Here is a 140,051-nt window from a genome sequence, read left to right on the forward strand (position 1 = left end):
GGGGTTCATGGGGGTTAACCCCCTGCCGGAACGGGGGTTGACCCCCTGCCTTTCTTCGGGCGAACGTCGGTCCCCGTAATACCTTTCTCCGGGCGAACGACAAGAGCGGGCGAACGGCGAACGACGGGAGCGGGCGAACGGTGAGAAAGAAGAAAAGGAAGGAGAAGAGGTCTGAGATTAGGTTTATTGAAAATTAGCGACGGATTAATTCCGTCGCTACGCCGTTGTAAATGAAATTTACGAACTTAGCGATGAAATATATTTCATCGTCAATTTCATCGCAAAATAGCGACAACAAATTTTTCCGTCAGAAAATTCGTCGCTAAATGGTGTGTCCATTACGACAAAATGTTCCGACATAAAATCCGTCGCTAATTAGCGACGGATTGTGCGAGGGGATACATTCCGTCGCTATTTTCGTAAATTTCATTGATTATAGCGACGAATATATTTCTCTTGTTAATCCGTCGTTAACTAGCGACAGAATAATTCCGTCGCTGATCAGCTATTTCCTTGTAGTGCTAGTTGATTTTTCTCCTCCTCTTTCACCCGTGAATATAGACCTAAATGATGAACCACGTAAATCTAGTGTCTTCTCTTGTTTGCTTCTTTTCTTTTAACTTGTGTTTTGCTTCATTTTTTTTTATGATAAAGCTAGGGTTAGGTAGACCCCTACTAGTTCATTAAACTGTTAAATCAAACAAACAATTACACATCTGCGCTAAAAGAAAACAGTCTGGTGGTTTGTCTTTCCGAATTACATATGCATTAACCGCTGCAAGGGAATAAAGAAATTTAGCCTTGTCGTTACAAGCTTTAGAAACCCAAGTAATTTTGATCCGATCAAACAGAGAGAGAGAGAGAGAGAGATCCTGGCCCACCAAGTCTCGCCGCCCCCTACCTGATATTTAATATAGCTCTGTGAGAGGACTCGACAACAATTTTATGGGATGCGTGACGAGCTGAATAATTCTTAACCACCAATCTCATTCACAATGAGCAATGTTATTTCCTCCTCTGACTACTCTTGAAAAAAGGAAAGCTTTGGAAGTCTTTGATTGAAAAGTCATAAGCCAATTGCGCTGAAAATGTTAATTTTAACCCAACCATCGACCGGAGGCCTCCATCTATCGGCTTCTATCCGCTTGATCAATATCATATGGTTTAAACCTTTACGCTAGTATAACAAAATTTTTCTGCCGCACATAAAAGTGCATCAGTATAATTAATTTTTTACTTGCACACAGAAACTGTGCCTGTAAAAATGAATTTGTCCTAAAAGAAGAAATTTTTTTAGCCAGTAAAAAGATCGCATTTCGAAAAAAGAAATTACCCCTTTTCACGCTTTTGCAAGCTCTCTTTGTTCTCTCTTGGTGCTTCTTGTTTCGTGTTTCTTTTCCTGATTTGCCTGTTCTTTTGAGATCCTGACAGAAAAATCAGTTTTGAGCTAGAATTTCTGTCGCTTTTGTTGTATGTATGACCACGAACTGTTATAGAGATCGTTATTGATGGATATTGTGTTAAAGAGGGCGATTTTCTCGTCTTTATGGTGAGTTGTGGATTATGTTATTCCAATCATGTGAAAAATGAATTTCAGAAAAGAGATTTCAAACCTAGAGGCACATTCTTAAGATCGCTATCTTTAGAACTTCAATCGCCCCACTCCGGGAATTCCGAAGATGAGAAAAAGGGTTTTGTTACGATTGAGTTCCCAGGATACAACTAGGCTTGAACCTCAAGAGAGTCACTGCTTTGCAAGGACAGATGATCTCTACCACACTTTTACTCAGCAAGCCAAATCAAGAAGAAGGAAGAAGAAGATTGGAGAGTCAGAAAATTCTTGTGTTTTCAAAAGACGAAAATAGAAGATATTTATAGACTTTTAGAGAGGCCAAAACGTTTTGCGATAAATGAGATTAATGGCCATATATCTGACGGTTTGAAAATAGGATGAAAAGGTACCTAAACGGTCACCCACCTTTGACTGTCAATCAAAGGCCTTCAAAACCGTCCAACTGTCACAAAGCGCCATAAACTCAATATAAATGCTATTAAAACCTTTCAACCGGCCAAATTTCTCAAAACTGCCACATTGTGCCTCATTGCGCCTCAAGCGCCCTTGCGCACACACGCGCGCGAACGCGCAAACGGCGCGTCCGCTGCGCGATGCGCAGCAACGTCCGCAAGCCACCCCAAGACACAAGGCTTACCAAAGTAAAGAATAGAGAACAAAGCCTGTATTTGAACCACTCGAAAAAATGATTTCTCTTAGATATGGGACTAAACCTTTTAAAACACTTTTGGTAGAAAGAAATCACCAATTTTAAAACTTTCCTAACAGATTAATCGATCGATATTGATTTGTTCTTGTTGGGGGCGATTGGCAGGGCTTCGAAATGATTTCGACAGTGTGTTGGTACCGAAAGGTGTCGCTAAGGCAATTGCCGATACCGCAGAGCCTACCACGAAGGAAGAAATCATAGAGCTTCTGAGGTCCGGTGGTTTAGCGACCAAGTAACTCTTTGCTTCGCTATTAGTTCATACTTTGATAGTTTTGATTCTGATTGATTGGTTTTCTTAATGTCGAATATGTTCATATGAAACATATTGCACAAATTTCTGGCTTTTGGTTCGTCGATGAGTGCTGCATAGTAGTTCACAATTGAATTTGTTTGGGTGTTAAATCAAGTTAATTTTATTTTTTGCTCAATTATCACAGGATATAACGCTTTGAAGCTTTGCTCCTTTTTTTTGCTTGGTAAAGTTTGCATGACCATGACATTTTTTTGTTGTCCAAAGTTCCAAAAAAGAGTCTATTTTTCCTATATTTGGTATCGATTGATTTTGCATTTGGGTGGTTCTTCGCATTTTCTCGCTGATCTTATGGCATGGCTTTTGATGATATCTAAAATATTAGTGGGGATTTGAAGGTAATCACTTATTTGAGTTCTCTGAATAAGTGGGTGCATCAAATAACTGGCAAGAAAATAATTGTTTGTGTGAACTATGGCTTGCTTTATGGGAACTAATTGTATCGGCAGTTTTTGCAATGCTGTTGAGGTTATGCTAAGTTGTTATGTTAGCCTTCTGAATTGATCCTAGAAGTTCTCTCTTACATTTAGTTTCAACTTTTGATCACATATTAGATTTATTTTATAGAACCAGGGACACACTCTCTTGTGATGTTGCTTATTGTCTACATTTAGGTTATTTTCTTTGATATTCTGTCAACTATTGTGTTGCAGTATCTATTATAAGTTTAATTCGTAATAGCTACCTTTCTTTTTCCTTAAAAAATAGCTTACCTTTCTCAAATATTATGGGCATGCAAGATGAAATGAATGGGTGGTTGTTATTTTTAGTTTATTGTTTTTCTCTGATGTCTGACATTTATGCAATTCTGAGAATCTTACCGTGCAGTGAGGACGAAGATGATGAATGTTGATGAGACAAAGTGCACTGATGAGGTTTCCCATGCATTAGCTGCAGTTGATGTTTGTTGGAAAAAATTATGGCTGCAAAGATTCTAATGGAAGTTTTCAAGAGATAACAGATGGCCTAAGAGAGCTTGACTTGGATCACTATGATGATGAGGATGAAGGTAACTTATGTGACAGCATCCCATGGATGGGTTCATGGTGAGCCAAGGCATCGTGAACAAAACATCTTCTATATTTGAGCATTCACACTGCGATCTGATTCACCCTTTTTGGGGACAAACAAAATCACCATCCTCGTATCATGCTTTAAGATTTGAAATCAGCCTTTCAGCCTCACACTCTAACCACCACCTCCAGTTTACACACAAAGAAGCATATGTTGGGGGATTTCTACTTCTGTGTTGTGGGACTCTTGCTCTTTCACGGTGACCATCTCATGGACCTACGATACATGCACATATTGAAGAGTTGGTATATCAATGGACAACACTTATCTCGCAGCAAGGGATAACACTCTGCGATGTCCCTAATATGCGATGACAGGTAACCTATGCCGTCCCTAATCAACGATGGCAAACATGAATGCCGTCCTACTTTCAAGAGGGGGGTGGAGAAAAAAAAAGGGGGGGGAGAAAGGAGAAGAGAGAGGAGGGAGAAAGAAGAAGAAAAGGAAAAAAGAGTGGAAAGGGAGAGAAAAAGAAGAAGGGCCTTTTCAAGAGGATGATGTGATTGGTGAGCTTACATCATCGAATGGAAGAGGAGTGCACCCTTGACCGATATGTGATTTTCTTCCTCTCTACTTTTTTGAGTTTTGATGTGAACAACAAAGAACTTTTGTCATTTGCACCATTGATGGCAAGCGGTTGCTGTCCGACCATGTTGTTAGTGATGGCCCCGTCGTTCGATCCGTTAGATGAAGACGTCGTCCGAACTGTCGGATGGAAACTTTGTCCTGATTGATGAACAGGAATGCCGACCCAACTAACGCAAAAAAGTAGTGGACGGTAGGCTCGACTAGCAGTCTGGGACCAGAAAGGGGGGAAAAACATTGTAGGATGGTAGTATATTGCCATCTGGAGCCTTGAAAGGGGGAAAAACTCATCGGATGACAAGGCATGCCGTCTGATACCCTGAAATGGGAAGAAACTGGAGGGATGATAAAGATGGTTGCCATCCGAGATCCTGAGAGGGGAAAAAACAGTCGGACGACAAGGCATGCCATTAGGGACACCTAAAAGAGGAAGGACCAGGTCAGACAACAACAGTATCTATTGTCCAAATCCCTGTAGGACGACAAACATCCAGACCCTCAAAGAAGGAAAACTCTGATCAGATGGCATGTTGTCGATCAGGACCCTGAAAAAGGAGGTCAGATTGGACAATAAACATGTTTGTTGCCCTGTCCCTCGGAAGGGGAAAAGAGGGTTGGACGGCAAACTGCATTTGCTGTCCGGGACTATACGAGATTTTTTTAATTAATTAATTTATTAATTTTACATACACACATATATTTTAAGGGAGGAAGCTCAATATGAGTTCAGTGCATGCACCTAGGGACGGCAGAGGGCGGGGGTCAAGGTCTCCACCCCCGCCCCGTCTCAAAAATTTAACCTTCATTCCGGGTCCATCCCCGTGGCGAGGGAGACTTTGGACCTCCACCTCCGCCCCGTCTCAAAAATTTAACCTTTATTCCCGGTCCATCCCCATGGTGGGGGAGACTTTGGACCTCCATCCTCGCCCCGTCTCAAAATATTAATTCCCATCCACATCCCCAACCCCGCCTCGTCCTCGCCCCCGACACATCCCTGTCCCGTCCCCGCCTTTATAAATGATGTGCTCGTTTTTTTTAACTTTTAAAGTTTTACTATGTGCGTATATGTATATCAGAAAATATAACCAAAATTATGCTCTTTTTTATAACTTTTTAAGTTTTACTATGTGCGTACATGCATATAAGAAAATATAACCAAATTGCATATGCTAATCAACCTAGAATTAGATAAATTTTGATGCAACCCAAATATGACATAATATTTTCTAACTCGATCCCTTTATGTATCTGAATAATTTATTATAGATATTTATTTGAGCTTCCAAGGTAGAAAGACATAGTCTGAACTCCTAAGTACTAGGGCTATCCAAGCATTCAAAACTTCTAAATAATATAGAAAGACTAGTTTTTTCTTCAAAATTGCTAATATAATTACTTAAAAAATAGTTGAAAACTAATCATATTACCTTCTACCAGCAATCTGAACCCAATATCTTATTCTTGAATTTGGATCTTAAAATAAAAGGAGCATTTGTTTTATCTCTTTTTAGTTGTATGTTTCAATCAAAATATGATCTAATTTGTTTCAAACACAAATATTTCTATATTTTATTAATCTTATTTGTTATAAAAATACTATAAAAACATGATTTATTTAGGCCCAACCATATGGACAGGCTGTTAAAATATGCTAGCATTCAATAATGGCTGCATATTGTTACAGAACCAGACTTGATTGGATAACTTATACAGGCTACTTTTCTTAAATGGAAAAAAAAGCCTCATACTTAACGGGGTTGACATCAATTAAGACAAAAGTATACACATCCACTTAACAATCATGGAAAATTTACCACTATGATTTGAATCTTGCATCTTCAATGAGTAGGTAATAGCAAACACGAAAAAATTACCACAATATTATTTGAATCTTGCATCTAAAATAAATAGGTAATGTTCTTGCTTTTGTAGTATGATAATTTTCATATAGTACCACTAAGCTATCCCATTCATATTTATACACTCAAGAAACATCCTTGAGGGAAACCCAATCACCCCATAAATGGGTCATTTAGATAATGCAAAACGATGATGGCTATCTCCATATGTCCATATTGTTCTTTGTTATTTCACATAATTATGGCAACAACTTCTAACATGGTAAGCCAATTAAATAACAGAAATCCCAAGAGCATAATGGAATGATAAGGTTTACCTACTAGTGTAGATTTTGGGGGACTCTCGGGCATTCAGTACTTCTATAATATGCAAAATGAAGCATAGTCTCATAATTGCATAAACAGACTAGCAACATTATTCTTGGATGACAGAAAACACAGAATGGAATGCAATCCAGACCTGCAAATGGCTTTTCACTTGGATGATTGTCAGGTTCTCTGAGTTCATCAACTTCAAGATACCAAAGGAGAAAGTTCCATGGCTGCTAAAATAATTGACAACTTATCTCTATTAAATTTGACATGATATAGATGACAAAAAACGTTGGCAGAATAAGAAATCTAGCAAGCAATCTAATAAGCACAATCCAATCGTCTCTCTATAAGCTGTACTCAAATTTGTTACCTTCTCTACCAAAATATAATATTAACATAGTTCTCATAAGCCACATAAAGCACTTATCAATAATCATTTATATCCTTTAATTAGGCTAATGGACTAGAGTTAGATTAGGTTAGGAGTTCTCATAAAAATCACCCTCCATGGATAATTATCTTAATTAATTTTTCAAGATAAATCCAACCCTTTAATTAAGGGGTAGGAAAATCTATTTAAAGGAGCCAAAAGGGGGGTTGACCCCTATGCTTTCTTTCTCCCTTTCTTGTTGTTTCTCTCTCCTCCCAGCATTATCTCCTTCTTTCATTGGATCAGTAGCCTCTAAGGTAAATTTTCTCTACCTTATTTCATTAGTTTTATTAGTTTTTTTGCCTTTTTTCATGATTTCCACCATTGCCGCCCCTTGCATATGGATTTCAAGCTTGGCTTTCGTCCAAGAATCGTAAAATAGATTCAAAAAAGCGATCTAACACTATTTGAGGATATTTTTCATGATTCCAATCTGTTCAAATCATTAAAAATACCATTTTTTTTATTTAATCCCATTAAAAGATGAGATTCACCCGTTAAATGGGTTGAATCTTTCTTTTTGAAGGCTAAATCAAATTCTAATGGTGTATTCCCTGATTTTTTTTTATTTTCTTATCATATTAATGTTTATTGTACTCATCCAAGCATCAAATCTGAATTCGTGATATTATTTGCATGTTTTTCTTATTATTTTCATGTTTAGATTAGGGTTTTGCAAGCTTTATCGAAAATACACGATTTTCAATTCTAGGCACGTGGAAATCACATCATTTCATGTTTAAGTTTTTGTAAAAAAAAATATGATTTTTTAGAGTTGGTCCACGGGTTTGTCAGTGACTTCCCATAAAAAAAATCAGATTATTTTAGATTCTGGAACCCTATAAAAAATAGAAAATCACATAATTTCATGTTTAAACAGTGAAATCGCTATGTGGATTTGAGAACAACTTGCCGAGGTGATATCTCCCTCATCATAGATTTGATTGATGATCTGTAAGTTTCAGTGGTTTTGTCTTGATGTCTAGTATTTACTGTAAATTTTTCATATTTTTATACATATGTTTGCTACTTTTCCTATGTCATAAAGTAAATTTGGTTTTTCAGAGCTTGTTATACCTTGTTTAAACTCTAGATCAACTTGTGTCGATCGTATCTTCCTAAGAAGAGATCCGATCGATGATCTGTAAAAAGAAAAATCTTTCTATGTGTATTTGTTGTTCACTGCTAAAATTTTATAATTTTTTAATATGATTTGCTATATTTATCTGTACCCAAAACTGGATATACTTATTTTAACTCGTTATATATTCATCAGAATTGAGCATATATTGCCGGAATGATATCTCCCTAACCGAAGATGATTTTTCTGATATGTAAAAAGGGAAATCTTTGTTTTTCTATCTAGTACCTCTCTGTAAATTTTTATAAATTTATATGGTGTTTTGATACCCGATTCAGGTCTGACACTGTGGCAGGTATGTGCCCGTGGACAAAATCATGTATTTTAGGGTTTTATTCAATTTTTATATTAAAACAATGTCAAAAATATATTTTTTGAATGAAATTTAATTTTAAAGTTATCAAAATAATGCATGTCAATTTTTACAGATTTTTTAGTTCATTTGATATATTATCTTATTAAATCATGAAAACAGGGTGCCCGCGGAGTCCCGATTCGAGAAAAACACTGGCGAAAATTACTATTTTTGTGATATTTCAATTTTTTTATAAAAAGGTTCATGTTTTTAATGTTTGATCATGTTTATATTCATGCTATAGTATTTCATACCTGATTTGGCTTTGATTTAAATCCATTTGAGTCTTAAATCCAAAGTTTTACCAAAATCTTTTCTGAAAACCCTGATTTCAAGGACATGGTCTTGTTTTCAGAGGTATTTTTGTTATTTTTCTCTAAATTCTGAATTTTAAAATTGTTTATCTTTATTATTTATTTAATTTTATATCATATTTTATTATGTTTATCTCAAGAAACATGAAAAAATGCTTATATCCGGATAAATCTAGTAATTTCTAGATATTATTGGATAAATCTAGAAAAGCTGACATATTTTCACTAAAAAGTTTTCTAGTTTTGCAGGGACATTCAAGAGTGTATTTTATTTTATTTCCTTTTCTATTTTTATGTAAATTGTAATTATAAAATTTGGAATAAGAATTTATTTTTTTGCTTAGAATAGGATTGCATTGCATATAGTTTATTTTATTTTTCAATAATGTTAATGTGTAATGAATGATGATTCATACATATTCAAACTCACAATGGTCTACACGAATGCCACGTGCACCAGCTTCTAAGGAATTGATAAACTCGATGGGTTTCGTATTTTTTGTCATAGTCAGAATACAAATAAAACCCAGATTTATCATCTTTTTCTAAGCCACAAATGACCTACACTCTTAGGCATCTTCAGAAATTATTGCATATTTCAAAGTTTTTTCCAAATATTTTCTCCTTTTAGAACCAAATGAGGTATTATTCAATACATATTTGTGGTCATAGTGAGGGATATGTAGAGAATTTATTTCATCAAAATTCTATAAGGCACATAAATTTCTTTTTCAAATGATTTTCTCAAATTCTTCAGAAAATATTTTTGCAAGTTACATTTATTCATCTAGGATTGCATCATGAATAATTTTCATAGGGCTACACGCCCATCCTTTTGATCAATTCAAGGGTTCAAAACTTAGAAAAATTGATTTTCTCAAAAAAAAATTCAAAGTCTTTTCAGAATTCGATCTTTTCTTCAGAAATCGACTTTCAAAGAGGCTTCTCAGACATGATTCATGATTTTTAAGATGTCTTCATTTGCAAATATTTACAAGTATTTTCAAATCTTTGAAGCATACATCATATTTTTTATTTGCATTTTCTGAAATTCATAACACATGTCTGATTCTTTGTGCATTTAGGGAATAGAACATCGATTCAGACAAATTGAGTAAAGCAAAGCGCTAGATTTATCCTTGGTTCGATTACCCCTGGTTATGGTGCTAGGAACGGTTAAACCTCGTACCGATAGGCGAATCTCATTCTTCAGAATTATCCTGCATTTTAAAATGTGGGTGGGTTATTTTCAAAATCTTTTTTAAAGGTCAGTTTGACTTGCAAAAGTAAAATTTTGCAATAATAACACCAATCCATTCCCTTAAAGTTTTTTGGTTAAGGGTTTATCGTTGGCACAAGTGGAAGAATGTTGGAGTAACCCACATTGTGTGGTAGTTACCCACGTCCGAGACTCCTCAAAAAGGTGTCTCTTCCGATAAACACTAAAGATTAAAGGGAACAGTTATCTTAATTGTTCTCTAACTAAGGCTATAAAACCGGGTAATCAAGAGAAAAATCAAGAAAAAGATTAAGCAAGAAATTACCTTTTTGAGTTTTTCATTAAAGAGGGAAAGGGATCCTACTCACCGATTGTTGAAGGTGCCTGCGTTCATTGGAGGGCTGCAGTCTGATTGAGGAGTGAATCTTACCCTGCTTCTTCTACTCTGCGAAACAATATCAGCCACCGCCAGACGAAAATGGCTTCTTCAGGTACACTTCCTTTGAACTTATTATGCAAATCAGAGATGATCAAACAATGTCCGCCCACGATTTTTGAGCATTCAAACCATTCTCCAACTCTATAGCCGATACTTGGTTATGATCCCCTCCACTATCATCCGCATGAGGATCATAGTCCAAGCCATCCCCATCGGGGCCTCCCATGCCTTCAGATGGAGTCATCACCCAACTATACTAGTTTGCTTTGCTTCTTGTTTGTTCATGCATGGTTTTCATAACAAAAATATTCAATGTCACTTTTATAGCTCCCAATTTTCGTAGCTACAACTACGGGCAAATAATTATTTTCAAAAGGTAAAAGTAACACAAGCAAACCGATCAAGTTCTTTAAAAGGTAGGCATTTATCTTAAACAGTTGAAAGCTAAGGACCCTAAACATAAATTCTCCATATGTTATGCACCCATATGTAAGCAACCCTCTATTGTATTACATAAAAGATTGAATAATTTATGATTAACCAAATCTATTTTCCACATTAGAGAATCAGTTTGCTAAGTAATCAAGTTCCAAGATTAACACTATTTGGTCTGTTGAATGCACTTAGTTTTTTTTTTTTTTTTTTTTATAGGAAGAACTAAGCTCAGTACAACTTCAAGTAGGGATGATGAGGTATCACACCTACAAAGAGGTAGCCTCAACAATTAAGAGGCAGTGAAACACACACAAGAATAGGTGAGTGAAGCGCCTTTCAGCTTCCAATTCTATTGCATCGGACCCAACCAATGTCTGTGTTAGACCATTTTAGCTTGATCTTTCCCTCTGCTCAAGTTTAACTTAAAGGTCGGACGAGATATCGATCCTGGAAAATCCAGCTATTCCTTTCCAACCAAGCTTCCTTACAGGTGAAAAGTAGCCAGCATCGCCAAACAAAAAGCCACTTTTTCCCCTTAGCCCTCAATGGTTCTGTGATGAGTAAGTCTCTAAGAGGGGTTCCTGATTTCCATCCCATTAAAACGTCAGTTTCTTTTCCACGCATCTTGGCATGAGGAATAGTTGCATGAAATGAAGGGCGAACAAGGATAGGGTATGCTTAACCAATACAATCCTTCCTGCAGTGAACAAGAGCTTATAGCTCTGCACGTTCCCACCCTGGCCTTAATTTTATCTTCAGTTATATCCCAATTGGAATGTCTAGATATTGCCCAATGCAGAGACAGGCCAAGATATTTCAATGGTAAGTGCCCCATTTGACATCCAGACATAATAGGGGCCGCGCACTCCAACTACTTCATCCGCTTTGAGCACTACAACCTGAGATTTATCCCCATTTATTGTAACTTTCATGGAACCCAAACCTACAAAACTAAATTTCATGGGCTTGGATGCCAAAATTTTTAATCACACCAAGAGCATGCACTAAAATTAATCCTCATATTGTTAAGATTCCATCGTATCCACATCATGTAAAGGTAGATTATTTACTAATACAAACTAAAATAATTCATACACGTTAGTGCTTTCTATTATAAGGCAAATGATGATTTTTTTCTGCAATACTTTATTCAAGAAATCCTATTAATTCAAAACCATCCACTTTTTTTTGGTAAGATTTTCCTCACAACGCAAGGCATATTGCCGTAGTAATATCTCTCCAAAAGACAGCCAAAGATTTGTTAAGTTTCAATACTTTTATCGCGCACCATTAGCTCAGGTGGAAATCACTGTGGTTTCATTGTGAGATTGTCACACTAGGCAGGACCAAAAGGTGGCGCTTTTGGTAGTTCGGTGGCTCAAGCAATTTCGTGTGCGGTGGGCATGCATTAGAAGCTTCCAATGTTAATTAAACTTCGTAGACTATGGCCCTGTTTGAATATGTTTTTATTTATTGTTTACAAAAATAAATTAAAGTATATGTTATAAAGAAGATACTTGCCCTTATTTTTAATTAAATGAATGTTTGGATCACCAATTATTTAAATGACGATGATCAAGAAAAGATGATTAGGGAGTAGTGGTGATGGTGGATAGTGACCGTGGTGGTGATAGTAGTGGCAGATGGTAGTGGTGATGCTGGTAATGGTGGTGATGACAATGGTGGTGGCAGTGGTAATGGTGTGCAACAAAAAATTCAGAATTTCTGGATTTTTTAATTTCCTGAATCTTCACGGTAAGGATGACTTATGAAATTTTTGGACTTGTGAGAATTTTCATAGGCAAGTTTGGATTTTTCGTAGGCTTCCTTGCATCCGACGATACTCTTAAATATTGTATGGCAATAGTAGCAGATTTGGAGGTAAGATTTATGATAGAAGTAAGTTAGCAAAACCTGAAAATAATTTGCATTAATGGGGTTGAAAGAGTAGCTTTCATGAAAATGTTCGGCAACAACATTTGTTAGAGCAGACAATATTGAGGAATTTAGGTGCGAGCCACAGACATAAGTGGCTTAAGACGATCAGATAGATAAATGTGAATGGTTATGATTTTTTTTTTATAACCAGTACTGTTTTTTTTATGGATAGGCCTCACTAACCTATCCATGAATGCTGGTGTTGTGGGTCCCACTGGTCAATGGATAAGACACACAAACTTTACGTTCAAGTTTGGCATTGGCTGATATCTAATGGGCACCCATTAAAAATTGGTCAAAATATTTATTTCTAAAAATTAGTGGCATAATCGGTAACTGATATTGCTTTGGTGATAGCTGAGTCTTCCACCATTTAGGGCTGTCACTCCGGGTGGGGAATGGGACCATCTAGCTTAGTGGATATCCAATTGTTTTTGTGGGACCATCTAGCTTAGTGGATATCCAATTGTTTTTGTGGGACCCAAAGAGGGTCTCCCACAGGCACTCGATCCCTTACCATATACACATATATTCTGTGAAAAGAAAAAACTAGAAGAAAAAATAAACAAATACACCTGGTTATGTCAGAGGTGGATCCGGATCTTACTAAAGCTCCCTATGATTAGACCTGGACCCTGACCCACCTGGGTCCGCCTCAGAGCATCATCTGCCAAATCGGCCTAATTTTGAATGAATCATAAAAGGGGCAAGAATGACTTTACTGGGCTTGCCCATTTCTGAAATTTGTTTTGTGTTTTGATACCTATTCATAGGCCTCACTGCTGAAGGATAATGTGTCTTTATCAGAGGGAAAGGCTCCACTCACATACCAATATTTAGATAGCACCCTCTTGCTACAAGTGCTTCTTAAAGGAGGCTTCACAAACACTTTATCATATTAGTGACAATTAGGGCTCCTAAGCGACGCTAGAGCTGAGGTTATCGCTGGGGGTGCAAATTGACGGATTGGGTGTGACAAGGATTGTGATGGATCCAAATTTAAATCAAAATTAGGAAACAAGTCGATCCATATCTGAATATGAGTCCAAAGTATACATGACATAGATCTTAATCATGATTGGGTCTAGTAAGAATGGTAAAAACAGAAAAAAAAAATGCTTTTTACATGTAAAGTCCATGCAGATCATATTTGTTTAATATCCAAACGTGGATCCTACAGAAACTGTTGAATTGAGTCTGAGTGCAAATCTAAAACAGAAAATGATCAAGTCAAAGTCAAGACGCTAACTCTAGTAAATAGGATATGGTTTTTGATAGACTCAGGGAGAAAAATCCGAACTCCCAAACAGTATCACAGAAAAATTCCAATTTTTTAGTAATGTTTTTAGACACCTTGAACTATGTTCTGGCCAAATTTGATGGTCAGAGCACTCAGAACTAGGGGGATACAATTTTAAGAAATGCAGGTTTAGTTGATAATAGGTGACAACAAATTTATAGAAAGAAATCTATGAAGATGTGGGTACCTAAGGTTGCTGCAAAGGAGAATATTAATTTGTTTTAGGTTCTTGAAACTGAAGGGGATGAGTGTGGGGAAGTTGCAGTCCCTGATGGTGGGGCTATTTTGTTGCAAAATAATGTGTGATCGGAGAAGGAGATTAATGATCTTAATCATGATCTAGAGTGGTCTAATGAGCAACTGGTTGTGGATGTGGCCCATTTGGGTGTGATGGAGAATGGCCTTGATTCATTAGACCCAACTTGTCTATTGAGAAAGGTGATGCAGGTGGTTCTCTAGTTGAGGTTGTGCTTATTCAAGACTCTTTAGAGAGGGATTTAGTTCCAACTAAGAAAAAGGTGGGAAGGCCTAAAAAGGGGGAGGCATTTGTGCATACTGGGATGCATCACATCACTATTAGAATCCATGTTGGTGGTGCACCTAAGAATTCTGGTTCCTAATGAGAATTTTATTGTGGAACATTTGAGGGTTTGTGAAGCCCTCGGCCTACCGAGAGTTACAAAATTTTATGAAAATTTTATGAGGTCTTTTAATCATGCTTTGATGTTTATCATCGAGCCTAAGATTTATTTTCATAGGCTTATAACTTTCAGGCAAAGGCACAATCAATTCAATATTATTCATGATGCAATTTCTAGTTTTGATAGAATGTATATTATATGTTTTTGGGACCCAATGCAAGTGGTGCGTAGTGAGATGCATGTCAATGATGATTTTATTTGGTATTTGGTTAAGGAAAAACTAAGTAATAATAAATTTATGGTGGTTGTTATATATCTTAGCAACCATCATGGACAACATGCTATGCAGTTTAATGCTCTCTTGACGAACATGAATTTATTTCATCTGCCATGGGTTGTGCTTGGGGATTTTAGCTGTGTTTTGGACACTTCAACGAAAACTGAGCTTCAACCTAATATTGTTTGCTCTGTTTAATGGTTTTATTTCAGAAGGATGACTTTTTGAAATAGGTGACACTACTGCTAGGTTCACTTAGACTAATAACCAGATGGATGGATCTAACATTCAGTGCAGGCTTGATAGGTGATTCGTCAACTACTAGTGGTTTGATGATGTGGGAATGGGCAACACACTTAAAGTGTTTTCCAGAATGGTTGCAAACTAAAATATGCTTTTGTTTGATACAGAGGTGGTCGTTATGCAGCAGAGGAAGCCACCTTTCAATTTTTTTCATGGTATTTCTCGAAACCCAAATGCATGAAGATTATTGCTAATTGTTGGAATACCCCTCTGTTTGGGTGTCCAATGGTCTGTATTCTTAATAAATTGGATGCAGTGAAGGTCAGGTTATTGTTCTGGAAAAAGAACAAAATGGATAGACTGGAAGATAAAATTGGATTGATACTTCGTGTGTTGCAACATAGGATGGACTGTCCTAATCCTGCATGAGATGATATTGAGTAGGAAACCTCTTTTAAAAAATATCTTGAAAAAGATTTATCTCAAGAGGACTCCCAGTGGAAGCAAAAGTCTCGTGTTCAATGGCTCCAATAGAGAGATAAGAACACAGATTTTTATGGCCTTAGGTAAAGGGTGAAAGGTATTTTAATAGTATTAATAAACTACTGATTGATGGCTCTCATATTACTGATATCCCCCATATTGAATATGTGTGCTTTAATTATTTTCATGAATTACTTTCAGAGGAGGTTGATAGATTGGACTCCTTCCCGTTTCAGGAAGAGTTGTGTTTCTCAAGATGAAAATGAGATGTTGTTGGCCCTAGTTTCAGACATTGCTTCCCTAGACTATTTTTTCAATGGTGTTGAGAAATTGTTGGTATTGATATCATTGCGGTTGTGAAGGATTTCTTTATTAAATGGAAAATTATGAGGAATGTGAACTCAACTCTCATTACGCTTATTCAGAAGGCTTCTGGTGTTGACTATATGAAAGACTTTAAGCCTATTTTCCTATGCAATTTCCTTTACAAGATTATTTTTAAGGTTATAGTGAATCTTATGAGAGATATCATCACTCAAATTATTTCTAAAAAATAAGGAGCCTTTCTCAAAGGTAAGGATATTTGTGAGAGTATTCTTTTTGTTCATGAGTTGATTGACATTATTGATAAGAAGAAAATTATAGTTTGTGTTTGAAGTTGGATTTATCCAAAGCATATGATAGAGTCTCTCGACAATTCTTGGAAAGTGCCCTCCTCAAGTTAGGATTTCACCTGACCTGGGTTGAACCGGATCATGTTGTGTGTTTTGACTGTCTCCTTTCGTATGGTAGTTAATGAGTTTCCTAGAAAGAAGTTTGTAACTTCTCAGGGTTTGAGGCAAGGGGATCCTATCTACCTTTATTTGTTTCTTGTTGTTATGGAAAGACTCTTATGAAGGTTGGGTTTGAATGTGCAAACTAATCAGTTGGAGGTGGTTCTAGTTCTTTTTGCTCCCGGATAATCAAATTTGTCTCATCAAGAGTATTTTTCAACAATTTGAGTGTGTTGTTTATATGAAGGTCAATGACTCTAAATTTGTCATTGTTCCCATCAATATTGATTTGGAAGAAGCTAAAAGGATTTCTAATTTGGTGGATTGAAAAAATATTTCTACAATAATTTCATAGCAATACCTAGAAATAAAAAGGAACACACTCACCAAGCAATGTTGGTCAGTTGGACAAGTTTTGAGACAAATTTTTCCTTCTTGATAGAAGATTGAGATCAACTTCTTTCCTTTCAACAATCCTGTTTCTTTTTTTTTCTTTGATTATCTTTCTATTTCTCTTTGGTGTTCTTGCTAAAGTTCTTGTCTTGTAAGTCATTAGGTAGGTTTCCATAAGGCTGGATGTGAGATGATGAGTTGCCATTTTTGGATTGCCATAATATTGAAATCTCACCTTAGGTATGTTACCGTAATGTTGGGGATGAGAAAGGCTTCCATCTTCGGACTCTACTGCTAGTACTAATAATATAATTTTCTCATTAAGACAAGGAGTCCTACTTGACCATATCTTTAACCATACTTTTCAGACACATGTCAAACTCTTATTAAATAATATTAATTAATAAATTAACTCTTTAAAAAATATAGAGATTTTAAAGATACTAAAATAAGGTTCAATAATTACAATTTTTACTGACATGCCCTAAAAACATGATTTATACAAAAAAAATTGGTAAATCATAGTTTGAACTCAATATACATAATTATATCATATATTAACATGTCACATTAACATAACAGACATACTAGAGGTTTGGCTTGTATGATGTGCTCACACAGGGTACTGTAACTAGTATTAGAAAAAGCTCCGCTTACCCTATGGACCAATAATTGGCACATTAATTGTTCATGACCAAAGTTCGCTTGGCAAACTTTAACATGAAGGCCACAAGTGAGTGTGTGACTGCTAACCATCGTCTTTCCAAGGGGATACTTGTCCTTTGCACATCCAAATGTTTAACCACCACAAAGAGATAATGGGGTCTCCTGCGAGCATGTGTGATGTATGCTCCATGATTTTTTGTTGGGTCTTCAAGTGATTTCCTGGTATTGGCATTATAAGTAGGTCCATCTCCTAAAGACCTCGTCTCCAAATGACCCTACTGCAAAATAAACAAAAGAAAGCACATTACATCACTCCAACTCACTCATAATTTATTATATATGAGATGATGCAATTTTGAAAACAACAATTTTAAAACCAAAAACTGCACAAGAAATGATAATTTCAAAACCAGTTCTTGCACTCATTGCAGAAGAGCAAGTAGGATTGTCTCCTCATGGAACGAAACTTAAGCAAAACAATTCACAAAAGGGCTTACTTTATTAATACCTCAAAAAGGAAATTATATTATTCTTTAATTACAATGTTAACCAAAATAAAAGAGACAAAAATAATAAAAATTCTAAACTAAGCCTGCGCCCTCTAATGAAATTCAGAGAGCTTTATGACCATATTCTTTTACATCCACTTCAGCCCACCTTCCTCCTTATTCTGACGTAGACTCTACCTATAAAATAAAAATAAACAAAAACTATACTACCCTATTCTAATTAAATCTAATTAAAAATGATAATTGACAAATAACTAACTACTTTCTAATCTAAATGCTAAAATTAAAATCTAAAATTAAATATTAACAATTAACTACTAATGAAGAATAAAAATTAAATCTAATCTATTTGGCTGAATTAAAACTAATTAATTTATTCTATCTAACTATCGATTAATCTAAACTAACAATAAAATAATCATTATCGGCAATTAAAACTAATCCAAACTAATTATTCTGCTAAAAAAATAATAAGAACGTGATTCAATCACTAAAGAACTAACTTGTTAATAAAAAGAAATGGGAAACATTAGATCTAAGTACCAAAAATTAAAAAGAATTAAAAATACTACCGAAAACCCTAATCAACTACTTTAGATTTTTCTAATTGATTAATTTTAAGCAAATACCAAGTAATAAAACCTATTCTAAATTAAATCTAAACTAAATCCAAACCTAAACTGAATGAAAATCACAAAAATAATAAAAAATAACCAATCTATACCTAATGATTTTGACTAAAACATAAAACTATGCCTGAATATCATGAAAATCGATAAAACCTAATTTAATCTATTTTTATTTTATGCAAAACTTAAATCTAAAATAAAAAAATCAGATTTAATCTCAAACTAACCTAAAACTAATCTAATCAATGAAAAAAAAATAATAAACTATTAAACTTACTAATACAAACAAGTTTTACCAATCCAAACTTACCCGACGGACCTTTTCGGTTAAGTTTTTGTACCCAAACGACTCAAGACTCGACTAAAACTCTGACAAGAAAATGATCAGACCTTAAAAACAAACTCTAGATGATAAATAACACATAGTATCAAAAACCCAAATCAAAACTAAAAGGAAAAATGGCCAAGAGGCGATTTTTTATTTTCTAAAAAAAAGTAAAAATAAAAACCGAAAAATGGAGAGGAGGAGGAAGGTGCACTTCAAGGGTTGTTCGACAAATTTGAGGGTAGAAAATTACAAACTTATACCTCAAATATCATGCCATGAACATCTTTTTGTTATTGCAATTGCGTTTTTGGTTACAGCACGCCTTAAAACTGAGTTAACGAATGGGGAGATCGGTGGTATAAGAAAAGAGATTGGTCTATTGCAAAGGAAAAGTTTTCTCGACCGTCGATCATGAAGGTAGATGGTGGTTCGCACCAAATTCGAGTTGTAAGCTTCCAGCCATGGGTACCTACAACAAAAACGAATCCAAACAACAAAAAAGAAATACAAAATATGATAGGAAGGAAGAAAACTAAAAATAGTTTGTGAGAAAGAACAAGAGGAAAGAAAAAGAAATCTAGAAAGAAGAGGAAAGCAAGTGTTTAGAGAGGGTGGCGTGAAACCCTAGACAAAGACACTAAAACAAGGTTGGATGTCCCCTATTTATAGCCATTTTTTTACAAAATTACAAAACAAGGCTTATTTGAAACTATTTATAAAAACTACCTAAAACTTTCTAAATTTCTTAAAAACTATCATGTGCCATGAGGGGCTTTTTGGATATTTTTTTAATGTAGATCTTTGGACTTTGGTTCAGATGGAATATAGATCAGATCTGAAGTCTCTTTATCATGGTTTTGGATTGGGTTTGAATCCAATTTGATTCGGTACGAATTCGATTTCTCAGAAAATACTCTAACTTTCTTGTGTTAACTCGGATTTTGATGAAATTCAAATTGAAGCTCCTTCGTACCTAAAACAACATAAACACAGGTACTTAAGCTATAAAAGCACATCTGAATGCACAAATTTATGATAATACGATATGCATTTGTATCCAAAAAGTTTTGAACCTAGAGTTTTCACATGTCAAGTTGTCATAATTTATATTTGATTTTCATATGAATTCATCCTATAAACACCTCAATATAATCTTGTAAAGTCATAATTGCATACAATAATACAAAATTGTTCGTGAATAAAAACAGAATATATTCTTTTCATTAAAAAATGTATGGAATGCCATACAAAATTCCAAAATCCTCACCTGTTGGGATTGGAGCAGCCCCCAAAACCTTCTCAGCTTTCCCTCCTAGATCCTCCATCACCATCTATTTCTGATCATCAGAGAGAAATCCCTATGGAGATAAGGGCATCCCCTCCACTGTCATCCCGAGCACCTCTTGTAAATCTCCTGATCATCTGACCGGTACCTCCCAATCAAGAATCATTAACAAACCCGTATGTATTATTTGAACGATTTTTATGCAACTTAATCCTTTATGCCGTCTTTGTCACGTCTTTTTGAATGAAAAAAAAAAACACATTTTTAATTATGCATCATTGTTTTAGGGAACTTTTGCCGTTTCACTTATTGCTAACGGTGGTGGCTGAACAACATGTACCGGATTTTATTCGATATGACCAAATTCAATTTGGTTTAGTTGTGATTGGTAAGCCAAAACCATATGGTATTGGTCAACATCCGATTAGTCCAATATGGTATTAGTCACATCTGATCAGAATCCGAACACTGTACATCCTTGACCCCGTCGGGTCTCATTTCTTGCTAAATTTGGTTGCAAAACCGGATATGAATCACCACTAATTTGGATTTGGTACTCGTCTGGTCCAAAACCGTCAGGAATCACTTGTTAGGAGAGGCAAACACGTGGATGTGACCCCCAAAGATGGCCTTAGTTTGTTTAGTTTCCGAGAGTCAACTGGTGATGAAGAATTGAAGATATCCCCAAGGGGTTAGCCTAGTTGGAGCGGGACCTTGGCTGGCACACCACCAGTTGGGATTCGAATCCTGCTGGCATAATCCTGTGTAAAGCATTTTAAAAAAACTGGCAATGAAGATTGTGACGAAAAAACCTAATTGACAAAAGGAACTCAGGAATATGCCCCAACATGATCTCTCTCTCTCTCTCTCTCTCTCTCTCTCTCTCTGCTAATTAGAAATTAGGGATGTAAACTTGTGGGTCTTTGATTGGATCTAGGCGTTACTAAGTCTGACCTAATCGGATTCTGGTTCGGATGAGAAAAAAAGTACTGAATCTTAATCTGAATCTGATTAGCTAATCCAATGCATTTTATATGTGATTGGGTCATGTAATACATCATATTCGATTCAATCCAGAGTTGGATTTGGATTCAAATGCAAACCTGCATACTGGATCTAAATTCAATTATTAATTGGATCCTGTCTGCTTTAGGGAATCTAACTAATCGAATAGGAAATCGCACTCATATCTGACTGTCACTAATTAATAGGATATCCATTGATATCGGGTCGTATAATTAGGGCTTGATAGATGTAGTTTGGGTCAAATTATTACTGTCATTCATAATTATTAAGCAAGAAAGGAGGACGAAGTAAACAACTTTTTGACATCGTTATTTTTTGAAAGTTTGACCATTAAAATATCCTGTAGTTTTCCGTACACTACTTTTTGGATATGGGTCGGGTCATGTTTGACTGGATGCCATATTTGACTTTCGAAGAGTGGGTCAAGTTAGAGATCCAGTTTCCACTTTAATATTGTAGTAAACTCGTGGATCCAATTATGATTTTGAGCCCCACTTTGACCCACCACCCCCTACAAATGACATTAAGTCCACAAAATGGGCAAAATTCATTTATTTTTATATGCCAAAAAAAAAAAGTAAAAGGGATCGGTTAATTCCTCAGAAAAGCAAAAAAAAAAAAGGAATAACATAGATCTGACCATATTTTACCCAATCCCAACACGGATCCGACTAAACTCTGCCATATTTGATAAAGTCCCTACCTGTATTCGGCTAAGAATAGAGCAGCTAGTGCACGTCACCTTGTATTGGGACGTTGCAGGTTCAAAATCCAATGGCATAGTTGTATAACTGGTTGGTAGGAGTCTGCTTAACCCCAGTTTGCCTTTAAAAAAACAAAAAGAATAGGAGTCCGACCCAGATCCGACCTGGGTTAGAACTCAAATCTAGTTGCATCCCTAGAAATGCTTTGTGGGTGAATGATAATTATGAAAGTTGGGTAAAGGGAACCACTGTTATCTACCTATTTCTAATCAAGCTAGAAACAAGGCGGGGTTGGTGCCTTTTTGACAAGGACAGCAAATTTTGGTCTACGAGGGCTTGACACAAGTGGCTAGGTGGGTTGAGTAAAGGCGTTTAAGTTGGAAGGTCAAAGCCAACAAAAAAGCGAGCCAGGATCAGGTGCCATTGCGACACACTTTGAAGTGTGCCGCTGCACCTGATGCCCTTTTATCTTTGGCTGACAGACTGTTAGATGTGGAGCCCAAAAGCAGATGGAGGGCAGTAAGGTGCAAAGGCACACTCAAAGTGTGTCATGTGATGGCACCTGATCCTGGCTCAAAAAAACAACCATCTCAAAGTAAGCGAAAGCACAGAGTTCAGATGGAGTAAAATCACATGGCACAAAATGTGTGCATTAAGCACCTGATGCCCCTCCATCGGGCCTTGTGTTGCGCCCCACAATTAGGGATGGCAGTGGACCGGGGGAAAGCGGGGCCCCGCCCCACCTCACCCCGTTTGGACCGGGGATGAAGGGTATGAAACGGGGATGGAGGCGGGGACGAAGGTTAAAATCCATCCCCGTCCGGGGGTGGAGGCGGGGATGGACGTGCACTTTTCCCTGCCCCGCCCCGTCCCCACCCCGACCACTTTTCCCCCGCAATATCCCCGCCCCACCTCATCTCCGTTTGAACTGAGGATGGAAGACATGAAACCGGGATGAAGGCGGGGATGGATGATAAAATTCATTCCCCGCCGGGGATGGAGGCCGGGGTGAAGGATAAAATCTTGAGGCGGGGCGGGGGTGGAGACCTTGTCCCCCCACCACACACACTGCCATCCCTACCCACAATCGATAGGCCCTGTGTTGAGAGGGTGATGATGTGCTTAATGCACAGGTATTTGTGCAATCATATTGCACCTGATCTTTTGGTGCAGGAGCCGAGGGAGTAATCATGATGTTCTACCCCGTGGGCGCAGAAACAAGGTCACGGTCAATGTCACACCGGACAGCCTGTAAGAGAACATCTGAATCATCTCCTACCGAAAAGGACAGCAAGCTTTCAGCGGTCATTTGGGTTTGGACATGGTGAAAAACAAGTGGGAATTTGATACTCAATAACAGAATCACAAAGGATAAATTGTAGACACCGTCTTGTTCACGCCAACTTTTGCATCTTTTTAGCTGGGTGGGTGACTGTAACACTTGTTCATTACCCTTAAATGAATTTCACAGAGAGCAGAGGCATTGCCATATTTACTCCTTACATGATATGAATGTGGTAAACGGCCGCTGGTGCTGATCCTAGTTGCATTGCCATGAAACCACTGTAAAAATTTTGACATTCGTGAAGAGTGAATAAATTATGTTCAATGAAACTCTTTTAACCTTTTGCCAAAAAAAACTATTTAACCTAAGAAAACTGATCACACATCATAATCATATAATCTAAAATATGGTTCTTATTGATTAACCTATGTGGCTCGTATCCATAGGATTGATGCTTTGCATGCTCGCCCGGTTGGTTAGGGCAACCAATGGGATGCTTCAAGGTCCTGGATGTCAGGGGTTTTTAATTCCCTCTTCAACCACAAGCACGAGGCCACACTGTGGGGCTGATCTACTACTCTCTTGGAGTTTACCACTGTATGGTGTGACCAATTAGGGCTCGATCCTTATGGATTCCTCGTCATAAAAAGAAAGTTATTCATGTGATTTGATTTGTAAAAATATTCAATGAAATAACAAAATAAAAATGTGAAGTCTATCCAATAGTATGGCCACTATCAATAACAGTCAATATTTATGTGTGTGTGAGAGAGAGAGAGACTATATGTTATGGTTTTGAACCACAATATGTTATGGTACTAGATGTGCTTGCTCACATTGATTGAGCCACCAATGTTAGATCTATCTATAAAGATGTATATAGCATGATTTATTTAATATACTAGTGGGTTTGATAATTACTAATATGTCATAAGATTCAAATGTTATTTCATAAAAAGGATGGTTTAAAAGTAGCTCAATGCATCATCTTACGATTCAACTTTATCACGTTAAACCAGTAAATAAAGCATTCTAAACATGATAAAAAAAATACCTACTTAAAATTAAAAGTGATCGTGGATATATATAGGTAGGTTAATCTAACATTAAACTATTTAGTACCTTAGTGGGAAATGAACCCCTAGTTGAAACTCATAGTCGGTAGATGTTTTGACTAAATCTAACCCCATGAATGTATTCAACATGATTAAGATAGTGTGAAGCAACTTTTGAATTGCATTTTTTGATATAAAAATATGATTTTATGGAGGTTGAAAATTTGAGACATTATAGCTTGCAGCTCTTTCAACCCCTACCTAAACTTGCGTACATGTTGGAATAACACGAACAAATGCGTGTATACAACATATAGAGGATCAGATGTGCAAAACATATCAAAAAACTTTAAAATGTTATTTCCTTAAAAATAATATTAGCAAGAGTTTCTCTCATAGAGAATGTGATTTGTGAACAAAAAAGCATTTTGTCATGCTTGAAGACATTTAGGCAGCAATAAGAAACACAAATGGAGAGTGAGCAACTCAACGATTCACATCAGATAACTTTCAAGACAACCTCACAATCCTGACAATAATGACAAAGAAAAATTTAGAACAGCACAATCTCAGATTAAACCCAGATCCAGAAAAAAGATCCAAACAAGCTCAGGTGGAGTGCCTTCAATCCTATAAAATTATTGGACCCACCTAGATGACTATGACCTAGATCTCCAAGTGGAGCTGGTTCGTAGATAAGGGTTCCAAGAACAAACTAAGGTTCATGAAATAAAACTCCAAACGTCATCAAGACTCCTAGTCCTAATCCATGGATCCAGGACCCATTTGCTTAGTGGGGCACATTCCTGGTCACTTATATAATGTTATGAAGTGGCAAAGTCAAAGAACATCATCTGAGTATTTTGACTAACAGAGAGGCAGGTAAGTAAGTGACTAGTGGCTGCATGATGTTTTGGTGGTTTTGGGTAAAATTTCTTCTGTAAAAAACAGCCGTTGGTAAATTACCCACAGACGGCTCTGGTTTTCTCTCTTTATTCAGCAAAATAAGAATTGTAGCAAAACACTCGGTGCCGTCGTTTTCCAGATCAGTAGGACGAGCGGAGTTCTCTCTCTCTCTCTCTCTCTCTCTCCTTCAGGATTTGGAGGATTCTGTACTTTTAGTGTGGGTGAAGGTATTAAGGCACAAAGCCATCTCTCAGTTTTCATGGGTTTATAGAGAAAATAAGGATTTTGGGCTTGTTCTTGATGGGCAATTGTTTTGACGTCCCCAGCAGAGTGAATAGCGCTCAGAGTAATCATAATGCTACCGGTGAGCCTGTTTTTCCTTTCGTTTTGTTCTTTAAAATTTTTGGTTGTGGGAAATTCTTATCTTGATTTGTTGTTTTGTTGGTGTTGGAAATTTCGGTTCCCCTCATACTTGTTCTTAGTTTTTTTAACGGTATTTTGTTGGAGGCGTTGTGGTTACGGTTGCTGTGGTGGACTTTGATTAACTCAGTTTGTTTTAAATATTGAATTTCTTGGCTTCTCCTTTTTATTGTGTTAGCCTCACTTGTTTCTCTTTTTAGAAAGTCAAGTTAGAATTGATCGAGTGGTGACAAAAAAACCCTGATTTTGAGGTTGAAATTTAAGAGACCATGATGGGCCAACATGAATCTTGTTGCGTTCTACTTTCTTTTGGAAAAACTTTGATAGAAATTGATTGGTAATGAGGGGCCTAAGTTACTCTTGCCGTGCTTGTTTCCTTTGCTTCGATGAGAAAAGCCTGAATTGGAAAGGTGGGTCTTTTATGGGAACTTCTAAATTTGGAGATACGTAAAGTTTGATAGGAGATTTGTCTCATTTTCCTTCAGTTTGCAATTCAGAAATAACCAAAGGTGGATAAAAAAGAATAAATGAAATGAAAAATCTTTGAGATTTTTTATTCAAACGCTTTTGGTTAGCGTTTTATAATTAGAAATAAAAAAATTTTGAAACTGAAATTCTGTTATTTGTGAGTTTATTACGATTTCATATGTGCAGAAGTGGCTATTTGGTATTCTGTTAGGATTTTAATTTGCTTTTTTAAGATTGGTTGTACCCTTTAGCATTTGGGGTTTGATTAATCAAGCTTTATTTGTCTGATACATAAAATAAAAGGTGGGAGCATGGGGATGCTCATCCAATCCTCTAAACATTTAAGCCCTTTAACATAACACTTTGGATATGTTCCGCAGATGGGACTAGTGTTTACCATCTGTCAAACTTGCTTCTCGAGCTAGATTTTGTGGATTTTGTTGCATAATGGATCATGCGTCAAATTTGTGTCGAGTACTTAAATTTCTGAAGGACAAACTTGATTATTAAACATGGCGCACTTGCTAAAACAGCCAACTGCTGACCCTTAAAACTTAGTCAGCTAATGACCAGCAGATAATTTGTTTTCAGCTGTAGAATTCACCTCAGTAGGAGTATGACTGGGAACTACTCTACCTGTATTTCTTTTGATCTCAGTCACAGCTACAGTAAACAATGGTATGGGACAGCTACAGTAAATAATGGTATGGGAATTTGGCAACGATGTTGCATTGCATGAACTTGTGTGCTGAGCATTAGCTGTCTTTATGTGTTCTGATACCTTGGTTCTTTATCAGTAACGCTCTTGGCCAAATATGTTTTTGAGCTTGGATGCCTCAATGTATCATGTGGACTGTTATTTCTCTTGAAATATTTAATTTATTTGAATCTATGCTTCATTTTCATCTTTATATATAAGATTAGGATACTGTACTGTTTATATTATTAGACTTATTTGACTATATCATCCATAACTTCACATATTTCATATGCATTACTCTGTTAATAAATTTCTGGAGAAAAGTTGCATATGCTCTAGTTCTTTCTTAAACTTGTGACAATTTCTGGTGTTTTCTTGTTTTCTCTTTTAATGATATGTAATCAGATACATCAAGAACCTCCAGCATCAATGCTTTATCATCAGTGCCTTCTGAACAGACTATTCCATCTTCGTTAGTAACTCATCCCCAGCCAAGATCTGAGGGTGAGATATTGTCATCACCAAATCTGAAGCCATTCACCTTTAGTGATCTTAGAAATGCTACAAGAAACTTTCGTCCCGACAGCCTTCTTGGTGAAGGAGGGTTTGGTTATGTTTTCAAAGGATGGATTGATGAGCAGACTCTTGCTGCTGCCAGACCAGGATCTGGCATAGTTGTTGCTGTCAAGAAGCTTAAACCAGAAGGATTTCAAGGCCACAGGGAATGGCTGGTAGGTTTTCTTGTTTCACTTCCCAGATTCTTTCAACTGTTTTTCTCCTCTTCTAGAGGCCCACTCAAGGATTCCAACCAGTGGCTATTTATGTTGAGACTTATGTATCATATGTATATTACCATTCTTGTTGTCCCTTTTTGTATTTATATATACATAGCATTTCTTTTAGGGGTATTTTTGTATTTTCTTAGGTAGTGCAGAGTCAACAGTTTTTATCCTGTAGAGGGGATGCCCCTTTGTATGATTGTATTCTTCTCATTTCAAGGTTTATGAAGAATCTCTTGTCATCTTCTTCTTTGTTATCTCTCTCATGGTTGGAAGTCTATTGCTTTGATATGGTATCAGAGTCATGCCCAACCCTAGAGAGAGGTATTTAGTAATCATCTAGAAGGGAAAAGGAAGAAGAAACTCCATTATGTTGTGTGCCTTGTTTTGTGTGTCCCAAGGAGGACATCCATTTTTTTTGCATTTTGGTTTGATTTAGTTGGGGCTTTTGTAAATCTTGATTTTAGATGATTTCTAAAATCAAGAATCATTCTGATCGAAGGTATACTTGATTTTATATGGTTTTTTTTGTGAATTTCAGAATAGTGACGTGAATAGAGTCCAGATTTGAGAAATCCCTGGTATTGATCTCATGGGGGTTTTCAATGCTCTAGATTTGCATCATTTGGGTCATATTTTAGTATGGATACTGTTGGAAGTGGGTTTTTTGCAATCAACAACAGATTTGTTGAGTTTTATTGGTGTTTTGCGTGTGCTTTAGTAGGCAATAACTGGATTTTCCTATTTTCTGTTGTGTTCTGATGTGTTGGTTGCCTATAAACTGTGCATGTAATATTGGAAGGGTGATAATGTGTGTGGAGTACTTTGTTGACTGATTCTCATGCACTTGGCTTGAGTTTGTTGGGTGTTATTGCGAGAATTGGGTGTCTGGTTTTAGTCTACTTTACATCATATTGTGGTTTTGGGTTGCTGCATTTGTTATTTTGAGCAGTATTTAGGCATTGTTTTTGCTGCATTTGCATTTGTGTGCAAGGATTTAATTTGTAGTTTGAGGGTTTTGGAGAGTCTAAAGAAGGAGATTATTCAAGTCTTTCGTATGAATCCGACAGGACTAATTTCACATATTGGGGTTGATATTGTCCCTTGTATTTGAGGTGTATCATGTGTTGACACAAATCCTTTGGAGTTTATATAGATTTGTGGCTTGGATGGTGTGGGGATTGGTTGTCCTTTATATTGTTCTTGGCTATTTTTTTGTTGATATTGTTGGTTTTGTGCAAGAAATTTGTTGTGTGGTTGGGGATTGTTAATACGACAGATGCAGCAACAAATTCTTTAATTGCAGCTCTTATTTCAGTCATTCACTATTGCCCCTTCTCATGCTCTCTCTTATGTTTCCACTTCCTCTTTCGACATTTCCCACGCAAGTATTTTTGGTAGTCCTTTTGGGTGGCAGATAGACTCAAGAGCATCATGTCACATGATTGCTCATGAGTCCCTTTTACCATGGAGGTATCAAAAGTTGGATCCATTAATCCCAATTTTTGTCCTGGGAGTAAATTGAATATTTCACAAGTTTATCATGTCCCTTCTCTTGCAATGAATCTTATTTATTTTGGCCAACTTACTAAGTTTGACTGTATTGTTACCTTCTCTCATGTTGATTGTGTTGTGTAGGATAAGGTATTAGGAAGAAGGATTGGGGTTGGTCATAAAAGGGAAAACTTGTATTACCTAGACTGACTGGATATGAGTTCACAAAGGAGATGTATAGTTAGTTTAGGAGTTGCAGTTGTGGATGTGTCAGTTTTATGGCAGTAGAGATTAGGCCATATCTCTAGCTATAGGTTGCAACATTTGGTGTTTGTTATTAGTTTAGGTGGGTCAAAGTTAGTTATGTCAAGGCATGTGCAGGAGTGCGAGGGTTGTTGGCTAGTGAAGGGTCATGCCTTGCCATTTGGGGGTAGCGATAGGGAAGCTGAGTGTCCTTTCGATCTTATTCATTCGGATGTGTGGGGTCCTTCACCAATCCCAACCAAGGGGGGTCATTATATTTTGTCACGTTTATTGATGACTACAAAATATATACTTGGGTATATTTTATAAGAAGTGAAGTGAACTCTTTGAGATCTTCAAAAAAAATTTGTGTTATGATTGAAACTCAGTTCTTAGCTAAGATTAAGACTCTTTGAACCGACTCTGGTGGTGAATATGTTAGTTTTGTGTTAGAAGTTCTTGCAAGAAAAAAAAATAGATCATAAAAATTTTGTCCCTATACTCCTGAGCAGAACAAAGTGGCTGAAAAGAAGAGCAAACATATTTCAGAGACAACGAGAGATTTTATCTTTAGAGGTTGTGCTAAAAGCTTATTGAGATGAGGCATTTTAGTTGGTTGTCTATCAAATAAACCACATGTCATCAAGTGTTCTTAAGGTTACGTCACCCTTTCAGAAGTTATATGGAATGGTTCCAAATTATAGAATGATAAAGGTATTTCGGTATATCTGTTTTGCACTTTTACTTGATAGATATAGAGACAAAACCGTCTCCCAAAATAGTTAAATGTTATTTTATTGGTTTTCAAATGGTCAAAAAGGTTATAAGTGCTATTATTCGGTTGAAAGAAAAGTTTGGGTATCTAGAAACATTGTCTTTTACGATGATACACCTTATATTAGTCAAAAGCTCGGAGATGAATATGATGTCTTTTTTATTGCCATTTTTTAAAAAAGAAAGAATGAATGAGTATATGGAAGTTCTGAGGGAGAAAGTTCATTTGAGTGACAATAGGTTTGTTCAAACATTGTAAGATTCATGTCTTTAAAAAAAAATAGATCCAAGTTGGATCTGGTCTATTTAAACCCTACACAAGGGGGGTTTCTTTTTACAAAGTCTGACCCCGACACCCCTTGTCAGAGCCCGCTTACCTCCGAGCTCCCCTCAACATCCCTCGTCGGAGCACCTACTCACCTCAGAGCTCCTCTCGCCTCTCATCCCTCTCCTCGACTCTCTCTTTCCCCGACTCTCCCACCTACCTCCTCACACCGGGACCTCACCGAAGCCTCCCCTCGGACTTATCCTCGCCGGAGCAAGTACGACCCTCTCCTCTTCCTTTTCTTCCCTGTCTCGTCGGTAGACCAAAGCCACCAGCAGTGGTGGCTCTCGCTCGCAAGGATGGAGGGTGTCGAGCACCCTCTCCTCTCCTCTCCTCTCTATCTCTGTTGTCTCTCTCCCTATGTCGTCTATCTCTCTCTCGGTTTCCCTTTGCTGAGACCGACACCCTCACCTGGCCTCCTCTGGTAGCCACCTCCGAGCCGACCCTCACCATATGATGCCACCACCGTTAGAACCCCTCCGGCCATCTCCCTTTCAAACCCTATCACCTCTCTCCTGTGTGGTCTGGGTTACGAGGATACCCCACTTCTTCCACCGTGTGGCACGACCACCTGCTTGAGAGTCCACCGCCGGAACCACTTTCGGCCACCCCCCTCTCGGTTTTGTTTTGCTGGCTGGCACCACCGAGTTGGGTCGCCCACTGGGTCACCGGGTCACCTCCGAACACCACCCAAACTCTCTCTCTCTTGCCTCTCGTGGTTCATGGGAGCCACCCGAATCCTCTCTCCCTCTTCTTTCTCGATTCCAGTAGCAGTCGTAGGTTGCTGCTGCTATGATGGGACAACCGACAGGGTGTGGCTGAGGCCAATCCCATGTCGCCCCTTTTTCCCTACTGCTCCTGCCCCGCCTCTCTCCCCATGTCTATCAGCCCCTGCCCCCCTTTGTTGAAGGACCAAGCAAGGCTCGGTCCTGTCACAAGGTTGGAACCAGGCCGGGTTCGACCTAACCACCGAGCCCACCCCCCATCCCATTGTTGTACCCGAGCAGCAGCAACTACTGTTGTTGCTGTCTCCAGTCAGGCCATACCGAGTTAGCCTGATTCGGTCCAGCTCACCCAAGCTGGCTCGGGTGTGCCATGTTTGACTCAATTCCTTAAAGCCTGACTCAATTCGATCCTTTTGAATTAGGTTCAAGTTCGACCGCTGCGATGCAACCATTGTTGTTTTTGTCAAAATCTAACAACTTAACAAAAAAAATCAATTGCAACGTACCAATTCGTCACAACGAACAAGACATGCTTACCGAGTCGGCATATGCTTTTAAGAACCTACGCTCAAAATCATCAGCGAGTCAGACCATCTCCAAGGTAGGAGAAAGTTGCATACGAGGACAAATGATGAAATACTTTTAACTTATACGTATATATATATATATATATATATATATATATGCTTTTAACTTATACGTATATATATACATATATGCTTTTAACTTATATATATATATACATATACATATATGCTTTTAACTCAAGGACAATTTTGTGTATTCTTGTTTATTTAAATTATGTCATTTACTTTGCCATTGCACTGTAATGTGTAGAGGCTCCTGCTTATGCAATTTATTTAGGCAATATACGGTTTTATACATCGTGCATCGCTTACACAATTTATTTAGCTGATGTATGTTTTCGTACATTGTGCATCGCTTACGTAATTTATTTAGCCGATGTGCGGTTTCGTATATTGTGCATCGCTTACACAATTTATTTAGCTGTTGTATGGTTTCATACATCGTGCATCGCTTACGTAAACTATTTAGCCTGATGTACGATTTCATACACTGGTCATCACTTACGCAATTTATTTAGCTCAATGTGTGGTTTGGCACATCGGGCCTTGTTTTATGTCATTTACTTTGTCGCCGCGCTGTAATGTGTATAGGCTTATGCTTTAATATATATGTATTCTATATACATGTATAACTGCGTACTCCTGTCTACTTTAGATTACGCGTGTATGTATTTAAAGACGCAGAATTGCACATTCCCGTCAAGTCTTTATTTAAAAAAAAAGGATTTCACATGAGAGATTTCAAGCTCGTATTATTCACTGACTCGAAAAGCAAAACAAGTATTTGGTGCTTGCGTATTCGCAACTGAGTTTTTTCTTTAAACCTGTATAACAGAAAAGCATCGACTACGTAGTCCTAGGTGGTATGTATGTCCAGTCATTCTTTTTGGTATCCAAAATAACTTAGAAATTTCCCAATCTAAAGCACAGAACATTGAAATTTCTAAATAAATGTTGAAGTTTCTTTTTTAGAAACCGATATCTTTTTCATCGTAGTGGTACTATCAGACATGCACGGCATGTTAGTACTATGATGATTGGACTGGAGGTTTATGGTAACCTCGTAGTGTGAAAATACACGATGATTAAAAGAAAATCACATAAATGGTGATGATCGCCTTCACAGGCAAGATGCTCGATTTAGTTTAAAATGCCAGAACATATGGAATGGGTTGTCAGTTAAAATAGAATCTAGCATACCCATTTATCTCTTTGATTCTGTCAAGAGAGAGAATGAGATGATACAAAAACTCTGATGGACAAGTTGTTATAACTACACTCCTTGAGTAGCAATGAATCGGTGTCCCTGGTCATCGGAGTTAGTGGACTGAGCTACCAAAATTATCCTAGGTGGTAGATCCCAATGACTTACGCCCCATCCTAGTGGGCCCTCCCATATGGGCTGGAGTTCTAATTCAAAAAGAAAAGAAAAACTAAGAGACAAAAAAAATCAAACTTTCTAAAATGGTTTGAAAGAGTAGAAAGATTTTAAGGAAGTCTTGAACAAGAGGGGACGTCCCACCCTTGTGGGCCCTCTTGTGCTTTGTTGGAACCTCTTTAAGAGGTAACCTAACTCATATATATATATATATATATATATATAAGCTTAGTATGATAGATAATTACAAGTTTAAGGAAAGAAAAATAATATGGGAACTTGGGTGATGGAGTTAGAGTATGATTAGGAAAGTTAAATAATTAGGATTGTTTGGTGCTGAGCCCTATAAGAGGAGGGGTTCATGCCTCCCCCGCCCTATTCCTCTTGTTTACTTTCTTTTCTCTCTCTTTCTTCTTCTCCAAAATCGGTCCGGACCTTCCCTCTCCCTTCTTCAAGACGGTGACATCCATTAAACTGGAAGTGTAGCTGTGAAGGAGTAGGACCATCTGAAGGAATCCGGTCGGCCATTCGAAGTTCGCAACCGTATGCTTTAGAGCCTGATTTTTGGATCTGCGATTGAGGTAGGGGGTTCTATTCAATACTCGTAGACAAGGGCTCGTATGCATGAGCATACTCCGAGGATGTATAGGGCTGAACCTATACATCGCTTATGAGATACATGGAAATCGATGTCGGTACAAAATTATTTGAGCATCTATCATTTTTTTTTAAATGTTGATCATAGGGACCGATCCATACTTGGATCGGTCATGCATACGTGAAATATATATTATTCGGATCAGTCCCTAGATGAGCCGGGACTGATCGATGGGTGTTGTTCAATAAAGAAAAAAAATATTAGATTCGATGTGTAAGGGCGTTGAGCACAGTAGTTGGGTAATAAAGCATGGCCAATTTCTCAAGATCGGTCTTGGCATGAAAGGGAAAAAGATTGGCTCTGAAATTGGGACAGCTTTTCTTTTGGAGTGAGTCTCATTCAAGTTATCTGACCCCTGCAACCATGCAGTGATTCAGATCCAACTGATGAACGAACATGGCCAGTTCTTTAGTGGGATGAGTCGGTTCGGTTCCTAAAAGAAAAGAAATAAAATAAAATAAAATAATAATGATATAAATATAATACATATATATAAGATTGGGTTTTGAAAAAAACAAAAGAAACGATACCTGAATTCATGGACCGATCCCAATATGGATCAGCCATGAACGTTTTATTATCTTGAAATGAAATCTGAATCAGTCCCTGGCTAAGCTGGGACTGATTGATCATGCTTTATATATATATATATATATATAATAGATAATATTATACTTATATATATGGTCGTTTTATTTTGAAAACCAATAGAAATTTCATAAATTTGTATAGGATGACGATTTGGGTATGGTTCGAGGAACTACCCACTCATGGATAAGTTTCGAACGGTCTTAGACGCAATGATGACAAAGTGTGTGGAGGTTTGTAAGATTTCACATGATTTTCGGGTTTAGAAACGGCCAATACTCTATCTCCTCCCTTAATCATACCAAGACGAGTTTCTTCTTGGCATATTTTGGCAACGGCGTCTTCCAAAGAGAGAGGTTTAAATCGATGGAAGAGAGAATATCTTGTTCAAATTCAGGCCTAAGCCCATGCAAAAATTGAAAAAGTGCTCTTTTTCCATTTGTTCCCTTCTTTAACTCAACATCCTCACTAGCAACCCATTTGGGTTTAAGAAGGGATAACTCATCCCATAGAGGACCAAGAGTACTAAAGCAGTTACGGACATTCATGTTCCCTTGTTTTATGGTGTGTATGTTTTCTTGAAAAAAAAATTGTCTTGCAAAGTTTTTTGGGGTATATATACCCTTCATAAAAAAGCAAGCCACATGAGCTTTGCAGAATTTAGCAATGTTGGCACATATTTTAAGCTCAACATTGTTCGTGAACCATGCAAGAATTTTTGCATGTTTACTTTTTCAATCCTTTACCTTGGATTGATGATCTTTAATGGCTTTAATTCAAGCATCTCCTTCTAATGTTTTTTCTTGATATGCTTCCAACTTAGTGAGTTTGAGTTGAGGCTTAGGAATAGAGCTCATCACGTATCCCCAAAGCTTTTTGCCTCTGAGGTTATTTTCTATAGTGAATGCCACATCATGTAATTGAAACCATTTAATTTGAATAAGATGTCTATCCTTTTGCTCATTTTTCATTTTGACTTAATAGAAGAAGGAACATAAAATATGGAAGATGACGAAAGAGCTCATCCACCTTGAGTTGTGCGAGCACTACTAACCCATGAGCACTTTGAATGCTATCTCACAATCATGATATGATCACTTTCTCAAAGGACCAAGAGCAACCTCGCTCTGATACCATGTAACGAAGTATGCAAAATTATTGGAATGAAGTGCAAAAGCACATACAAGTCCAATAGTGGACAAGGGCACGAAGGCACAACAATCACAAAAGAACACAAGTCCACTATGGGACAATATAAAGAGCCAACAAAGGGCAACAACTAAAAAATATATTTTTATTGAATATATGCTTAGAAAAGCATAAGAATAATAGGGGGTGAAGACCCCTATTTATACACAACAAAAACCAAGAAGAAGGGAGGCCCTTGGGAGCTTCCAATGACTCTATGGTCTGAAAAGACCATAGAGCCCCCATTGGTCTCCCTTAATTACATGAAATTAAAATAAAAAAGGAAAAAATAAGAAAAGAAAAAAATTGTTTTAATAAATAGTATTTATATACATGTGAAAAGACAAAAATGCCCCTGTATGGCATTTAATTATTACAAGACAAAAATAAGTATATATGAATATATGTATATATATATATGTACGTATATATACACACATACATATATTTTAATAGAGAGCACCTCTAATGAGAAACCCGAACATACGAGCACTCTGCCACCAAGAGAGCACCTCCAATGAAGAGCACGAACATACGAGCACTCCACCACCAAGAGGGACAACAATCTCACAAGCACTTGAATAAATTTTGCAAAAGAGACTTTGTCTCTTCAAAATCTTGAGTGGCATGTTTCCCAATGCACAAAAAAATCAGCTTCATCTCCAAGCTCTGAAACTATGTAAGGAAACAAGGTCCTCCAAAATATATTCACCAAAACAATAACAATGGACACTCAAAGAGTTCCACCAAAGCACCAAAGGAATACACAAGCCACAAAATGGGCTTACACACAAACACCCACTAAAGGCGCAAAACACAAAGAATAAAATAATATTTTATTGATCAATCTATGCAAGAAGGCTTACATTTGAGAGGGGGTTTTACCCCTATTTATACACATATAAATGTCTCCTAAGAGAGATGTTGGGAGAGGTCCCAACAGCTCCAATAGAGCCGTTGGGCTCTCTCTCCAATGTCTCTAGCAAAAAGATGGCTAAAAAAGTAAAAAGAAACTAACCTAGTTAGACACTTACCTAGTTACTATTTACTAGTTAGGTACTAACCTAACATATATATATATATATATATATATATATACACACACACAAATACGTATATGTACACATATACATTTACATTTTTAACAACTTATGTATCATATGTATATTACCATTCTTGTGTGCTGCCCTTTTTTGTATTTATATGTACATAGCATTCCTTTAAGGGGTATTTTTGTATTTTCTCAAGTAATGCAGAGTCAACAATTTTTGTCCTATAGTGGGATAGAGGGGATGTCCCCTTATATGATTGTATTATTCTCATTTCAAGGTTAATGAAGTTTCTCTTCTCATCTTCCTCTTTGCTCTCTCTCTCATGATTTAAACAAGACTATTCATTGAATGAGTAGGCTCCTTGATTTTCTTTTTGGGTTAGCCTTGGCTTAAGCCAATATTGAAGGATTGCATCACTATCACTTTTTTTGGGCTCTTGTTGGCATTTATAAACTGAATTTATTATGGTAATTGCAGGCAGAGGTCAATTATCTTGGCCAGCTTCATCACCCAAATCTGGTAAAGCTTATTGGATACTGCTTAGAGGGTGAGAACAAATTATTGGTGTATGAGTTCATGCCCAAAGGAAGTCTGGAAAATCATTTATTCAGACGTGAGTATTTTTGCATTTAGAGTTCTGCTGCTACCATTGAGCATTAGGCTATTAGCTAACACAATGTGGACACTTGTGGAAAAAGGAAATTCTTCATGGTTAGAATCCTTCAATTTGGAAGATTGCTTAATATATGTTGCTTGCTGATTGCAATGATACATCTATAGATTAATATGTACTAGGGCTGTTTTAACTCATCATGTTATGACAAGCCAATTTTTAAATCTGGATACCCTTGACCAAATGTTATCTTTTCTGTATGTTCCCATATTCAACACATATTCACATACTTAAATTGTAAACTTTCCCAAACTATGTCTTGGGAAAATTACTTGTGAGCACTTATTTTTCCTTGTTATTTTTTATTTGATATTCTTATTAGTTGACCTGACCATTTAGTCATGATCGAGGCACTGACTAGTGCACATGCTTAGCATTTTATTCATTTAACTGTCGTTAGATGCATGTGGCTTACATGCTGGTTAGGATTCTATGATGATTAGTTCTAAAATGCCTAGTTTTATACAAGAGTGTGTTAAATGTAAACATATATGTATATATATGTTTACGTATACATATCTGTACATTCGTAGTTCAGGGTTATTTTCATCTTTTTTCATGTACAACAGAAATAAATATTTTATATTTTTATTTTTATGTTTTTATTTTATTCTTTTTATGTAATAATTCACAGCCTTCATGGGCTTTTTGGGAATTAATAGAGTCGTTGGACCCTACCCAACGACTCCCAATGGCTCTTTAGGAGCTCTCTCTTGTACATAATGGGGTCAACACTAGGAATTATGTTAGACGATACTTGAACCGTCCTTGAGGGGAATTGGTACTTGTAGTTTTATTTCAGAGTCTGTGAATTCTTTTTGCGACAAGCTTTCCTTTCTGCATTATCAACCAGCGATGCTGGGTTTTTGTAAGATGTTTCGTAATATATATGAATTTTGTTCTTTTTATTTCGATTTCTTTAAATCCTAACTTGACCATCCTTTGCTATGAATAAAGGATGACGTGAAGTACGAATAACGAATCGACTGACGAATGGTTTGAACAATAGGGATTCATCATGGATTCCCTCGGCACCCTGGCCAATGCAATCCAAAGTCAAGTTCGTGCTCAAGGGGATCAGGTTGCATCTTCTGAGGCGAACCATCATAATTCCATCACTTATGAATTTTTTTTGAAACTTGATCCCCTAACCTTCTTTACTATATGGTACGAGATGTTGGGCTGCCAAGAGACATCATGTTAAAAAAATGAGTGTAACTGAGATGCGTATGCTTCGATGGATGTGTGGAAATACACTAAAGATAAGATTCGGAACGAGGAAATACGTAAGAAGGTAGGCGTTGCATCCATTGAAATAAGATGAGTGAGAATCGTTTACGATGGTTTGGGCATATTCGATGAAGGCCTAATGATGCTCCGGTTAGAAGGATGGAGAAATGGGAAAATATATTAGCTAAAAGAGGTTAGGGTAGGCCTAAGAAGACTTGGATGGAGATGATAAGAAAGGATATGAATGCTTTGACTCTCACCGAGGACATGACATTGGATAAAAATGATTGGAGGAGAAGGATTCATGTGGAGGACCCAGAATGATTTTCCTTTTGGTTCATATCGTCGACCCCAATTGTTTGGGATGAAGGCGTTGTTGTTGTTGTTGTTGTTGTTGTTGTTGTTGATCCCTTGACCTTCACTGGCAAGGCCGATCCTGAGCTCGCCAAAAATTGGGTCGAAGAGATCGAGTGCATTTTTCAAGTATTATCGGTAACAAAGGAAAAGAAAACAGTTTTTGGTACATATTGGCTTAAGGATAACGCCCGCAAATAGTGGGACGCAACCTGGGGTATGCATTTTCTGGGAGCAACAGTTATACTTTGGGAAACTTTCTGTGGTGCTTTTCTGGCGAACTATTTCCCCCCACATGCGCGACACAAAAAGAAGATAGAAATTTTGGAGTTATGCTAAAGTAACTCAAGTCTGGTGGATTACACCATGAGATTTGAGAACTTGGAACGATACTGATCCAGCCTGTTTGAAGATGATCGCGAGTGGGCCTGAAAATTCATTCGAGGTCTAAAGGAAGGACTCCGTCATTGGGTCCTGACCAGTATTCCTTCGACTTTCTTTGCGGTTGTTGTTGTAACGACCCCAGCTCATACCCCTTAAAAAGTGAAGATTTTTTTTTAAAACAAGTACGAAAACAATCACAGAGACCCGAGGCCTTTACAGTTCCACTCACCATTGGATAACTCAACCAACCATAAGAGACCTTACATTTATCATTCATACCAAACTAAACAAAACTTTTATTGGATAATTAATGATAGTCTCGAGACAATTGCATAAGGAAATTCAGAGTGCATAAATAATTGAATATAAAAGAAAAAGTAAAGAAAAGCAGCACTACGCTGTCCATCTGTGAAGTTGTCTAGCAAACGTGTAGCGCTCGTAGCTCTTCTAGAAGCAAGTGACTTCACTTATCTCATGCGGTTGCGAAAAATCACAGAAATAGGGTGTCAGAAATTCGAGAAATTCTGCGTACGAATCCATCTAATGAAATAAATGAGCATAAAGAATACAGATAAGATTCATGCAATAACTTAGAGGTATGCAATTATGACAAATTCATAATTTGATTAATCATTCATGCATTAAGAACAATTATTAAGCATGAGAAAACATTTAATAAGTAATAGAGTTCACAATTTAAGCAATACAATTATTTAACATGCATTAAGGAATAACATTATGTATTCACCAATATTTAACAGTTAAGGGAACATGTAAACATGCATGATCTAATGTATAGCAGGAATATGCATGGCTTCAGTGCAATGCATGAGTAAATTATTACCTCTTAATAAATTTTTTTTTATATGCATGTCCCTATTAAATGCACACAATTTAAGTTTCTCTTTTTAATTATCGTTGTCCACGAATACGCCAAATGGGAAAAATCCTCGAAGTCAAGTTAGGTTCCCAGAGTAGCTTAGCATACAATTTGTATTTTATTACTGGTTTCAAACTTAGCCCTCGACCGAAATAGTCGTCGGAATATTAGACCACCCATCTAATGTCGGGGACATCAGGGATCACTCATCCATAAGTGTCACTTTTCTTGGTATACCAAAACAACAGTTGTGTCTACACACCACCTCAGGTAAAGTGGCGGATTCTCCCTAAAACCATGACCGGGAGTAAGAACCTCAATATCGGGTCAGGAGTAATCAAATAGTGCACACGAAGTTTTTGTATCATCGTGGTCCCTCAAAACCGAATCTCTAAGATCCCCATTCTTATGATGGAAAATCTCAGAACGTATATTACACTGTTCTCATTCATTATCTTTTTATTAAAAGTCAATTATTAAGTTTTGCAATTCAGCATACAATGGCAAGACTTGTTTATACGTGCTTATGAGAATTAATATGTTGTGTACATACATATGCATGTAATGAAAATATGAATCCTGGTAATGATCACATGCATGTTTGCATATTGTGCATGAGATGAATCATGAAAATAAATATATATTTTGCAAGCATGTGTTTATGTGCATGTGAAAAGTGATATGCATGTATATTTTTATTATGTTTGAATGAATGTGCATTAATGGACATGTTTGGATGATTGTGTAATCACATGTTCATTATGGTTTTTGCATTAGATGCATCAGTGGTCAAAAGTGAACCATTGTAGGTCGTGTGGGCCTCGAGCAGGTTTTGCTCCATGTTTAGTTTTTATGCATCGCAAAAATCAGTTTGATATTATTTTTACTAAATTGCACTGTTTCATGTTGTAACGGGCTGAGGTCCCGTGATGAGTTTCACATGTTCATTTGCGAAACAAATGTTATGTTTTGCATGTTGAGTTGCAAAACTGGTATTAAGAAATAAATTTTTCTTATAATAAAAAGATAAAAAGAGAAAACAATATAATTAGTATTTTTTTTTTGATGTCCCTTTCACAATGTGGGAATCCTGGACTGCGGTTTTGGGGAACCGTGAGGATACAAAAACTTCATGTGTGTTTGTGCCCCTGAACCCAACTAGGTGGTTCACCTCCCGACCATGGTTTAGGGAGATTCTGTCACTTTGCCTGAGGGTGGTATATAGACACAACTGTTGTTACTGGTATACCAAGAAAGTGACATTAATGAATGTTGATTTTCCTAATGTCCCGATATTAAATATTTATTTTTAATGTTCCAATGAATGGTGTTGATTCTTGATGTCGGTCGAGGGCCAAGTGTGGAACCTAGTAATAAAATACAAATTGTGTGTTAAGCTACAACTGGGAACCTAACTTGAACTTTGGAAATTGTTGTACCCATTTTTTAGTATCCGCGGGTTTTAATGAAAAGTGAAACTAAAATTATGTGAATTTAATAGGGACATGCATACAAAAGAAAACTCTGATAATAACTTAATAAGTTATTCGTGCATGTGCATTAATTCCATGCATATTCTATTCTGTATTAGTTCATGCATACTTACCTGTTTCTCTTATTTGCTATGTAGTGTTATTGTATGATAAGTGTTGCTAATGTATGAATAGTTATTTGAATACTGAAATTATTGTTGTTGTGCCCATTTTTTAGTATCCACGGTTTTAATGAAAAGTGAAACTAAAATTATGTAAATTTAATAAGGACATGCATAGAAAAGAAAACTTTGATAATAACTTAATAAGTTATTCGTGCATGTGCATTAATTCTATGCATATTCCTATTCTGTATTAGTTCATGCATACTTACCTGTTTCTCTTATCTGCTATGTAGTGTTGTTGCATGATAAGTGTTGCTAATACATGAATAGTTATTTGAATACTGAAATTATTGTTGTTGTATTTCCTCTAAAATGTTGCATAAATTTGATTTATATTCTTCTTGCTTATTTGATTTATTAGAGGAATTTATACACAAGATCTATGATTTTGACACCGTATATCTTATGTTTTTCATAGCCTTTGAGGCCCAATGATGAGATGGACTGCTAGTGAGAGTCACGAAGACTGCGTGACTACTTGACATTCTACCTTGGGACATAGTGGCTCTATATTGTCTTACTTGTCTTTCTTTTACTTATTGTCCTTTAACTCTATTGATTAATGAATAAAGTTACTGTGGTTTAGAAAATGGTAGTGTAAGATCTCTTATGGTTATGATTATAAGACTCCAGGTCTCTGAGATTGTTTTCGCAATTGTTTTTTAAAAAAAAATCACTTTTCAACGGGAATGAGTTGGGGTCATTACAGAGCCCAGCTCAGTCTGATCGACTCGAACTGGGTTCGGGTTTTAATATCATTCTTTATGCAACATAATAGAATCATTTTTTAGTGCTTTACACCGGCACAACGGATGCAACATGCTTACCAAGGCATGAGCCTTTAAGAACCTACACTCGAAATTGTTAGATATTCGGACTATCTCTGAGGTAGGGAAAAGTTGTATATGAGAACAATGTCAGAATACTTCTAACTTATACATACTATATTTACGTTATATATATATATATATATATATATATATATATGCTTTTAACTCAAGGACGTAGTTTTGCGTATTCTTGTCCATTTTAAATTATGTTATTTACTTTGTCGTCACACTGTAATATGCACAAGCTTCAGCTTTTTGTAATTTATTTAGCTTAAAATGTGGTTTCACATATCTAGCCCTGTTTTATGTCATTTACTTTGTCGCCGCGCTATAATGTGCATAGGTTCCTACTTACGCAATTTATTTAGCCCGATGTACAATTTCATACACTGAGCATCGCTTACGCAATTTATTTAGCTTAATGTGTGGTTTCACACATCGGGCTTTGCTTTATGGCATTTACTTTGCCACCGCGCTGTAATATGTACATGCTTGTGCTTTACTATATATGTATTCTATATACATATATAATTTTATAAAGTACACAGTTTTGTATATTCCTACCTACTTTAGATTACGCTTGTATGTATTTAAAAGATGCAGATTTGCGCATCCTTGCCGAATCTCGATTTTTTTAAAAGATTTCACATGCGAGATTTCTAGTTCATATTTGTCTGCTCTCTCAAAAATCAAAACAAGTGTTTTGTGTGTGTATATTCGTAACTGAGTTTTCTCCTCGAACCAATATAACAAAAAGGCTTCAATTACATAGCCCTAGGTGGTACGTACGTCCGATCCTTTTTGGTATCCAAAATGACTCAGATATTCTCTGACCTAAAGCACGAGACATTGAAATTTCTAAATAATGTCTAGGTTTCTTTCTAAGAAACCAATATCTTTCTTATCGTAGTGGTACTATCAAATATGTACGACATGTTAGTATTATGATGATTAGACTGGAGGTTTATGGTAACCTCGTAGTGCGACAATGCACCAGAATTAAAAGAAAATCACATAAATGGATATGATCGCCTTCACAGGCAAGATGCTCGATTTGGTTTAAAAGACCAGAACATGTAGAATGGGTTATCAGTTAAAATAAAACTTGACATACTCATTTTTCTCTTTGGTTCCGTCAAGAGAGTGGATAGGATGGTACAAAAACTCCGATGGACAAGTTGTTAACAACTATGCCTCTTGAGTAGCAATGACTCAGTTGTTAAAATGTAAAACTGTACATATATGTATATATAATAATATTATATTATTATATATATATAAATACATTTTTAATTTCTTTCTTTTCTGTATTTTTTTTCCTTTATTTTTATTTTTTGTCTTTATGTCATCTAGTTCAGTTTGAACTAGAATGACTGTTGCTAGTCAAGTCCTGTCCAGACTTGACTAGCAATAGAGCTGTTGGACTGACACAGTCCAACAGCTCTTAATAGAGCTGTTGGACTGTGCCCAACAGCTCTATTGAGTCCTCTTTCAGCTGTGTATATAAAGGGGTGCAGCCCCTCTTGTATTTCTCTCCAATGCTTCTTAAGCAATTGGTTTTTCATATCAATAAAGAATACATTTTTATTTTTATTTTGTTTCCAGTTATACCCTTTTTAAGGGTTATGCTTTAGTGTCATTCTTGACACTTGCTCTTGTTAATCAAAGCTCGTGTTTCGAAGATCCCCATTTCATTTCATGGTATCAGAGCCGCGGAAGTACTAAATCTTGAGGAAAAGCTGCCTCGGTTTCCGTGCCCGTTTGCAAAAGTGTTCGCCACTTGAAGAGAAGTGTTTTATCACTTCATTGGAGAAGATTTCACATCTTGTTGTATTGTTTTTTTTTTTCTTTCTTTCTCATTTTCCTTCTTGTTTCTCTTCTATCCCTATTCTTTCTCTCCTTGTAATCGATGGATGACAATGATAAAGTCACCATCATGCCTATGAAACTAAGCGATACGAACTATGTAACATGGGCTTCAATCATGAAGCACCATATATGGGGAAAAGGCTTATGGGGGATTGTGGATGGTTCCGATTCGGAACCTAAGCTATCTCTTACTAAAAAGGAGGGAGATAAAGACGTCCCTCTATCGGAAGAAGAGAAAATCAAGGCTATTGCCTCATACGAGAAGAAATGGAAAGAATGGAGAATATCTCATGCGAAGATAATGTCATGGCTTATCAATAGCGTTGACATTAAAAAATGCTCAAGTCTTGCCAAATTTGATCATGCCGATAAGGCATGGGAATACCTTAAGAATATGTATTCCCTTAAAGATATTGCACACGTGTGCAACCTCCAAGAAAAAGTTCGAATGATGACACAAGGAGACAAAACTATTCGTGAATATTACAATGGGTTGTCCGAACTTTGGGAAGAACTTTCCCTTTTAGAACCAAAGTGGCATTGTGCCGAAGACATCGAGCTTCGTCAGAAACAACTCGATGTTGAACATTTTTACCAGTTTATCACTGGATTAAGGCCGGAATTTGAAGCCACTAAATCGGCCCTACTTCACCGGGGAAAAATTCCTTCTATTGTTGAAACTATTGAAGAGTTAACAATGGAAGAAAATCGTCTCCGGAAAGGTTCTTTAAAAATTGAAGATGATTCCGTTTTAGCCGTGTCTAGACCAGGGAATCATGTTCGATCATATAGGCCTCCTCACTTTAACCGACAAAATGGTGACTATGATAAGAAGAAAGTTATTTGTCATCACTGTCATGAACCGGGACACTACATGCCACAATGTCCCAAACTTAAGGAGTTGAGAGAAAAAAGAGCTGCAATTGCTGGATCGGAGCCTAAAGATCAGGATGCACCAGTTTCCCTGGCCCAACTAATGGAAATCCTTCAGCCTCTCATCAAAGGTGCCTCTTCCTCATCTGAAGCTTCAACCGGCGCAGCAGCCTCATCTTTTTCTGATTTAGGTAAAATTTCTTGGCTTCTTGACTCTGGTGCATGTTTTCATATGACCCCAAATAATCAAAGTCTATCCAAATGTGTTAAAAATAAAACAAGTGTGTTAAAGGTCTTTACTGCTGATGGGACTTCTCTTGAAATAGAAGGAATAGGAGATTTTGAAAAAATTTATAAAACAAAAAAATTTTTTATTCCAGAAATTAGACATGTTCCCAAATTAAATTTAAATCTTTTATCTGTATCTCAAATTTCTGATTATGGGTGTAATATTTCTTTTTCTTCTCATGGTTGTTGGGTATAGGATCGCCAGTCAGGCAAGCTGATTGGGGAAGGCCATAGAGAAGGAGGACTCTATTACATGGATTTTTTGGAAATGCCGAAGAAAGCTTTTTGTTATAATATTCAAAAAATAGAGTTGGAACTGTGGCATAAGAGACTTGGTCACCCACATATAGCCAAAATCCAACATTTTCCAAATCTAGGGAAATTTTGTAACTCTGAATCATTTAATTGTAAAGATTGTATTCTCGGCAAAATGAAAAGATTACCATTTCAGAACAGAACCTTTTTCTCTTCAAGACCACTTGAATTAATACACTCGGATGTTTGGGGTCCTACACCAGTAATTTCTAAAGGAGGATTTGTTTACTATGTTATTTTTGTCGATGATTTCTCCCGTCATACGTGGATGTACTTTCTCAAACATAAGTCTGAAGTATTTTCATACTTTCAAACTTTTCATAATATGGTTAAAAACAAATTTCAAAATGATATTACTATTTTTCGCACAGATTCAGGGGGAGAGTTTTTATCCACAGATTTTCAAAATTATCTTAAATTGCATGGCATCACACATCAAAGATCTTGTCCTTATACACCTCAACAAAATGGACTGGCAGAACGAAAACATCGCCATATTATAGAAACCACTAGAACTTTATTAATAGCAAATCAAGTCCCTAAAGACTTTTGGGCAGAAGCTGCCTTAAGTGCCACCTATCTCATTAATAGGATGCCATCTTCTTCGTTACAAAATATCACTCCCATTGAAAAACTTATGAACATTTCTCCAGACTATTCTAGATTAAGAATATTTGGGTGCAAATGTTTCATATTTACTGACAAAAATGATAAACTTTCCCCTCGTGCGATTCCCTGTGCCTTTTTAGGATATGCTGAAAACCAGAAAGGTTATAGATGTTTTGACTTCAAAAATAATAAACTATATGTGTCTAGAAATGTTTCCTTTCTTGAAAAGGAGAGCTTCTTTGATTTTAGAAAATTAAAAGACGTCACTGAGTACTCCTTTTTGCTAGATCTAACATCAACATTTGATGAATATGACCTTGATTGTAACTTTGATGATGATCCAAGAATTATTGATCTTAATGTTGAAAATGAAGAAGTTCATAGAGATACTAGTATTCAATATTCCAGGCGACAAGAGTCTAATACTCCATGTGCACTTGAGAAATATTCTAACATTCCAACTAGACAATCATCCCGAATCTCGAGGCCTCCAGAAAAGTTTGTATCATACGAGTCTTTCTCACCCACATATAGGGCAGTTATTGCATTAATTCACTCATATGAAGAACCATCCACATATTTTCAAGCAAAAAATGATATCAAATGGATAGAAGCCATGAAAGTTGAATTAGATGCACTTGAAAAGGCTTCTACATGGAATATTCAAGATCTTCCTCCAGGGAAGAAAACTATAGGATGTCGATGGGTTTATAAAATTAAAACCAAGAGTGATGGTACTCTTGAAAGATATAAAGCCCGTTTAGTAGCCAAAGGTTATGCCCAAGAATATGGGATTGATTATGAAGAAACCTTTGCTCCGGTGGCTCGTATGACTACTGTCCGAACCTTAATTGCCTTAGCTTCTATCAAAAAATGGTCTATTTTTCAAATGGATGTCAAAAATGCTTTTTTAAATGGAAAGCTAGTTGAAGAAGTATATATGGAACCCCCTCCTGGTCTAAGTATTCCTAAGGGTAAAGTCCTTCGCTTAGAAAAAGCTCTTTATGGACTTAAACAAGCACCAAAAGCTTGGTATGATAGGTTTAGTCGTGTTATGATTGATATTGGTTTTCAATTCTGTTTAACTGACACTGCTTTGTTTATTAAGAATTCTGATGCAGGGATCATTGTGCTTCTTCTCTATGTGGATGATATGATCATCACCGGAAGCGATAAACAGGGAGTTGAAACAATCAAAACACTTCTTAAATCTTATTTTGAAATGACTGATTTGGGCTTGTTGAGATATTTTTTAGGCATTGAAGTTGCTTATTCTCCTAGAGGATATTTATTATCTCAGACTAAATTTGCTTTTGATATTGTTTTCAGGTCTGGTATTACTGATGATAAGAAAGTTGACACTCCAGAAGTTGTTAATGTTAAAATGAAGATTGATGATGGAGAACTTCTTGCAGACCCTACTCCTTACAGACAGCTTGTCGGGGCACTTTCCTATCTATCCATTACCAGACCAGATATAGCACATGCTGTTCATACAGCAAGTCAATTTCAACATGCTCCTACTTCTGTTCATATGGGAGCAGTCATGCGTATTATCAGATACATCAAGTCCTCTCTTTCACGAGGACTTTTCTTATCTTCCTCCTCTTCTCTTGATTTAATTGCATATACTGATGCTGATTGGGGAGGTGATCCCAATAACAGACACTCAACCACTGGCTTTTGTGTCTTTTTAGGGGAATCATTAATCTCGTGGAGGTGTAAAAAGCAGCAGAAGGTATCTCTCTCATCCACCGAAGCTGAATACAGAGCCATGGCAACCACGACCATGGAAGTAGTTTGACTCCGACGACTGCTTGCTGACATGGGAGTTGAAGCAACAAAGGCTTCACAAATGTGTTGTGACAACAAAAGTGCGATCTACATTGCCAGTAACAGAACATTCCACGAACGCACCAAACACATCGAAATGGATTATCACTACGTCAGAGAGGAATATCTACACGGGATAATTGATCTGCCATATGTCACTTCAGAATATCAGTTAGCAGACCTCTTTACAAAGCCTCTCGCTGCTCCCTGATTTCACTTTCTCTTAGACAAACTTTCGCTCATTGTACCGTAAGTTTGAGGGGGAGTGTTAAAATGTAAAACTGTACATATATGTATATATAATAATATTATATTATTATATATATATATATAAATACATTTTTAATTTCTTTCTTTTCTGTATTTTTTTTCCTTTATTTTTATTTTTTGTCTTTATGTCATCTAGTTCAGTTTGAACTAGAATGACTGTTGCTAGTCAAGTCCTGTCCAGACTTGCGGACTTGACTAGCAATAGAGCTGTTGGACTGACACAGTCCAACAGCTCTTAATAGAGTTGTTGGACTGACACATTCCAACAGCTCTAAATAGAGCTGTTGGACTGTGCCCAACAGCTCTATTGAGTCCTCTTTCAGCTGTGTATATAAAGGGGTGCAGCCCCTCTTGTATTTCTCTCCAATGCTTCTTAAGCAATTGGTTTTTCATATCAATAAAGAATACATTTTTATTTTTATTTTGTTTCCAGTTATACCCTTTTTAAGGGTTATGCTTTAGTGTCATTCTTGACACTTGCTCTTGTTAATCAAAGCTCGTGTTTCGAAGATCCCCATTTCATTTCATCAGTGTCCCCGGTCATCGGAGTTAGGGAACTTGGCTACCAAATATTATCCTAGGTGGTAGATCCCAATGACTTTTACAAAAGTTTAGATGCATTCCCCTGTAACAAGTGGCCTCTGAGGAATTCTCTCTCAATCATTTGGTCGTCCCCTTAGGAGCGGACTCAGCTAGTTGTCCGGGGTATCAAAATACATAAAATAACAAACCCCCGGACAGTCTTAGTTGTTTCTACGTTTATCCTGTGTATACCTTCAGGTCAGTTAATTATTGAAACAAGATTACCATGCTTATTTTACTTATTTTGAAACTGCACATCGCGAAAGGAACAACACATATGTTAGTCTTATTTTGATTTTTGATATCTATGTGTTAAAATATAATGTATATTTATATATATCTATATATATAGATTACGACACATATACATATATATGATATATATATGTCTACGTGTCTATCTATATATATAAATATATATATTTATTTTGTAAAACCCCACAGGGGTATTTTTGTCATTTCACCTGTACACGCATATCCTTGATATGCTTTTTCTTTTCTTTCTTTTTCCTTTATTCTTTTTCCTTTTTTACTTTTTACTTTTTCTTTTTTTAACATTTGAGAGGGGTCCACATAGAGTCGTTGGACCCCTCCAACGGTCATAAATATGACCGTTGGAGGGGCTCCAACGACTCTATGGGAGCCCCTCCTTGGGTCCCTTGCTGTGTATAAATAAGGAGCACAGCCCCATGTATTTCTTAAGCTTCTTGTGAAGCATTCTATGAAGTGAAGAATATTTTTTACCTCTTTTTGTGCTTGACCACTTTTGTGGTTTATTTTGCCCCTTTGTGGCCTCTTGTGTATGTGCGTGCTTTCGCTTGAAAACTTTGCCCCTTTTCATTTGGCACTTCATTACATGGTATCAGAGACTTGGTTAAGAAGGCTTCATCGGATTCTACCTTGACAAGTAATACCTCTCCTCTCTCTTGTCTTATTAATTTGTTTTTCTAAATGGCCAACAAAGATGCAAAAATCGATCTATCATTCAAATTGGATGAGACCAATTACCGCATGTGGGCCGCCGCTATGGAGAATAATCTCAAAGGTAAAAAGCTTTGGGGTTATGTATGTGGAACCATTCCGGAACCACAATTGAAGTTAACTAAATTTGAAGGAAATGAGGAAAAAGCTTTGAATGAAGAAGAAAAGAAAAAAGCTATTCTTGATTTTTCTTCTAAAATGGAAGATTGGGAAAGTGAACATGCTAAAATTTTAGCATGGTTCATGAATAATGTCGAATTGAAGATTTGTGCAAACCTTGCAAAATTCAAAAAGGCTAATGAAGCATGGTTTTTTATGAAAGGCATGTACACCCAAAGAGACCTTGCTAGGCATTTTTTTCTACAAGAAAAGGTAAGGGCTACCAAGCAAGGTGATATGAGCATTAGGGACTACTATAGTGCCCTATCCTCTTTGTGGGATGAACTTGTCCTTCTCGAACCACAATGGGAAGGAAGTGCTATTGCTATGAGACAAGAGCAAATGGAAAAAGAGAGGTTTTTTCAATTTATTCATGGGCTTCGTCCCGAATTTGAACAACTTAGAGGATCTCTACTTCATAGGGCCTCTACCCCTCTAAGTGATATTTTGGCCGATTTATGTCAAGAAGAAACCCGGTTGGCTTTGAAAAGAGATGTTGATGAAGTGCATGCCGTGTCTAGACCCGGCAACAATGTAAGAACATATAAACCACCACATTTTTGGAAGAATAATGGTGGTGGAGGAAGAAAAATCATTTGTCATAATTGTAATGAACTGGGCCATATTCGTCCCGATTGCCCTAGATTCAAGAAGAAGGTGGCTTCCGTGGGGGAAACTCCTCCAATCATCAATGAAGATTCAAAAAAGGATGGTGACATAAAGGAGTCCATTGCTCATTTAACCGAAACTCTTCAACAATTTATAAAGATGAGCGCCTCTACATCCTCCTCCTCACCTTCCACTTCTGGTGCCGCCATCTCCTCTTTTCCAGGTATGACCTCTTGGATTCTTGACTCGGGTGCCTCTTTCCATATGACTCCAAATGCATCACTTTTATCAAAACCAAGTCTCAATAAATTTAAATCATATGTATCCACCGCCGATGGAACATCTTTAAATGTTAAGGTATTGGAAACCTTGAGAAAACTTATGACCAAAACAAAGAATTTTTTGTTCCCAAAATTCGAATTATTCCAAAACTTAATTTTAATCTTTTTTCCATCTCTCAAATTACCGATTTTGAATGTAATGTCTCGTTTTCACCAACCCATTGCTATGTGCAGGATCTTCGGTCCGGGAAGCGGATTGGGCAAGGCCATAGAAGAGGGGACCTTTACTATATGGATTTTTTGTCTTTGCCATCCAAATCATTTTGTAATCACGTTCAATCCAAAGATATTGAGACTTGGCATAAGAGACTTGGACACCCTAGTATTTCCAAGTTGTACCTTTTTCCGTTTTTGGAAAAATTTTGTAATACAAATACATTTACATGCAATGATTGTATTCTTGGGAAAATTCACTCTCTTCCATATTCTCATAGCAATTTTGTGTCAAAAAGGCCTTTTGAACTTGTGCATTTCGATGTATGGGGACCGGCACCCGTTATGTCCAAGGGGGGCTTCTCTTACTATGTTTCTTTTATTGATGATTTTACTAGATACACATGAGTTTACATTATCAAAAATAAATCCGATGTCTTCATTAATTTTAAAGAGTTTCATGCTCTTGTTCAAAATCAATTCCAACACAATATAGCCATTTTTAGGTCCGACTCAGGAGGAGAGTACATGTCTAAAGATTTTCAAAATTATTTTAAAACAAATGGAATTTTGCACCAACGATTTTGTCCTAAAACTTCGCAACAAAATGGTCTTGCGGAAAGAAAACATAGACATTTAATCGAAACCACAAGAACTCTTCTTGTGTCTAAAAATGTTCCTAAAAACTTTTGGGCCGAAGCTCTTCTTACCGCAACATATCTTGTAAATCGTATGCCCTCCTCTTCTTTAAAAAATGTTTCGCCCTTTGAAAAACTTTTTAAAATCACTCCTGATTTTAATAGACTAAGAATCTTTGGATGCAAATGTTTTGTACTTAGTCTAGGACAAGATAAGTTGTCACCTAAAGCTATTGAATGTGTGTTCATTGGCTATGGTGAGAATAAAAAAGGCTATAGATGCTATGATATTCGAAACAATAAATTATATGTGTCGAGAAATGTAAACTTTATTGAAGATCAAAATGGTTTCGATATCCACACATCTAAGGAAGACATCGATTATTCTTTTCTATTCGACTTAGCTCCTAGGATTGAGTCTCCTGAGGCAATCACTTGTGATACTAGTTGTGATGGAATTTTACATTATAATGATATACCACAACATGAGAATACTTCCCAAAATGAAAACCTTAATGATATAAATGTATATACCCGGCGGATAGGAAATGAACATCAACCTGCCATTGACAGATACTCTCAAGACTTCTCTTTAGAAGAATCTATTGATAACAATCCACCTAGGAGATCTTCTCGTACTAGTAGGCCACCACAAAAATTTGTCTAATGAATCTTTTTCGCCAAATTATAGGGCCTGTCTCATGTTAATACATTCGTATCATGAACCTACCTCATTCAAGGAAGCTAAAGATCACCCACATTGGATTGAAGCTATGAAAATCGAATTAGAGGCTCTTAACAAGGCCCAAACCTGGAGCATTATTCCTCAACCTTTAGGAAAAAAAGCAATTGGGTGTAGATGGGTATATAAGGTCAAAACCAAATGTGATGGGTCTCTTGAACGATACAAAGCTCGTTTGGTTGCAAAAGGCTACGCCCAAGAATATGGGATTGATTATGAAGAAACCTTTGCTCCTCTAGCCATAATGACTAGTGTACGAACCCTAATTGCTTTAGTATCCATCAAACAATGGCCAATATATCAACTTGATGTTAAAAATGCGTTTTTAAATGGAACTCTGTGTGAAGAAGTCCTTATGGACCCTCCGCCGGGTCTTGAAATTGGGAAAGGTAATATTCTAAAATTAAATAAAGCTCTCTATGGTTTAAAACAAGCACCTAAAGCTTGGTATGATTTTTTTAGCAAAGTAGTTCTTGATAATGGTTTCTCCTTATGTTACACAGATACTGCTTTGTTTGTTAAATCTTCTAATGAATACATAACAATTTTGTTATTATATGTTGATGACATGATTATCACAGGTAATGATAAGAAAGGTATTGATCTTATTAAAAATATTCTCAAGAAAAATTTTGATATGTCTGATCTGGGTTTTCTAAGGTATTTCTTAGGAATTGAAGTTGCATACTCCCCCAAGGGGTATGTCCTATCTCAAATGAAGATTGCCTCTGACATTATTGCTAAGTCTGGGTTGACAAATGACAAAAGGGTAGAGACTCCAGAAGTAATCAATGCCAAGATGAGAGCCAATGATGGCACTCCTTTAGCAGACCCCACGCCTTATCGTCAATTAATTGGATCCTTAACATATTTATCTATCACCAGGCCTAACATTTCACATGCAGTTCATAGTGCAAGCCAATTTCAGACTGCTCCTACCACTACTCACATGGCAGCAGTAATGAGGATTATCAGATACTTAAAAAATTTCATAACTAAGGGAGTATTCTTCTCCTCTTCTTCACCTCTTACTTTACTTGCGTATACTGACTCTGATTGGGGGGGTAACCCCGATGATCGTATTTCTACCACAGGTTATTGTGTGTTTCTTGGGGAGTCGCTTATCTCCTGGAGGTGTAAGAAGCAGCGTAAAGTTTCTCTCTCGTCTACCGAAGCAGAATATCGTGCGATGGCCACTACCACAACTGAGATTATATGGTTAAGAAGCTTACTTAAAGATATGGGTGTCTCATTCTCCACTCCTTCAAAGCTGTGTTGTGACAACAAGAGCTCCATCTATATTGCTAGCAATCACACTTTTCATGAACGAATGAAGCATATTGAGATGGACTGTTATTATGTTCGAGATGAGTTCCTACGCGGCACCATTCAACTCCCATATGTTCCTACCAAATATCAGTTGGCAGACTTCTTCACCAAAGCCTTGCCTTCGCCTCGCTTCTACTTCCTCCTTAGCAAACTCTCGGTGATTTCACCATGTGTTTGAGGGGGGGTGTTAAAATATGATATATATATATATATATATATATATATATAGATTACGACACATATACATATATATGATATATATATATGTCTACGTGTCTATCTATATATATATAAATATATATATATATTTATTTTGTAAAACCCCACAGGGGTATTTCTGTCATTTCACCTATACTTTTCTTTTCTTTCTTTTTCCTTTATTCTTTTTCCTTTTTTACTTTTTACTTTTTCTTTTTTTAACATTTGAGAGGGGTCCACATAGAGTCGTTGGACCCCTCCAACGGTCATAAATATGACCGTTGGAGGGGCTCCAACGACTCTATGGGAGCCCCTTCTTGGGTCCCTTGCTGTGTATAAATAAGGGGCACAGCCCCATGTATTTCTTAAGCTTCTTGTGAAGCATTCTATGAAGTGAAGAATATTTTTTACCTCTTTTTGTGCTTGACCACTTTTGTGGTTTATTTTGCCCCTTTGTGGCCTGTTGTGTATGTGCGTGCTTCCGTGCTTTCGCTTGAAGACTTTGCCCCTTTTTATTTGGCACTTCATTACACTATGCACCTACCAGGCTTTCATAAGTTTGACTTATTTTAAGGGATATAGATGATGATTAGGTTGATGCGGCAGGCGATGGCTCAATGACGTGATGATATCAAGATCCCACTCTTTCTTTGTTGTTTCGCTTCTGAGCATGTTTTGTAATTTTGTATAAGGGTTTTTTTTGAAATTCCTCTTTTTATGTAAACATTAATTATCAAAAACCTTGTTTTGAATATGTGGTTTCAATGATTATATGGAGATACAAATCCATTCTGTAAAGGAAAGTTCGCTTGTAATACGCCCAAGGTCTGTTGACTTGTTCTTTCAAACACTGTTTTTCACTGAACTACCATTTTAAACTTTGAAAAATGATTAATTACAAAGCTTCAAATTTTTCCTAAAAAGTTTACAAGTTTAGGATTTTGGGGCGTTACAACCATAACCTCTGTTATGAAGTGGCCAATCTATCAAATGGATGTTAAAAATGTATCTTTAAATGGTGATTTAAAAGAAGAAGTATATATGGATTCACCCCCTGGATATAATGTTTATAAGAAAAAAGTTTTACGACATAGAAAAGCATTGTATGACCTTAAAGAAGCTCCTAGAGCTTGGTATGATAGTTTTAGTTTTGTTATGATTAAACTTGGATATACTTCTTGTTATACTGACACTGCTTTGTTTGTTAAGAATTCCGCTGCAGGTATTGTTATTTTGCTATTTTATGTTGATGATATGATTATTACTGGAGCAGATAAATAGGGAGTAGATCAAGTTAAATTTATTTTTTAGCAAAGTTTTGCAATGACTAACCTTGGTTTTCTCATATTCTTCTTAGGGATTGAGGTTTCATATTCTCTTAGAGGGTTGTTGGTGTCTCAATCCAAATTTGCAACAGAAATTATTGACAGGTCTGAAATTACTGGTGACAAAAGAGTAGACACTCCTGAAGTGATAAATGCAAAGATGAAAATTGATGATGGAGAACCTCTAGAAGATCCTACTCCATATCGGCAGATGATTGGAGCATTGATGTACTTGACTATCACCAAACCAGGCATAACGCATGCAACCAGCCAATTTAATCACTCTCCTACCTTTGTGCACATGAGTGTTGTGATGTGTATTATTAGATATTTAAAAAACTCTGCTTGTAAAGGATTATTTTTATCTTCGTTTTCTCCACTTAATTTAATAGCTTATTCTGACTCTGATTGGGGAGGAGATCCAAATGTCAGACCCTCAACTATTGGTTTCTATGTTTTGTAGGAGATTCTCTTGTGTCATGGAAATGCAAAAAACAACAGAAAGTATCTCTATCCTCCACAAAAGTTGAATATAGAGCCATGACAACCACTATGACTGAAATTGTATAGTTGCGGCATCTTCTCAAGGATATGAGAGTAACCATGACAGAGCCATCAAGACTATGCTGTGATAACAAAAGTGCTATCTATATTTTTGAAAATCATATTTTTTATGAGGGCACTAAACATATTGAGATGGACTATCATTATGTTCGTGAAGAATTTTTGAAGAAGACTATTTCACTGCTGTATCTGACTTCGGAGTATCAACTTGCAGACTTATTTACAAAAGCCTTGCCTTTCCCAAGATTTCATTTCCTATTGGACAAACTTTTGGTGATCCCACCGTAAGTTTGAGGAAGAGTGTTAAGTATATATATATATATATATATATATATATATATATATATATATATATGTACATTTATGTACATTCGTAGTTCAGGGGTATTTCGGTCTTTTTCCATGTATAGCAGAAATAAGTATTATATATTTTTTCTGTTTTTATTTTATTATTTTTTATGTAATAATTCCCAGCCTTCATGGGATTTTTGGGAATTAATAAAGAGTCGTTGGACCCTACCCAATGGCTAGAATTCTAGAAGTTGGGTAGGTCCCAATGGCTCTTTAGGAGTTCTCGCTTGTATATAATGGGGTCAGCCCCCTCTTATTTGTATCCCTTCTTCAAGGGATTATTTCCCAATAAAAGTTTTGTGTTTTATGTGTGATTTTCAGCCCTTAGTGGCTTATTCTTGTGTTTTCATGTGTTGACCCATAAATGGTCATATTCTCTAAGTGTTCTCTTGCCCATAAGTGGCACACCAAAGCATATATTGCATTTAGTAATAGAGTGCCCTACGCCACATTTTGTGTCTTATGTATTTTTATGTATTTCATATAGCTTGTTTTTAAAAGTACTAAAGTTGACTGTCTCCCCTTATTTCTTAAATGATATAAATGCCATTTTTTATTATATATAATGTTCATTTATCACATATTACACCTGCTGCATAAGAACTTACAAGGGTCTTAAGTTAATCTCTCTCTCTCTCTCTCTCTCTCCTATTCTTGGAAACAAAAGTAGTTAGCTATGGTGTACCTCTTTATCTTTATGGCAACCTCTATTTATATCTGCGCAATGATTACAATTAAGGCCCATTTCTTTTAAAAGATTTCATCAATTACATTACACTTCAAGTTCAACTTAGTTTTATTTTTTGACATTTTTAATTATAGTGATTTGGAATTGTTACACGCACACATATGGACATGTCAAACAAGTGTCGGGCACAATCAACATTGTCATTAACCTTACCCATTTCCTTTTATGATTTTGATTACTTATTTTCTATTAACTTGACATTTTTTTCTTTTAAAACTTTTCATCAATTACATTACATTTCAAGTTCAACTTAATTTTATTATTTGATGTTTTTAATTATAATGATTTAGAATTGTTACACACACATATATGTATTTATGTCTGTATATATGCATGTATGTATGTATGTGTGTGTGTGGTATGTCCCCATAGTTCACTTCCTACAGAAGTTTTCTAGTCGTAATTTAGGAATCACTTTTTTTCAGAAGCTTGTTCTTTCTTTGGTTGCTCCATTGAATATATGATTTGTTCTTGATGTTGTCAATCTTATACATCTTGTGGAGTCTTTGAGGAGCGAAGAGATAGTAATGGAGAATAGAGTTTACAGTCGATCCTGCTAGGGAAAAGAAGTAGAAGAAAATGAAACAATATAGGTCATCAAAAAATCTAATCCACCATGTAGTCTTGCATGGGTTTGTGTCTCTCTATGTTAATTCTTCTATAGAATTAATTCAAAGTTTCTTTCCTCAGATGACATGCTTATTGGAATACCATAACTTACTGATACTAAAGTTGATTGCAATTGTTGTGCATAAATTGATGAGATCTAAGATAAGAGAAGTAAGAATTATTTCTCCTTTACAGACTCATACATTCTGTTAATATATGTGATGAATGAAGATATGCATTTCCAGTCAATTCTGTTTCTTCTTTTCTGTCTGTAGTGGTGCCTTTTCAATCTCTTTTGCACGTAAGTTATTCAAACTCTTATTATATTTAAATTGCTGAGCATCAATGGCCTAATTGTAATGACATTTCTAATGTTCAGAACTGAAAGATCGCAAAATGATTTTTGCAGGAGGTGCTCAGCCACTGTCTTGGGCAATAAGGATGAAAGTTGCCATTGGTGCTGCCAGGGGCCTGACCTTCTTGCACAATGCTGAGACACATGTCATCTACCGTGACTTTAAAGCTTCTAATGTTCTTCTTGATGCTGTATGCTGAAGAAAAAACATGAACCGTAACTATGTTTTTCTTTTCCATTGCAAAATATATCCTTATGCTATAACCATATTATTAACTTTATTGTTTTGTGCAGAATTTTAATGCAAAGCTTTCTGATTTTGGCTTGGCAAAAGATGGTCCTACTGGTGACAAGACGCACGTCTCCACACAAGTTATGGGTACTCATGGTTATGCTGCTCCTGAATATGTTGCCACAGGTCAGTTTCTATCTGTGCATTTATCACATACTACTTTTTCCTGTATTTGTTTTGCATTCTTGCAGTTTTCTTTGCTTTTCTGGGGTCAAAAATCAAAGTTTGCTGACATTAATGAATTACATGGAGAATGATAGCAAATTTAAGTCTCTAGGAAGAGCAAAGCACAATGCATTTTGATAAAATAGTAGGGTTTATAATGTGCTGAAGAATGGCATTGACACCAGACTATGTCGGTATGTCCTTGATTGGGTATGAAATGGAGCTGAGCTAATCCTGGAGACCCCTGTTCAATCTAGGAAGAGAAACAACCTTGAAGCCGAGGATGGTACAGTAATAGAGTCTACTGCAACACTAATATGAACTACCAGTTGCTGTACCAAGAACATGAATAAATCATTAATAACTCCACTGCACAAGTGAAAAATTAAATATCCTGATGGATCCAAGTACCAATACACCAAGAACTGGATGACTACAGTTCTCACCAATAGAAGGGGAGTGATTTTTTCTTTTTTGGTTGATTCTTTGTAGATCAATTTGTTTGGTTGCTGGTGGATGAGAAAGTAAATCAGCTAGAAAAAGTGCTAACTGCATTAAATTTTGGGCAGGGGAAAATACAATCAATAGTGCAGCATAAATTTATTTTGCCTCACAGTCTGGTATGGACAGATCACCTATGAAAAATGATTTGCTGGCATTGCTGCACACAACCCAAACTTAATTCATGGTCATTGATCCAGTGCTGTGATATGCCAACATTGATTTGCATAAATGATGCTAGGCCCAAGAAAAAGTGAAAAAACCCAATCTCTTCACTGCTGTGGTGCCACATTAGTCCATGACATTGAACTAATTTTCAGCACAAGATTCAGCCCAAATATCTTATTTTATGTGCAAGAATAGGTGAAGTCTTTAGGGTTCATTGGATCCCAAGGAAAGAAAAACTATTGTTTCAATTATCTGAAATATGAGTTTCTCCAAGAACTCCGCCTGTGTAGTTATACACTGCCGATCCCAAGCCCGATCCCAAGCCCGGATAAAGGAGGAGGGTTGTGGTAGGCCTGTGACAGCCAGCATAAAAACTTAGTCATACCCTATGAAAATGAACCAATATGAGAATTTCGTTGGGGCGTTCCCTACTGAGCGACGCGTTGTACTCTCTAGGCCCGGAGGCAGTGATAAATGGGCAAGGGTTGCTAGGTCGTCGCTGTAAAACCCGCAAAAAAAAAAAATATCGGACCCGAGCCGGGTCGGGTCCGGACCCGACCCGAGCCCATCGCCGTTAGGGTTTTAAAACCCGACAGAGGAGGTCTTCTCCTGTGCGCCGCGCCCCCCTCCGTGCATTCAACCCGATAAGGGAAACCCATCGGGGTTTCCCCTTTTGTCGCCCCTCCCCGAGCTCTTTAAGAGCATTGCGGGAGGGGAGGATCGATGCCCCGCCCCCCTTCTCGTTCCCTGCAGGCGACAACCTCGCCGGCAACCCCGATCGACGCCTCCTCCTTCCCTGCGCACGCCGCCGACCGCCAGCCACCTCGCCTCCTCTCCTTCCAGGTATGCAGCCTCCACCTTCTCCTCCTCCCCCTCCCATCTCTCTCTGTCACCTCACCAGGACGCCGACAGGCGGCGCACGACCTCTGCTGCGCCCTCCCACCTCCCTCCTTGCCCATTGGAAGCCCGACAGGGGGCCTACAGGGCCCCTGTCGTCCCCTTCTCTCATGTGGGGGTTCGCCGGCGTGCCGGCAGGGGGCCAATGCCCCCTGCAACACCTCCTCACCCCTGTGGGTGATAGGGAAACCGACGGGAGGTCGGTTGCCCCCTGTCACCCTCGTTCCGAGCTCTCTCTCTGGCAGGGGTTAGCCCCTCTGCCGCCTCTCAATCTCCGGTGGGCAGGGGCAATGCCCCTGCCATTTCCTGTTTTTCCGGCTGGCAGGGGCGATGCCCCTGTCGCCCTTTTGTTTTGCTGGGCTGGCAGGGGCTCACCCCCTGCCGCCTCTTGGCTTCTGAGAGGGCAGGGGATATCCCCCCTGCTGCCTCTTGTTTCTCGGCACGCAGGGGGCTTGTCACCCCCTGCGGCTCCGTGGATTTGTCAGGCAGGGGTCGAGGCCCCTGCCATTTGTTGGTTCTGCAGGCAGGGACCGAGGCCCTTGCTGTCCCTTGATTCGTCAGGCAGGGACTGGGGCCCCTGCCATTCCCTATTTTTGTCAGGCAGGGGCCAAGGCCCCTGCCATATCTTGTTCTTCAGGCAAGGGGGGCGAGGCCCCTACCTTTCTCTGTTCTGCGGGGTAGGGGCCGATACCCCTGCCCTTCATTATTCTGTCTGGCAAGGGCCGAAACCCCTGCCATTCTGAGCTGGCACGCAGGGACCAGTGTCCCTGCCACTTGTTACCTTCGTGAGGCAGGGGTCGAGGCCCCTGGCAGCTGTTTTGTCAGGTAGGGGCCGATGCCCCTGCCATGCGTGACCTTGTTTGGCAGGGGTAGAGGCCCCTGCCCTTCGCTTCCTCGTCAGGCAGGGGCCGAAGCCCCTGCTATTTTATTGTTCTGTCGGAAGGAGCCGAGGGCCCCTGCCGCCTTGCTGTTTTCGGCAGTGGCTCGTCCCTGTCGCCTAAACCTACCCATGTCCTCGTCGCACCATTAATTAGATTAGCTTAATTAAATGTTTCGCACTCTTGCAGATTTACGCAACAGGTCTCGATCGTGCTCCGCGGCTCAACCCTCGTATTATCCTCACGCGTAGGCGTACGCAGCTGCACGACATCCCAAGGTAGGGTAAAGTCGCACAAAAGGGCAATTGATGAACGTATTTAAGTTGAAATAATTAGGATGCCCATGCTAGATATGCTTAGATTTATATTGCTTCTGCGTTGCATATTTTCTTGTCTGCATATTTATGAGTCGATGTATGATTTTACTCTTTGAGTATTAAATTGCGTATTTGCTTATGTGATTGAAGGTGGTTTCGTACTTTTTGCCATTCTTATGCCCTTAATTGCTTGCATATATGCTTGCCTGTTCGTTCCTATGGGTCGATGTACAATTTCATTCTTCGATCATTATTTTGCATAAGTTGATTACGAGTTGAGGTGTGGTTTCGTATTTCTTGAAATACATATGCCCTTGTTTGCTTGCATCCATTTTTGCCTGCACGTTTCCTTTGAGTGAGGTACGACTTTGTGTCTCGTGTATTACTCATGACCTTATGTGTTTGCCTGTCTAAGTGGTCAAAGTATGGTTTGGCACCTCGTGTGTTACTTATGTGTTTTTCGCTTGATGTGCGGCATCGCAAGTCGAGAGTTGCTTGTCGTCATGTTATAACCTGCATATGCTCACACTTATAGTAAATATGTACTTACATAAATGAAGTCTTGTGCCTATCCTGATTCAGTTGTTTTCAAAACACTAGAAGTTGTACTTGCGCATTGCAGTTCTTTAAATGAGGGTTTCCTCCTGCGAACCCAGTGCTCTTCAAATGGCACAACTCTTGCAAAGTTAAGTTTTAATCCTCGCAGGATGTCGAAGTTGCATTTGAGTCCTCCCAAGTCCGCACACTTGGGTGAAATATTTTATAACCCTGATTCGAGTTGCGACCCAATTCGAATAACCCCGATCAGGGGTATAAGCATATGAATGAGTGGGGTTCTGTTGAAGGACCCATTCTGTATTTATCAATCTAGTGTCACATGTCGATACTAAGATAAATTTTGGATGTAAGATTGATAGTGTTGTGCCTTGCGTGAATGACTTAATGTGGCATTATGGCTTTTAAGGATGAATCGTGCCAAATGAGCACTCTTATATTCTTTGGATCGTTATGAAGTTGTGTGTTGGGTGTTCCTTTTGAGAAGCCCACACACCTTCCTTGTTCAGTATAGCGTACTTTTAGACATGCATAACATGTTAAGTACTTTGTTGATCGGACGAGAGATCCGAGATGACCTTGTATCATTGAAATATGAAAAATGTTGTTGAAGTGAATTCAAGACTTATCTTGCCAGGCTGTGTTGTATTAATTCTTTTGCAGATAATATCTGTTGGGGTTTCTTTTGTGAAACCATATCCCTTTCATCGTAGTCGTACTTATGACATGTACGGCCGTACTTTTTGACAAGTACGTCTTCTTACGTTGCGATGATTGGATGAGTAGGTTGTGGCAACCTCGATGAGTGCAAATAACAAAATGTTGTGATCACCTAAATAAGTGATGTGTTCGCCTTCACCGGCAAGATATTCGAGTGGGTCGAAAGACCAGAGTATGTAGAATGGGTCTTCAGTTAACTACCCCTGATGTACTCATTCGAATCGCTGACTCCTGTCAGGAGAGAGGACAGGAAGGTACAAAACTTTGATGGACATGCCATTAATGGCAGTTATGAGCAAAAGACTCGGCTTCCCCAGTCATCAGAGTTAGGGGAATGAGACTACTATAATTATCCTAGGTGGTAGTTCTCCATGATTGGGATGCATCCATTGTTTATGCTGCTTTGGGGATTTCTCTCTTGGTCACCGACCGTCCCCTTAGGTGCGGACTCAGTCAGCTATCCGGGTTATCATAAAATACATAGCATAATAAACCCCCGGATCAGTCTAGGCTGTTTCTAGAGTCGTGCCTTGTGCGTACCCGCTTGGCCAGTTAATATCGAAACATAATTTAAATCTGATCACATAATGTGTTCAATCATGCACGTGTGAAAGTTATAGTGTACAACAGGTTCAATACTTATGGAATTGTGTGTGTAGTTGATGAAGCATTGTATTTTGCTAGTTAACTTTCTTGTGCAGCGCTTTGCTTGTAATAGTTAGCCTACTTGTGCCAATAAAATGCTTATAATAATTTTAGCATTGTGCTCATGGTCGTTGCTCTGTGAATCTGTTGAAATTAAATTGCTATATAATTGCCTATCTACTTGACATATTAAATTATTCTGCTTAATTATGTTCAATATTGTCCTGTCTGTGCACCTACCAGTTTTTAGTGAAACTGACCCATTTTATGGGCAGGTTTTGGATAGGTAATACAGTCTGCGATGACACGATGGCGTGATGAGGTCAAGATAGAGCTTTTTCCCTGACGTTTCGCTCCTGAGGACATGTTGGTAAATTTGGTATAAAGTGTGTTTCAAAATTTCTCTTTTATTAAACCGTGAGTTAATAAAACTGTTTTAGTAAGCTTCTTCTTGGTTTCAACAAACGAATTCTCAATTATTGAAACTCTGTTTCTAAACCATTTGATTTCAATGGTTGTGCGGGATTTGACAAAAGGAAAGTTTACGCTGTAATGTGCTCAAGATCCATTGACTTGTGGTTTTAAAAATATCATTTTCCGCTGAAGTATTATTTAAACTCTGATTATTGTATGATTTCAAAACTTTCTAAACTTTTCTAAAAAGTTACAAGTCTGGATTTTTTGGGCGTTACAGTCGCCCAGAAGCGACGCGTCACACCGGCGCCCGGGTGTGGTGTCAAATAGGTAAGGGTTCCCTCACTTTGTTGGACGGGTGGGGGTAAAGAAGTTAGTCCAAGACCATAAAATTAGGTTAGCCACTTGGAACATAGGGTCTTTAACTGGTAAGTTGGTAGAGTTAGTAGATGTTATGTGTAGGAGAAAGATTGATGTTTTATGTCTACAAGAGACCAAATGGGTAGATGAGAAAGCAAAAGTGATAGAACCTTGGGGATATAAGATTTGGTATACAGGAATAAATAGGAATAGGAATGGAGTAGGGATTGTTATGAGTCGTCAGTTTATAGATCATGTAGTTGAGGTCCGTGTGATAGAATTTTACTTATTAAATTAGTATTAGGTACGAATATTATTAATATTATTAGTGTTTATGCACCTCAAGTAGGTTTAGATGATTCCATTAAGCATCAATTTTGGGAAGATTTAGATGGAGTAGTACAAGGGATATCTTATGGAGAAAAGCTTTTCATCGGCGGTGACCTTAATGGACATGTAGGCATTAGTAGAGATGGATTTGAGAGTATCCATGGAGGCTATGGTATAGGAGAAAGAAATGAAAGTGGAGAAAGGATTTTAAATTTTTGTTTGTCCTATGATATGATCTTAGCAAACACTTGGTTTAGGAAGAGGGAGTCTCACCTAGTAACATTTAAAAGTGGGGTTTATACGAGTCATACTTAGAAAGAGAGATAGGGGTTGTTGCATCGATTGTAAGGTTATACCGGGAGAAAGTGTAGCTACACAACATAGAGTCTTAATTTTAGATCTTAGAATTAGACAATGCCGCAAAAGGGATAGACATAGGATAGATCCTAGAATTAAGTGGTGGGCACTGAAAGGAGCTAAACAAGGAATGTTTGTAGAGCAGGTAGTTAAGAAAGTTGATTGGTGTCTCGAGGAGGATTCAGAATCAATGTGGAATAAGATAGCGGGTGGCATGAGAAAAGTGGCTAAGGAGGTATTGGGTGAGTCTAAAGGCGGTGCACCACTAGGTAAGGATACATCATGGTGGAACGAGGATGTCAAATTAGCTATTAAGGTTAAAAGAGAGTGTTATAGAAATCTTAGTAAGAGTCGTGATAATGAGAATTTGGAGAAGTATATAATAGCAAAGAAGGAAGCTAAAAAAGTAGTTCGAAACGCGAGAGCTAAGGTATATAAGGAGGTTTATGACAAGTTGGATACCAAAGAAGGCGAGAAGGATATTTATAGGCTTGCAAAGATGAGAGATAAGAAATCGAGGGATTTGGGAATGGTTAGATGTATCAAAGATGAAACACAAAGGGTTTTAGTCAAAGATGAGGAGATTAAGGAGAGATGGAAAGATTATTTTGATAAGCTATTTAATGATAGTCATGCTCAAGATCTTGGAGACTTCTCCATTCCTTTTCATGAGATAAATCGTGACTTCTTGCGCAAGATTCAAAAGAAAGAAATTGCAGAGGCTTTGAAGAAAATGAAATCAAGAAGGGCAGTTGGCCCAGATGGTATACCTATCGAGGCTTGGAAATGCTTGGGAGAGAAAGGTTTAGAATGGTTGACAAATCTTTTTAACTTGATTTGGCGAACAAATAAGATGCCTAATGAGTGGAGGAAGAGTACTTTGGTGCCTTTATATAAGAATAAGGGCGATATACAAGATTAAACAAATTATCGTGGTATAAAACTCATGAGTCATACTATGAAATTTTGGGAGAGGGTGATTGAGTCTAGGTTGAGGAAGGTTGTCATGATATCGGAGAATCAATTTGGTTTTATACCTGGAAGATCAACTATGGAAGCTATACATCTTCTTATACAACTTATTGAAAGATATAGAGAGAGGAACAAAGATTTGCATATGGTTTTTATTGATTTAAAGAAGGCATACGATAGAGTACCTAGGGACGTTCTCTGGTGGACAATGATGAAGAAAGGTGTTTCCCTAAAGTACATTAGTATAATTAAAGATATGTATGAAGGAGTAGTAACCAATGTCCGCACTTGTGGAGGGGTGACAACCAATTTTCCGATAACGGTTGGGTTACATTAAGGATCTGCTTTAAGCCCTTTCCTATTTGCGATAGTGATGGATGAGCTTACGAGATCAATTCAAGAAAATGTATCGTGGTGTATGTTGTTTGCTGATGATATTGTTTTGATTGATGAGTCTAGAGTTGGGGTTAATGCTAAGTTAGAATTATGGAGACAGACATTGGAAGCTGGAGGTTTTAAGTTGAGTAAGAGTAAGACTGAATATATGGAATGTTGGTTTAGTAAGCAACGAAGTAGTGATGGGAGTGTAGTGAAGCTTGGTGAGGAAGAAATACCGGTGAATGATTATTTCAAATATTTGGGATCCATCATTCAAAAGTATGGAGAAATTGATGGAGATGTAAATCATAGGATAAAGGTTGGGTGGATGAAATGGAAAAGTGCAACTGGAGTGTTGTGCGATCGTAGAATGCCATTGCGGTTGAAGGGAAAGTTTTATAGGACGACTATTAGACCCGCTTTACTATATGGTACGGAATGTTGGGCTGCCAAGAGACATCATATTCAAAAAATGAGTGTAGCTGAGATGCGGATGCTTAGATGGATGTGTGGTAATACAATAAAAGATAAGATTCGGAACGAGGAGATACGTAAGAAGGTTGGTGTTGCACCCATTGAAAATAATATGTGAGAGAATCGTTTACGGTGGTTTGGACATATTCGGCGAAGGCCTAATGATGCTCCAGTTAGAAGGTTGGAGAAATGGAAAAATATATTATTTAAAAGAGGTCGGGGTAGGCCTAGGAAGACTTGGATGGAGATGATAGGAAAGGATATGAATGCTTTGAACCTCACCGAGGACATGGCATTGGATAGAAATGATTGGAGGAAAAGGATTCTTGTGGAAGACCCAAAATAAATTTCTTTTTTGGTTTTATATCGCTGACCCCAATTGTTTTGGGATGAAGGCGTAGTTGTTGTTGTTTGTTGATGAGTTTCTCCAAGATTTCCAGACAGATTGACTCTTGGATTGGTTTCAATATTTTCTCTTTTATAAAGCTTTACAATCTTGCTGAAATGAGAAACATAATGGGATATAATAAATATGGGCGAAAGGAAGAAAGTAACCAAGCAAACCTGCCTGGAACTCTGGATCCTATTTTGTACTCAAAACCACCTGGCAATTGGCTGCAATTTTTCCCCATGGACCATACAAGCCCATTGAGACCTCTATGTTATCTGATGGAGAAAAGTTCTTTTAGATGTTTGGAAGAGTCCTAGGGTTTGTATACAAAACAATGGAGATAGAATGAGAATTATTAGGGGAGACCACTGAGATGCTTGTAGGGAAATACTTCAAAGTTAATGTTAACCTTATCCAACACTATCACAAAGAGCTAAGGACACGACAAATATCTCAAAAGCACATTGGCATTGTTGGGAATCTTGTGTTCGATCTGGATCCAGATCCAATAGCCTAGTATTTTCTTATTATTCATGTTGTAATTCTTTCTGTTGTATGGGTATTTTTGTCCAGTTCTAAAGGTATTTCAACCACCACCCGCGTTCTATTTAAACCACCCCCACCCCACCCCGCAGGGAGTTTTTCTTTTTAAAACACTGAGACCCCCGACGGGATCCCCTCTCTGCATAAGGCGCAACCCGAAACCCCCTGACTCTCCTCTTCTCACTTGAGCCTCCCTCCCGACCATCACTGGAGAACCCCGAACCCTGACCTTCCCTGCACCTCGTCGGAGCATCGCCTGAGGCGCTGCTCTCTCTCTTCCCCTCATCTTTCTCCCTCTCGCCTCTTTTCCCCCCATCTCCTCCCTCTCGCCGGAGCACAGAGGTCTTACCTCCTCAGGTACGCTACCTCTCTCTCTCTCTCATTTTTGTTTTCGGTCGGAGGGCGCCGCCCTCCTGCCCCTCTCTTTCCCTTTTCTGTTGTCGGCAGGAGGGTGCCGCCCCTCTTCCTGTCGTAAGATGGGGACCAGACCAGGCTCAGCATGACCACCGAGCCCACCCCCTCCCATTGATCGTGTAGCCATCCGAGCTAAGCTCAGCAAGAACCGAGCTTAGCTTGGTCTTCGCTTTTAGACCGAGCCGGCTCAGTCGAGCTTTACTACCCACCTCTTGTACCGAGCCCGACTCGGTCCAATCGGCTCGAACTGGGTTTGGGTTTGACCCCTGCGATGCAATCATTGTCACGATAAGTTTTTAATACCATCTTTTTTGTCATGCAACATAATCTTTTTAGCGCTCCACACCGGCACAACGGACGCGACATGCTTACCAAGGCAGAAGCCTTTAAAAAACTATGCTCGGAATCGTCAACGAGTCCGACCATCTCCAAGGTAGGGAAAAGTTGCATACGAGGACAAATGACGAAATACTTCTAACTTATATATATATATATATATATGTATATATATATGTGTGTGTGTGTGCTTTTAACTTAAGGACGCAGTTTTGTGTGTTCTTGTCCATTTAAAATTATGTCATTTACTTTGTTGTCGCATTGTTATGTGCGCAGGCCACTGCTTACGTAATTTATTTAGTCGATGCACGGTTTCGTACATCATGCATCGCTTAGACAATTTATTTAGCTCAATGTGTGGTTTCGCATATCGGACCTTGCTTTATATCATTTACTTTGCCGCTGCACTGCAATGTGCACATGCTTACACTTTACTATATATGTATTATATATATATATATATGTATGCATACTCCTGCCTACTTCAAATTATGCATACAGTTAAAGACACATATTTGCGTATCCTCGCCAAGTCTCTATTTTTAAAAGGTTTTCATATGCGAGATTTCAAAGCTTGTATTATTCGTTGTCTCGAAAAGCAAAAATAAGTATTTAACGTTTGCTTATTCACAACCAAGTCTCTCCCTCAAACCTGCGTAACGAAAAGACTTCGACTACGTAGCCCTAAGTGGTACGTACGTTCGGTGCTTCATTTTGGTATCCAAAATGACTTGGATATTCTCGGCCTAAAGCATGGGACTTTGGAAATTTCTAAATAATGTTGGGGTTTCTTTTTGAGAAACCAATATCCCTCTCATCGTAGTGGTGCTATCCAACATGCACGACATGTTAGTACTACGATGATTGGATGAGAGGTTTATGGTAACCTCGTAGCATGAAAATGCACAATGATTAAAGAAAAATCACATAAATGGTGTTGATCGCCTTCATAGGCAAGATACTCGATTTGGTTTAAAAGACCAGAGCATGTAGAATGGGTCGTCAGTTAAAATAGAACTTGACATACCCATTTGTTTCTTTGGTTCCGTCAAGAGTGAGGATGGGATGGTACAAAAACTCCGATGGACAAGTTAATAATTACGCTCCTCGAGTAGTAATGACTCGGTGTTCCCAGTCATCAGAGTTACGGGATTGGGCTACTAAAAACTATTCTAGGTGGTAGGTCCCAATGACTTCTACAGAAGTATGGTTGCATCCCCTTGAACAAGTGGCTTTTGGGAAATTCTCTCTCGGTCATTAAACGTCCCCTTAGGAACATACTTAGCTAGTTGTCTGAGGTATTAAAATATATGGAATAACAAACCCCTGGGCAGTCTCTATTGTTTCTATGTTTTTTTTTGTGCGTACCCTCATGACAGGTAATTATCGAAACTAGATTACTATGCTCATTTTGTTTATTCTAAATTGTACATCACGAAAGAAGCAACATATATGTTAGTTTTGTTCTGAATTTTGATATCTTTGCACCTACCAGATTTTTATAAGTCGGACCCGTTTCATGGGGTATAGGTGATGATTAGGTCGGTACGACAGACGATGGTGCAATGACGTGATGATATCAAGATTCCACTATTTCTTTGATGTTTTGTTCCTGAGCACATTTATAAATTTGTATAAGGGTTTCTTTTGAAATTTTCTCTTTTTGTATAAACTTTAAATTATCAAAAATCTTGTTTTAAATCTATGTGGTTTCAATGCTTATATGGAGATACAAATCTATTGTGTAAAGAAAGGTTCGCCTGTAATGTGCCCAAGGTCCATTGACTTATTATTTCAAGCGTCATTTTTCGCTAAACTGCCATTTTAAATTCTGAAAAAATGATTGATTACAAAGCTTTCAAATTTTTCCTAAAAAGTTACAAGTTCGGGATTTTGGGGTGTTACACATTTTCATCAAGATCTCTCTCTTTCTTTGTAAGACTTGTGTTTTTGAAAAAAAAAAAACTTGTATCCAAGTTGGATCTGGGTCACAACCCGCCCCCCCTGTAATATCACGTATTTTCACACTTAGTTAAATTTGAGATTTCTCGAAAATTTAGCCAAGTCTGGGAGAAAAATCGTTTGAACCTCGATTTTAGATTGATTTTTTTGAGTCTGGGTTTGACTCAGGTCTCATCAACTAAATTTAAATGAGCCAATCGAAATATGAGAAAAAAATTTATTTTCGACCTTTAAATTCAAGCAAAATTCGAGCAAAATTCAGATTATTTTTGGGTGAAATTCAGAATTTGATATTCATATTATATGTCGTTGGATGCGTATCAGAATACTGAGCACAATAATATTTTATTTTATTTTTATTCGGGCTACGGTTGAGCCAAAAATCATGTTTTTCTAAAAATTAAGCAGTTTGTCGGGTCGGATCCGTATTTGGATCAGACCGGATCGGAGGGATATGATCCAAATTAATATGAATTTGGACCCTATTCAAGACCCATGTTAATCTGGGTTTGATCCAGTTCAAAAGCCATTTGGATTTCAGAGATGGATTTGGATCTTGAATTCAGATCCAGATCTAAATCCATGCCCAACGATTTTTCCAACTTTAAATTCATCTAAAACCTTTAAATTGGAGTTTAATCATGTTAATAAGACTCCCACATTATTTTGGTAATTTTTGGAAACTTCCAGAAATTTATTTATAATTTAATATTAAATAAATAATTAATTAATTTAATGTAATTTCAAATTTATATTTTTATGTTTGTTTAGGACTCTTGCAAGAGCCCTTAACCATCTCTAGAAACATCTAGGAAGGTTGAGAGACTTAGAGTCACTTTTTAAACCAAGTTTTGAAAAGTCAAACTTGGAGAGTTTTAAAAAATTTGGAAACAAAGGAGAGAGAGAGTCTTAATAAAGGAAGGCTCTCTCTCCAGCCCATTTTAGATGGGGTTGGAGAAGGAGGGGCGACCTCCCCTATAGAGCCTATAAAAAGACCACAAAAAATAGAGAGAAAAGAGAAAGAGAAAGAAAAAAGGAGGAGAGATAAAGTGAGGAAAAGAGAGGAAAAAGGAGGAAGAAGAGGAGTTTGGGTCATCTCCAACCATTTACCCACGTTTTTCAATATCTACCATCGTTTTCTTCATCTCGGATTCATGGTACGGGTCTTTCTCTTGTCTCGTATGAGAAAAAGAGCCTAAATAAGTTTTAGGCAATATTTTTATGAGGAACCATAGATTCTATCTTGATCTTTCATGGTTTAATGATTAATCCATGATAATTGATGTAGGAAGGTTAGATTATGTGAGATTTATATTCCTACGATTTTTTCTGCATGTTTTTATGTTTTCCCCAATATATATATATAAATATATATGTAGAAACATGTATATATATATATATATGTTTTTGCCTTGTATGGACACTTTGGTAAGGTCTGGACGGATTTGTCCCATGTTTTTAGCGGGTTTATCTGGACAGATCTGGCCAGATTTGAGCCCTTGTCCATGTTGTCCGTTCTGTCCCCTGGACATATGTATAATTATGGACAGGTGGACATGGGGCTGTGGTTCTTAAAACGGAACCAGATCTATGAAAATAAAAATATGTGTATATTAAGTTAATGTGAAAATTTTGAATTTATGGAGGTTTTGGTCCTAGACAGGACAGACAACTATCTAGTCCCAGCCTGGACAGTTGGCTGGGACAGGACAGTCTGCTGTCCAGTTCCAGAAAACTGTCCAGATTGGTGCTGGACCACTGTTGATGTGGAAAACATTATAACACACACACACACATATAAATATATACATATATATTTGGCTCCAACCGATTCAGTCGGCTGGACTGAATCTGGAACAGTCCAGTCCCAGCCCACTGGTCGGCTGGGGCTGGCACACTGTCATAACGAAAGGAAAGAAAAAAAAACTTGATTATCCAAAGAACCTTCATACGTTTTATGTGGTCCAGTAGCATGATGGAGATCCTTGATAGCATGGTCAATGTGTAAGAAAAGTAGAAACCTAAAGAGTTATCCTGTGGCTACACTTTTATTTATCTCATGTTTGTTACTCCTTGGACAACCCACCATGTTTAGACTCCTTTGAAACTACTAGTTTATGAAAATAAAATTGAGTGACTTACCCTGGATTGGTGAGGATTTTCCATGTAATGATGAAGGTAATTCTAGTGTATACTGTTGCTCTTTCTTTTTGTTTTACATGGGTAAGGAAAATCACTTATAGCACATGAACCTGCATCCAGGTTTGGATTCAAATGACAATCTGTGTTAGTTTAGAGGTGCACATGGGGTAGTGTCCTGCATGTGAAGCGTCCTATGCCTGGATCTTACAGTTCATCCCAATCGTATAACTGGCTGACACAAACACACAGACAAATGAATGTAACCGACCTTTATTTGGAAAAACGACCCCATGGATGTGGGACAAAAAACATACCTAACAAGAAATGTGGAGCATAAATAAAGGTCTTCCCAGTCATCACCATCAGCCAACCTTACCGCGTGAGTGAAAAGATCAAGTCCCTCTCTCTTCAACCATCTGAGGTTTTTGTCTACTGAGCTGAAACCATAACCACATGCAAGTGGCTGTGTTGCTGCATATGCGACTGGATCAGTGCCAGTTTCTGTAGCGGACTCATTTGACCAAGTCTAGCCATCTCACCTTCCCAAGAGGCCAGTTGTTCCGAGAAAGTGAAGAGTTGTTGCAAAAGAAGTTATGGATTTGTTGTTGCTGAAGGGACAGGGAGTATGAGCAGTGAAAATCATATAGGCCTTTTCAGCTTGAGTTGGGTGGGTTTTAGGCTTTAGCAAGGTACAGACCGAGCCGACTGGGTCGGCTAGGCCAGGTGCCTGCAGACTACAACAACAACAACAACAATAACTACGCATTCATCCCAAAACAATTGGGGTCGGCGATATGAACCAACAAAGAAAATCATTCTGGGTCTTCCACATGAATCCTTCTCCTCCATTCATTTCTATCCAATGCCATGTCCTCGGTGAGGTTCAAAGCATTCATATCCTTTCCTATCACCTCCATCCATGTCTTCCTAGGCCTACCCTGACCTCTTTTAACTAATATATTTTCCCATTTCTCCATTCTTCTAACTGGAGCATCATTAGGCCTTCGTCGAATATGTCCAAACCACCGTAAACGATTCTCTCTCATCTTATTTTCAATGGGTGCAACACCTACCTTCTTACGTATCTCCTCGTTCTGAATCTTATCTTTTATTGTATTTCCACACATCCATCTCAGCATACGCATCTCAGCTACACTCATTTTTTGAATATGATGTCTCTTGGCAGCCCAACATTCCGTATCATATAGTAACGCGGGCCTAATAGTCGTCCTATAAAACTTTCCCTTCAACCGCAATGGCATTCTACGATCGCACAACACTCCAGTTGCACTCTTCCATTTCATCCACCCAACCTTTATCCTATGATTTACATCTCCATCAATTTCTCCATACTTTTGAATGATAGGTGCCTGCAGACTACAAAATATATATATATATATATATATATATATATATATATATATATATATATATATATATATATATATATATACCAATGTGATCTTGAAAGAGCCTGTTATGTTTTCTCTTCATTGAGTTGAAGTCATTTGTGTGAATTCCTCCACTGTAATCGGTTGCTTAAGTTGCCTAAGTCTAGTACCAAAAATAGATAACAATGGTGTGAGATCACACCCGCATACATATCTGATCCCAGGCAAAATAATTGGATTAGGTCACGAACAAAACATAGGGGATATGACTATCAAACCCTATACCAAACACATGAAATCCGAACCTGGTAGCCAGTTGAATCCAGGTTTGAAATACCGTTTCATGCCAGACCCAAGAATGTGCTTTTGTGACAGACTTATACCAATGTTTTGCAGCAATTTTGGTGACCCAATCTGTTACTTGTGAAATTATAAATGTTCTAATAGCCACCTGAAAATGATCTTTATATATATTTGCACCCTGGTCAAGGATGCAGAATTATATCATTTCATGTGGATCCTATACCTGAGCATACACTACCGGCAGATAGTAGTGTTGTTGAAAAAAAAAAGAAAATGTAAATCATAACACATGTTCATATTGTGCTTTTGTGTTGTACTCGGTGTGACCCAATTCGAGCGGATTTTGAAAAAGACTTGTGTATGGAAAAGAAAAAGTTTTAAAGCATGATACACTTGTGTGAATTATGTTTCAGACTCTTTACGTTTGAATGAATAGAGTTGGTTTGATTTTAGTTTGGTATGAAAGATGAGTATAAGATCCCTTGTGGTTGGATGTTTATCCAATGGTGAGTGGAACTGTAAAGCCCCCGAGTCTCTGGGATGGTTTTCACACTTGTTTTAAAAAAAAAAATCCGCACTTTATAAGGGGTATGAGTTGGGGTGGTTACCCCCCCCCCCCCCTTTAGTCTATTTAAACCCCAATAAGGGGGGTTTCTTTTTAAAAAACCAGAACCCCCCCCTGACGCTTTCCTTGTTTCTCCCACACTGGAGCCTGACCCGACCCACCCTCACTTGAGCCCCCCGCCTCTTTTCTCTTGCCGGGATATCTCGCACCGCCGGCGTAACCCAACACCCCTCGCCGAAACCCCCTCCTACCTCTCACCCCTCGCCGAAACCCCCTCCTACCTCTCACCCCTCTCCTCGACTCTCTTTTCCCCAATGCCTCACCCTCCGACTTCTAACTGAGCCACGCCGGTCCCCGGCGCGCTCACCTGAGCCACGCCGGTCCTCGGCGCGCTCACCTGAGCCACGCTGTTCCCCGACGCGCTCACCTGAGCCTCAACCTCCCCTCGATGGGACTTTTGCACGCCATAACCACCTCCTGCTGCCTCTCTCACTATAAGTACCTTAACCCTCTCTCTCTCTCCCTCTCCTTTTCGGCAGTAGCGACATCGCCCCGATGCCGCTACCCTACAACTGCCCACCCTCTATTGTCTCTCTTTTTTTTGTCGGCAAAGCTCACCAGGAGGGAGGGTGCCGAGCACCCTGTCCTCCCTCTTCTCCCTACTTCATGTGCCACCATCGTCGAGAACACTGACGTCGTGAGGAGCTCGGGTGAGCTCCCTCATCCCCCGTTCCTTCTTCTTCCTCCTTTGTTTCACAGAAAGCAACAACAACGTACAACTGCTATTGCCCCTGTATGGCCGACCGAGACGGGTGGCAGACGTCGCCCCCTTTCTGGTGGCCATGGAGGGCGGCAACAACTACTGCCATAGGTTGCTGGCCGGAGGCTGCCTAGTTGTTGGGTGCCTCCACCGCTTTCCCCCGCCCTCTGTTTTCTTCTAGAGGGTCCTGGACGGCAGCAGCAGCAGCCGTGCGACTATTGCTCTCTGTCTCTCTCCCCCTTTTTTGTTTTTCCTATTTCTGTCGACTGACCAGAGCCACCTGGGGCGGTGGATCTGGCTCGCCAGGATAGAGGGTGCCTAACACCCTCTTCCTTTTCTTTTTTAGCAGCAGCCTTAGGCTGCTGCTGCTACTTTGCTGGGACAACCGATAGGAGGTGGCTCCTCCCCTATTGACTCCCCTGTCAGCCCCCCCTTGCTGAAGGACCGAGCAAGGCTCGATCCTGTCGCAAGGTTGGGCCAGGCTGGGCTCGGCCTAACCACCGATCCCACCCCCTCCCATTGGTTGCTTAGCCTGCTGAACCAAGCTCAGCTAGAACCGAGCTCAGCTAGAACCGAGCTCAGCTTGGTCTCCGCTTTCAGACCACATCACTAAAGGAAAATCATATATATTGGGTGCATGATCACTTTCAAACATGACCAAAATGAGACTTTTAGCAGTGACAAAAGTCGCCGCTAAAAGTCTCAGTGGTGACCTTTAGCAGCAACAAAAGTCTCCGATAAAGGTATCGGACCTTTAGCAACGAATTTTGTCACCGCTAAAGGTGTTATTTGGCGGAACCTCGGGTGGAGCCATCACGTGCGCGATGAATGCTCTGCGCGAGTTCGTTCTGGTCATGTTCGAAAGTGATCATGCACCTACACATTTTCCTATATATATCATGAAAGTATTACAAATATATAACAATATGCAACAAAAAACAAAATATAGGAAATTAAAAAATGTGGAGTTCTTTTTATCAAATTAATACAACAACAACAACAACTACGCCTTCATCCCAAAACAATTGGGGTCAGCGATATAAACCAAAAAAGAAAATCATTCTGGGTCTTCCACATGAATCCTTCTCCTCCAATCATTTCTATCCAATGCCATGTCCTCGGTGAGGTTCAAAGCATTCAGATCCTTTCCTATCATCTCCATCCAAGTCTTCATAGGCCTACCCCAACCTCTTTTAACTAATATATTTTCCCATTTTTTCATCCTTCTAACTGGAGCATCATTAGGCCTTCGCCGAATATGTCCAAACCACCGTAAACGATTCTCTCTCATCTTATTTTCAATGGGTGCAACGCCTACCTTCTTACGTATCTCCTCGTTCTGAATCTTATCTTTTATTGTATTTTCACACATCCATCTAAGCATCCATATCTCAGCTACACTCATTTTTTGAATATGATGTCTCTTGGCAGCCCAACATTCCGTACCATATAGCAAAGCGGGCCTAATAGTTGTCCTATAAAACTTTTCCTTCAACCGCAATGGCATTCTACGATCGCACAACACTCCAGTTGCACTTTTCCATTTCATCCACCCAACCTTTATCCTATGATTTACATCTCCATCAATTTCTCCATACTTTTGAATGATAGATCCCAAATATTCGAAACAATCATCCACCGGTATTTCTTGCTCACCAAGTTTCACTACACTCCCATCACTACTTCGTTGCTTACTAAACCGACATTCCATATATTTTGTCTTACTCTTACTCAACTTAAAACCTCTTGCTTCCAATGTATGTCTCCATAATTCTAACTTAGAATTAACCCCAGCTCTAGACTCATCAATCAAAACAATATCATCAGTAAACAACATACACCACGACACATTTTCTTGAATTGATCTCGTAAGTTCATCCATCACTATAGCAAATAGGAAAAGGCTTAAAGCAGATCCTTGATGTAACCCAACCGTTATAGGAAAATTGGTTGTCACCCCTCCACAAGTGCGAACATTGGTTACTACTCCTTTATACATATTTTTAATTATACTAATATACTTGAGAGAAACACCTTTCTTTATCATTGTCCACCAGAGAATGCCTCTAGGTACTTTATCGTATGCCTTCTCCAAATCAATAAAAACCATATGAAAATCTTTGTTCCTCTCTCTATATCTCTCAATAAGTTATCTAAGAAGATGTATAGCTTCCATAGTTGATCTTCTAGGCATAAAACCAAATTGATTCTCCGATATCATGACAACCTTCCTCAACCTAGACTCAATCACCCTCTCCCAAAGTTTCATAGTATGACTCATGAGTTTTATACCACGATAGTTTGTGCAATCTTGTCTATCACCCTTATTCTTATATAGAGGCACCAAAGTACTCTTTCTCCACTCATTAGGCATCTTATTTGTCTGCCAAATCTTGTTAAAAAGATTTGTCAACCATTCTAAACATTTCTCTCCCAAGCATTTCCAAGCCTCGATAGGTATACCATCTGGGCTAACTGCCCTTCTTGATTTCATTTTCTTCAAAGCCTCTGCAATTTATTTCTTTTGAATCTTGCGTATGAAGTCACAATTCATCTCATGAAAAGGAATGGAGAAGTCTTCAAGATCTTGAGCATGACTTTCATTAAATAGCTTATCAAAATAATTTTTTCATCTCTCCTTAATCTCCTCATCTTTGACTAAAACCCTTTGCGTTTCATCTTTGTTACATCTAACCATACCCAGATCCCTCGATTTCCTATCTCTCATCTTTGCAAGCCTATAAATATCCTTTTCGCCCTCTTTGGTATCTAACTTGTCATAAACCTCCTTATATACCTTATCCCTCACGTTTCGAACTACTTTTTTAGCTTCCTTCTTTGCTATCATATATTTCTCCAAACTCTCATTATCACGACTCTTAGATTTCTATAACACTCTCTTTTAAACTTAATAGCTAATCTGACATCCTCGTTCCACCATGATGTATCCTTACCTAGCGGTGCACCGCCTTTAGACTCACCCAATACCTTCTTAGCCACTTTTCTCATGCCACCCGTTATCTTATTCCACATTGATTCTGAATCATCCTCGAGACACCAATAAGCTTCCTTAACTACCTGCTCTACAAACATTCCTTGTTTAGCTCCTTTCAATGTCCACCACTTAATTCTAGGATCTATCCTATGTCTATCCATTTTGCGGCATCGTCTAATTCTAAGATCTAAAATTAGGACTATATGTTGTGTAGTTACACTTTCTCCCGGTATAACCTTACAATCGATGCAACAACCCCTATCTCTCTTTCTAAGTAGGAAAAAATCTATCTGACTCGTATTAACCCCACTTTTAAATGTTACTAGGTGAGACTCCCTCTTCCTAAACCAAGTGTTTGCTAAGATCATATCATAGGACAAACAAAAATCTAAAATCCTTTCTCCACTTTCATTTCTTTCTCCTATACCATATCCTCCATGGATATTCTCAAATCCCTCCCTACTAATGCCTACATGTCCATTAAGGTCACCGCCGATGAAAAGCTTTTCTCCATAAGATGTCTCTTGTACTACTCCATCTAAATCTTCCCAAAATTGATGCTTAATGGAATCATCTAAACCTACTTGAGGTGCATAAACACTAATAATATTAATAATATCCGTACCTAATACTAATTTAATAAGTAAAATTCTATCACCCTTCCTACGGACCTCAACTACATTATCTATAAACTGACGACTCATAACAATCCCTACTCCATTCCTATTCCTATTTATTCCTGTATATCAAATCTTATATCCCCAAGGTTCTATCACTTTTGCTTTCTCACCTACCCATTTGGTCTCTTGTAGACAGAAAATATCAATCTTTCTCCTACACATAACGTCTACTAACTCTACCAACTTACCAGTTAAAGACCCTATGTTCCAAGTGACTAACCTAATTTTATGGTCTTGGACTAACTTCTTTACCCCCACCTATCCAACAAAGTGAGGGAACCCTTGCCTATTTGACACCACACCCTGGCGCCGGTGTGACGCGTCGCTTTTGGGCGATAACCTAGCAACCCTTGCCCATTTATCACTGCCTCCGGGCCTATAGAGTACAACGCGTCGCTCAGTAGGGAACGCCCCAACGAAATTTTCATATTGGTTTATATTCATAGGGAATAACTATGTTTTTATGCTGGCTGTCACGGGCCTACCGCAACCCTCCTCCTTTATCCGGGCTTGGGACCGGCAGTGTATAACTAAACAGTTATACACAGGCGGAGTTTAAATTAATATTGTGATATTATTTTTATCAAATTAATATTGTGATTTTTTTGAAATTAGTATCAGCTTCTGAAATATTGTGACAAAATTGTGATATTTTTTTCAACATGCACTGATATTTGTTACACGGTGACTACAGCTACTGCATCCTTTGTACTCCGAATTTTGAGAAAATGTCATACTCTGCACGTAACACACTGTTGGATGCGTTATGCTACTATTCCAGTTTGTACAGTAGTTGATTCCATCGAACCACAGCTGTAATTTGTCATGATAGTCAATTTGTTGTTGAAACAGACTTTGAATCCTCTACCATAAGCAACATATTCTGCAAAAAATTTCACCAATAAATCTGTGAATGAAAATAAACACAATGTGTAGTGGTAACCTTTTGTTATGTGTTGCTAATGATAAGGTTCTCAAACTGAAGTGGCCAGTCCACAAATATCTTTTGCATCTTAAATATCCAGCATCTCTTCATTTTATAATTTCTTCTTTTTAATGTAGACAATCTCAAAGTAATTATCTACCAATCTTTTCCCCAATTAGGTTCTTTTCACATGCATCTTTTCAAGGACTAATTTTATATTTGCCAATCATGATCAGGTCGGCTGACTGCGAAGAGCGATGTTTACAGTTTCGGAGTTGTGCTTTTGGAACTTTTATCTGGACGCCGTGCTGTTGACAAAACAAAAATTGGTATAGAGCAGAATTTAGTTGATTGGGCAAAGCCTTACTTGGGTGATAAACGCAAGGTATATCGCATAGTGGATACCAAATTGGAGGGTCAATATCATCAGAAAGGGGCACAGGCAGCAGCTGCTCTTGCCCTACAGTGTATCCACAGAGAGGCAAAGATGAGGCCTCAGATGACTGATGTTTTAGCTACCCTAGAACAGCTGCAGACATCCAAAGATTTAGCAAAACTTGCAAATGCAGAGAACCATGTTCACTATAGTTCTAATCATAAATCACCAGCACAACGTCATCACGCTCATCGGGGTTCAAGACCAGGTGGATCCCCATTACCATCCCCGTTGCTATCAAATCAACATTCACCACGTGTTCATTGATTGAGAAACGGTCCTGGTTCGGAATTCTGTGTATATTTATTGGATATGTGATATATTTCACTTGCCTGTTGTAAAAGTTATATGATTGTCTTTACTCGCCTGTAACAGCAATGAGTGCATTTTTTTTTACATGTTTAGATGAAACGCTTGATTCTGTTCCAAGAATGCTTCCAACATGATTGTATCAATATTGTAAGAACATTCATTTTTGTAAAATTTTGCTCAATTCTTGTACTAGCTCATTCTGATTGCCAGTTTGTTGAGGTTTAATGCTATATTGTGGCAAGAGATAGTCAGCACTTTAAGTGTTTGATCGTGTAAAATGGGCCCATATCAAGCTGGCAAACCATCTCCACCTGAAAAGACCGTTGCAGTGGTTATTGAACTGAGAAAATACTGAACAATTGGGATAAAGTAGTTAGATAGATTGTGGTATTATTACTTCTGTTCTCGGAGTCTGCTCATGTCCTTGCAAGGCCAATGTTTTGTGCAGTGCCTGTTAGACCAGAGTTTCATCATGTTTTAGGGTGTTTTTGCACCTTTTCATTCAGTGGGAGAGCAAAGAACAGATCATACGGGCGGGCGTCCAATTCTACAGAAAGTGTTTCCAAGGGGAAACATTAACAAAACACAATCTCTTGATCAGGGTATGCTGCTTTTACTGAGGTAGACATACCTCTGTTTGCTCACAATTAAAAGTTGTATAAAGCCATGCAACACGAATAACTGTGGAATACTTTCATAAAGAACTTCCTAATCATAAAGGGAAAACAAATTTAAGAAACGTGATGTGGTATTTGGATTAACCAAGTTATCAAGATAACATTGTGCTCCACAGTCGAATATCTCAACTTATCCCATTTATCTGGATGAGTTGGTGCATCCAAACAAGAAATGGAAATGAAAAATGACCATACTCTCCGACATTTTTTATGTGTTTCCCCAAATGCCTCACAAATTTTGAAATCCGCTCGATGATCAATTTTGCAGGTTCCCAACTTTTTTAGGACCTTGTTACCATTAGATTTTTTTTTTTCGTTCGCTAACCATTTTCCCTTTAGAAACCTAACCCTTTTTTCTATACCCTTGCAGTGTAACACCCCAGAAATTCGAATGAGATAAAAGCTTTGGAGTATTACAGTGCTATCATATTCTTTTCAAATACACTTCAAATTTAAAATTTGTTATTCACACATAACTAAATGTCCATTACAACTTTGAATTAAATAATGACAGAGTCCTTTCAAATTAAATAAATATCAGTCTTTGAGCACTTGTGAATGCTCGCAATCTAAATCACAATCCAAAAATGGGAAAGGTTTGACTCAGTCTCCATTACAACCTCTCGTCATCGCATGATCGTCTATTCGCTACCTGAAAATATTAAATAATAATAATAGGGTTAGACAATTAAGTGCTCATTAAGGCAGAGCTATTCAATACACATAAATTAAAACACGCATGCAAAAAATTAATCTGATACTAACACATCCAAATAATAATTAATCACACTAAGAATACATACATGCAATGCTTTACAGGATTTTCAAGCATTCATTTACATAACTCTTTCAATCAAAAGCAAACACTTAACCATAAGCATTAAAATATGCATGAGCAGTTAAGAATGCATGCACTTGTTATTGTGAAATTCGAACTGTATGCATGAGTAACTTTAACATCTTTAATTAGGTTTTCTTTTTAGATGATGTATGCCATGCCTAGCTAAATGCACATTCACTTTATGTTTCTGTTCTTATCCCTATGGGTATAAACACATGCAGTAAACTAGATCAAGACCATGACATAAGGAGCATTTTCAAACAATTGTGGCTTTAGCCTGGCCGAACACCATTCACTAGTGCGGGTTGAGGGACGATTAGAGCTAAATAAGCTCCCAACACTACCATCATAATGCATCAGACTTTACTTGTGAGATTATGTCCTCTACGCTGCAGTCTAATGTGGAGGGTTCCCCTATCTTCGTGACTAGAGAGGAGCAACCTTTCATGCTCAAATACGATATCCACGAAGCCAGATAATACCACTTATCCTCTCCTTGTAAGCATCAGTGTTTAGTGTTACATGCTTAACTCTTTTAATTTATTGATTCCATGTAACACTCAATTGAATCATATTTACATAATTCGACCCCTTCAGGACTCATGGATGCACATGCTTCAAATGCGAGACAATACTTACGCGTTAATGTATTTTTAACTTTACATTCATTTATGAACATGCAACAATCATACAAAATTAAGCATCCACATTTATTTATAATACATGTTCATTTTACACACTTCAAAAGTAAATGACGATAAAGCCAATTCGTGCATAACCATTTCATTCAACTGTGCATAATCTTCTCATTCAATTTGTGCCCCATGTTGAGCACTCAAACCCTGCATAACAATTATTTTAACAATAGATATGAAAAATGATATGATTTGCAAAAACATACTCGAAAGTCATAGAAATATAGCACGTGTTTGCTAACCGGGGCTTTAGTCAGTTTAAATCCCATCAGACCTCAATTCTGACTAACTGTTATATCTGTTACAGAAAAGTGCATATTCGTCGTATAGAGCTAAAATTTTGATACTTGTAAAAAAATTTGTCAGCTTTCCGATGCCACAAACTGTTCATAATAATTTCTCCGTATGAGGGAGATATGACCAGTTTAGTGTACACATATACTTTTCTGTTTCGACTATCACAGTTCAGTGCTCCATCTGAGAACAAAGCTCAAAATTTCATTGACTGTGTGAAATTTTGTTAGCTTTCCAATGTAATAAATTGTTCATAAAAAAACCTCCAAACAAGGAAGATACGAACGATTTATCGGTCGAGTGTTAGGCTAGAAATACGTAATAGTGGGTAATATGCATTTAGGTGAGCATAAATAGGTCACTCGAATTCATATTTTTGTTTTTTACATCAAACCATCAAATAAACTCTCAGAAATATCAATATATGATTTTTACATAATTCATCATAAACAAATCTCATTTTCGCAGTCGTTAGGCTGCAAAATTGATTAGTGTTCTCGAACACTATTTCCTCATAAATAATTTTGGTATTTTTGCAATTTCAAGCATTGAGATACATATTTTTTCATAACAAAATAACACAATCATAACTAATAGTATACCACATGCATAAGAACATTGGATCACGAATTTCTAACTAAGATTTTTGCAAGAAAACAATAAAATTTACCCTACTTTAATCCGAATACGGTTTTTGTTTATAAAAACTTCTAATACATGACATACATAAATTTATTTATTTTTGTTTCAAGTAAATCGTTCTCTCTAGGGATTGAACGGATTTTTCCCTAGGAAGATCAGATTAAACCCCTCTTCATTAATCCAAATCCGAATTGACGAAGGCTATTCTTTTTAAACAACTTAATATTTCGAATTCGGGCTAATCGGTTAAGCCCGATTTGGCCGTATTTGAACCCAATAGTTATTTTGCATATATATATATATTTATAGGGTTCAACTTATAGTTTACATCACACGTATAGGCATGTATAGACTCCTGATCTGTCGTGTATGCATGCATATTATTACTAAAAACAAATTTTGATTCGGTTCCCAGAAAACCCGATTTTTAACAAAAATGATTTTTAGAGGGGTTTTCTTTCAAAAACCCTCTTTATTTTAATTTTGAAAAATCCAACACTGAACCCTTGCATGGGAGGTTCAGTACACAGTTTATTTTATTAGAAATCAAAATAAACTCGTGCCTACGAGTTCTAATTTATGTGTAGAAAATAGAACCCCCTACCTTTTTGTAAAAACTCTCCTCTTAACCAAAAAATGAACTCTCCCCAAGCGAACTGGCCGTCCATTTTGTGTAGTGGCTGCGTCTAGATGCTCATCTCGCTTCACCAACATACGTAGGTTCACCTCTCGGTTACACAAGAGAGAAACCACAAAGAAGATAGAAGAAAAAAAAGAAAGAGAAAGAAGAAGAGAGTAGAGAGAGAACAAAGAGCTAAAAATTTCAAAAGGGCCAAATAAGGGGAGTGTGAACCCCACCCTTTTAATAAACTATGGGGTTTAGGTCAAGGGGCTGGGCTAATCTCAACCCTTGATCTAATCTCCACCCCTTTCATTTTCTCTATTTTTTTTCTTTTTTCTTTTATTTTTTTTCTATATGGCAGACATAGGTAAACATTATTTCATGTAATATGTATAATGTATATAGTGTATATAGTGTAATGTGGCCTCACATGGGCTAGTTGACACCCCTAAAAGGGTTTTAAATTTTTCTTATTGTATGTGGTCAAGTTTGCTTTCTATATATATATATATATATATATATATATATATATATATATATATATACACACACACAACAACAACAACTACGCCTTCATCCCAAAACAATTGGGGTCGGCGATATGAACCAAAAAAGAAAACCATTCTGGGTCTTCCGCATGAATACTTCTTCTCCAATCATTTTTATCCAATGCCATGTCCTCGGTGAGGTCCAAAGCATTCATATCATTTCCTATCATCTCCATCCAAGTCTTCCTAGGCCTACCCCAACCTCTTTTAACTAATATATTTTCCCATTTCTCCATCCTTCTAACTGGAGCATCATTAGGCCTTCGCCGAATATGTCCAAACCACCATAAACGATTCTCTCTCATCTTATTTTCAATGGATGCAACACCTATCTTCTTACGTATCTCCTTGTTTCAAATCTTATCTTTTATTGTATTTTCACATATCCATCTAAGCATACGCATCTCAGCTACACTCATTTTTTGAATATGATGTATCTTGGCAGCCCAACCTTCTGTACCATTAAGTAAAGCAGGCCTAATTGTCGTCTTATAAAACTTTCCCTTCAATCGCAATGACATTCTACGATCGCACAACACTCCAGTTGCACTTTTTCATTTCATCCACCCAACCTTTATCCTATGATTTACATCTCTATCAATTTCTCCATACTTTTGAATGATAGATCCCAAATATTTGAAACAGTCATCCACCAATATTTCTTGCTCACCAAGCTTCACTACACTCCCATCACTACTTCGTTGCTTACTAAACCAATATTCCATATATTCCGTCTTACTCTTAATCAACTTAAAACCTCTTGCTTCCAATGCCTGTCTCCATAATTCTAACTTAGCATTAACCCCAGCTCTAGACTCATCAATGAAAACAATATCATCAACAAACAACATACACCACGACACATTTTCTTGAATTGATCTCGTAAGCTCATCCATCACTATAGCAAATAGATAAGGGCTTAAAGCAGATCCTTGATGTAACCCAACCGTTATAGGAAAATTGGTTGTCACCCCTCCACAAGTGCAGACATTGGTTACTACTCCTTCGTACATATCTTTAATTATACTAATGTACTTGAGAGAAACACCTTTCTTCATCATTGTCCACCACAGAATGTCCCTAGGTATTCTATCGTATGCCTTCTCCAAATCAATAAAAATCATATGCAAATCTTTGTTCCTCTCTCTATATCTCTCAATAAGTTATCTAAGAAGATGTATAGCTTCTATAGTTGATCTTCCAAGCATAAAACCAAATTGATTCTCCGATATCATGACAACCTTCCTCAACCTATACTCAATCACCCTCTCCTAAAGTTTCATACTATGACTCATGAGTTTTATACCACGATAGTTTGTGCAATCTTATATATCACTCTTATTCTTATATAGAGACCCCAAGTACTCTTCATTCACTCATTAGGCATCTTATTTGTCAGCCAAATCTTGTTAAAAAGATTTGTCAACCATTCTAAACCTTTCTCACCCAAGCATTTTCAAGCCTCGATAGGTATACCATATGGGCCAACTGCCCTTCTTGATTTCATTTTCTTCAAAGCCTCTGCAATTTCTTTCTTTTGAATCTTGCGCATGAAGTCATGATTCATCTCATGAAAAAGAATGAAGAAGTCTCCAAGATCTTGAGCATGACTATCATTAAATAGATTGTCAAAATAAATTTTTCATCTCTCCTTAATCTCCTCATCTATGACTAAAACCCTTTGCGTTTCATCTTTGTTACATCTAACCATACCCAGATCCCTCGATTTCCTATCTCTCATCTTTGCAAGCCTATAAATATCCTTTTCGCCCTCTTTGGTATCTAACTTGTCATAAACCTTTTTATATACCTTATCCCTCGCGTTTCAAACTACTTTTTTAGCTTTCTTCTTTGTTATCATATACTTCTCCAAACTCTCATTATCACGACTCTTAGATTTCTATAACACTCTCTTTTAAACTTAATAGCTAATCTGACATCCTCGTTCCACCATGATGTATCCTTACCTAGCGGTGCACTGCCTTTAGACTCACCCAATACCTTCTTAGCCACTTTTCTCATGCCACCCGTTATCTTATTCCACATTGATTCTGAATCATCCTCGAGACACCAATAAGCTTCCTTAACTACCTGCTCTACAAACATTTCTTGTTTAGCTCCTTTCAATGTCCACCACTTAATTCTAGGATCTATCCTATGTCTATCCCTTTTGCGGCATCGTCTAATTCTAAGATCTAAAATTAGGACTATATGTTGTGTAGCTACACTTTCTCCCAGTATAACCTTACAATCGATGCAACAACCCCTATCTCTCTTTCTAAGTAAGAAAAATCTATCTGCCTCGTATTAACTCCACTTTTAAATGTTACTAGGTGAGACTCTCTCTTCCTAAACCAATTGTTTGTTAAGATCATATCATAGGACAAACCAAAATCTAAAATCCTTTCTCCACTTTTGTTTCTTTCTCCTATACCATAGCCTCCATGAATACTCTCAAATCCATCCCTACTAATGACTACATATCCATTAAGGTCACCGCCGATGAAAAGCTTTTCTCCATAAGATATCCCTTGTACTACTCCATTTAAATCTTCTCAAAATTGATGCTTAATGGAATCATCTAAACCTACTTGAGGTGCATAAACACTAATAATATTAATAATATTTGTACCTAATACTAATTTAATAAGTAAAATCCTATCACCCTTCCTACGGACCTCAACTACATTATCTATAAACTCACGACTCATAACAATCCCTACTCCATTCCTATTCTTATTTATTCCTGTATACCAAATCTTATATCCCCAAAGTTCTATCACTTTTTCTTTCTCACCTACCCATTTGGTCTCTTGTAGATATAAAATATTCATCTTTCTCCTACACATAACATCTACTAACTCTACCAACTTACCAGTTAAAGACCCTATGTTCCAAGTGGCTAACCTAATTTTAAGATCTTGAACTATCTTCTTTACCCCCACCCGTCTAACAAAGTGAGGGAACCCTTGCCTATTTGACTGACACTACACCCGGGCGCCGGTGTGACGCGTCGCTTCTGGGCGACGACCTAGCAACCCATGCCCATTTATCACTACCTCCGGGCCTATAGAGTACAATGCATCGCTTAGTAGGGAACGTCCCAACGAAATTCTCATATTGGTTCATATTCATAGGGTGTTACTAAGTTTTTATGCTGGCTGTCACTGGCCTACCACAACCCTCCTCCTTTATCCAGGCTTGGGACCGACGATGTATATATATATATGGCTTTTTCTCTATTTTGTTTCTTCTTTTCTTCTTATTACTCAACCTTAACCCCATTTTAGAAAGATCTAGGATGGGAAGTTCCCCCTCTTTGAGAGGCTTCCCTTATGTTTTTAGTAAGTTTTGACTTTAGTTTTTAAAATTGTTTTTTGGTAACTTTTAAAAAAATTTCAATTTGAAGCTTTAACTTAGTTTTTTTTTCTTAAGTCAACAAGGAGGTGCTACATAGGATGGGACGGCCCACCTATGGACCTCTACCATTTAATTCAATTTATTTAAATTAAATTTTCTATTTTATTTTAATTATTTTTCTAATTAACTTTATTTATTATTTTAAATTTTAATTCTTTCAAAACAATAATTTAAGTTTAAATGAAATGACCCTAAATACAAGCCAAATTATTTTCAAATGCATATGAAATCCTTTTAAATCACATTTTGTCTAGCTTATTTAATTTTTTTTCTAAGAATACTATTTTCTCATAAATATATTTCAAAAATGATTTCCACTAGGGTCGACAGGACCTATTGTCATTTTGAATATATTCTATTTTTTTCTAAGTCCCATTCTAAGACATAATCTACATATATTATATAACACATTTTATTATTCTCAAATCATCACATATAGAGATATTCACAAAAATTTATGAAAATTTCTTGAAAAATCATGGGTATTACATGCAGTGATTTTCATGAAAGTTTTTTCGCTTCATTCTGACGCTCATTGACTTTTTCAGTTAGTTTTTTCTATCCATTTCAGCGATTACCATTTTTAAACTTTTTTTTTGTAGATATGAGCATTTAATTGCCCTGTACTAATTTTGTTTGATTGTTGTTGTGGATATATTATGCATGTTTTCTTGTGGATGTTTTATTTATGGGTGTCAGTCTATACTAATTTAGTTAGTTTTTTCTATCCATTTCAGCGATTACCATTTTCAAACTTTTTTTTTGTAGATATGAGCATTTAATTGCCCTGTACTAATTTTGTTTGGTTGTTGTTGTGGATATATTATGTATGTTTTCTTGTGGATGTTTTATTTATGGGTGCCAGTCTGGAGGTTGTTGTGGATGTTTTATTTATGGGTACCAGTCTGAGAGTTGATCTTTTCAAATCTTGGTCATTCCGCCTTCGGTAGATGTGGTTGGGGTTGACAGTGCACAAGCATTGAATAAGGGTTACAGAGGTTATTGTAGGTTGTTAGTTTTTTTAGTGGTTGTTATTTACTGAATAATACATTGTGTGGTCAGTGTAGACAATTATGATAGCTTCTAAAAGGGTAGGTGTATAATACCGTAGCACTGATCAACCTATTTAGAGATTTATATTGGTTTCTAAAAACAATAGCTATAAGAAATTTGTAGCATTGATGTCTCATAAAATCAAATATGTGAAAGAGTTAATGATCTTTTGATATAAGTGTTCTTTAAAATTAGATGACCAACATATATGGATACATGTCTTAGACGATGATGATAGTGATGTTTACTTAGTTGTCAATGTTATATAGTGGTGATGTTTACTTAGTTGCTAGTAAAGCTATAGGTGCCAGAAAAGGTAATAGATAAGCCATTGTTTGTGAAGTTAAATAATATATCAAAAGAACTTCTAATTGAGAAAGCTTCATCCTCAAGGCCATGAGTGACTAGTTGCCTCTTATCGTGACCTTGTTTAAGTTGTTGTTCTTCCACAGAATAGCCCATCTCACCACAAAAGAGAAAATCAACAGGTTCCCAAGGGCACATTTGACCCGAGTGGGCTTAATGGCATTGACGACATTCTATCCTGTTACCAGGTCGTCTTAAGTTGGTATTTTCATGAGCCAACCCATCCACTCTATGATTCATGTTCTGGACAATCGATTGAAGTTGTTCAATTGTTCTAGTCAAGACATTTATTGTCTCGACAATCTCATTATATGACATCTAATCCAAAAGAGATTTTCTTAATCAAGATAGATACAAAAATGTGAAGCAAAAATACTCACAATGCGATGCAGATGTTGGATGATCAAGAACCACTGTATTCTCTGTCGCTCTGATACTAAAGCTGTAACGCCCCAAAATCATGAACTTGTAAAATTTTAGAAAATTTTTGAAACTTTATAATCAATCTTTTTTCAGAGTTAAAGATGATAGTTCAACAGAAAACAATATTTGAAATGAATAAGTCAACGAACCTTGGGCAAATTACAGAATCGCATGATGAATTGTACTATCTCATAAATTTTCCTGATATTTTCTAAGTTCAAAAATATAATTTTAAGTAAATAATTATATTTAATATATCAAAAAATAAAAAAAAATTAAATATGGGTTAACATCAATATGGGTCTGGACATGGTCTAGGGCCCATTGAAGAAATTCATATATAAAATGTAATACTTGTGAATTTTATTTATTTTAATTTTTAAATTCGAGCAAAATTCAAGTTAAATTTAGGTTAAATTCATGTGAAACTTAAGAGTTAAATGGAGCTAGGACTCTAGTTAGATCTATTATGAAACGTAGATCTCGTAGGAGATCTGATTTGGTGATTTTAGAAGTTTTAAGTTATCTTTGTTTTAAAAAGTTATGAATGAATTATGGGTCTGGGTTGGACCCATGATCCAAATCTATATTCATTTGAATTTCAGCCCATTCATGGGCACTAATCAATATGGATCTTGGATCAGGTCCATATCCATATTGACGTCAACTTATATATAGGTCGGTCGACTCTGATCCAATTAAAAAAAACCTAAAATAGAGGCTGGTCTAATTTAAAACATGTATTTTATGAACAAACCCATATCCAAAATCACCAAATCAGTTCTCCTACGAGATTTATGTTGTATAACGGATTTAATTAGGGTCCTAGCTCCATTTAATTCTTGATTTTTGCCTTAATTTAAGTCAAATTTTGCTCAAATTTAAAAGTTAAAATGAATAAAATTCGCAGGTATTACATTTCATATTTTTGCAACTACCAACACGAAACTCTGAACTAAATTCGCACTCTAATCGCCTATATATATGTAAATTCGCATGCTAAAATAGAATTTCACATCGCTATAAGTCGACAACATGCGAAAGTCCATGAATTTCACAAACTTTTTATGAATTCCACATCAAAAGGTAGACTTTTGCAACCATTAATGCAAAACTATTGACAAAATTCACAATGGATTTTCTCAAGCAATGTCGCAATACTCATACTATTTGTGTGAAATTCATGTTTTCTGTAAAAATATCATGCAAATTTCATTTTTAGTGAGATTTAGCAAGGCGGAAAAGCGTTGCGATGTAATACGCAAAAATCGGAAGACATTCACAAGTGTTAAGGGTAAAAAAATCCTAAAAAATTTAAAAACCTGCAAAATTGAACATCAAATGGATTTCAAAATTTGTGGGGCATTTGAAAAAACATATCAAATTTGTCATACAGTACCATCATTTTTCAAAATGAAAAATGACAATGACATTTCAATTGCATGCAGAAACAGTCATGAAGAAAGACGTATACTTGGAAATGATCTGAGCTGTCCCAAAGAATCAAGTACGTATACTTGGAAATGATCTGAGCTGTCCCAAAGAATAAAGTCTCCTGATGAGTTTTGTAACATACATTTTCTTGATTCTTCAAGCGTGAATGGCGTCAGTATTTTTTATGGAGGTTGAGGCATGTTACTTGGGCATCATTGGAAACACACACCAAAAACATCAACTCCACCACTTGCAGTGTCTTGGGAATCATGGTGTCCGTTTTCCAATAACAAGATTGTTGCAAAGTGACTTAAATGAGTCATGCGCCTGATGGTTCACCCAAGTACCTCCCACGAGTCATAGCCAATTGGATCTAGATATGGGCCTGAAATTGAACCCACAAGAAGGCCTACCAGATTTTTCCACTGTGCCTTTCAGAAGACCACAAACAATAGGTCAAGAGAAGCCATCCACCAATGTAAGCTAGTGTCCACACTTCAACTGCATTAGAGTTTATTTTTCGGGCATTCTTTGCTCAACATTCGGAAAAACATTTTAAGAAATTCCAAATAATAACAAACGCATTAGTGCGAGAATATATGTCACACAACAAGCCATAGTACTTTACAACCACAAAGAGAAAGATACACGCATAAAGATATACACGTATTACAATTCCAGTTTGAAAAACAAACGGCACATCTGTCTATAAGAACACGCAAACATCAAACACTTTTCAGTACAATTTTATACAAGCTGCAAAATTCCACCATATGACAGATATCCATACCAAGTCGCCGATCCCCTGTTATTGTCCGTATCTTCTTCTCGGAAATACCGATTAATAAGTAAATTGGCACACTGGGGGGGACTATATTGTAGTATATACCAGTAGATAGCTGGACGGGAAAAATAAGGGTCTGTGTCTGAAAAAGTACCCAACCAACCCAAGGATATAGCCGGTGACAGTAAGCAACAACATTCTGAGGAAAAGGAATCGGCAGATTTAGGGAGCACATAGAAATGCCTAAAATGAGCACCAGAGTGGTGGGTTTGGCCTTCTGGACGGTAGGAAATAGGAAGGGGTCAGAAGTTGTGGAGAAGTGCCCTTCGGCATAGAGGGGTAGACCTCTCGGAGGATTGTGGTGGCATTGGGGCTTTGGGTGCTGGGGATGGAGATGCCACCCCAAGCGTTCTCAGTAGGAATCGCCTTTCCTGGACAAATAACAACCAAAACATATTACTTTTTTGAGAGAGAAAGTAGGTGTGTGTGTGTGCATACAGGTATAGGGCATACAGTAACAGGGTAAGATCCAATCTAGAATAAAAGCACGAATACTGAAACCGATGCTTCGGACAGCATATAGAAGCTACCAGGCCCATACAAGGGTAAGATGGACCTCCCCTGTAACCGAAAGCTGACTCTTAGGACCTAAACGAGCGTATCAAATCTTCTAGCTGAGGGGTTTGAAGGTTGTTCTCATTGCTGAACCATCTAACAAACAGAATATCTTATAATTCCACCCGATTCATTTCATATATTTATGGTCATGTCATCAGGTATCATACTATATGGTAGCTAGTCGGAAATCACAGGTGTGATCTGCGTTTGCTCAATCTTCCCCATGTTCAACATAATTCATTTAGTAGGAAACATGCTTTGGATCAACTTCTTTTGAGAAAACCACTGATAGTTTTGGCCTTGTGGGCTGTTGATCATTGAAGCACTTGCAAAAACCTGTTTGTAGATCAAAATCGCGTGGACCAAAGCATGCTTTTATCAAACAAACCACTCAGATCATATCTGTAGAGCTTGACTCAAGGAAGATTTGAAACACAGTTAGAAATGTGCAATCTGCCAGATAGTAAGTGTACTAATGACGAGCAATAACTTGTGTGTGTGTGTGTGTGAAAGAGAGAGAGAGAGAGAGATCTGGGACAACTGAATTGGTTCAGCAAAGTTCTAACTGCTGGTTCAACATATTTTTCAACAATAATAGAAAAACTGTGCTACTACCCTGGAAATTATAGGTTATCATTTCCTTTGTTTTTGTTTTGTTAAAAGACAGAGAACATTCAAATGAATTTTCTACTCCAGTTCAAAAAATTATTGCCTGTGTGTGTGTAGGTGTGTATGCATGTTTCTTACACTGGCTGAAAACTCAGGGGTTGGAATTCCATCAGCATATGATCGCAAGAATGGGATGTTTTGAAGAGGGGAGCAAAACTCAGTATTAGAAGATCTGGAGATATCAGCAGCCTCTCCTTTAAATTTTGCACTAGATGACACGCAAGACGCTGCATCAAGGACAAGATTATTATCCATCAGTAGTTAGAAGGTATCAATAGGTAAGATATCTGAAGTTCTAGCTTGAGAGATTCATCCATCACAGATAGAATGAACCCATTAGATATAAACCAGACTTTAGCCATAGAAAAAAATGATGGAAAAAGTTCATGTGAAGTTATTCGGGAATCAACAATTTATTTTAGTATTTTTACACTGATTAGTAGTGTTCAGAACTGAAAAAAATAAGCATGATTGGAGAATGGCTCATTGATAAAGAATGAACAGATATTTATGAGGTATGTACAACATTAGCAATACCTGAATATCAAAGAGATGGCTACATAGCAAAGGAAAAAACTAAAATTTCAGCTTATGCATGAAAGCACGATAACGGTTAATAGATTTTCCTTATTTACTTTGTCATTATCTCCGATTTATGCTGCAATAGGAGAAAAAAAGAACACATAAAAGAAAAGGAAGCAACAAATGAAGCTTCTACGTAAAAACATCCACATAAATTAGTAAACCTCTTGAAATCCAACTACTTTACTTTCTCAAAAGAATTGATAATAACAGCTTGCAGAATATCTGTTAAAAGATAATAGGAGATTAATATTTTTTGTTTATTAATAAGATAAGACATTAATTAAAAAAAAGGAAATGGATAGGAGGCAACAGGACATCATCCTGAAACGAACAAAATAACAGTGACAACAAGCACACGTACAAGGGGTCTGGAGTTGTTTGTGAGGGTTCAGGGTATTTGTTACGGCCACTTGGTGAAAAATGTTTAAAATGACATTATCTGCAATGAAATTATTTGAGAAACTTCCTAAATTTTTTTCATTTTCCCAGTTGTTTTAGCGAATTCATGAACAAATAAAAACATTTTAAAATTTCAAATATAAAAAGCAACTAAAATTCTAAAATATAAGAAACTTGAAAAAAAAACTTGAGATATTTCCAATAAAAATGTATATATATGAATAAATCATGATATTTTGAAAAACATCATTTTATTGGTGTTTATCACATTTATCAAATTTTAATCTTTTATGATATTTTAGAACATGTTGCAACATTTGAAACTATGGGTGTTGACTGTTGACTTACAAATAAAGAATTTAGCCATGAATTATAATGAAAGAGGACGTAACAGTTGTAACTTCAGTAATGTAGTATGCTAGACACAAATGCACTAGATCAAAGTAAAAAAAAAACAATAGAGCTTGTTTAAACTTTAAACCAGAATATACCATGTTTGCAATTATTCTGTTAATTTGCATCACTACAATGTTGAATAACTCATAGTACACAGTCAAAACAAAAGAAAATGCTAAAGAACCAACTTTGGCATGTGGACTACCTTCAATCTCAATTGCCCCCGTGAAGCACCCATTTTCATCACAGCTGTCATGACTATCTTGTTGATGGTTCAAACTTGACTGGGAAACCTTTTTTAAGGAACAAGCCTGATACTGCTCTGGTTCTTCGATTGCAGGATGAGATTGTGATCCAGTGCTGCACTCAGAACTGCCTTGAGATTCTGTGTGAAATTCATATTTCCTAATGAATAAATGAACAAAATGTCAGGCCTGAAGGCTTATTTCTACAACAGATAATTTTATTTATTTATTTATTCCAGTAGCAGATAATCACTAAGCACCTCCATGATAACTGATTATCTGTATCATCACTGTCTGCTTCCAGTTGCAAGTTACCATTCTTTAGATCTTCTACTAACTCTTTGAAATCCTCGAAGAGAAAATCCATATCATCAAACTTGCAATAGGGCTTCCCATTTTCTTTACTTTGATGCAAAAACTCTTGTAGTTCCTGTATGCATATTTTTTATGAGAATATGTCTCTATGACAGAAAACGTAACTTCATACATGTGTAAAAGAAAAAAATTGAAATTTTCTTTTGAATATTATTTTCTTCTTAGGTGCTGACATATGCTTACTTTAGTTGCACATAAGTTTCACCTCACCTTCCATGCATCTTCAAGGCTTTTCTCTGAGCACTCGGTATTGACTTTTAGTGCAAGTGAGCTTAACAGTTCTGCTTGTTGCATCAAAGCAGTGATCTTTGGGTCATCCTTCCTAAGAAATGATCCTCGGGCCTTAGTGGAAGTTGTAACTATCCAAAATAACAGAATAGTGAGACTACAGGCCAGTATTTTGTTAATATTCAGCAGCAAAGACAAATAACTCAACACTGCCATTTGCATGAGAAAAAATGTGAGTCAGGTAACCAGTACGCAGTTGCACTTCCATGTCTTTGATATTCAAGGTTGGAAACTTGCCCAGGTTGTTGAGGTCCAGGGTAACAAGAGGAAGCCTTAAGTTCTGATTTTCAGATCCAAAATTTCCCTTTGATCTTTCTTTTGTTACACCATTTGCAAGATACTGAGCAGACATCTCTCCCATGGTCCTGTTGTACATGACTAATTAGTCCTGGTCCCCTGGAGTAACTTCAAACTGATTTCTTTATTTTCTTTCAATTTTCAGTATTTTGAAACTGACTGTACCTGATTTCCTCAAGTGGCAATGTTGTGTGAAATTCATATAGAGTACCATGTCGGTTTGGAAGCATAAAAGCATTGTGGTTTGAATTGGTGACAGTGCTGTTGTTCTCCTTCATCAAAGCCTCATATTTAGCTCGTTTTTTGCAGAGTGTCGTGAAACGATTCTTTACAGCATTGTCTGTTCTGTATCAACACAACAACAAAAACTTCATGGCATTATCAGCATGAAGCAGCATGAATTTGGTGGGAATAGATTGTCTAAAACAGCTCCAAGATGCAACATATCATGGATGACCAGTGCTACAAATAGTGGATTACCTGCCTGAAACCACCTTTGCTATCTCTGTCCATCTGTTCCCATATATTTTCTGTGCCTGCAATTATTGAAATTTCACAATCATGATAAGTACTTTCTTGCTCCCAGGAAAAATAGCAAGCCCAAACATTTGCTCTGGACTAACTGGAAAATGTGTCTAGGGAAATGCCAAATCTAAGTTTTCTTTTAAGATTGTTATCAGAAAATGGCTAGTTCAAGTCAAATAGGGTCAAAAGTGGGCAACGAGCAAAGCAAAGTGAGAGAGTTTGTGATTCCCTAGAAGACTAATTATTGTTGAGTGGCGAATAAAGGATAAGGTTTATGCATTTTTGTAACTGCAGCTCTATAAATGGAATCTACAAATTGCTTTCAACAGTGTTATTAAAGAAGACAACAGCGGTGATTAAAAGTTCAACAGAAACCTAAAGTGTCTGAAATTATTCTTATGATAACAAAAGACCAAGGAAAAAAAGAGAGTATCTATGGGTGTTTCTCCCGTCCATACTTGTTCCCACATGGTTTGATTTCTAAACCTTCAAACTGAGGTATGAAATTCTTATGGAAGGACTTGACTGTGGAACAGAAAGAGTTGTAAAGTCTTAATGAAAGATCTTGAACTCAAATGTCATGCTTGCCAGCGAATAATTGTAAGGCCAACAATGTACAAGTTAACTGTCTCTGCCTCTGATAGAAAAGCCCCAAGCAATTTCAGAAATGCCAGCACTAAACGACCTACAAAATTTGAACAGGCAACTACCTCACACAAGAGCATGTCTTCCTCTTCAGACCATCCTCCCTTCTTACAATCTGAATACAAATATGCATACCACCTGCAATCACAGGCATATAATAAAAAAGAGGCCAAGAAGAAGAGATGATGATGCCATTTGTCCAAGTAATTACCTTCTTCTACATTGTCTGCTTGTTTTATTCTTGAAGTTTGAAGCAATGTCCTTCCAGCTGCACACACAAAACGGTCCCTTTGTGAATTCATCTGACTATTGTTTATGGAATTACAAAGAAACTCTAAAAGTTGGACAACATAATCAACCTTTCCATGCCACGAATTCTGATCTGTTCTCGCAGAATATCATCTTCCTGCAAATGAATTTGCCTTCTTATTTGAACTTAAAAAAGATGAAGATATATAAAAATGAAAAGAAATAAATTATCAAACATACACCTCGGTAGATAATCTATATACAGTATGCATTGAGAAAACAGATCCAATGATCAAGCTTAGTGTACCTCTGGAGTCCATGTAACGATGTGTCTGTTTTTGTGCATGGTTCTAATTTTATAAGCATCATAGGAACTCATCACCTGCACTAGTCTTCTCTCCTCGCCAAAGTTTTGGATTCCTTCATTAGCCCCATCCAGGCTGTTAACAACATAGTTTTTCTAACATTACTGATACTCTATCACTGTATTCCAAAACTTCTTACATGCTACCATAAGCTCGGATTATTTACGTGTGCTTAGAAAAGCTTGTTTCAGAAACAGAGAACAAAGTAATCCCAAACTCTGAAAACACAAAAGAAACCCACTAGGACTCCAGGTATTCGATGTGGATCATCATTACACACTGCATAGAGCAGTCTGCATACCAGCAAAACCCTCAAGTACCCCAACGTGTTCAACTAGTTACAAGAGAACAATGAATCTGATCCAGATTCCTCTATTCAGCTAAAATCAGAAAGAGTGCATATCTGAGCATCGAATCTTGTGCGGCGTAGCTCATATCAGAGAAAATATTTCAACATCCTATGCCTGAGTATAGCTCCGCAGTAACTGTATATCTCAGAAAACTGCAGATCCAAGAAATGCAATGGAAAAAAAAATGGAAAGCTATCTTGATCTCAATATTTTAAGTCAATTTCCACTCTCCAACTTAAATTCTTTCAGAAAAAGAGAAAAAAGAAAACCAGCAAACTGAAATCTGGCTAAGGTCTTCAAATTCTTTTGGAAAAGAGGAAAAATACAATCAGAATATAATCCCTACAGATTTTCATCATATTAAAAAGAAAACTGAATTCAGTGTCAATACCTGGGATATTCTTCGGATTCTATAAAAAAAAAGGGAACTGCACCATGCAATCTACCTACGATTCCCTTCTTCCTCTTCTTTCCTTTTGCTGCTGCTGCTGCTGCTCTCTCTCTCTCTCTCTCTCTCTCTCTCTCTCTCTCTCTTCTGAATCTGCCAAGAAATGTGTATGAACCCAGATGCTCTTCTGTTTTAAGATCCACCCAGTTCGCGACCAAAACGACGCCGATTGGTGCTAAATTCATAAAAAAACGTAGAATCCTTCGCTACATGACACGTTTTTCTCCAAATTATACTTCAGACAACACTAAACCATCGCAGAGATGAGCTAAACTCCACAGAAAAGCGGCATGTGAACCCGATACACTAAATTCTCTAAATTCTGCATTCTAGCCACTAATCTGAGCTAACTAGGTCCTTTTCAGAAGGAAAGACGAGGTTTTCCCTAATTGTAGGCCTATAAACTCGTAGATCCGAGCTAAATCCACAGAAATAATGCGAAGGAAACGGCATCAGGCGCCTTTCTTCGAATTCTCACCGCTAGGCATTGTAGATCCCGGTCAGATCCAAAGAAACACGGCCGGACGAGCGCCGCCTCCGGCGTCTAAACGACGTATCCTCAGAGAAAATCCGTCAGTGAAGAGGAAGGAAGATGCAGAAATTTCGAAGTTTCGAGGGAGAATTCCGTACCTCGTTATCCTGCTCTTCTTGTTTTGATTGTAACGAGCGGAGAACAAGTGGCATCTGAAGAGTCAGAATGCGGCCGATCTGAGTGAGAGAGCGCGGGCGTTTTTGGAGTTCAAAAGGACCGAGGAATCCAAGAGCAATAAATTAATGTTCACGGTGCGGAGAGCGTAAAATTCGGTACTTCGCTGCTTCTTCACCCTCCTTGCATGGGTTACTTTACTGTCACTCAGTGAGTAATTCCTCTCTCTCTCTCTCTCTCTCTCTATATATATATATATATATATATATATATATATATATATATATTTATTATTTAATTCGAAAAAAGTTGATAGAACGTTTCTTGTGACCGACTCTCTCTCTCGTATGGTCTCGACTTTGAAATTGGTTTGGTCATTTATAGGGCCATCAATCAGAAATATGACGACCCCCCTCTAAAGATTGGAAATATGCGCTCCCCCCTCTCGACTTCAGATATTTGCATTTTGCCTATTTTTTTTCAAATATAGTTTTAAGGATCACCAAGAAAACGGGTTGTACATAGATTGGGTCAGTCTTAATCCGACACCCCATTCGACATATGAAGAGTGAGTTTAGTTTTGGATATGGATCCAACCCTGACCCTAAGGGTGAATTTCAATATTTGGTTGTAATCTAAGTCAATGTGGTACTGGATTAGTTGAAAAATGATGAAACCTATTGGTTTGCATGTAGAAAAGGTAAGTTGGGTAAGGTAAATCCTAATTTTGAACCAACTTGTGTACGAGTGCCAGTAAAAATCCACTTTTACTGGCGCTAAAATAGTGCTAGTAAAAAGATCTTTCTTTTGTGCAAAATGATGCTGAGCGTTATCATCCATCACGTTGTGCGATGGATGCTCAGCATGAGTGACCTTCTTTTGAGCACCTAACAAGTGAGCAGCTACCAATTTTTGTATATATATATATATATATATATATATATATATATATATATATATATATCAACTAAAATATGCATTCCTACAAATTATGTTTGTCGGTAAGAACCGATCTTCGTATTGGACCACTCTTGTGTTTCCCCTCTTCTCTTCTCTTCTCTCTCATAGGAGGACCACCAACCGTGGAGGCGGGAGGCAACTGAGGCGGTGACCGAAGGCAGGTCGGAGGCAAGGGAGAGGAGGTTGGGGGCAGAGGGAAGGCGGTGGAGGTCGGGTTGTTGGAGAAGACAGAAGGCGACAAAGGTCAAAGGTGAGGACAAAAGGCAGAGGATGTGGCAGAGGCGAGGATGAAAGGCAGGTCGAAAGCGAGAGGATGAAAGGCAGGTCGAAAGCGAGAGGCAGAGGGAGAGGAGATTGGGGTAGAGGGAAGGGAGGGAAAGGAGGTAGGAAAAGGGTGGTGGGAGGAAAAGGGAAAAAGAAGGGAAGGAAAAACACAAGAGCCATCCTATCTGGAGATCAAATGACTCCTATTGGTTTATACCAGCATACATAGTTTGTTGATATACATATTCTAGTTTTCATATATATATATATATATAGAAAAAGTGGTAGTTGCGCAACTACCAAGAGACTCATATTTGTGGTCCATCACGGCCTTGATGGACAACCAATGCCAAAAAGTTAAAAAAATGTTAAAACATGCTTTAGTGATAGGTTTTTGACTACTGCTAAAGGTCTCATTTTCCACTGAGACCTTCAGCCAAAAACCTTTGACTGCCGCTAAGGCCTAAAAACAACAAAAAAATGTTTTTTAGTATTTTTCCCATTTTTTTGCTAGCCATCCATCAAGGCCACGATGGATGGCTAGTATGAGTCAACTAATAGTTGCACACCTAAGGGTGGTGCAGCTACCACTCACTCTCTCTATATATATAGAGAGAGAAAGAGAGTAATGGGTGGGTGCTTAATGATACGTGGTTAATGAGTTTTTTAGATTTTTTTTTTATTTTATTTTTAAATTCTGATCTATGTACTTTATTTTATAGGGATCAACTCTTGAAGTGTTCAATTCTGGCACATAGATGGGTTTTTATAAGGTTAAAAATTGAACGGTTCAAAATCTTTATGAATTTTTGAGGCAACAAATATAATTTTTTTCATCAAAAACACGTGATCTAGGTGTGGATTCCATGCCCAACACATTTATGGTGTCAAAATTGCAAGAAAAACCCATTAAGCATGTATCATTAAGCATCTACCCATCTCTCTCTCTCACACACTATATATATATATATATATATATATATATATATATATATATATATATAACCCCTCTGGGGTTGAATAAGTTGGACCCTCGATGAGCATTTGATTTATGCAAAAATTATGTGAAAATACACAAAAACAATATTTAGTGGTGGTTGTGATCAACAGTTGTAGACATCCAAAATTTTCATAAATTCTTAAAATGACAAACCTGTGGAATATGGGAAAAGAATCCCACCAAAAAGGAACCAAAAGCCCCATTTCATATGGGATGACAAACACAGTTTGTAGTTTCACACCAAATGACAAACCCAGTCTGTGGTACCACACCGAACGAAAAACCCAATCAATGGTCCCACACTGGATGACGAACCCACTCTGTGGTCTCGACTGGGATGGCAAATCAGCTTTGTTGTTTGGTCCCATTTGCAACTTAGATAGACCTCTCAGAAGAAGTGTATCCCAGTTGGACTTAACTTTCTATTGTGCATTTTGTGTGGGACTCTTCTGGATGAGTCCTATCCCCATTAAAGATAAGGCTAGATCCATTTGAGTTGAATTAAAATCTAGAAAATTATGAATCCATATTCCATGTAGAATTCCTATAAATAAAGGCTCACCCTTATAGTCTGAGATCATATGAAAATCATACACCTCAGTGTTGGCCTTAGAGAGAAGCCTACCTAAGCTTTGCCTATACTCTCACTCTTTCTTATCCCGAGTCTTAAACTGTCATCCCAACGTCAAGTTGTTGCCGAAGCTACTATAAGAACCATCGAACCTACACGGATGTGTTGCCAAACTGAGGAGCCTAAAAGAACTAAACAGACTCCTAAGTACTAAAAAGGTTCTTTCATATATGTTATGATTTTCTTTTGCATATATGAATCTATTGCAGTGAGCATCGAACCATGGAGATCAAGAAACTTGCCCCAGCTTTACCTTTTTCTTGGAAAAAGGATGGTTAGGGCTTAAAACGAGCATCCCACATCTTCCAAAGGTTTTTATTTTTGGGATCAGACGATAGACCAACTCTATCATCTGGTCCCTGTCATCAGTAATAGGGTCTGCTGTCTAGAACCTCCTCTCTCAACAGACTGTCAGTCTGCTCTGCCACCCAATCTATCGGATGACATACCACTATCATCCAGTCCATACCACATCATTAGAATAAGACAAGAAGATCAAGTCCCTAGAAGATATGGTCTGAAACCTCAATGCCAGAATGAAGTACATAGATTTGGATCAGAATGAGTATTCTTTAGAGGATTTCTTGCCCAAGGGGTAGGGATGACAGTGGACTGAGATAGGTGCAGGGGATAAGGTCTCTACCCCCGCCCCATCTCAAAATTTTGCCCTCTATCCCCGTGGCAGGGAGAACTTTGGACCTTGTCTCCATAGGGATGACATAGGATAATTACTTAGTGTAATTACCAATGGGTTTTGTCATGAAATGCTTGAAAAAGGCATACTAAATTAAGAGTTTACAAAAAACAAATATCTTTGTGGTAGATTTGAAAGTTGAGCAATAAAATTTGTTTTTTAAGAGGAATAAGAAGAAAATATGAAGGAGAGGAAGGAGAGAAAAGATAAAGGGTTTAGGGTTCAAAATATATAAATATTTCATAATATATAAGAGTATATTAATAATTTCATTAATAGGGAACAGGGACGAGGTAGGACTGTGTGGGGGCAAGAGTAAGTCTATCCCCGCACGAGTTTTGATTTTCACCTTCATCTCTTGTCCACTCCCCCTTTTATGTCCTCCATCCTCAATCCAACCGGGTTGGGTTCGAACAAATCCTTGTTTTTCCCCAGGTCTACTATCATCCCTACTGAGGGGTGTGATAAAGGGCACCCGAACACACTATTCATGGGGAGCATAGCCATAGTAGGTTGATCAACTATTTTCTTAGAAGTCTGGAGGAAGAAGCATTGGAATGGTTCGCCACCTGAACCTTCAGTAGGTTAGATAGTTTAAACAAGTTATAAACTTCTTAATGGACCGTTTCGGTGTCAATTTTAAAGCTCTCTCAACCATAAGCCAGTTGTATGATATAAAGCAAAAGAGAGATAAGACTACTTATGAATTCATAAACATATGGTGGTCCATGGCCAATCGAATAAATGAGCAGATCTTAGACTCTCATGCCCTGATGATAGTCATAGGCAACTTTTCCCAACCTCCAAGAAGCCTAATCAATATGTCTAAGGTTAAAATATATGCTGAACTCATAAAAAAATATACGACCATTAAGGTAGGCATCAAAAGAGGTGTATATGATGGGTTCTTGAAGAATAATAGGGACAACAACATAAACATGAGTTCAGACCCGTCTAAGAGCCTGGTCAACATTATGAGAACCTCAAGGTAGAACTCTCAAAAGAACGACAATCAAGGCCAAAAGGCAAGTAACCAGAAGGCCACTCCAAAGAAGCCGAATAAGAACAAATATAGGGGCAATCCCAAGTATAACAAAGACTAAGCATTCACCAAGTTTAGACAACCTCAGTCATAGGTCTTGGATCTATTGTTAAGGAATGAGCTGGTCAAGTAGCTTGAGGTGTCAGATCCCTACAGATAAAGGAAAATGATTTGTTCAAATATTGCAGATACCATAGGCTTGTAGGTCACGACACGAAAGAATGCTTTATTCTTCGATATATTATCTAGGACAACATAGACAATCCAGATTTTGAGCAATTTTCATAATGGGTTTTGGCTAAAACTTTGTTAAAAGCATTTTTAGACCTCTTTCTTATGAATTTAAATCCTAAAAATAAGATTTTTTATTAGTATTAATAAAAAAACCAATTTTAGGTTTTGTTTTAAAAAAAAAGTCAAAGGGATGCCCTTCAATTTCACACAATTTTGAATGATTTAAAATGGAAAAAGGCCCCCACATGATTGTTTATGGTCCAAAAACTGAATAGACCGATTAGATTAGTTGATTTTGGGATAAAAATGTAAAAAATCTGAGAAAATTTTAAAAAATGAAAGGTTTTTCAAAAGCCTACCTCATTTTCGATTGATCCTCGGTTGAGGAAGCTGCTGATGTTGTCGAATCAGAAAGTTTGGCTGCTTATGGATGTCATCTTTCACTTAGATGCTCAAAATTTTTGAAAAAAATAAAAAATATTTGAAAAAGTGGTGAAAAAGGGGCCTAAAAAAGGTTTTTGCCCCTCTTATTGCTAACAACAATTCCAAAAGGCCGTAATGTCATTAGTAATCATGATAGTATCGTTAGGAGTTATAGCGTATCATTAGCAGTTTTTAACTAACATGCTATCAACATTTGCATGTGTCATCAAAAGTTTGGGTCGTAGGGTCAGTTTCTTGAGGTCAACCCCTAATGATAATCGAATTATTGTTAGCAGTTCATGTATTTTTGTTAGTAGTCCACAAATTGTTGTTATTATTTCACTACATCTAAGACCTCCAAGACTTCTTAGAAGCCAATTTTTAGGCATTTATGCTATTTATTTTTTATTTTACTTGCATCCATTCATAAGTTACATTGTAAAAAGCCAAAAAAGCATTCGTTCGTTCAAATTCTTGCAATTACATGAGCATTCATCCACTAAAGAAATCTCTAAGGGAGATACAAAAAAACAAAATATGGGCGGATATCTTCTCACCAATAGAAATAATCTTGGGTAATATTTGGACCATCACATGGAAGAAAAGGGCAATGCAATCCCATATAGCAGACACCAACCTTACACAAGAATCCCACTCAGTAGTGTCAATGACAACCTCCTCTAGTTTGTCCTAAGCCACCTTGTTGTTCATGGTCCCTTGGATCTACGAGAACTAGCGAAGGTGCCTATCAGGATGATACCAGTGGTGGAGCCAGGAATCTAAACTAGGGTGGGCACAAAGTTATAGTAAAAAAACAAATCAACACCTTAAATCCTAACAAATATTATTTGTAGATATGCTAATTTAAAAAAAAAAACCTAAAATTTTGACCATAATCAAGCATGCATTCATGGAATCTTGTTTAATGTTGATTAAAAAAACACATATATACCTAATTAAATATTCATGTCATGTCTAATGGTATTTAAAAAAAATATAAAAAACCTAAAAGCATAACTAATCATTTATGCCATTAAAAAAACAAATCAAAACCCTAACTAAAAAACACAAAAAATTAAAACCCTAATTAAACATTCATGCTATTAAAAAACAACTAAATGAAAAACATAAACACCAAAAAACATCACATATGTTAGTTAAAAAAATAAAAGCCCTAAAATTCAAACCTTATCAAGTGATTAATGGAATAATTTAAAAAAATAAATTCATTCATTCATGATTCATGGAATAATTAAAAAATGGAAACAAGAAGAAGAAGATGAAGAGGAGGAGGAAGAAGACCCAACCACGTAGGGGTGTGCACTAGAGAGCTACCGAATGACGGACGACTGGCCCCGATGCAGTTATGCAGAGAGAGAGAGAGAGAGAGAGAGAGAGAGAGAGAGAGAGAGAGAGAGAGAGAGAGAGAGAGAGAGAGGGTTGGGTCCGGTCAGGGTGGGCACCGAATGGGGTGGTGCCCACCATGACCTGATCTTTAACACGTATTTTGGGTCATAGCGGGCACTATCAACCCTGACTTGAATCCCTCTATGAGGGATTTTCAGGTTAGGGTGGGCACATGCCCTCCCTGGCCCTAATGTGGCTCCACCACTAGATAATACATAACCTTGTAGATGGGACCAACCAGCCAAATAACTCTTCAAGGATATGGCTTGGTGAACTAAGGACTCCTATATATATGGACAAACATGATGTTTCAGGTACTAGAGATCGCTTAGAGATTCTCCACCAGCAACCAGTATGTTCTTAGAGATTAAGAGTTCAAATCACCATCGAAGTTACTATACTACATCTGAAGGCGTTTCGTAGGGACTACACGTTCTGACCATAAATATGAAATGTGCTCGTAAGACCAGATCTTTAGAAGAATCTTGCCACCTATGAAGCACTTGTCCCCTTGATAAGCAAAAGTACTCAGGACCTGGTAGAGATAGGCCAAGGCTACCATTCCTAGATAAAGATGTTCCATGACTTCATGAGTCTCCCCTAGGACAATGAAAGCCACAATGCAAAGAGTGAAGCAGCCCTGAGTCATGTACTGGATTGTCTCGATAAGCTTCCCACAAAGCCTTTAGAGTCAAGCATGGAACCTCGTGATGAGTTGTCCTCGACCATTGGTCAGGTTATGTAGAATAGTCGGCTCATCATAAAGCTTGGCATTCAAAAGAAATTGGTTCTGCACCAACTCACCATGTAGAGGAGAATAAAGCCCCAAAATCTCTATACACTCATCCAGTATGATGGTCAATTCTCCCATGGGAAGCCAAAAAGTGTCTGTACGAGAGTTTCACCTCTCAACTAGGGCATTAACTATATTTTCATTCATGTGGAAGTTGCAGAGATGAGTTGCTCGATGCAAATGGTACTCTGATAGATGTTCTCAATGTATGGGAATGAATTTTGTAGCCCAAAGACAGAACTAGTTGGGAGGCACCAGAGGTCATAAAAAACTCGTGTTATGCCATAAAAGAGTTTAGATAGAAAAGGTACAGAAGCAAAAAGCAAAAAGGAGAATGTCATACTAGATCTCCTTCTTGGACCCTGTGATACTCAAGCACCAGGCCTAGGACATCGAAGCATGAAAATACATTATCTTTTTTTATCTTTACCATAGTCAAAAAGCTGCAGATATGTGTAAATGGAATAGCCATGTCATAATCAAAGGAGTTCTGATATTCTAAAAGCATAAGGAAGCCTCAAATTTTAAAAAGCTCAAAAAAATGCTAACACATGGATTGTCGTTAGCAGATGGTCGAAATGTCATCAACATAAGAGATAAAGTCCTAACATGATTCAAAGATCGTGATGTGTCGTTAGCAGTCTCCTAACGACACATGGATTATTGTTACCAGTTTTCTAACGGCACATGATTTGTTGTTAGCAGTTATTCTACCTAGTTCTCCCAAAAGGGTCTCTTTAACGGTTGTTCAGTGCATTTCTATGCATTTCATTCATTTTTTTTTTTGCATTTTTCTAACTTATTTTTTTATAGGAACCCAATTATCCCATTAGAAAAGCTACCCAAACCCTATCTTAGAATCATCCTATAGATAGATAAACAATAGGTTCATAAGTTATCCTACTGATTGATGAAACAATCTGAAACCCATTTGACAAGCGCATAAACCATTTTAACATTCCTTTTCTCTAGAAGAGTGTTTGGACCATATATGTCATTACAAATATCTCTATCTTCTCTTGATACTTTAGGCCCAAAAGCTTGTATGTGTCTTTGTCTTTTAAAAAGAAATTTTTGTCTTTTGCGAACTTGTTGGTCATCTACCTGTGCGATCTTACACGATAAGACACTTGTTTCGTCTTTTGTCTAACCTCGCTCAACAAAGACTCCTTACTCATAACAACTGAGTTTAAGGAAAACTTCTCATATATGTGCTAGCTTAGTCTTCGAATATTGCTTGGCAAGACCTCTTTGCCTGTATAAACATGCACCATAGAGAGACCATTGTGTTAAGCTATGCACATGCCTTTATCTATAACCCACATTGTTAGTCGTCGACCTCTTTATCTTTTTACAACACTCTTTAAAACATACAATATCAGAGCCAATCCTTCGCTCTTTTTAAAATTGATGTCAACCTTCTTTGCTATTGACCAAGCTTCACACTCATCAACAAAGAGGGGTATATGTAGATACCCCATTTTTTATTGAGTCATTTCATATGACCAAAATCTCATGTTTTTGGCTTATTCTAAAGTAATTCTATCTTCAATCTTGCTTTTGACATTCAAAATAGTTTTTTTAAGGTTTTTATCCAAAAGATAGATTAAACTAGAGGATTTTAGCTTTCAAATAAGCAAAAAAATATATTCAATCTAACACCAGAATCAATAGTTATGACCAAAACAAGTTAACAACCTCTAACGACACATGGATTGTCGTTAATAGACCGTTGAAGTGCCGCTATCAGACTTGAATTGTCATTAGCAATTGACTTGAATATACATGTGTTGTCAGTACTCTCTTAACAACACATTGATTGTTGTAAAAAATTAGCCAAAATCATGATGTGTCGTCTGCATTTCGCTAACAACACGTAAATTGTCATTAGCAACATGTGTTGTTAGCATCTCATTTGGTATGAAAGTGTGCATTATTTAAAGATAAGCCTTTGAGAGCTTTATCCCTATCTCACAAACTCGTGAGATAGGATTCAATGAACCTATCATCTTTCATAAAATCCCAAATAAGTTCTTTACCTATCCTTTCCCTAATTCCTAGGCGAGGAAACCTTTGACTAATAAAAAAGAGACATTCTAAACCTCAACCAATCAGATCTTTCCATCTCATTTTTTGACGAATCTGGATTCCTGAATCTTGAATATGCAGAAACATTGTTCGTATTTGCTAGAAAATCTATAAATAAGGATTTAGTCTCACCGATTTAGCATTTGATCCCTGAGATCTAGAAGTGTCCTTAGCCTGCAGAAATCCCTACTCACCCTATCCTTCTAGACCAAGCACCCTAGCCTAGCTTTAGTAGTTTTAGCTTAGATAAGCCTACCAAACGTAGCCTAGGACTCAAATCTCTTATCTCACTCAACCTTTTTAGAGCCCACACTTAGTCAAAGTGTTGTTCGAGTTCCACCACACTCATCGTAATCATAAAAAAGGGCTACCTAAGCCCAAGGTGAGATTCAATCTTTTATAGGTTTTATTGCATTTCTTTCATTATTTAAAAGCTTGGATTTTTCTAACCTTCACATATTAGTTTATGTTTCATATTTTTCCCGAGCCTTGGTGGTGGCTCACACCATCCAATTCATTTTCTTTGTAGAACCTGTGTGTGAGGTACGAACACTTGCAAGCTAAATCCTGACATTGAAGAGTAGACCCCACAGATGTGATCTCATGGTGCGGTTGATCCTGCTTTGCAGAAGAAAAATGCGCATTTGAAAGTTAGACTCTAGAACTCGCTTTTTCATCTCATATTTACATCCATTTTTTTTAATCCAAACACTATTTTTTTTGGATAAAACTTCTTTTTGGTTTTAAAATTTGGAGATCCACACACTAATACATGTTTTCCATTAAATAAACTATAGAGATCACGTTTGTGAGTTTTAGATTTAACAAAAAACACACACGTGTATTTTCTAAAGAGGTCTGGGATGGTCTAGAACACACACAAATATATATATATATATATATATATATATATATATATATATATATATATATATATATATATATATATATATATATATATATATATATATATATATATATATAAAGAGAGAGAGAGAGAGAGAGTAGGGGGTAGCTGCCTACCCTTTTTCGGGCTTTTGAAGATTTTTGTTTATTAAATCTGACCATACAATTGTGTTCTACATACTTGGTTTTATAGGAATGAACTCTTGGATCATCCAATTTTGATACGTGGATAGGTGTTTATGAGGTTTGATAATCAATAGTCTAAATTTTTGAAAAATTTTCAAGTTAATATTCATGTTTTGTCATAGAAAAACATGATTCTAGTTCTAGCAAATCGACCATGCTGAATGCATTTGCAGGGCCAGATTTATAAAAAAATGACTTGAAAAACTTTGTTTGCTTGTGGTATATGCCAGCCTGTATTGTACCATAATCTCTAAACAAAGCCAAGCCAGCTATCTTTTCACATTTTTGTGACTTCAAGCCCTCTGGATATGATCCAGCTAATATGATTTGTTGTGGAAAGCATGTTTCAAGTGATTCAGTTGCATTATGTAAGCAAACTTCTTAAAAGCCTCAAAAATCAGTGATCAATAATGCACCAAGATTTTTATATGGGCAGGCAGTTAATCAGATTCGTATCTTGTAAGGGTGGAACTAATCTGGTTGTTATGCCTATGTCCCCAAATGAACCCAAACCTTTTACTATCCTACTGCTTAGCAAACTATGGTTAGTTTGCAAAGATGCATTTAGTAAGAAGGAAGAAAGCAAATATGGTGTCTGATGAAGGTACAAATTGGCAAATTTTCAAAACGAAACTTTCCTATCCTCTTTTCTTGCTTCTTCTTCCACTTGGGGTCCATAAAAACTAGGGGTGGCAATCTTGTCGGGTTGGCGGGTCGACCCGACGGGTTGGCGGGTCAGCATACCTCAACCCGAACCCGACCCGTTTATTAAATGGGTCGGCTGTGGCAAACACGAACCCGACCCGTTTAATAAACGGGTAACCCGACACGACCCGCCAACCCATTTAATAAATGGGTTGGGTCGGGTAAACGGGTTCTCAGGTTCGCGGGTCGGGTTGGCGGGTCCGGTTGACGGGTCGGGTTGGCGGGTCCGGTTGACGGGTTGGCGGGTTGACCCACCGCCTAACCCGTTTATTAAACGGGTCAGCCGGGTTGGCGGGTTGGCATACCCCCAACCCGAACCCGACCTGTTTAATAAACGGGTTACGCGGGTCAACCCGTTTATTAAACGGGTTGGCTTAAGCCCAACCTGAACCCGCCTAAGAGGCGGGTTGGCGGGTCGGGTTGGCAGGTCGTGTCAGAAATTGCCACCCCTAATAAAAACTACAATAATCATGGGGATGGGAGTGCGTGTGATGTGATCCCGACTCATATTAATGATACTCACGACCCGAAGGGGAGGCCCTTAATTTTGGGAGCGTGTGTGAAAGAACTAAGTAGGAATGTGCGAAAATAGTTGTGTTCGAAAGGCTTCTAAGTCTTTGTTTTGTCCCTAAAATGCCTCACTATTTTCTGTTTTTCTTTTTCTTTAACTCGTCGTCTAATTTTATTGCAAGAACGAGGCATGGTTACATCATGATGGGGAATGAAAAACTGCCCACTAAGAAACATTTCAGTGTTTTTTTGGAATCCTAACCTTATAGATGTGATCTATGTGCTTGTTTTCATAGGAATCGGCTCATGGAGCATTTGATTCATGAATAGGTTTTTATAAGGTTTCAAAAATCAAAGGCCTACAATTTTCATAAATTTTTGAGGCTCCACATACCATGATCCAAGTGTCAATTTCTACTAAACACACATGTAAGGTCAGAATTAAAAAAAAAAGTAGGTTTGGTAGGTTTTCACTTCACCCATCGAAGCTAAAAGTTATAGGCAAAGCATGTTTTTGATTTCATAAATAACCTATTTGAAAAGTACAACCTACTTTGAGGGTAGTTTTGATATTTCAAATGATCAAATTTGATGTAAACGCGAAAATACCGATTGCAAATGAAGATGTTAGCTTTCAAACAAACAAATCCACTCACCAAATGGACTTACAGATCCCAAGATATAGGCATTTTTCCGAAGTATGTCAACCAAATCTTATGGATTGGAGCTGGTCTCAAAGACTAACATTGATTAAAGTGGGTCTGGATCCAATCCATATCCAGATCCAATGGATCAGAGCTAGTCGCTTAGACTAGTGCCAATCTAAGTAGGCATGGAGCCAAATTTGACCCAATCCGAATCTAGATCCAATAGATTAAAAACATCTCAAAGACTGGCACCGATCTAAGTGTGTCTAGAGCTGGTATGAAACTAAGTCTGACTAGATTCAGATCTAGAGCCAATGGATCAGAGTCAATCTCTTAGACTGGGGACGTTCTAAGTGTGTTTGGACCCAGATTCAACCCGATCTAATAGATTGTGGCCAGTCTCTTAGACTGGTGCCCATCTAAGTGGGTCTAGACATGATTGACCTGATCCATATCCAAATATATTGGATCAGAGCTGGTCTCTTAGACAACAATGATCAAAGTGGGTCTTGAACCAATCTGAATCTAGATCCAATAGAACATAGACTTCTTACATCGACACTGTTCTAAGTGGGTCAGGACCCAATCCACACCTAGATTTGACCTGACTCAGATCTAGATCTAATCGATTAGAGTTAGTCTCTTAGACTGTAGATGATCTAAGCGGGTTTGGACCCAATCTGAACCTAGATTCAACCTGATTCATATCCATATCCAGTAGTTCATTGCTAGTCTCAAAGATTAGTGCTGATCTAAGTGGGTCTAGATTGGAATATGGATTTAGACCTGACCTAGATCCGACCTATATTGGGAGGATCATCAACAATTTAAGAGTGCCCCTTTCTAGTAGGAAACTAGGTTTGGATCTTTCCTTCACTTCGAGCAGTTGTTGCACCCTCCAGAAATTTTGGGTTTGTGTTGGATGCACCGAAGTCAGAATCAGAATTTGACCCGAGTGGTAGATCCAGATTGCAACAAACATGCATTTTAATTGGAGTCCCTCAGACACAAGTAGATCAAACCTACTTAGATTTAGGCATGTGTATGTGGGTTATGGGCCATAGGGTAAAATTTTCTGACTTAGGATGGTTTTATCTCGGTAAGATGTTTGGGTATGGATCTAGGTTCAGAACTTAGGAGACCTTGTCTGGGAGTTCTAGGGTTGTCTTGGGACATGTGCAGAAGTTTGGTACTCTAAGATATTAGGTATGGCTTTAGAGTGGGCTGGTGAGGTTGAACAGTCAATACTGCATGCAGTTTCCCAATCGATAAGATCGTTTCAGGTAGGTTTAAGGAGTTTGGGTTAAGGAGCTGTCACTGGGGTTATGTGAAGCTTCCTGAGTTTGGTGAAAGTGGTTTAGGATGTGGTATATGGTTTGGACAAGGACTGGTCTACTAGAGAGGCTATGAACAGTTCAAGGTTACCTGAACGGTTCAATCAGGTAGGCTGGTCTAACAATGGGATGCAATTTTAGTTTTTGGGTTCCTAAAAATAGATAAAGGCTTAGTTAAGTATGAAACCAGAGGTTAGAGACCACTTAAAAGTCTGTAGCAGGTTGAGAAAGTATCCCACATGTTCAGGAGAGAAAATGAAGAAACAATGGTTGACTCGTCGGAGAAGCAACACCACACGGTATTCAATTCTTCAGAAGGGGTGACTGACAAGCCTTCATGGCTTGGTCCTCACATGAACCAGAGAGAGAGAAGAGAGAGGACATAGAGGGGAGAGAGGGAGAAGAGAGAGGACATAGAGGGGAGAGAGGGAGAAGAGAGAGAATTTAATTCATAAGTTTCATAATTGCATAAATTCATAAAAGGGGATTCAAGGCCTCTATTTATAATGTTTGACATGTGTTTGGGTCCAACTCCAATAAAAAAAGTAAATCTAACCCATTTAACCCATACATCATAAAGATAAGACTAGAAAGGAGGTCAGTTAGACTGATTGGAGTCTCACCCTAACCAAATCTTAAGTAGAGCTTAAAAATTACCAAAATGAATAAATTAATAAAAGAAAATGTTAACTTGCTGGACCCTTTTCACATTTTGGAAAGTGGGAAAGAGGGAGAGACATTTTCCACTTTCCTTTCTTCTTCACTTTCCAAGTTGGCCCCCTATGGGCTCCACTAGCTTGTTTTTTTCCTTCCTAGTTGGTGCCTCCTATGGACTCTACTTGCTTCCTTTATTTTGGTATGTACATGTGTCCATTGACTTTTCTTCTAAGAGAGGAACTATGTCAACACCACTTCACCTCCTTGAGCTCCACTTTGACTTGGAAAATCCCCTTTAACTGGATGAAGTGGTGTTTGGATCTTTGAGCAATGGATTGGATATTTTTTCTATATTTTTGGATCGTAACAAATCCACCACCACGCTCTGGTACACCTTGCCTAAAAGGTTGAAGGTTTGGAAAACACTTTCTCAGTTCAAATTCTCATTCCCACGTCGATTCTCCACTATCGTGATACTACTCAACTAAATGCTTTCACTTTATCCAATGATCTTTCTGTAACTTCTTGGTTTTAGGATGGCGGTAAGTTGGGGTTCACACTACTCTTCATGGGGCACATCCAAAATGATTAGAGGTTCAACATGGTACAACTTGAGACAAGTTACATAAAAAAACAAAATAAGTTTTTACCTCTTTAGGGTTTGCCAGTCACTAGGTTAACTAGAGAGAAAAAAAATTAAGTGGGGAACAAGATTGCCACATCAACCCACTATTGGTTGGCTGACGTGACCAAGACATTAGGTACATGAGTGTGTGTGCCCGATCCAACTTTTGTACTGCACTTGCCCACACACTTCCCTAGCAGACTTTCTTCCTGTCTACTGCATGACCCAATACTAATGTGCCTTACCTCATAGGTGAGCTTCCCACAAAGGCACCCACTTTACCAGTGGTGTAACCGTGGTCAGGTTCCACATGGATCAAATATGAGGTTTTGACCAACCTCCTACATTGCGGTGATTCTGCGATTATTCTTTTGTTGTTTCATAACCGCTACCCAACTTCCAAATCGGACTTAGACTAGGTGGAAAAGTTTGGGACCTTGCTGCGAGGTGAAGAGCTGATGATAAGAGCAACTCAATGGCCCAATCAAACCCTGAGTGGTAGGCTTATCCCTTGTATTAAGGCAGGGCATGTTGCTTATGAATCCAAACCGGATGGGCTGCACATGCGTGCATGAACATGCTTCTTCTTGCAGTCCTAACACATCAACTAAAATGTTCCCTGCAATTGAGTTTGCGATTTGCAACAAGGAAGGGCATGAGGCTGCAATTGGGTGAGCTTCATGACTACTTATTCGCATCACATTCAAAGTATGGGAGTGACCGATTTTGTAGCACTCCCGCTGTTGGTCTCATTTTCCTCATAAGGAAACACATGACTATTAGCGACCACTTTTGTTTGCTTGCAAAATACAATGCCCATCGAGGGTTCTTTGACACTCGTAAGCCCTCACGTAATTCAACAATTACCTTTTGATTTTTCACTCAACTATTTATTAGAAGCAAACATGAACAATTTTGGTAATCTCTGTAATTTATGTCCCTGTTAGCAATCAATGTAAGGAGTTTCACTACGACGGGATTCACGAGTTGTAGCAGAAGAGGATGAGATTGCAATTTTTGTCCCTTTTTCATGATGCCGGCTGTGTTTGGTTGTAGTTTAGACCGAGCTTTGGGTGACTCGGTTTGAGTGACCTTCACCCTAGGGAACACACTAATCCTTGTAGGTTGGGACCTTTGAGTTTCTATTGTGCATAGGGGTGCATCCCCATGTGTGGCAATGATGCCACGCATCCCGCAACAGCGTCATATTGTGGGTTGGTCGAGCTGTCAGCTTGGCTGGGTGTGCTCTCAGCCAGTGGTGCATTGTTGTGGCATCAAAGATGGCCATGCTAGGTGAGGAATCATCGCCGATGGTAAATCTACTGATGGGGTATTCAACTCCATAAATCTGCCATGCAGTAATTGGGTGTAACGCCTCAAAATTTTAACCCTTAACTTTTAACGAAAACTTTTTTTTTTTAAAATAACGAAAACAACTTTTTTTCTTTGGGTTAAACATTCTAGACAAGTTATAGTACAATCAATCACCATAATTGAATTAAAATGTAAACATTAAGATTTAATTTAGTTTCAATAATTTAAAATACATATCAGAGTATTTTGATAATAATAATTTTTTTTTTAAATCATCCCCGAGAAAGGAAAAGATTGGCTCTCGATGTCGCCTAAGCATTACGCATCTGCTCTACACTTGTACATCATAATATACCTGAAACCCCATAAAATGGGTCAGACTCATGAAAGCCTAGTAGAAAATAACATATTTGCAATAAATGCACGATATCAAAATACATTCAAATACAACCTCATATATCAATCATGTAACACATATCTTAGTAGTCAATAAACATAAAATCATGCTAGCAAGTCAATTTAATGCACATTTATTTATGCTAAGATTTACAATAATAGAATAAATTATGTATATGCATAAACATTTATAAAATACATAAACTTATTATTTCAATGTTGCGAGTCTTTTATGCATGAATAAGTTCTTATCTTCAATTATTGTTTTCTTGATTAAATGATGCATGTCATGTTCTATCAATATGCAATTCACAATCTTGTTTCACTTGCCAATATCTATCCGTGGGTACAACAGACTCTTCGAAATAAAGGTACGACCTAGGTTTGTGTTTTCAAGCAATTGTGTCTTATTAACCTGCATGACGCCCCAACTGTGACTACTCCGGAAATGAAATATAATTTTATAGAGAGAGTTCACAACTTCTGCAACCCGATATATCAGATTTTTCTCATGAGTCTTACCTACCACACCACAGACAAATTATGATAATTTTTCTAGGTACGGGTCCTATGGATGGGAGACAAAAGCAACTTCTGTGCTAAGCCAATATTCCAAAGAACCGTCAATATCAAGCTTACTCTCTTAATAAGCCATAAGAGAATTAATTTTATTTTTGATTTTTTTAATTAACCCTCTTGTTAATAGCATCAATGCAAATATGAAACCACATTCAGGGTTCATATGCAACAATATTCATGGCACTCAATGCATGTATTTGATTATTCTCTACTATAAAATTAATACAATAATGCAATCAATATGCATGTACACAGTCAATGTAGGCTAATAATTGATATTTAGGCATACCCAATATAATCAATAATGAGATTTATTCAGCTAACATGCATATCAATCCAATATCTCATTTAAACATCAATAAATATGTTGCACAAAATAAAATACAACTTGGCATCAACACATGCCAAACGATACAATTTAGATCCTTGTTAACTCGATTTTGAAAAACCCACCAAAAATCACAGGAACCAAATTTAACTCTCATAATTTTATTGAAATCAATTCTATATTTTTCTTATTTTTATTTTTATTTTTATTTTTAATTTTATTTTTTTATGTGTCAGATCTTACAGATCTAGATTGTTCTGGTGTTCAGTAGGATTATTTTAGAGCACCAGAGGGTGTATGGGGTATCGGAGTAGAATTTTATTTTTTAACAATTTTATTTTGCTCTAAAATAGTTCAAGATTCATTTGCATGAATCTTGTACCAGATCCAATTCGTCTTAAATGAATTCATATTGTCGCCTCCCATGGCTGGACCAATATAAACCTCATTTGAATTTGTTTGACCAAAGTCAAGAGGAGTGGAGCTTGACTCCCCATTGGTACAGATGGAGGTGTACTTAAAGTCTCTCTAAGCCCAAGTCACCTCCAAGGTGGCAAATAGGAGGACACCTCCTTCTTCACCATCCAAAAGCAAAACATTTCAATTTTGGCCTTCTTATTAGCCACTAAGGTGGTGGCCTCCTACATGGCTAATGAGAGACCATGCTACCTTTCTTCATCCCTTAAATGAGCCAAAAAAAAAAACATTCAGGGTTTCTTTTCTCTCTTTGTTGGAAAAATTTTGTTGAAGAAAATTGATGGAGGATCTACCCTAGCCATCTCCTATATTGGAATATATTTTTTTTGTTGAAGCTTGTTGCAGCCACATCGTACTGCAGACCATAGCTCTAGTTGGGTGTGAACCAGTTCAAAATCTATACCAACCGTTGTGGCTACTTTCTTGTTTGTGGTGCCCTTGTCAAATTGGAAGGGAGTAGATTCTCTATTATTCATGTTTGCGTGAACCTTGATACTTTGCTGGAACTTTACCTTGTAACTTATAATCGGGTGATTAAACTTGCCTCAGTTTGAACTAATTATACATTTTGTCTCATCAAAGATATTTTCTTCTAAGCATTGGATATTGAATAGAATTTTTTTGCTAGTTTGTTTAATACTTGTGGTTTGTTTATAGTCTTATCGTAGTCTAATCGGAGTTGGGATAAGGTGGAAGAAATTTGGCATTGGATAATATACATTTAAAAGTATTTGCGTATGTAGGTTGAATAGTAAACCCCTAATGCTAAATTTTGGACTAAATTAAATTTGTTGTTGAATCGTGTAACACCATTCAGTTTTGTGTATCATACATAGTCACACTAATCGAATCATAACTCTTAATTTACTTATAAAAATTTTCATATAATAGCTTGTTGGAAAGCTAACATTTGTAGCTATAACTTATATGATTAGTACATTTTCTGATTCATTCATTTTGACTGTCAAAAATGATCTAAAACTGAAAAAATAGTCATTCGGGTGATTGTCAAGACTATAACAGTCTGATCCCTTGTTTGGTTTGTAGCAGAGTTATCCAAACTCTGATTCAATAATTAAATTATCTACAACTTTCATGTTAAACAAATTTTCTAAATCAATTGTATGTATGGTCAAAAGTGTCTTGGAACAGACGGAATAGTCCCATGAGTGACTATACAGAACTGTACTAGTCCGCCATCTTTCTTGGGTCGTATCAGAGTCATACGATGTTCTATTTGAGTGATTTTAATTTTTTTTTATTTCAAAACTAAATTTCCTACAACTTTGATGTTCGGATCATTGATTGAATCCTTAGGAAACAATCCCGTTCTGGCCTAACCACATTGGACAATCCCAACATACCCACCTGTGAATATCGATCAGTTGATCTGGTGTTCAGATTAGTGGTCAAATTTTTGTGTTTTTAAAATCGTTAGAAAGGAAATTTTGTCATCTATAGAATCCATTTTGGCGTTGTATTCCATTTAGAGTGCAACAAGGTCCAAACACCCCCGTATTGAAAACTGTCAGTTTTTCAAGTTATCCAGTTTAGCTTCTGTGCATCAGGATCCATTTGGATCTTGGATCGTGGATTAGATCCTTGGTGGATCCACATCATAAGGTTTTTTTGGAACTTCTTGAAAATCTCTCTTGCTCAATTGGGTTTTCATCCAATATGGATTGAAAGAGTTATGCTATATGTCACCACATCCTCATTCCAAGTTTCGATGAATGATGTTTCAGGAAAAAAAATTGATGCTCTCGTTGTCTGATGCACAAATGAGGCAGTTAAAGTTTCCCATCTGGCTTAAGACATCTCCCACCTATTTTTTAAGGATTATGTATTGTTTTTCTATAATCCTTTAGAGGACAAAGTGCAGAAGGTTAAGAGCATTTTCTTGAAATTTGAATATGTGACAGACATGAAGATAAATAATAAAAAATGAATCATTGTGCCTTTAAATATAAGTTTGGAAGTGGCTTTTCAGATTTCTCAATTAGCTGGGTGGTAGTTGAGCTGTTTATCATTGAAATACTTGGGTCTACCTCTGTGTGTAGGCAAGATGAACTCTTCTTTATGTCAGCCTCTTATTGCAAAAATCCAACAGTGATTGGAAGCATGAAAAGCCGAGTTATTATCTTATGCAGAGAGGCTACTTCTCATTCAAAATACTCTTACTGCAATTCCTATGTTTTGGATGTCTTAAGGTATCTAAGAAGGTAGTGGCTCAATTAGAAACCATATTAAAAAACTTTCTATGGTTGGACTCAGATTTTAGGAGAAGGCTACATTTGGTGGCGTGGGAGGTGCTCTGCAAACCAAAAAATGAAGGTGGTGTTGGGCTATGCAGGATTGAAAACTGAATATTGCTTACCAGGCTAAGCTTGCAATTGATGTTTCCTTTGGGGACTCTATCTGGGCAGAGTTTATGCCATCCAAGTATCTACATAACAAAAGCCTATGGGGAACCAATTCGGATGAAAGTTCTGGAGTATGGAAGGAGATACTATGGGGATGGAAGAAGATTGAACCTCTGAAGTCTTGTTAGGTTGTGGATGTGGATGATATTGGTACTCGATTTTGGACAGATCCTTGGTTGGGTCCCCCACTACTATCTCTCATCCCTGAGGGAGAAAGATGCATGATCATTAATCTGAAAAAAACCTTGTGTTAAGGATGGGATGACGCTATGTGAAGATTGACTTGCTCTTTTTTCGGAACTTCAAAGTCTGTGGCATAATCAGCCAATTCAAATCGATTTTTATAACATTGGATCCAGGACTGGGTTGCATTATGAAGATAGATTAGGATCAGGCTTCTCTCAATGAGGTAACAAAAAACAAAAAAGCATGTGTTTTCACACTCGATACAAGTCCAGACCCATGTCTAATCGGGTCTACTATAAGAGAAACCATACCTGGAACCGATAAAAACTACAAACTATACCCAGATTCATGTACTAATCGGACCTTTGGATCTAGACCCGGATCTTCTTATTTATCACCATACCCGGACCTATAGGGTTTGGTCTGGGTAAACCCGACCCGTTGACACCCCTCATTGCAAGTAACGACATTTCCAAACACCATAAACTAAACTTAGAAGTAGCTATTTGAACATCCTAGGACATACTTTCCAACATATCATAGTATTAATTTTTTTTTATTTTTATTTCTGACAAACGTTTCATCTTCATCGATGACTGACGTCAGCATGATTGGATCGGGCCAACCAGTTTGCCTTGTGATCGAAAGTCAACAAGGTTCATATAAAAACGAAAGATTGACCAAGCCCACAAGGTGTTGGGTCATCCCTTGCCGCAAGGTCAAAGCTGGCCTTGGCCAGAAGATACAGAACAAAAATGACCGGATCATGCATCAAAGACCACAATTAGGGAGGTCTCGCTGTGACTAGGTCTCCGCTGCCGTGACATATTGAAAAATAGGTGAAAATTTAGTTGTGATTTATATGTATTTTTTTTTTTCATTTATGACATGCAGAAACGGCCTTCAGGAGCGGAGGCCTAGTCACGCCGGACTTGGCCGGACATATTTATGGTTGCCATCCCAACAGTATATGAATTTCTTGAGATAAATTCACAAGAAATTCAATTTTGTTACAGATACTGAGATATGACTTTGTTACAACGATAGTGCCAAAAACAGAAAAACAGAAAAAACATAATTTGGAGATTTGGATTCAAGGTGGATCCAGATCCAAAAAATATACAAATGGGGTACAAACCTTGTAACACTATCTCATCAACTTTGATCTTCAGATCAGATGAATGGTCCTACCATGATCGCTATTTTATGGATCCTTGATTTCTTAAAGCAAAAATATAGGTTTTTTCATTGAAATTTTATTTAAAAAACGAATTCAATTTTGAGAAGGTAATAAGAATCATTCTTCAAGACCTCACGCCTTTCTTCCTCCGTTGAGCAGAGATGAGCCGGATCAGGGTCGTTGGATCATTGTTACTAGAGCTGCATTGCGAAAAACAATGCATACCTCATATAAGAATACCTAGAAGATGAGAATTCAATGGTGGGAACCACCAAAACTCAAAAAAATACAAGACAAAGAACAATATGCGAATGTTAGACAAATTTGAATCTATAAAAATGATTAAAATAATTAAAATATATCAAAATTAAATTAACTTACCATGGGCTTAGGTTGCCCTCTCTATGATCGTTGAGCGCAAGGAAGCACAGTCAACACTTTCGCTTGATTTTAGCTCTGAAAATGGGTAAGTTGGAAATATGGATCCTAGATTAGGCTGAATGTAGGCTTAAACTAGGCTAGGCTAGGTCAGTTAGGATAGGTTCAGTTCTGCATAGATTTTGACAGAGTAAGGGTGATAGGAAGACAAAAACCAAATCTATCATGAGGAGGGAAAGCCACCCCTATTTATAGGCTTTTAGCTGATCTGAATACATCTCCTACATATCCTAGATTCAAAAAAGGTTTAATGACTAAAACTCAAAGGATTCAAATCGATGGCTAAGATTTAATATCAAGGAGGGGATTAGGAGATATGATTTGGTTTTAATGGAGGTCATTAAGTGAGAGGGGTATCCTTGGCTGTCAAAAACGGATGAAAATAGACGAGACACGCCAATCTTAAAGCTACTGACATGAATTAATGTGAAAAGAGTTAACCACAAATGAGTAAAAGATAATTGAGTTAACAACATAAAAAAGATTTAATGACACATTGATTTATCATTATATCCTCTAAAGAGTAATAATTAATGACAATTCAAAAAAAGTTAACAACAAACAGATTTGTCGTTAACAAACTGAACAACAATAGGCTTGACAGGTCAACTTGTTTATGCCATAACTTCTTATTTGGATATCGGTTTGAGGCGACTTTTGATGCGTTAATAACTAACATCGTCAACTTTAATTTATATTTTGATTGAAAAACTGGATTCAATAGTTTTGATAGTAAAAAATGCGCTCAATGTGAGATTTAAGTGAAAACATATTTTTTTACTAACCATGTCACCTTGTTTTGATCATAACTTTTAATCTTGATATCAAATTTACAAGATTTTTGGCTTGTTGATAAGATGAAAACCTCTAATTTAATTGTTATTTTGGACAAAAGCTTTGAGGATGTCATTTTGAAGGCCAAAAATATAGTTAAAGTTTGCATAACCTTAAAATATGCCAAAAATACTAGATTTTGGTACGTGACTCATGACATGAAATGACTCTATCAAAATTTGTGTATCTACAGACAGGCACCCTAAGGTGGGTTCAAATTAAATTTGAGGGTCAGAGGACTCAAAAATAGGAAGATGAATTTTTGAAGTTGTAAGAACTTTTAGGAATGAACAGGGACAATCTAGGTTTAGTAGAGACTGACATGACTTATAAAATTGAGTTCTTTGAACTGAGAACTCAACAAATCATGAAATTCAGAGGGTTGGTTAAGGTCTCACTAAAGAACATTGGGTCCAAAAATCAGATCCACATTCCTAATGGTTTGGATTGGAAGATTTTTTGTAGTCTAATGGGTTTTTTGAGTTCTACAAATTTTAGGTGGGTTTACTGGAGTTTGGTTAAGTTCACACTTAGTTGGGGTTAAGGAAGCAAGCTTAGCTGACTTACTCAGACCTAGATAACTCAATAGAGGACTTCTATAGGATGTTGGTTTGGCTTATTGAGGTTGGTTCCACCAAGGGGTTGGTTGGGGAAGGTAAGGACTGCCAGAACTTGGATTGGCCACACGTTCGGTAAATCAAACCTTGAGCAGCAGCCTAAGCTTCAATGTGAGTGCACATGACCTACTAGAGGTCTGTTCACCAAAGAAAAAAAGTGAGAGAGACAAGCCTAGAGAGAAAAAGAGGTGACAAGATTTAGAGAGAGGGAGACACCCTTTAGAGAGAGATTGAGAGAGAATTTCAAATTTCATTCAACATGCTTCAAAGCTAAAAATAAGGCCTATATATAAGCCTAGAGGGCCTTATAAATCCTTTACACAATTTACCAAAATAATTTAAATGCTCCATTAAATCCAGTTAAACCTTTATGGACCTAAGCTAAACCTAGATAAGCCTTCTTTGACATCTATTTTTGGAATCCTGTCCTCCAGAAATAGAAATGCTCCTTGATCTCTTTTCTTTCATCCTTAGTCTTCTTAACTCAACCTGCATGTCCTTCCATCAAGTTCAAAAATAGGTGAAAACACTCCCTGAGTGCCCCACCAAGCCTAGCTGGTCTCCCTACTGGATTTCGAATCTGGGTCAACTCAATTTGTATCAGGCAATAGCCTCACTTGCATACCTATATCAAAGTTTGAGTAGCATGAAGTATAGACAAAAAAACAACTTTATCATGTTGGTGTTATTGAAGGTATTTATTCCTTCATTGTTCCTAAACTTTTGATTTATAATAAAGCATTATTTAACATTATTGATATTATACTGTGTATTAATCAATATTAATCCTTATAGGTTTGGATATGGTAGTAGCATAAATCCATTGAAAGACCCCTGAGACATGATCGTCTTCCTGAATTTCTATGTATTGCAATATGGAGTCATTCACGCAATGAAGAGGAGGAAAATGATCAAAGATCATTAGATCCTCACATGGAAAGGGCTCATTGCATTGCATCATTGTACAAGTTGGCTAGGGCATATGTAAGTATTCTTGAAATAATTTCTTATGTTTTTATAAATAATGTGATATATGACTAACCATGAATCAAAACTTTAGTCTGTAGGTAATGTGGTGCCCCTATGAAGACGTAGAGGATAAGAAAAAATCAAGATGTGATTGTGCAAGCAAAGAACATTGCAAGGAGGGACATTTGTTTGCACAATATAAATGAAGTTGAATGTCAAATGGCCAGCCGAGTGGTTAGGCAGTTTGGATTTGTTCAATAATGATCATGTGGCCCTCACACAGTTAGCATAATTGTCTCAGGTACAATGAAGGATCAAACAAAAGATTATCTCATGATGTTTCTCCCTGAACTTGAAGATTGACATGAAGACTTGACATTCATGATACATGTTTGCGAGGACAAGAATATAGCTATTGATAACCAATAGTTCGCAAGCAGTTTCACCGCAAAGAGGAGCATTGAGAAGGAAAAGGAACTTAGGGCAAGGAGTCTAAAACACAAAAAGACTGCAAGTGGAGTTGATTCAGAGTTTTTCTTGTATTGGCTGAATATTGCAAACAAAGGAGTCTATTATATGGACTCAAGCTGAACTTTTTGCTAATAATTATAAGATCATCAAGGAGCTACGAGCGTGCCTTACATAACCGCAATAGTGACTTCCATTTTGTAAATATTGTAAATGAAGTTGAAATTGATTTTATGTTTAATAGCTTAATAATGATATGTTTACATATGAATACTTTTATTACTTTTGTTGTAATTGAATTTTTGTTTTTATGAATGTTATAGCTTGAATGTATATTTGTAAATTTCAAAACTTTTATGAATGCTGCAACTTGAAGTGATAACTGAATTGTGTATCTGTTGAATGTTACAATATATAAATTTTACTGGTTACAAGTGAATTACGTATCAGTTGAATGTTACATCATATAAATTTGAATATTACAAGTGAATTCGTGAACATGTAAATTTGAATATTACAACATATAAATTTGAAATTTGAATGATATAGGAGAATTGTGTATATGCTGAATGTTACATCATACAAATTCAAATTTTACAAGTGAATTCTTGAACATGTAAATTTGAATGTTACCTTATATAAATTTGAAATCTGAATGTTATGTATCTGCTGAATGTTACATATTTGTGAAACTAGGGAACCTTGCAACCACTAAATGTCAAAAACATAAAAAAGATTGCATGTCGTTGATCGTGTCAGCGATTAGCGATGCGGGTTGCCTCCGATTTATCATTGGACTATTTTGGTGTTTGACAACATGTGGTGCCCCTATAAAGACGTAGAGGATAAGAAAAAATCAAGATGTGATTGTGCAAGCAAAGAGCATTGCAAGGAGGGACATTTGTTTGCACAATATAAATGAAGTTGAATGTCAAATGGCCAGTTGAGTGGTTAGGCAGTTTGGATTTGTTCAATAATGATCATGTGGCCCTCACACAGTTAGCATAATTGTCTCAGGTACAATGAAGGATCAAACAAAAGATTATCTCATGATGTTTCTCCCTGAACTTGAAGACTGACATGAAGACTTGACATTCATGATACATGTTTGCGAGGACAAGAATATAGCTATTGATAACCAATAGTTCGCAAGCAGTTTCACCGCAAAGAGGAGCATTGAGAAGGAAAAGGAACTTAGGGCAAGGAGTCTAAAACACAAAAAGACTGCAAGTGGAGTTGATTCAGAGTTTTTCTTGTATTGGCTGAATATTGCAAACAAAGGAGTCTATTATATGGACTCAAGCTGAACTTTTTGCTAATAATTATAAGATCATCAAGGAGCTACGAGCGTGCCTTACATAACCGCAATAGTGACTTCCATTTTGTAAATATTGTAAATGAAGTTGAAATTGATTTTATGTTTAATAGCTTAATAATGATATGTTTACATATGAATACTTTTATTACTTTTGTTGTAATTGAATTTTTGTTTTTATGAATGTTATAGCTTGAATGTATATTTGTAAATTTTAAAACTTTTATGAATGCTGCAACTTGAAGTGATAATTGAATTGTGTATCTGTTGAATGTTACAATATATAAATTTTACTGGTTACAAGTGAATTACGTATCAGTTGAATGTTACATCATATAAATTTGAATATTACAAGTGAATTCTTGAACATGTAAATTTGAATATTACAACATATAAATTTGAAATTTGAATGATATAGGAGAATTGTGTATATGCTGAATGTTATATCATACAAATTCGAATTTTACAAGTGAATTCTTGAACATGTAAATTTGAATGCTACCTTATATAAATTTGAAATCTGAATGTTATGTATCTGCTGAATGTTACATATTTGTGAAACTAGGGAACCTTGCAACCACTAAATGTCAAAAACATAAAAAAGATTGCATGTCGTTGATCGTGTCAGCGATTAGCGATGCGGGTTGCCTCTGATTTATCATTGGACTATTTTGGTGTTTGACAATATGTGTTACTAATATATATATATATATATATATATATATATATATATATATATATATATATATATATATATATATATATATATATATATATATATGATTGCCTGTAACAGTGAATGAGCAATCATCAAACGACCCCCGTTCATCATATGCATTTTTTTGGTGTGGTCCTTCACTGCAGCTAAAGACTTAGGGGAAAACTAGGATTTATACATGGTTATGACTGCCACTAAATCGTCTTTTTTAGCTTATAACATGCCCGTGATCAGCAATGGGGGCACGTCAGACCCGACAATGGACAATTTACTCATCCACTATTATAGGTTATATATATATATATAGATAGAGAGAGAGAGAGAGAGAGAGAGAGAGAGAGAGAGAGAGAGAGAGAGAGCTCTTTTTCATTCCCTTAATTGTGTGTTGGATTCTAGTCTTGAATTAGAAGTTGGTTATCAAAATCAAGGATGGATAATATTGTTGGAATGGGCCTCAATTTTATCCAACTCCATGAATCAAAACACATCCTCAGCCCTTTCCGCAACTGCAGGCACCACCTAATCAAAGGTTTCACATTCAAGAAACAGTTTGTCACTAATTATACTATTAATTGTGTGTAGGACATGAGAGTTGACCAATTATAATAGTGAAATCTTAAGAGAATGATCTAGAGCAGATCACTCGACTCCTGTTCATGAAATAATACTGAAGAAATTGTGAATATATATATATATATATATGTGTGTGTGTGTGTGTGTGTGTGTGTATGTATATGATGTATCGTAAAGAACATGTCCATTTATTGCTTCTTAAAATACATTTAAACATTGAGCAAAAAAAAACGTAATATAGTGAAAGGGTTAAAAATAAGAGTCTTTTTAGGGGCCAACATATAAGACTCCTTTCAAAATAATTAAAGTTTTGCAAATTTTATTATTGTGTTCTTTTTTTTTTAACCTAGAGTCAATTAAAACTGTCATTCGGTGAGGAGGTGGAACCTCAAGGGCTTTACTGGATGCCAACCAATGTGCGGTCGGTGATCGGAGGGTTTTCCTTGGCCTAGCAAAAAAAAAATCATTTGGTTATTTAAATTTTTTGTTGACCAGAATACTTCTACTATCACTTATGTAAATTCATAAATCAAGTAAATGATCATTTAACGAAAGAAAAAGAAAAAAATTAATAAATATGAATGCAAATGTTCCTTTGCGACTTACATTGTATAGTTGTGCTTAGAGTCTGTTTTGCATTTGTTGAGTCTGATGTAAGCTACCCGGTTCAGGTGAATCAATACCCCGAAGGGGCAGCCCATATACTTGAACTGTAATCGCCTGAGGGTAAAATTGTGAATGAAGTAAATGCGTTAAGCTTTCTTTTATTCACCCTCATTGTGATTGCTTCTTGTGATTGCAATTTCTCTCTCTCTCTATTCTCTCTTGCTCTCTTGCACTCTGATTACAAGCTTCTGCGACCGACAAGCGAGCTGACAAGTAAGCTTGCGGTGGTGAGGAGGGACCGTCGCGCCGCGCTGGCCCATTGAAGGAAATAGGCCCGTGACAAGTGGTACCAGAGCCCATTCTCGTGCTGGAGAAGGGACTTCAGAGTCGGTGTCAACAGACACGTCGACAAGCTGCAATTTGTGAGCAAGACATCATGGCACCTTATCAAAACTTGCGCAACACCAAAGGCAAGGCAGTTGCCGAAGCTGAGGAGATGGGTTCACCTTGGTGCCAAGAAGAGTTGGCTGCAACTGTTAACAAGCTGACGAAAGATGTGACTTCGCATGATGAAGCAATTTCATGTGCATGTGAATCATTCAGTGGACTGAATGATGTGGTGGCAAGCCTGCAAGAGTAGGTAAACTTACTAATGGGCTAGGTCACTTCGTTGACGACTACAATGGCCGACTTGCATATTGAAGTATGAGAGCTTCAGTTGAAGAACCGTACGTTGCAGCGGACGGTGACCCTAAATGGCAGAAATGATGAGAAGCCATCAATGATTGATGTGCCAAGACCCACAAAATTCAATGGTTCTCGTGATAGCAAGGCTATTGAGAACTTCTTGTTTCGAGTAAAAGACTACTTAGATATCCAGAATGTGATCATTGAGTATCTGAGGATTAAGGCCACAATAGCCTTACTTGATGGAGATGCTATCGCTTGGTGGAGGCGGAAGCGCAATGACATGGAGAGGGGTCAATACGTGATAGACACCTTTGACGACTTCAAAATAGAGTTGCGCAACTATTTTATGCCAAGACACGCGCAGAGGAAGGCGTACCGAATGGTTCGTGAGCTCAAACACTCTGGTTCGTTGCAAGACTATGTCAGAACATTTTAGAAACTTATGTTGGAGATACCTAACATGCCAGAAGATGGCAAACTCAACTGGTTCTTTGTGGGACTTCAGTCATGGGCACAGTCTGAAGTAGAAAGGAGCAACCCCTGTATTATGGAAGATGCATATGTGGCGGCCGAGTACTAAGTTGACACTCAGCGCAAGCCTTTCATTCCATCAACCAAATTCGGGAAGAAGCCTGACCACAGAGGCAAGAAGGACGAGCGACGCGATGATATAGGTGAGGTGTCGACACACCATCAATCTGAAAAGAAATAGAACTTCACAAAGCATAACAACAACAACAAGGGTGCGATTGTGATATATTGGTTCTGTGGTGATAGACATACTGTTATACAGTGCCCAAAGTGCCTCATGAAGGATGATGAGCAAGCCAATGTTGCACAGGAAGAATGCAGTGATACTGAATGTAGTGACACTGAGACGATGCAACCAAGAATGAGGGTCATGCGATTGATTAACGTAGCTAGAAGTTGCGCGGCTAAGAACAAGCAGGTTAATAAGGAACTTATGTACTTAGAAGTCATTATGAATGGAAAGTCTACTTCAGCAATGATAGACTCCGGGGCCATACACAACTTTGTCTCACGGGAAGAGGCTGAGCGGTTGGGCTTGAAACCTGGGCCAAAACAGAGGACCATCAAAACGGTAAACTCTGAGGCCAAACCCATCCTTGGTGAATCAAGAGATATGGCTATTCAAGTGGGGAGTTGGGTCGGTAAAGCCAACTTCTCTGTGGTGCCCCTAGATGATTTCAAGGTGATTTTGGGTATGGAGTTTCTGCGAAGCCAGAATATTTTGATGCTGCCAAAGTTTAACACGTTGACGATCATGGGGTCAAACCTGTCTCACACACTGCAATGCCTTACATAGAAAGACAAGTCTTCAGTGCTATCAACAATGCAGCTGAAGAAGAGTGTCAAGCATGTGGAGAAGACATTCTTAGTCGCAGTGTGCACAGAAGAAGGGAAGGTAGAAGCAGCAGTGCCGTCGACCCTAGCCCCACTACTGAAGGAGTTTCAGGTGGTGATGCCTCCAAAATTGTCTAAGCATCTTCTGCCAAGATGTGAGGTCGACCACAAGATTGAGTTGACCTCGGGAGCGAAGCCTCCTGCAATGGTTCCATATCATATGGGGCCAACTGAGCTAAAGGAGCTGCGCAGGCAGCTAGACGACATGTTAGACGCAGGCATTATTCGTCCATCGAAAGCCCCGTTTTGCACCCCAGTCCTTTTTTAGATGAAACACGATGGCTCCAAATAGTTATGTGTGGATTATCGTGCTTTAAACAAGGTCACGGTAAAGAACAAGTACCCATTGCCCTTAATAGCAGACTCGTTCGATCAGTTGGGTAGTGCTCGAGTCTTTTCAAAGCTAGACTTGAGATTAGGCTATTGGCAGGTGAGGATTGCAAATGACGATGAGCCGAAGATAACTTGTGTCACTCGCTATGGTGCTTACGAGTTCTTAGTAATGTCATTCAGGTTGACGAATGCTCCAACTACGTTCACGACCCTAATGAATCAGATTTTCTACCCGTACTTAGACAAGTTCATAGTAGTTTACTTGGATGACATCGTGATCTACAACAGCAACATGGAGGAACATGTCGGGCACTTGCGAACAGTGTTTCAGGTGCTGAAGGAGAATGACCTCTATGTTAAGCGAGAGAAGTGTCTCTTCAAGCAGAAGGGGACCAACTTCGTTGGCCACGTTGTGGGGCGTGGTGTGCTGCACATGGATGGGCAAAAGATAAGAGCCATCCAGGAATAGGTTTCGCCTTACAAAGTGCCAAAATTGTGGTCATTTCTTGTTTTGCAAACTACTATCGACGTTTCATCAAAGGCTATTTCCTCATTGCTGCACCCTTCACCGATTTGCTTAAGAAGAATCGGGTATGACTCTGGACAGGAGCGTGCCAAGATGCTTTCGATGACTTAGTGAGGGAGTCAGTGTTGTGACTGCCTGATCATTCGAGACCCTTTGAAGTCCCCACGGATGCCTCAGACTTTGCCATTGGCAGAGTTATTAGGCAAAATGGTCATCCAATTGCATATGAGAGTCGTAAGCTAAAGGATGCAGAGAGGCGTTACACGGTGCATGAACGTGAGATGACAGTCATCGTGTATTGCCTCAGGACTTGGCAACACTATCTTTTGGGTGCCGATTTCGTCGTCAAGACGAACAATGTGGCCACGAGCTATTTTTAGATATAAAAGAAGCGGACGCCTAAACAAGCTTGGTGGCAGATGTTTTTGGCTGAGTTTGGCTTTGCATTAGAGTATAAGGTTGGAAAGACCAATGTTGTGACGGATGCCTTGAGCCGTAAGGCTAAATTGGTAGCTGCGTGTACGGAGCCTTCTGAAGTGCATTTGGAGGGCACATTGCTGAGCTGCATCCGCGAAGGTATGCAGCAAGATCTGACAATACAACACCTTGTTTCTCTGGCGCAAGCAGGGAAGACTCGGCGATTTTGGCTACAGGATGGCCTCCTCGTGACAAAAGGGGGACACATCTTCGTACCACGGTGGGGAAGCTTCCGCCGAGAATTGCTTAAGGAGTGCCATGATACACTATGGGCCGGCCATACTGGTCAGGAGCGGACCTTAGCACTCCTTGAGTACGGTTACTATTAGCGGCAGATGAGGGACGACGTAGATGGGTATGTGCGAACATGCCTCATCTGTCAACAAGATAAGGGGACATACCAGAAGACCGAGGGTCTCGTTGAGCCTCTACCAATTCCAGAACGTCCTTGAAATAACATCTCCATGGACTTTATTGTTAGTCTGCCAAAGGTAGCAGGCCTCAGTTCCATCCTAGTTGTGGTGGATCGATTTTCAAAGTATGTCACCTTCATCTCAACTTCAAAAGAGTGTCTTGCAGAGTTGTTCGTAAAGCATGTGATAAAGCACTGCGGCATACCAAAGAGCATTGTGAGAGATCGTGATGCTCGCTTCATAGGCAAGTTTTGGTGTGAAGTATTTTGGTTGCTTAGCTTTGATTTGTTGTTTTCAACAAGCTTTCATCCGCAGACAGAGCACATCAATGGGCTACTTGAGCAGTACCTTAGGCACTTTGTTAGTGTCAATCAGAAAAATTGGGTGAAGCTCCTTGATGTGACACAATTTTGTTATAATCTGTAGAAGAGTGAGTCTTCAGGCCACAACCCGTTTGAGATAGCCACAAAGCAGCATCCACTGACCCCGCACACTCTTGCCACACAAGAAAATGGAAGATCATCTTTCGCTTATCAGTTTGTTCGTGACTGGCATGAGTAGAATGAGTTGGCGAAGGCATTCTTACATAAGGCGACAAAGAGAATGAAGAAGTGAGCAGACAAGCATCGTCAGCCCGCAGGGTTCCAAGTTGGGGACCAAGTGTTAGTGAAGCTATATCCTGGTCGCACAAGCATCTTCTGCGAGCGACACCGCGAACTGCTCAGAAAGTATGAAGGACCCTTCACCATCACAAAGAAGGTGGGCGAGCTAGCATATAAGCTAGAGTTGCCCCCAAACTTCAAGATGCACCCAGTGTTCCACGTGTGCAACCTCAAGCAGTTCCATCCAGATGATGGAGACTCAGAACACAGTGTGCCACAGTGCACTCCTATCATGCAGAGGGCCCAAGCAGCACAACGGGCCGAAAAACACCTCAGTCAGATCCTTCACCACAAGGTCAACTACTTGGGTAAAGCAAAGAAATACTTGGTGCAATGAGAGAAAACAACGGAACCAACGTGGGAGCCTGCATTTTGAATGAACAGCCGCTACCCAGCTGAAGTCAGGGCTTACCACGAAACAGATGGTGTCGAGGACGGTGCATGATTTAAAGGGGGGAGCATGTTCTCTTGTGACTTACATTGTACAGTTGCGCTTAGAGTCTGTTTTGCTTTTATTGAGTCTAATGTAAGCAACCTGGTTCAGGTGAATCAATACCCCGAAGGGACAGCCCGTATACTTGAACTGTAATCGCCTGCTGACAAAATTGTGAATGAAGTAAATGCGTTGAGCTTTCTTTTGTTCACTCTCATTGTGATTGCAATTTCTCTCCCTCTATTCTCTCTTGCTCTCTTGCACTCTGATTACAAGCTTCCGTGACCGACAAACGAGTTGACAAGTAGGCTTGCAGCGGTGAGGAGGGACCGTCGCACCGCGCTGGCCCATTGAAGGAAATAGGCCCGTGACAACAATCGTCTAGTAAAAAAAAAGACTTTGCACACACACACACACATATATATATATATATATACATATATATATATATATATATATATATATATATGTATATATATATATATACATATATATATATATATATATAATTTTTTAAAGGTTAAAAACAACAAATTTTATATTTTATGCATTACACTTAAAATATATCTATTTTATATATTACACATAATAATTCATATTTGGTGTATATACTTTTTCTCATCTTTCCTTTTGCGTATATATTTTATGCATTCATTTTTTTATATCTTACACTTGATATATATAAAAGTTCTCCTGAGCCAAGCCTAGCCGAACACTATGTCGTGAGACTTGACTCGTTTAAGCTAAATGAGCTGCTCATGACTCGGCTCATCAGCTATACAAACCGATCATGAACAACTTTGTGACAAGCTAAACCGAGCTGACTCATGAGCTGTTCAGTTCGTTTAGCAGCCCTATTGACCCATATCAGTTGACCCAACCTAATCCAAGCTAAACACAATTTGAGCCAAGTTGGTATAGGAATGGGTATAGGTGTAGTACTTACCTATTTATGTTTGGGTCACATTTAGTTTTAGCTAGTCTGACACCAACCCACATGAAAGTGGACCAACTCGCAGTCTAGCAGGACCCAAGACAAAACTTTAGAGTTCTTTGAAATGCATTTTTATCTCATATCACAATACAATAACATGCATTGTGTGGAATACATGTTAGTTTTCAATATCAAGAAGGTCTGTGTTACCACGTACGGTGGTAACCCGGTCAGCAGGATCTTGTGTCAAGCTGAAGGCCCAAGATCAAATCTCGCTGGCCCATGTGGGCTGCTGTTGCTTTATCATGGTTGAGACATGTAAGGCTGGGTGGTTGTCCTCAACCAGGGATGACAGTGGACAAGGGGGACAACGGTGATCTGCCCCACCTTCCCCTGTTTGGACCGGGGATGAAGGGCATGAAATGAGGATGGGGGCAGGAATGAAGGTTAAAATCTATTCCTGTGCGGGAATGAAGGCGGGGATGGACTTACGCTTTCCCCCGCCCTGTCCCGTCCCAGTCCCAATCCCTGCCCCATCCTCAATCCTTCAAGGGATGATTATAGACCAAGGGAAAACGGCCCCCCGCCTCACCTCCGTTTGGATCGGGGATGGAGGACATGAAACGGGGATGTTGGTGGGGGTGGAGGTTAAAATCCATCCCCGTGCGAAGATGGAGGTTTGGATTTTGAAACAGGGCAGGGGTGGAGACCTTGTCCACTGCCATCCCTATCCTCAACTGGAGTTTTACCTCACAAGGAGGTAGGCCCATTAAGTGACCTCGTTCTCGGTAAGGCCCATTAAGTGTTCATCTTTATTAAGAAAATAAAAGGCCATTAAAAGAGGGTTACCCAACAAAGGATCCAAATTGGTAACACTCTGTTGGACCGAGCATCAGTTCTGACTCAGTCTTACCCAGATCGAAGCCTACAAAATTAATTTTGACCCTGGACTCACCCATGACATTGTCAAGTTAACCACAACTCGGTACATTTCGTTGCCAAACCTAGATGAAGGAGAAATTGACTTCTAAACTTTATATGCTTATATAAATTAAAGATTACCAACATTATATATGTTATTCCTGTATCATCATCAGCTTGGCTCATGCTTGTGAAGAGCCAAGCCGAGTTCGAACTAGCATGGTTTACAAAAAAAAGGAATTCAAATTAGATGGCATAATGTTATCGATAACGTCGACCGTGACTTTAACGAGGGCTCCGCTTGTCTTGTCTGGTAGGAGCAGTTACTGTACGTCACCTTGTGTTGAGACGTTGTAAGTTCAAAACCCAATGGAACGGTTGTATAACTGGTGGGTTTCTGCCTAACCGCAGTTTGCCTATAAAAAAAAAACTTTAACGCGATTGATGCCATTGCTTTATCATGGTTTGGGCACATAAGGCTAGGTCAACCCAAAGTTTTACCTTGCAGGGAAGCGGGCCCATTAGGTGACCCAGTTTTCCTTTGTTAAAAAACTTTATCTCTTTTGATATATATTATATATTATCATTGTTTCAATGATTTTTATTATCTTTAATAAAAGAAAAAAATATACAAACAATATCGGCCCTGAATGTTTGAAATCAGGAAAACAAAAACAAAAAATCTTCTCTGAAATTATTAAATGTGTCAAAAGCCGTTCATAGTAACATAAAATATATAAAAGTTTGAGCACTTTGAAAGTGACTGCATATTTACTACCTTATAAGTCCAATTGCCTATCAAAAGATAAAAAAAGAGAAAAGGTTTCGTCTTTTTCTCACCAAACCTCATCCCTATTATCGTTCTCCGTTTTTCCTAGTAACGCTATATTTTTATATTGTGAAATATTAAAAAAAACGGCCGTTTGTATGACTGGTATGCATGATATTAATTTCTTCATTTTTATTGAAAGACTTAAGATGTAAATGCAACAACCCTTTTTTGTTTACACCACTACTTGCCAAGCTGAAGGCTCAGATTCGATGCTCGTGTATATATATATATATATATATATATATATATATATATATATATATATATATATATATATATATATATATATATATATATTAGCTCATAACAGTGGACGGGCTACCAAACGATGCTCGTTCATTAATTTTCAACGATCTAAGGTCATTAGCAGCAGTCGCGACTACCGCTAATGACCTGGGCAAAAAAACAAAAAATAGTGGCAGTCATTAGCAACATGTTAAAAAAATGCAAGCCACTGATGAGGGGACAGCGGCGGAGAAGCATCTGCTAACAATGGTCACTTTGTTCGTTTATATATATATATATATATATATATATATATATATATATATATATATATATATATATATATATATACAATTGAGCATAATATATAGTGGACGCCCAATCATCGGATTGTATTGTAATAGGACATTTAGCGGCAGTCTTTGAACACCACTAAAACCCTTATATCATATGAACGCCTGCGCCCACATCCCACATAATGTCGAACACTTTGTGAGTTCAAAGTTACATACCCTAAATGATTCAAAACTGGAGACCCCTCAGTTATGATAGTGCAACTTAACCATCCAGTTATTTCATCCAACCCCAATTAAATATCTGTTTATCTTGTCCAAATTCAACCCTAAGCAATCTTTACAAATTTATAATAAAATCTTTAGGCTTAATATATATATTTTTTGGATAATTAGACTTGGAATCATAAGTAGCTAGAAAATGTAACTTTGGTTCAAAAAAATTGATTTAAAAATCAGAAAAACTAGATTTATAAAGTCAAAAATATCTAAAAATTACAAAAAGGATAAGAATCTATCAACGCAGAAAAAGTTGAAATTTTCATTTACAGTCATATGATCTTATCATGAGTTTATCATTATGTGAACTTATCACATTAAAATCAAGAAAACTTCAAAATATCAGCAATCTCTGTCACATGGGAAGCACCAACAAATGAAGCAGGGAAGAATAGACAAATTTGAATACTAGGAGGACGGTGCTAACAAGTCCCTAAATTTTAATAAATAAAGCATATAAAGCTTAACAATTTCCTTGAATAACCATTACATCTCAACCACTAAGTTTGGTCTACTGTGACAAACATTCTACTTTGGAAAGAGGTGACAACTCTTCTTTATTTTAATTTATTGTGGTCAGACTAGGGTTTTTTTAGGCTCATAAAGAATAGCGGATTGCAAAGATTTCGGCAAGAAAAAATATATAAGATCAAGCTTATGATAATTTTTACATGGCTCAAGGAAGTGGTTAGCATTGGTCATGTATTGGTGCATCATGGCGGGAGCCACTTTGTGTTCATTCATTCAAAAGTACTTGTGTATTCATTAAATAATTCATTTGGTTGAACATCAATGAAAGGCAAGTCCACCAACCATTGATGAGAGTATTGTCTATCAAAAAGATTGAATAACAATAAAGAACGCTTATTCTGTATTTCTGCTAAAGGTTTAGTCACAAAGTTGATAGAAATTGACAAATGCATAATCCCCACCCACCCGCACACAAAACCAAAACTACATAACATATTATTGTTTCACCCTCCTCAAGATCTGGTTTTGAACGTTGAAAATTTGGACAAAAAATGAGCCTCCGGCTAACAATAGATGGGTACTCTAGTTGGAGCTTAACAAAAATGAGAGGATCGTGCATGCAGTTTTAGGCCCTCTAAGCCTATAGCTGACATGTCTGGAGTGTCATACCCTTGTTGACACGATGGGATAAGGGTTTAGATCTCTAATGGTGATGATCTAGGAGGTACGAAAAGCTACAGGGTCAGACCAACAAATCAGGTAGGTCAAAACTAGGCTCGATAGTGGTTTAGGAATGGAGTTCAGTTCAAATCCACAAGAGACTGAATATGAGGGACCTAGGGTTTGGTACAAGTGTTGGGGTTTAGGAAGCCAGGTTGGGTCGTTGGATGGGCTAGTGAGGTCGAACTGCTAATCATTGTGTTTTGCTTGGTTGATAGGGTACAGTTGAGGGCTTCAGGCTTTTGAAAGGGTATCAGGATTTGGTTAAGGTTGCAACTAGGATAAAGGATGAAGTCATAGGTCTAGGAACTAACAAAAATACTTGGGGATAAGTCTAGAGAGGTTGATCAGCAGAAGCACGGCTGACAGGGTATATATACAATTTTGTAGGCAAGGGAGACTTTGATACAATAAGAGGGGTTCACAAAGGGCTTAGGCTCTCTAATGAGTCCGGACCACCAGGAAGGTATGTGCCAAACATGCACCCAAGGGAGAAAGAGACGTCAGGAGGTAGGGATGTATAGAGAAGAGAGAAAAGGGGGAGACGTCAAGGGGGTAGGGATATCTGAGAGAGAAAAAAATCCAAAAAAGAATTAGTGTTCAATAATCTCAAAGTGTTTTTCAACCCTCTTTTATAGAATGAAGGTCTGGCTTAATCCATAACTAATTATACTACTCAAGAAACCAACTAAAAATAAGAAACAAAAAACTGGATAAGAAAGACAGACCTACACTAACCATAACTCCCTAACAACCAAGAAACAAGATTAAAGAAGACTGAAAGAAAAAAAAATAACTAAAAAATCTAATTAGACAGGGCTCTGAAAAAGAGAAACATTCCATGAGACTTCTCAATTCACGTCCCACATGGGGCTACCTAACGACTGAACTTGCTCCTCACCGGAGAATACTGAAAGAGTTAACAACGTAAATGAATGGGTTAGCAACGTAAATGAGCTAATATAACTCTGTAACTATCATAAATGGATAGTATTATGCTCATGTCATGAAAAACAATATGAAAAGTTACTCTAGAGGGGTACTTGGGCTATTGAACCATGAAATGTTAAATAATAAATGCCACATGTGATAAAATGCAAGAAACTTTATTTTTAATAAAAATACCTAATAGCTCATTCAGACTCAATGATAAGTGGTATAAAACTTCATTGAACTGTTATATATTTTGAGAGCAAAAGATATCTCTTTAGTCCCCAGCCCTTGGAGTTAGGGATAGATTACCAATTGTGTCCTAAGTGATAGGTCCATATCTTATGCAAAAGTGTTGGGATGCACCAAGTTTGCCACCACTATGGATTTTCTCTTGATTATGGACTGCTCTCAATGGATCTGTTTCAGTAAGCCATCGAAGAATTAAAATATATGGCATAACAAACACCCGAGTGGTCTCCTCTGATTTGGCGATGGTATTGTGCGTACCTGCAAAAAGGATAAAAAGAGAAACACAAGCTTTATACTTAAACACATTTATTGTGTGAAAACTTATATTGAAAATATGTCCTAATAATGTAAATGCATAATCATAGATATGTTCTTAGTCTGTTATATGTTGCACGAATTTAATTATTATAGTTATTTTTTGAAATTCATTATGATATAATGTTGCATTGTACATATTTTAAAATAATGTATGTTTTTATGTATGCTTAGTTTTGTATATACATTCATTGTTATTGTGTTCTTACTGAGACTCGATGAGTCTAGCCCCTATATCATAATCAATCAAGTAATTAATAGATGAGCTAGAGCGATGGTATGGGTGGAGCGAAGAACCAACGATTTTAGATCCAGGATTTGTTTTGGAAACTTTGTATGATTTATTAAAACTTGTTACTTTCATTGATCATATTTTCAAACAATTCAATTGATTCATAAATGGTATTGTCGTAATTCTATCTTGGATTTCAGATCTCCGATTCAAATTGATTCACGATATGAACCTGTACCCAAGTTCAATATGGGAATTGGATACAGTCCCATGTTGAATTATCGTACTTGTAACCCACCCAAAATTCTAACAAAAAATGAAATGAATGTTTTTACCGTATTTTTATTTTCTTGATAA

General features: G+C 37.6%; 2 protein-coding genes across 5 annotated transcripts; one reads left to right on the forward strand and one right to left on the reverse strand.

The window, feature by feature from the left end:
* Positions 1-25,198: 25,198 nt before the first annotated feature.
* LOC149847014 (putative serine/threonine-protein kinase PBL3) lies at positions 25,199-81,095 on the forward strand. Its single transcript, XM_089996751.1, has 6 exons — positions 25,199-25,563; positions 27,193-27,518; positions 37,056-37,191; positions 58,382-58,518; positions 58,622-58,745; positions 80,394-81,095. The coding sequence occupies exons 1-6, from the start codon at positions 25,500-25,502 to the stop codon at positions 80,858-80,860; spliced, it is 1,254 nt and encodes a 417-aa protein (XP_089852877.1). The 5' UTR covers positions 25,199-25,499; the 3' UTR covers positions 80,861-81,095.
* Positions 81,096-82,130: 1,035 nt separating this feature from the next.
* Positions 82,131-99,963, reverse strand: LOC149847015 (transcription factor MYB124-like). 4 transcript variants are annotated; one of them, XR_016430331.1, is made up of 14 exons: positions 99,102-99,963; positions 98,303-98,435; positions 98,106-98,152; positions 97,958-98,014; positions 97,812-97,884; positions 97,057-97,112; positions 96,742-96,921; positions 96,472-96,644; positions 96,202-96,350; positions 95,877-96,046; positions 95,577-95,776; positions 94,070-94,218; positions 92,711-93,135; positions 82,131-82,234 (listed from the first exon to the last, which is right to left on the reverse strand). XR_016430331.1 is itself a non-coding variant. In XM_089996749.1 (14 exons), exons 2-14 carry the CDS (start codon positions 99,341-99,343, stop codon positions 93,007-93,009), a joined length of 1,758 nt encoding a protein of 585 aa, XP_089852875.1. In that variant the 5' UTR covers positions 99,344-99,702; positions 99,789-99,963; the 3' UTR covers positions 92,509-93,006. The 4 variants fall into 4 exon arrangements, 3 of the variants coding, with proteins under 3 accessions (XP_089852875.1, XP_089852876.1, XP_089852873.1); XM_089996749.1 differs by lacking the exon at positions 82,131-82,234 and having other exon boundaries at positions 92,509-93,135; positions 99,102-99,702; positions 99,789-99,963; XM_089996750.1 differs by lacking the exon at positions 82,131-82,234 and having other exon boundaries at positions 92,509-93,135; positions 98,303-98,415.
* Positions 99,964-140,051: the final 40,088 nt, after the last annotated feature.

The sequence above is a fragment of the Nuphar pumila genome, chromosome 2 (genome assembly GCF_984573655.1).
Source record: "Nuphar pumila chromosome 2, dmNupPumi1.hap1.1, whole genome shotgun sequence".
In the NCBI taxonomy this organism is placed as follows: Eukaryota; Viridiplantae; Streptophyta; class Magnoliopsida; order Nymphaeales; family Nymphaeaceae; genus Nuphar; species Nuphar pumila.

Coding starts and splice junctions, on each gene's coding strand:
- LOC149847015 (XM_089996749.1), bottom strand. CDS start 99,343: ATGAATTTAGCACCAATCGGCGTCGTTTTGGTCGCGAACTGGGTGGAT. Junction 94,219..95,576: donor GGGGGCAATTGAGATTGAAG/GTAGTCCACATG, acceptor TCCTTGATGCAG/CGTCTTGCGTGTCATCTAGT. Junction 93,136..94,069: donor CCCCTGAGTTTTCAGCCAGT/GTAAGAAACATG, acceptor TTATTTGTCCAG/GAAAGGCGATTCCTACTGAG.
- LOC149847014 (XM_089996751.1), top strand. CDS start 25,500: ATGGGCAATTGTTTTGACGTCCCCAGCAGAGTGAATAGCGCTCAGAGT. Junction 27,519..37,055: donor AAGGCCACAGGGAATGGCTG/GTAGGTTTTCTT, acceptor TGGTAATTGCAG/GCAGAGGTCAATTATCTTGG. Junction 58,519..58,621: donor CTAATGTTCTTCTTGATGCT/GTATGCTGAAGA, acceptor TGTTTTGTGCAG/AATTTTAATGCAAAGCTTTC.